The sequence below is a fragment of the Mirounga angustirostris genome, unplaced genomic scaffold (genome assembly GCF_029215605.1).
Source record: "Mirounga angustirostris isolate CCGP_5_RB_7025 unplaced genomic scaffold, mMirAng1.0.hap1 SCAF_13, whole genome shotgun sequence".
NCBI classification, from domain to species: domain Eukaryota; kingdom Metazoa; phylum Chordata; class Mammalia; order Carnivora; family Phocidae; genus Mirounga; species Mirounga angustirostris.
Window position 1 is genome coordinate 84,609,681 of NW_026991721.1, and position 135,611 is coordinate 84,745,291.

Genomic DNA, 135,611 nt, shown 5'->3' on the forward strand with positions numbered 1-135,611 from the left:
GAGAAGCAGGGACGATGTGGGGCTCGATCCCAGGACTCGAGGATCATGACCTGAGCCAAAGACAGATGCTTAACTGACTGAGCCATCTCGGTGCCCCGATAATGCAAAGTCTTGTTCTCACCCCGTTTTCCCCCATCCAGTTCCCACATTCTGCACAGCAAACTCCCCCATAACCATTTTTATTAGTTTCTTATTTATCCTTCCAGAGTTTGTTTATGCAAATCATATACAACTATATTTTTATTTCATTATGCAAAAGAGAATGTACTATACACTCTGATACCAACCTTGCCTTTTTTCACTTAATAATGTAACCTGATGAATGAACAAAGAAAAAAAAATATATATATATAGAATGGAATACTATTCAGCCATAAAAAAGAAGGAAATCCTACCATTTGGACAACATAGATGGATCCTCGGGGCATTATGCTAAGTGAAATGAGTCAGACAGAGAAAAACAAATACTATATGATCTCATTTATATGTGGAATCTAAAAAAGCAAGTGAACAAACAAATTCATAGAAGCAGAGAACAGATTGCTGGTTGCCACAGGCAAGGGGTGGGGGGGGTGAGGAAAATGGGTGACGGTGGTCAAAAAGTACTAACTTCCAGTCATAAGGTAAACAAGTTCTAGAGATGTATAGCATGGTGACTATAGTTAACAATACTATAATGTATATTTGAAAGTTGCTAAGATCTTACAAGATCTTAAAAGTTCCCATCGCAAGAAAAAAATTGTAACTATATGAGGTGATGGATGTTAACTAAACCTGTTGTGGTGATTATTTGCAATATATACATATATCAAAGTATTATGTTGTACATCTTAAACAAATACATTGTTACACATCAATTACATCTCAATAAAACTGAAGGGTAAAATACAACTTGGGAGATTCTCCCATTCTCAACTTGGAGAATGATTTCAATTTTTTTACAGTTCCAGTCAATTCCACTGTATGAATGTTCCACAATTTATTAAACCAGCCCATGTGGATGGACATTTGTGTTGTTTCCAATCTTTTGCTATTAAAAAACAAAAACACTCTATACTATATGATAGGATAAATACTCAGAGACAGGATTGATAAGTCAAATAGTCTACGTATTAGTAATTTTATATATATATTGCCAAATTGCCTTCCAGTTATACCAATTTTATCCTCATCAGCAATGTAAAAGAATGCCTGTTTCCCCACAGCCTTTCCAAAAGAGTTTTATTAAACTTGGATTTTTGCTACTTTAATAGGTAAAAAATAATATCTCAGTATGGTTTTGATTTGCATTTCTTTTATGACACAGAGCACCTCTTTATTTATATGAATGGACACTTCATACCTTTCTTATGTTTCTATTAGGTGAAGTTTTTTTTGTTTTTTTTTTTGTTTTTTTTTTAAGATTTTATTTATTTATTTGAGAGAGAGAGAATGAGAGACAGAGAGCATGAGAAGGAGGAAGGTCAGAGGGAGAAGCAGACTCCCCGCTGAGCAGGGAGCCCGATGCGGGACTCGATCCCGGGACTCCAGGATCATGACCTGAGCCGAAGGCAGTCGCTCAACCAACTGAGCCACCCAGGCGCCCTATTAGGTGAATAGTTTTTTATACTTGGCTTACAGGAGCACATTATATAGGGAGATTAGCCCTTTCCCTGTAATTTAAATTGCAAAAAGTTTTTTCAGTGGTGTGTTGGTTAATTTCGAACAATGGTCTCTGGGGAAAATAAACCCTGGTTTATAGCATTTGCCAACTTCCATGTTGTAAATGTTCCCACCACAGACACTCTCAAGCTACCAATATTACATCTCTAAATGTGGAGTTGGAAAGAGATGTGCAGTAGCAGACCATTATATAATATCTCCACAGTACAGATATAATAAACGTAAATAACCCCAAGATCATGGATTACAGTAAAATGTAGTTAAACAATTAGAAAGTGATGAGTTTGGAGTATTTCTTACCTTTGTAACATTCTGTGTTTAATTATAATCTTGTCTGACTTAATTTTAAATAATGGCTGTGTTTGATAATCAGCTTTCAAAATTCCTGAAAATTTAATAATCAGCCCCTGGGAGCCAGGGCAGGCCATCTCCAATGCACTGCTGCTATTTATCACATTTGGTTTTTGCCTTTTGACTTCTTCTCAAATGATGTTTTTCACCATACGAATGTTTGATTTTGATGTAGTTTTATTTATCAGTCATACTCTTTGGGTTCAGAATTTTTAATAATGACTGGAAGACCGTCCCCATTCCAAGATTATAAAAGAGTTTTCTCATATTTTCTTCTAATACTTTTATGGCTTCATTTTTACATTTAAAGCTTTAATCCATTTGTTATATATGGGAGGTATGGCTTCTACTTTCATTTTTTCCAGAGGCCTATTCAGTTATCTTGCACCAGATATTGAATGGCTCATCTTTTCCCATCTTTAATAATAATGAATAATAATAAAGCCATCTTATACAATGCAGCTTTCTTGATTTTGATAATCATGGTATTATCATCATTTGAATTAAAAGTTTTAATTATGATTGTATTTTATAAACAGTTTCCCTGTGTCTGCTCATTTGATTCTATAGTGGTAGGTTTGATAAATTATAATAGCTATAATATTTTTATGCCCAGCATACTTTCCCATCCTCTGCCTTCTGAATCCTTTAGGAAATTCTCCCTCCATGTAATGTGATCCCTGAAAAGGCAGTCATCTATGGTATACTGGCCAAATCACTGGTTACACATATGACTTAGGCTGGCCAATCAAAAAATCCCACCACACAGCAATGGCTAGGGTTTAGACATCTGACCTGAGCAAGGCAATATAATCTTCCTGGGACTGATATCTGAATGAGATTTTCTGTTAGAATTGTTAGCTGGGATATACATTTTTTAGATCTTCTTAGCTGACACATAAATTAAAACTGTGTGAGGATAAATCCAAACAAAACCAAGCAGAACTAAGAAATAGAGTCAGAAAGTTCTGAAGGTATCCTTTAGGTCTCTGGATCCAACCTTACCCAAAAGCCAATGCCCCTTGGACATCCAGAATGAAGTCTATAAATTCCCCTTTTCCCCCCACTTACCCTAGTTCAATATGGCCTCTTGTAGTTTACAATCAAAAGAGTTCTAACTCTCTTCAAAAGCTATTATTGTTCCCACATTACAGAGGAAGAAACAGAAGCTAGGAGAAGTTAAATTCAATCACGATAATAATGTGTTTCCCACTCTTAGCTCTTACTTCCTGGTACCCAGTTTGCTAGCGCCTGGGTGGCTCAGTTGGTTGGGCGACTGCCTTCAGCTCAGGTCATGATCCTGGAGTCCTGGGATTGAGTCCCGCATTGGGCTACCTGCTCAGCAGGGAGTCTGCTTCTCCTTCTCCCGCTCCCCCCTCTTGTGCTCTCTTTCTCTCTCTCTCTCTCACTCTCTCTCTCAAATAAATAAATAAAATCTTATAAAAAAAGGTATGAAGGCTGCTTATTATCCTCTAAAATATTCAAGATTCTAAATTGGATCTGTTCTATTACTTCTTAACAGCTTTTCCTGTAGCAAGGTGAAAATCTCCTTGACTTGACTTGACTTCTCAATATCATCAAGGCCTTGGCTTTATCCCTGGTGTCTCTCCCTGAAAAAATGTAAAAGGTCATTATCCAATGACATTATACTCAAATCAGCCCCAGAGCTTCATTTCACATTGGGAGGACAAATTTGGTTTTTTAAAGCTCTTTTATAATTTGGTATTTCTTCATGCTATCTGGAGTAGTGAATAACTAGAAAACAGAAAAATACTGAGTTGGAACAAGCTCCTCTAAAAATTCTCTTTCCTGTGGAACAGTTAACACTTAGAGCTTCACAATTAGAAATTTTTTCCTTTTATCTTAAAATACAGATTTCTGTTAAAATGCAAATAGCCCCTGAAAGTGTTTACACTCAAGTCTTATTCACTATGTACACCTTAATGTGAATTCATTTAGCAGATGATCTCCTTGGAGTATTATTTTTGCTGAGGAAGTAGGAAGCAAAGGAGGATAAGTAGTCAGAGAAGAAGACTGAGAGGAGAGGCAGGGGTACTGTTGACAGGAGGGAGGGGGTGGAAATAACGAGATGGAGACAATTATTAAAGGCTTACCTTCCCAAGTTACTTCTGAGATATGGCTGTGAACCACAGTCAGGGTTGGGACAAACTGATATGACAGCTACCATTAGGAATGAATTGAATCAGACAGGTTCTTTGAGCCCTGAGGGGAGGCTCTAATTTAGCACCAGAACCAGCCATCTCATTACTTTCACATATTCTTCTACTAGATCATTTTTGGCATTGCTCAAAACCCTTCATGAGCTGGAATTAATCTGCATCCAGAAACAGACCCAATCATCTGTAGCATGTAACTGCAGCTGTCCCATACTGTCGGCAAGCACCAGCTCCCTGAGCAATTTACTACCTGGACAGAACATTCCATGAGCTTATCTGTTCTCAACTGTCATCCAATATCCTAGTGGATTCCTCATCTATAAAACTTTAACTCCCCAAACAAGTTCTTATTCCAAGTTTCTTTATGGTGGCTAAGAGTGTCTTTGTTCCCACCATTTTTTGTGATTGCACACACCTTCATTTAGGTCTCATGCCAAGGCCTCTAATGCCCTTTGGTGAAAGTCCAAGTGAAGGCTAAACTATGTTGAAAAAGAGGACATCAGCGAACTGGCAGCTAGGAAGCTCCAAGCTTTCATTCTGCACCCCCAGAAACATTTTTTAAAGGCAGAAATTATCTGAACCAATCTTACTGGAGCTCTGGAAAACACTCAAAGGTTTACAGCCACCAAGCAAACACCCAATCAAAAAAAGAAAGCAATCTTCAAACAGTAAGAAATTTTTGTGGCATTTTTACTCACCCTTGCTCTGCCCCTCCCCAGCATGGCAGTGGTTTTGGCCTTGAAGTGATGGCAGCCTAGTTCCCAGTACTATCCCCCAAATTGGAAGGAGCAGAGAAGACCTTATTTGCAAACTATTGTGTACATCTGTTCTAAATTGTCTGGGGGATACTTGAAGGACTGATGCAAGGAGATTGTTACTGTAATGTCTAACTCAGAAATCATATAGGAAAAGCAGTGGGTACTACTCAAACTTGAAATATGACTACAGTCCCACAGACTTCTGGGGCAAGAGATTACAGGTGGAAACACAAGAGTCTATCTAAGGCCCAAAAGAAAAGCTGGGATGCAACTGAGAAATTAAGTGGAAATTAATATATGGGAGAATTTAGGAAGCAACAAGCACACCCAAGAAAGATGCATGCTTAGAAAAGATCTGAGAAGACCTTAAGCTTTCACCTCAGGCTGATTGCTAGCCTCAGAACAAGCCTAGCTAAGTGTTGCAGGAATGCCCTGGCATAGAACCAATGTGCAAACACTGGAAGAATTCCTGGGATTCACGGAAATCTCTATCAAAATAAAGGCACAGAGACCTCAGTGATCATATATGACAAGGATTATATTAGCCTCTACAAAAATAGTTAGGAAAACACTCAAAAAATACAGACTACTACAGACTTCAACAACAACAACAACAACACACACACACACACACACACACAAAATCAAATCCTGGGGAAGGGGGAGAATGTGATCTCCAGAGATTACCATATTATAATAGCTAAATTCTAATTTTTAGCAAAAAATCACTAGGTATAGATAAAAACAGAAAACATAGCTTATTCAAAGGAACAAAGTAACTTCACAGAAACTATTCCTGAGAAAGCCCAGACATCAGACTTACTAGAGAAACTTAAAATATATTCACAGACATAAAGGGAAACGTGGATAAAGAACTAGTGGAAACCAGGGAAATGATGTACAAAAAAATGAAAATATCAATAGAGACATAAATTATAAAAAGGAACCAAACAAATTCTGGAGGTGAAAATTACAATAATTGAAATGAAAAATTCACTAGAGAGATCCAACAGCAGATTTGAGCAAATAGAATTTTAAAAATCAGGAGACCTGAGAATTAGACAATTGAAATTATGGAGTCTGAGGAGCAGAAACAAAAAGGATGAAGAAAAGTGAACAGAACCGAAGGGACCTGTGGGATACCATGAAACATACCAACATACACATTATGTGAGTCCTAGAAAAGAGAAAGGGGGAAAGATTAAAGAAATAATGGCAACACATCCCAAATTTGATGAAATACATGAATCTACAACTGCCAAGAATACATAATTTTATAACCCCAAGAAGCCCAGTGAATTCCAGGTAGGATAATCTCAAAAAGATCCAACTGAGACACATTATAAGGAAACTGTTCAAAGAAAAAGAGAGAAGCTTGAAAGCAGCAAGAGAAAAGTGAACCATCAGCAAGTACTAGGGATCCTCAATAAGAATATCAACCAATTTCCCACAAGAAAACTTGGAGGCCAAAGGAACATGGAATAAAATGTTTAAAGTGCTGAAAGATAAACACTGTCAACCAAGAATTCTTTTTTTTTTTTTAAAGATTTTATTTACTTATTTGACAGAGAGCGACACAGAGAGAGAGGGAACACAGGCAGGGGGAGTGGGAGAGGGAGAAGCAGGCTTCCCGCTGAGCAGGGAGCCTGATGCGGGGCTCGATCCCAGGACCCTGGGATCAAGACCTGAGCCGAAGGCAGATGCTTAACGACTGAGCCACCTAGGCGCCCCTCAACCAAGAATTCTATAACCATCCAAACTTTCCTGGAAAAATAGAGAAATGAAGATTCCCAGATAAACAAAAGCTGAGGGAATTCACTTTCACTAGATAATGCCTTACAAGAAATGTTAAAGGGAGTCCTTCAAGTTAAAATGAAAGGATGCTACACAGTAACTTGAAGCTACATGAAGAAATAAAGATCTCTGATAAAGGAATTAAGAGAAAAAAATGCATAAAATAATTACAAAGCTATATTACTGGGGCACTGTTTTGGGTCAAATTATGTGCCCCCCCAAATTAATATGTTGAAATTCTAAACCTCTGTACCTCAGAATATGACCTTATTTCTATATAAGGTCATTGCAGATATAATTAGTTAAGATGAGGTTACACTGGAGTAGTGTGGGCCCCTAATCCAATATGACTGATGTCTCTATAGAAAGGGGAAATTTGGAGACGAAGGCAGAGATTGGGGTGATGATTTCTATAAGCCAAAGAACACCAAAGATTATCAGGAGAGCACCAGGAAGTAGGTAAGAGACATGAACAGATTATCTCTCACAGACTCAGGAGGAAGCAATCCTGCTGACATGTTGATCTTGGACTTCTAGCCTCCAGAGATAACTTCTAGCCTCTGTGAGATAACAAATTTCTCCTATTTAAACCACCCAATTCCAGTAACTTGTTAGAGCAGCACTAGGGAACTAATATAGGCACATAATATATAAAAATGTAACTTGTTACATCAATAACATAAAGTTGGGTGGGGAGGAGGATACAGCTGTACAGAAGTGGAGTTTTGTATGCTATTGAAATTAAGTTGGTATCAATTCAAATTAGGTAGCTATAACTTCAGAATGTTATATGCAATTATAATTGTAACCACAAAAATATAACTATTGAATGCATACAAAAGGAAATAAGAAGAGAAACAAAATATGTCACTACCAAAAATCAAGAAAACTACAAAAGAAAGCAGTAATGGAGAAAATGAGGAACAAAAAGCTATAAGACATAAAAAAACCAAATAGCAAAATTACAGAAGTTCTTTTTTTTTTTTTTCAGGTTTTCAATAATGGGTTTTTTTGTATGACCATTAGACTAACCTCCTCCACAAAATTCAACCAACCATCATAAAAATTAAGTTGTGGACAGGTCCTGCTGGCTATATTCCATGTTTACCCTTAGATGCTTTTCCAGCCAATGAGGGTAAAATTCACGGTGCACACACAAAAATAAAAAGAGAATCACTTCCCTTCACACAGAAGGAACGCCCCATCCTGAGCATCTTTCTGCACTTTGCAGTGTGAGGTGTCTCAGTGCTTGTGGGTACTCTTCAGCCCCATAACTGTGAAGGTAGCAGCCATCAGTTTCTCATAAACCAGGACCATGAGAGCAGCAGTGAGGACTGTCTGTAGCAGTTTGGCTTCAAGGCCTTTGTAGAGTCCCATGATTCCAAAATGCTTTACTCGTTGGTGAAGAAGATAGAGAACATTCCGAAGACTCCCCAATGTTCTGTTTTCTGGGTTTAGTCTGTGACGTCCAAACCTCAGAATTGACTGTACCGTCTGCATAGGCTGGTGATGGTGGTAGCAATCGCTTTGGATATTGCACCAATGATGATGAACACACCCAAAGAAGAAAGCTTCACTCGTTACTTTAGAAGCTGCCTTTTTAAACCTTCATAGAACATGAACTGGATGGCAGGATTGAAGACCAACAGCAAGGAAGGAAATGTGCCATTCCATAAAGCCAAGTTTCCTTCATCTCGAATGATCTGGTGAAAAGCATCAATAATACCTTTGCATTTGGTTGGTACAATGTCTTCATTCCTAAATTTTGCCCCTTGCAGCTTTAGTCTGGTGTTTACCACCCAGAGTGGAGTTGTTAGCAACACATTCACCACTCCTGCAACAAATCCAACTACTAGATCTTTTCCAGTAGTAGAACGTTGACGTTTGACCCAGACTGCTTTGAGACTATTAAAAGTGTAGAAATAGACAAAACTGGAGCAGCAGAGACTAGAAATAACTGGAAACCACCCTCGATATGGTGCCAGGAGGCCTTCTCCCTTAATGTTCTCGAGGAGCACCATGTGTGTAGTTTTGGACTTTCTTTTCTCAACAACTTGAAGTCGGAGTTGAGCTGTATCCAAGGGAAAAAATACTGTCATTGCTGTCACACTTCCCATGGCTCCAGCCACAGCATGGACCAGGCTTTCGTAGGACAGCACAGAGGCCATTGCTGTGGCTCCCCACAGACCTAGCAACACTTCTCCCTCAGGTCGCAGCTAGCGGAGAGGAAAGAAGTGCCAGAGCCCGGGTCGTGAGCGTCACAGACCCCACCTTCTCAGGCCCCAGAAGTAAGTTCTTTATTATCAATAATTACTTTATTTTTTCTTCCAAGTTTTTATTTAAACGCCAGTTAGATAACGTACAGTGTAATAATAGTTTCAGGTGTAGGATTTAGTGATCCATCACTTATCAGTAATTACTTTAGATGTAAATGGATTAAACTGTCCAATCAAAAGGCAGAGATTGGCAGAACTGATTTAAAAACATGATCCAACTATATACTGTCTACCAGAGACTCACTAGATCCAAAGACACAAATGGCCTGAAAGTGAAAGGGTGGAAGAAGATATCCCAAGCAAACAATAATCAAAAGAGAACTAGGATGGCTATAATAATATCAGGCAAAGTAGAAATGAAGTTAAAGACTGTTACAAGAGACAAATAAGGACATTATATCTTTTTTAAATTAATTTATTTATTTGAGAGAGCAAGAGAGAGCGTACATGAGTGGTAGGGGCAGGAGGAGAGAGAATCTCAAGCAGACTTCCTGCTGAGTGCAGAGCCTGACAGGGGTTTGATCCCAGGACTCTGAGATCATGACCTGAGCCAAAACCAAGAGTCAGATGCTTAACTGACAGAGCCACCCAGGTGCCCCAGGACATTATATCTTGATAGAAGGGTCAATTCATCAAAAAGATATAACAAATATAAGCATATATACAATAACCAGCAGAACCAAATATACATATAAATATATATATATTCCAAACAATTCTTAATAAATTTTAAAAAATTGAAATTGTGCAATGCATCTTCTTATCAAAATAGAATGAAACTAGAAATCAAAAACAGGAGGAAAGTTTAAAAAATCAAAAATATGTGGAAATTAAAGAACATACTCTTTTCTTTTTATGATTTATTTATTTGGGGGAGAGAGAGAGAGCAAGTGAGCATGAGTGGGAGGGAGAGAGAATCTCAAGCGGACCCCCCACTAAGCATGGAGACCTACATGGGGCTTGATCTCACAACCTGGAGATCATGACCTGAGCTGAAACCAAGAGTGGTATGCTTAACCAATTGCACCACCCAGCCTCCCCTAGCACAGACCCCTACATGGGGCTCAATCTCATGACCCTGAGATCATGACCTGAACGAAACCAAGATTCGGATGCTTAACCAACTGCAACACCCAGGCTCCCCTAAAGAACATACTTTTTTTTAAAGATTTTATTTATTTATTTGTCAGAGAGAGAGAGAACAAGCAGAGGGAGCAGCAGGCAGAGGGAGAAGCAGGCTCCCCGCTAAGCAAGGAGCCCGATGCGGGAAGCAATCCCAGGACCCTGGGATCATGACCTGAGCTGAAGGCAGACGCTTAACCAACTGAGCCACCCAGATGTCCCAAAGAACATACTCTTAAACAACTAATGAGTTAGAGAAGAAATCACAAGTGAAATTAGAAAATACCTTGGTAAAAACGAAAATGAAAACACAACGTATCAAAATTTATGGGAGGTAGCAAAAGCAGTTCTAACAGGGAAATTTACAACTATAAAAACATATTTTAAAAAAGAAGAATATCAAAATCAATAACCTAACTTTACACCTTAGGAAACTAGAAAAAGACAGAGAAACCCAACATCTGCAGAAGGAAGGAAATAATAAAGATTGAGATGGAGATAAATAAAATGGGAATAGTAAAGCAAAGAAAATCAACTAAACCAAAATTGGTTCTTTGAAAAGCTCAAAAAAATTGACAACTCTTTAGCGAGATTGGCTAAGGAAAAAAGAGAGAAAACTCAAATTACTAAATAAGAAAAAAAAGTGGGGATATTACTACTGATTTTAAAGAAATAAAATTAATCATGAGAGAATACTATGAATAATTGTATGCCAACATGCTGGATAATCTAGATGAAGTGGACAAATCCCTAGAAACACACAACCTACCAAAACTGACTCATGAAGAAAGAGAAAAATCTGGATAGACCGAAAACTAGTAAGAGTATTGAGTCAGGAATCAAAAACTCTCAACAACAACAACAAAATCACAGGATCAGAAGGTTCACTAGTGAATTCTACTAAACACTTAGGAAGAATTAACACCAGTCCTTTTCAAATTGTTCAAAAAAGAATTGAAGAGGAGGGAATACTTCCTAACTCATTCTATGAGGCTATCATTACCCTAATACCAAAGCCAAACAAAGATACTACCAGAAAACTACAGGCCAACATCCCTTATGAATATTGATGCAGAAATCCTCAACAAACTACTAGCAAACCAAATTCCACAGGATTATATACCATGACCAAGTGGGTTTTATTCCCAGGATGTAAGGACAGTTCAACACACGAAAATCAACCAATGTAAAATACAATATCAATAGAAGTAATAGAATGAAGGGGGGGAACACAACTGATGCAAAGAAAGTATGACAAAATTCAATATCCTTTTGTGATAAAAGAATCAATGAACTAGGAATAGAAAAAAATTTATTCAACATGATAAAGCCCATATATGGAAAATCCACAGCTAATATACTCAGTGTTGAAAGCCTTTCCTCTAAGATCAGGAACAAGACAAGGATGCCTACTTCTTTTTTTTTTTTTAAGATTTTATTTATTTATTTGACAGAGAGAGACACCGCGAGAGAGGGAACACAAGCAGGCAGAGTGGGAGAGGGAGAAGCAGGCTTCCTGCCGAGTAGGGAGCCTGATGTGGGGCTTGATCCCAGGACCCCAAGATCATGACCTGAACCAAAGGCAGTCGCTTAACCAACTGTGCCACCCAGGCGCCCCTAGGATGCCTACTTCTTGCCACTTCTATTCAAAATAGTATTGGAAGTTCTAGCCAGAGTAACTAGGCAAAGAAGAAGAAGGTGGGGGGAGGAAGATGAAGAAGAAGAGGAGGAGGGGGATGGGGAGGAAGATGAAGATGAAGAAGGACGAGGAGGAAGAGGAAGATGGAGAAGAAGAGGAGGAGGAGGAAGGGAGAAAGAAAAGAAAGAAAGGAAGGAAGGAAGGAAGGAAGGAAGGAAGGAAGGAAGGAAGGAAGGAAGGAAAAAGAAAGAAAGAAAGAAAGAAAGAAAGAAAGAAAGAAAGAAAGAAAGAAAGAAAGAAAGAAAGAAAGAAAGAAAGAAAGAGAAAAGAAAAGAAAGGAGAGAGGAAAGATATCCAAATTGGGGGAAAAAAAGGTAAAATTATCTGTGTTCACTGTCAACAAGATCTTATATGAAGAAACGTTAAAGATTCTACATATACACACACACTTAAAACTAATAAACAAATTCAGAAAACTTACAGGATACAAAACCAACACTCACAAAGGGTGCATTTCTATACAATAGCAACAAACGATCTAAAAAGAAAATTCCATTTACAATAGCACCAAAAAGAATAAAATGTTTAGAAATAAACTTAACCAAGGAGGCAAAAGAAGTGTGCACTTACAACTATGTTCCTGAAAGAAATCAAAGACAGAAATAAATGGAAAGACATCCCACATTTATGGACTGGAAGACTTAATATTATTTTTTTTTTGAATCTATCTTATTTTTATATTTATTTTTGTTTTATTCTTATGTTAATCCCCATACATTACATCATTAGTTCTAGATGAAGTGTTCCATGATTCATTGTTTGTGCATAACACCCAGTGCTCCATGCAGAATGTGCCCTCCTCAATACCCACCACCAGGCTAACCCATCCTCCTACCCCCCTCCCCTCTAGAACCCTCAGTTTGTTTTTCAGAGTCCATCGGAAAGACTTAATATTATTAAGATATCAATACTACCAAAAAGCAATCTACAGATTCAATGATATTCCTATCAAAATCCCAATGACATCTTTGCAGAAATAGAAAAATCCATTCTAAAATTCACATAGACTCTCAAGGGAGCCCAAACAGCTAAAACAATGTTAAAAAGAAAAAATGAAGTTGGAAGACTCACACTTCTTGATTTTAAAACTCACTATAAAGCCATAGTAATCAAAACAGTGTGGTACTGGCATAAATACAAACATATAGAATAGAGACCCCAGAAATAAAACCTCACATACATAGTCAAATGATTTTCAACAGGGGTGCCAAGACTATTTCATGGAGAAAGGGCAGTCTTTCAACAAATGGTGCTGAGGGGTGCCTGGGTGGCTCAGTCATTAAGCGTCTGCCTTCGGCTCAGGTCATGATCCCAGGGTCCTGGGACTGAGCCCCACATCGGGCTCCCTGCTCGGCGGGAAGCCTGCTTCTCCCTCTCCCACTCCCCCTGCTTGTGTTCCCTCTCTCACTGTGTCTCTCTCTATCAAATAAATAAATAAAATCTTTAAAAAAAAATCGTGCTGAGAAAGCTGGATATCCATATGCAAAAGAATGAGGTTGGACCCTTATCTTACATCATACGTGAAAACTAACTCAGATTGGATCAAAGACCTAAACATAAAAGCTGAAACAAAAAAACTTAGAAAGCGATATAGAAAAAAGCTCATGACATTGGATTTGGCAATGATTTCTTGACTAAGACACTAAAAACAGGTAACAACAATAAAAATTACATAAATTGGACTTCATAACAATTAAAAACTTTTGTGAATCAAAGGACACTATTAAGAGAATGAAAGGGTAACTCCCCAAAAGAGAGAAAATATTTGCCGATCATATATCTTATATCCAGAATATATAAAGAACTCCTACAACTCAACAAAAACAAACAAACCAATCTAAAAAGAGGCAAAAGACTTGAAAAGATATTTATCCAAAGAAGATATATGTGCCAACAAGCACATGTAAAGTGCTTAATGTCACTAATCATTTGGGAAATGCAAATTGAAACCACAAGGAGATACTACTTCATACTCAAAAGGATGACTATTAGGAAGGAAGGAACGAAGGAAGGAAGGAAGGGAGGGAGGGAGGGAGGGACGGAGGGAGGGACGGAGGGAGGGAGGGAGGGAAAGAAAAGAAAAGAGAAGAGAAGAGAAAAAAGAAAAGAAAGGGAAAGAAAAGAAAAAAGAAAGGATCGAGCCCTGCATCAGGCTCCCTGCTCCGCGGGAAAGCCTGCTTCTCCCTCTCCCACTCCCCCTGCTTGTGTTCCTGCTCTCGCTATCTCTCTGTGAAATAAATAAATAAAATCTTTTAAAAAAGAAAGAAAAGAAAAAAGAGGGGCGCCTGGGTGGCTCAGTTAAGCATCTGCCTTTGGCTCAGGTCATGATCTCAGAGTCCTGGGATCAAGCGCATCCGGCTCACCCTGCTCAGCAGGGAGCCTGCTTCTCCCTCTGCCTCTGCCCCTCCTCCTGCTTGTGCTCTCTCACTTTCTCTCTGTCAAATAAATAAATAACATCTTTAAAAAAAGAAAAAAAAAGAAGAAAAGAAAAGAAAAAATATGTGTTGGTGAGGATGTGAGAAATTGGAACCCTCATTCATTGCTGGTGGCAATGCAAACTGCAGCCATTTTGTAAAACAGTTATGGTGGTCCCTCACAAAGGTAAACGTTAACTACACTACCATATGATTCAGAAATTGCAAAAGAATTTTTGCAAATTTGCAAAAGAATATATGCAAAAGAACTTAAACCAGGGAGTCAAACAGATATTTGTACACCAATATTCATAGCAGCATTATTCACAATAGCTAAAACATGGAGACACTCCAAGTGTCCATCAACAGATGAAGGATAAACAAAATGTAGCATATACACACAATGAAATGTTTTTTAGCCTTAAAAATGAAGGAAGTTCTGGCACATGCTACAACATGAATGAACCTTGAAAACATTATGCTAAGTGAAATAAGCCAGACACAAAAGGACAGATATTACATGATTACACTTTTATGAGTTACCCAAGAATAGGCAAATCATAGAAACAGAAAGTAGAATAAAGATTTCCAAGGGCTGTGGGCAGAGTGGAATGGGGAGTTATTATTTGATATATACAGAGTTTCTCTCTGGGCTAATGAAAGAGTTCTGGAAAGGGTTAGTGGTAAGGGTTGCAAAATAATTTGAATGTATTTAATGTCACTGAATTGTATACTTAAAAATGGTTAAAATGGTAATTTCTCTGTCATATGCATTTTACCACAATAAAATTTTTTTAACTATATTGAAGATGAAACGTGTTTTCATAGCCCTCCCAAACCACCCATTAAGTGTCATTTAATTTTCTTCCCTTTATTCAACCAAAATTTATTGAATACTAACCAATTGTCAGCTCTCTGGTATGGTAGGTCCTCAGCTTTCAAAGATACACATAAAATAGTCTCTGTCAATAAAGGATTTACAATCTGCCTGGAAAAGCCTGGAAGTAAAATTAACAGACAAAGCCATATGATAAGTACCATGATATTGGTAAGTATATGGAATTTATGAAGCACATAGGTAGGAGCATGTAGCTCAAGCAGGAAATATCATGAAACATCCTTTCCAAAGGATATTAATGCCTAAGCTGAGTCTCAACATATATGAGTTAGCCAGGGGAAAGGGGAAAAGAGTTTCTCAGGCAAGAGAAGCAGTATGTAAAAAGACACAAGTCAGTAAAGAGAATATGAACAGATTGGGAAAATATGATAACATATGAAATTGGTGATGGTTGGGTAAAGAGAGGAAGAAGAATAGGAGAGCTGGACAAGTTTCAGAAAATGGGTATCTTACATCATATGAGAGTTTATACTTTATCCTAAGGACAACGAGTAACCATTGTATATCATTTTAGAAAGAAATCATGTGATCAGCTAGGTCTTTAAATGGCCCTCCCTGGCTACACTGTGGAGAATGGACAGAAGAGGGGATCAACTCCCCAGTCATATAAGTGAGAACTGGTGAAGGGCCTGAACTAAGGTGCCGGTAATGGCCATGGAGACTAGCAGACAGAGTTAACAAATGTTCACTAGTTACTGGTTAGGTATGGGTGATGGGAAATTTGGTGAACGGCAGTACAATTCATTGAAATGAGAAACTCAGAGGAAGAAACAGGTCTAGGGTAAAACAGATCATTTTTTTATTTGGAAATGTTGCATTTGAAGTGATTGAGGGGCAGGAACAGATAGCTATTTAGTTACGGAGTTCAGGAAAAACGCTTGATGTACAGATATAGATTGGTGATCCCACTAAACAGAAGGGAGAATTTGCCTAAAATTAAAGGAATTGATGTCTAAATGTAGAATCCTATTGTAGAAGGAAGTATACTCCTTCCAACACAGGGTAATTTAAGGAATGGAGCAGCCCCTCTACACATCAAAAGCAAACCATTTGAGCAGTTGCCCTCTCAACCTTGATATAATAAGGCTTGTGAGAATAAACCAATTATTGATAAACCTGGAAGCTTTCCAAACTGGTTTTCATTTTGAAGTAAGAGGGACTTCTAATATATATCTTGCCTAAGGCAAATCAAATCCTAAATCTCTTTTGATATTTGAAATCAATCCTTTGGGAATTTTGTCAACAACCAGAAAAGAGGGCGCCTGGGTGGCTCAGTTGGTTAAGCGACTGCCTTTGGCTCAGGTCATGATCCCAGAGTCCTGGGATCGAGTCCCGCATTGGGCTCCCAGCTCAGCGGGGAGCTCCAACAAATAAACAACCAGAAAAGAGTAACTAACAAAGAAAAATAAAATAAAATAAAAAGTTAGTGTGCTCTATTTTTTTATGGGTATTCATCAATTTTTCTCATTCCTGTTCTTCCCTTCCACTGCTGAGAGAAATTCTTCTTCCTAGCAAGTGGATTTTATCTCTAGAAGAGTCCTCAAAAGTGGAAGAGGGAAATGGAATAAATACTGACACATGCTACAACATGAATGAGCTGTGAAAACATGCTAAGTGCCAGGCACAGAAGAGTATATATTGTATTATTCCTTTTTTTTTTTTTTTAAAGATTTTATTTATTTGACAGAGAGAGACAGCGAGAGAGGGAACACAAGCGGGGGAGTGGGAGAGGGAGAAGCAGGCTTCCCGCCGAGCAGGGAGCCCGATGCGGGGCTCGATCCCAGGACCCTGGGATCATGACCTGAGCCGAAGGCAGACGCTTAACAACTGAGCCACCCAGGCGCCCCTTGTATTATTCCATTTATACCAAATGTCCAGAATAGGCAAATCCATAGAGACAGAACAATTATTGGTGGCCAGGCTTTGGGGGTGGGGAAAACAAAAGGTGACCCCTAAAAGGTACAGGGTTTCTTTTGGGGGTGATGAAAAGTATTTAATAATTGGTTGTGGTGAAAAATGCACAATTACACGAATATACTAAAACTATTGAATTGTACGCTTTAAATGGGTGAATTAGATCTTCAGAAAAACTGTTACTGAAAAAAGTGGAAGAGGGAAACAGAAGATTGGGTCTGGGAACCTGTGACGATGGGAAAACGGTCAGAGAGTTCCTGAGTTTGCTGATAGAAGAAGGAGACCAAGAGCCAGGGAATGCAGGTGGCCTCTGGAAGGTGGAAAAGGCAAGGAGTTGATTCTCCCCTTGAGCTTCCAGAAAGGGACAGCCCCTACACCTTGATTTTAGCCCAGCAAGACCTGTGTCAAGGCCTATAGAACTAAAAGACAATATTTTGTTGTTTTAAGCCACTAAATTTGTGTAATTACTGTTATGGTGGTCATCAATTGTGAGCGGGAGTAGGAAGGAAGGTATTGGGGGTTTGACAGAAGAGATGTTAGGAAATAGTCATCTAGGAGAATAAAACAACAAATTGACGAACAAAATATAGTATGATTACAAGCCTACCTTAGGAAAACACTTAAGGGAATTGGGAACACCTTTTTCCACCATCCAGATGGCTACTGTGGGAATTCTATTTTTGTATTACCCACCACTGGGCAATATTTCATTGATGCAAAGATGACCATCTGTTACAGGTTTGGTAAATCATTATCCTATGCTCCTCACCATAAATGACTTCTAGATTGTGTTATTAACAAACCCACTGTCCCCCAAAATGAAAGCAACAGGCAGTTAACTAAGGTCTTAAAGAAGAACTGACCAGGGCCTCCTGGGTGGCTCAGTTGGTTAAGCATCTCCCTTCAGCTCAGGTCATGATCTTGGGGTCCTGCAATGGAGCCCTGCATCAGACTCCCTGCTCAGCTGGGAGCCTGCTTCTCCCTCTCCCCCTACCCCTCACCCCTGCTCGTGCTGGCTTACTCGAGCTCTCTTTCAAATAAATAAATAAAATCTTAAAAAAAAAAAAAAAAAAGAAGTATTAACCAAAAAACCCTCAATCCTTGCACGGTAAGCTGTTGATTATTGTTTAACCCTTAAGACAAACGACAGCCCAAATATATTCACCAACAGAGAGTACACCACTAAAACGGTCAAGTCCTCTTCAGAGGAATCACCCCAAGTTCTTTTTCAGGGACGGCCCTGTGGGATATAAGCATGGAAAATTCTCCCAGCAGACGGAACCTGGGGCACACATACTGAACTTATTCCATTATTAAGGGGGTGAGTTAACAATGAATGCCTGTGAAATTTGCTGGTCCTATGATCTACCTTATCTCATCCAGCAAGATATAAGATCTGTACCAATGACCACTATACATTGATTTCTCTTTTCTTCTTTCAAAAGGTTTTTAAGTTATGGAAATCCTGTTTGTCTTTCATCACTTTATATTTGTTATACTCTAGAACAACATACACATGCATAATTCATGTGAATTCAAGTGAGCTTGAGAGAAAGCAGCATCAGATCATTTCACTCCGCAAATGACTGCTCAGAGTAAGCAGGAGATGGAAGACATGAACGTGTCAATTCCTCCACAGGTCTCAGTTTCGGGCCTCTCACGGTGTGGCCACCTAGCAGTCTGAGTGCAAGGCTAGAGTCCCTAAATAGAAACCAACAACTTCCTCTGGTGCTCAGGAGAAGAATGAGCAATCTGTTCCAACACGGGAGGAAAAAATCCACTGTGTTGGACTTTATTGAGAGATAGCATGTCAGCCTCCAATATGGCTCAAAAATACAACACATTTTGCTTTATGGAGATTTAAGAGATCTTCAAAGGTCATTTTAACTATACATGATTTTTAAATTTGTAATATGCATTTGTTGTATTATTAAGAATTTTTGGGGCACCTGACTGGCTCAGTCAGAAGAGTATGTGACTCTTGATCTCAGAGTCATGAGTTCAAGCCCCATGTTGGGGTGTAGAGGTTACTTATAATAAGTAAGTAAAAACTTAAAATTTTTTTTTCAATTTTGCTATAGAAAATAAGAAAAACAAAAAATAAGGAGGCTAGATGAAACTGAATACAGAAGCAAATGGCACGTGGGGTATGTTAGAGAGATATAAAAGTAAGTAGAGCACACATGTTCTGAACTAGAAAGTGAAGGAAGAACCAAGATGTACCAAGTATTCACAATTCACTAAATATACACAAGGTACATTAAGTATTCAACATTTATGAGGTCTTAAATCAGCCATCCATAGATGATACCATTCTTGCCCCACTTGTACTCTGCTCTAGAAATGTAAATCAAATCCATAGCTAATCATCAGGCTAGCTGCTGAAACACAGCTATTGATTAGGTAGGTATACTTGACCCTGCAATCTTTCTAATAGACAATTGTGTATGTTGGCTCCACATAGCTTCAGTCTGTTGGACCCCTTGCTCAAACTCAATTCTGATCCTCATTACCTCACCAAAGGTGAGGAAAGCTGACACAGGAGGGGAAAAAAGGAATATGAACATTGTATGACCCATATTCAGGAAGTATGGTTCTTCCATTCTGCTTGAACTGTATCAAAGCATATTAATCTACCTTACCTCTTTCCCCTTACTTCTCGCTACTGGTGCCCCAAGATAATTTCTCACATGGCAGGAGCAGACTTTAGAACCTTTGCAAAGGTTGTGACTCTACTCTCTTGAGGGTCATTAAGTTTGTCAATTAGCCCATAGATTGCAAAATTGTGTACAACCATATCCAGACTTGATTCTGTTGATTCTGGGAATCAGAGATAAATGTATAGCTGATCATGTCTTTGAATGTTTCTCATTGAGGAGGCAAGCTATCGGTTGTTCTGTGTGATGCAACTGCATTATGTTGGACAAGGGAATTTATGAAATTGGATATATAGGAAGAAATATGTGTGTACTCTACTATGAGATTATCAGCCTGGCATGCCCCATTCTCCTGGAAACTGCTCCTCAGCATCCACGTATCTGGCATGAAAGCTACATGCTCTTATAGTGCCCATCACCTTGATCTAGGTTGATTGCTTTAGGGATAAGTACCTGATCAGAGCTAAACCAGTAAGCCCCTTCACTGGTTTTTTTAAATTAGGATTCAAAAAAAATTGAGATCGGGCGCCTGGGTGGCTCAGTTGGTTAAGCAACTGCCTTCGGCTCAGGTCATGATCCCAGGGTCCTGGGATCGAGTCCCACATCGGGCTCCCGGCTCAGCAGGAAGCCTGCTTCTCCCTCTCCCACTCCCCCTGCTTGTGTTCCTGCTCTCACTGTCTCTGTCTCTGTCAAATAAATAAATAAAATCTTAAAAAAAAAAATTTTAAAAAATTGAGATCAATTCCTCTCTAATGTAGACATTCATGTGGTGCTTTCCTACAGATTGTAATATATTAGGATTTTAACTTGAATCTAGGGTTCTAGAGCAAGATTGTTTAGATTTGAATCCTGACTCTGACATTTACAATCTATGTGAGCTTGGGCAAATGGCTTAACCTCTCTTCTGCTTCCTTATCTGTCAAGTAGAGATAATTATAAAGTCCACTTCATATGGTTGTGGTGAATATTAGGAGAACTTAGAACAGTACTTTGCACTCAGTAAATGTTAGGTATATTTAGTCTTTACAAATAGAGACAAAGTATTTTATTTTTCCCAAGTCTGACTTCAATCCAATGTTATTAAATTCAACCTTTATTGTTTGTGCACATACTGTATTCCAAGCATTAAGTTAAGCTTAGGGAAAAAATACGGTACCCAGAGAGACATGGTCCTTGCCTTCATGGAACTTACAGTTCAGTGGGGGACGCAAATATTAAAGAAATAGTCACATAAATACAAACTATGAGATGTGCTATGACAGAAAAGTAGAAAGTGATATGAGAGGTTATAATGGGTATATCAGTCTAAACTTCCTTAAGAAAGCAATGTAGAGGGCGCCTGGGTGGCTCAGTTGGTTAAGCGACTGCCTTCGGCTCAGGTCATGATCCTGGAGTCCCGGGATCGAGTCCCGCATCGGGCTCCCTGCTCAGCAGGGAGTCTGCTTCTCCCTCTGACCCTCCTCCCTCCCATGCTCTCTGTCTCTCATTCTCTCTGTCTCAAATAAATAAATAAAATCTTAAAAAAAAAAAAAAAGCAATGTAGGAGTTAGTACAGAAAGAGGAAGTTGGAGAAAGTTTTCCAGGTAGAGGGGTCATGTGCAAAGGTCCTGAAATGGGAAAGACCTTGAAGATTTAAAAAATTAAAACAGGTCAGTATGGCTTGGAACAGTAAGAAAAGGAGAAGGAAAGAGGCATAAAATAAGACTGGAGAAATAGTCAAGGACCAGATTATTCAGGATCTTGTAAGAAGAGTAGAATAACAAAGATTCAAGATCTTAGAGGTGAGGTTAAAAGGATTTTTGATCAGGATGTTATAGTTGAAGATGAGAGAAGTAGACAGGGTTAAGAGATATTTAGTAAAAGGGAAAAAAGCAAGTATTTATCCTGCTTTCTTATATAAACTAAATCACTAAGTAATCAAATAATTGAAGAGGGGTGGCTTCCCTCTGCAGAAATATTGCAACTAATACATGAAGAATGATGGAATTATATCACCATTTAAAATTCCTAATGAATGAATTGCTCCAGGCATAACTCAATAGCAGTTACCAAAAAAAGAGATTACATTAGAAAAAGAGAAGTAAGCACACATTGTATGTCTCCTAATGGAAAAACATACCGCCCCCTATGAAGGAAGATATCTTGCCAAAAAAATTAAACTTGAATCTGAGAAAACATCTAGAGCTTACTACCAATTTATAAAAAAAACAGAGGACAAAGGAACATGTTAAAATACACCATGGGGATGCAACTGACAAAATTCAGATTGTGGCCAAAACTACAGGGCAAACAACCTAGTTCCTTAAATAAAAATAAAATATTACTGGGGAACAGAGACAAAAATACAGAGGATTTTAAAGATATACCAGGGGCACCTGGGTGGCTCAGTCGGTTAAGCGTCTGCCTTCAGCTCAGGTCATGATCCCAGGGTCCTGGGATCAAGCCCCGCATCAGGCTCCCTGCTCAGTGGGAAGCCTGCTTCTCCCTTTCCCACTCCCCTTGTTTGTATTCCCTCTCTCACTGTCTCTCTCTCTCTGTCAAATAAATAAATAAAATCTTTAAAAAAAAAAAAGATATACCAACCAAAATCAGTATAGTTCTACTCTGAAGCAAATTGTAAATCTATATATACAGTAGCATTTATGAGTCTATTGGAAATATAAATATTTTATATTACAAAATCACTGCTATTTTTTAATTATGATAATAGCATTGTGGCATTTTTTAAGACTATCTCTTTTAGAGATATAGACTAAAATATTTACATAGAAAATCATATGATAACAGCAATTTGCTTCAAAATAATATGGGGAGGGAAAAATGACTGGGGATATGGATGAGGCAGTATTGGTCATGGCTGGATGTGGTGGCTTGGGTGATAGGTACATACATACATATTTTTTATATTTTTTAACTTTTCTTTCTATGTTTTATATGTGTGAAATTCTCCACGGTAAAAAAAAAATGTTTTTTTTTTTTAATTTGGAAAGCAAAATTGATATAAATTAATAATAAATTGGATATTTGGTAAGGATGAGTATGATGGAGGTGTCAGGGATGATGCTGGGTTTCTGATTTTTGAGTCTAGATCTGAAGTGGTACCCTTCAGTGCCTTAGAAAACAATGAGCAAGAACTATGTTTACAAAAGGCCATTAATCTATTTTGAACATATTGACTCTGAGATGTCTCTGATTAAACCAAGCAAAGTAGAACTAGTAAGCAGTTAGATAGGCAGATTGGGAACTGGGTAGAAAGATCTGGGCTAGCGGTATACATTTAAGAATCAGTAGTTCAGAGTTTATGTGAGTGGATGGGATTGCCTGGCCATTGGTTCCCAGACTTGAACATAGATCCAAAATACAAAACACAGATCGCTGGGCCCTAACCCCAGAGCTTCTGATTCATAGGTCTAGGTATGATTTAAGAATTTGCATTTCTAACAGTTTGACAGGTGATGCTGATGCTGTATGTAGGCCTGAGTACCATATTTTGAGAACCACTGGCCTAGGAAGATAGTTCTCAACCTTGGACACACACTGAGAATATCAGTGAAAACAAGGAAGAGAGTCCTTCAAGTTGGAAAGAGTGTTCAACAAGGCCAAATGCTGGGGCGCCTGGGTGGCTCAGTCGGTTAAGCGGCTGCCTTCGGCTCAGGTCCTGATCCCAGGGTCCTGGGACCGAGCCCCGCATCGGGCTCCATGCTCAGCGGGAAGCCTGCTTCTCCCTCTCCCACTCCCCCTACTTGTGTTCCCTCTCTCCTGTCTCTCTCTGTCAAATAAATACATAAAATCTTTAAAAAAAAAATAGACCATACGCTGCTCCAACCAGTAAAATGATGGTGAAAAATACCCTTTGGATTAGCAACATCAAAATAACTGGTGACTTTAAGGAGATATTAGTGGACGAAAGGGAAAATCAAATTAGAGGGGTTGAGAAGTAATGAAGAAGGTTCAAAAATGAAGAACAGATGAGTGTAGATAATAATTTTGAGAAGTTTGGCTGTGAATCACGTGAAAGGGAAAAAATTGTATCTGGTGGGGAGGTGGGACTGAGTGCAGACATAAGAATTAAGATTAAATCACTGAGATTAAATCACTACCTACTTCCTTGAATTAAAAAAAAAAATTAAAACACCAATTACCCTTCTGAAGATGAGTTGTATTTCAATAGTTGCATCTTAAAGACCTGAAGAATCTTGAAAAATCAAAAAGATGAACTCTGATCTTGGGTATTCTGGTATTTTATGGAGGAATGGGGATGTTTATTGAAGGGCAAGCTTTTCCCCTGACATCACAGGTCTTGGGAAGCTGCTGTTCTACTGGCTGATAAAATTGGCCTTCACATTCATTTATTTCATTATTGATTCATTTGTCCATTAAATGTGTATCAAATACCTATTATGTGCTAGACATTGTACTAGGCTCTGGGATTAGTGTTGAATTATACACTTTAAATGGGTGAATTGTATGGCATGTGAATTACATCTCAGTAAAGTCCATATATAAATGAGATCTGAATATTGATGGGAATTAGCTAAGGAATAAAGTATTTCTACACAGAGGGAAGAATGTGTGCATTGGCAGAAAGAGTGTGGCATTTTAGGAGATGTGAAAAAAAATTCTGTGACTGGCATGTTCCTTGACAGAATATAATGACAGATGAAGCTGAAGATCTTGAAAGAACCCGGATTGCATAGTGTTGTAAAAGCCATGCTACAGGTTTGGGACTTTATCCTAAGAACAATAGGAATCCAATTGCTGTACAATATGATCACTATGCATTATCACTCTGGCTACTATGTAGAGAATGCAGGAAAGAAAAGAGTGTATTTGGGAAACCAGAACAGTGATATTATAATTCTCCAGGTTTAACTATTGATATCTTAGATTAAGATGGTGGCAACAGGATTGGACAAATTCAAGACTTGTTGACAGATTAGAACTGAGATGTAATACAGTGCGTAGCTGAGATGAGTTGCTCAACTGAGTGGGCAGTGAAATGGAAACAGGAGAAGAGGTGCAAATTTTGGAATGGGGGGCAAGATTAGTTATTTTTAATATAGTTGGGATGATCTAATAAGAGAGCAAGGATGATTTGTGCAGTAATGAGCTCTCCTCCCCTGAGATTATTCAAGTCAGACTAGAGATCTTTCTGTCGAGTAGAAAGCACTTTTGCTCTAAAAGGAGTCGTGGACTGAACAACTAAATTTCCATTCGGTTCTAAGGGCCTACTACAAGAAACTGCCATTTGTGCCAGAATCTGGTCCCCAAAACACCTCATGGCTGAAATGAGCTATTTGCTGGAACCTGAATTCCTCAGAACCATCTACACCAGGTTAATAATTAAAGTTCCTTGGGAGGTCTCCATTTGTTTGTTTCACCTGTGTGGAGGATTCTGGTTTCATAAAATCCCACAGCAGTATTATTTAACCTAGTGCCAAAGAAAGGCCTACTTACTCCACCAACCCAAAGGCAAGTCTCTTCTCGTCCCAGAAGAAAAAGGTGGGAGGCTGCAGTAGCCATAGAAACTGACCCTGCCCAAAGCCAAAACACAGAGAGGGCTCCTACAAAATTAATCTCTGTATTTTTTTCTCACACCCTCTCCAAGTCTCCAGCACTGTGCCCTTAGGGCCCAATAGCCAGCCATTTGTTGGTTAACTGATCCTCCAGGCCTGGGGTGAAGATGGGGTGAGAGGACGATAGAGTTTTTAAATGTAAAATTGAAAAGCACAAAAGGGAGGGAAAAGGAGAGGCGAGAATAACGAAGAACAAGGAAAGACTTTTGTGTGTGTCTAACCTCCGAAAGAGCTGCTACCTGGGTCCCTTAAGAAACAGTAAAGATTTACCTAATGTCTTCTATTAACTGTCTTACCACATGTCCTAAGAGAGGTAGATGGGATTTGTTTGACTACTTGATTCCCACCCTGATTCTCCTCCAGTTTTTATGTCGTGCTCACAGTCTAACACACACCAAACCAGGGGTTCAAGACCCTGCTCCTTCCGCAGCCTCTCGCCCTGCCGCCACCATCCCTCTCCTCAGGTTAGGGTGCGTTCCGCCTTCTTCTTCTTCCCCTTCTGCAAATCTCGACACACACTTTCTGGGCCTAATTCACATCTTTCTGACTCTCCCCATCTCTGAAATGGGAATAATAAAAATCATGATGGGAGTAACAGTACAACCTCTCCAGTATAGTTGCCATGAGGATTAAACATTTTACATACTTGAGAATTTGTTGGAACTGCAAAGGACTATAAAATTAGACGTTGTTTTTATTGCCTTTATTTCTTTTTTTTTTTTTAATTTTTATTTATTTATTTGAGAGAGAGAGAATGAGAGAGAGCACATGAGAGGGGGGAGGGTCAGAGGGAGAAGCAGACTCCCCGCCGAGCAGGGAGCCCGATGCGGGACTCGATTCTGGGACTCCAGGATCATGACCTGAGCCGAAGGCAGTCGCTTAACCAACTGAGCCACCCAGGCGCCCTGCCTTTATTTCTAAAGCCGAGTTCAGTTATTAGAATTAGGGTGCCAGGATGCTGGCTGCTCATCAAAGGGATTAGGGAAGGGGTTAATGTTAGATATTGCCAAGTGCTTCAGGGAAAAAATCCACTCCACTTGAAGCAGGACGTCAACTCACCTTGCACAAAAAGCCCTTTGGAGAGAAGTCTTTCAGTTTAAAAGCTGGAGGCGTGGGAAAACAAAGTACTCAAAGCAGACAGCCGCAGATGCTCTGGGCCTCCAGGCCCGCACCCCAGTCCGCCTCCACGCACCTGGGGCGCCCTTCCGCCTGCGGCGAGCGCCCCTCCCACTGCCGGGTCTCAGTCCCGCCAGGCCTGGGGAAAAGAAGGATTAGGGTTCTGGATGTTTTAACATATTACGAGATTCTGCAGTTGACCAAGAACTCTAAAATCCCCCAGGCAGTACCGGTCACTTCGCGGTGCCCCGCACAATCCCCCCCCCCCCCCCCCGCGGTAAGGCCCAGGAAAGTGATGGTGTAATAAAATGAGATTCGAGGTTGTGGAAAGAATAGGCATATTTTTTTCGAACAGATCTAGGTGCCCCCGTGTTGGGGAAATGAGATAGATTTGGGTGTTGATTTCTCCAGTCATTTCAGAACCGCACTTCCTGCCAGATCGCTCAGGGCTAGAACAATCTTAGGGCATTGAAAGAATGCCAGTTCTAAAGGCGGTTCAAAATCGGGGATACCGGCCGAGGGCCGGTTGTCTACAAAGAAAGCGACCGCATCCCTCACGTGTTTGGCCACATGTCTTCGCAGGCCTCAGTTTCCCAGTGTGAAAAATGGACGGACTACTGGCTCACCTCCCTTACCGACAGAAAGGGGCTGGGTGTTCCAGTTTCGGCCCGGCTAACACAAACCACTCGAGAAACGAGGAGTTTCTTTCGTTTTCACTTCAAAGAGAAAAAAATGCAATAAGCGTGAACCATGCCCAGAAATGCTTCTGTCAGTTTAAGTGGGGAGCTGGCTGAGAAGACGGCGAGAGGAAGGCCAAATTGGGCAGTACTTCTGCCGCATATGAATGTAAATCCGCACGTGCGCACATACACAAACACGCACAGACGGTGTCAAAACCGACGGAGACCCAACCACCCACAGTTCAAGTCCCAAGGACCGGGAGCGGCCCCTTCTGCGCTTGCGCACTAACTGCGTTTTCCCCACCCCCCACCCCGCTGGCGCCCCGCCCCCGAGCTCGTTGTGCCCCGCCCACCTTCCCTCCCCTTCCCAGCCCGGCCGCCCGCGCAGAGCATTGTGGGACACAAACAAAGTGCCCCCAAACAGGCTGGAGTGAGCGGAGCGGCAACGGCCGCGGCGCCGGCCCGCACGCGCGCGGCGGCGGCTCCCTCCCAACCTCCCCCTCCCCTCCCCTAAGTCCCCTTCCCCTTCCCCACCCCGCCCCATCGAGAAAACGCGAGCCGTCGCCGCGCTCCCCAAACCGCCGCCTGCCCTCGGCCAACCGCCCCCAACGGCCGCCCGCGCGCGGCTCCCCGGGCCCCCTCGCTCCTCCCCTCAGGCCCCTGCGAGCGCCGCGGGTGCTTCCCTCCGGCCGCTTCGCACTCTCCCACCTCGCAGGCACGCTGCTGGTTGTGCCGCCATGCCCCAGCCACAGGCTGTCCACGGGCCTAGGCGCGGCGGCCCGAGATAGGGTCCCCTCAGCCTCCCGGGGGAGGAGAGAGGCAGCGAGCCGCGCGCTCCGCCCCCTCCCCCCGGGCTGTCGCCGCCGCCGCCGCCGCCACCGCCACCGCCACCTCGCCGCCTCAGCCTGGCGGGGAGGAGGAGGAGGAGCACCAGGCCTCCGGGCCCCGGCACCGCCGCCCTCAGGTAATGGGGAGGGGAGGGCGAGCGGGCCGCCTGGCCCCAGGGGGGGCAATGACCAGCGACTCCTCGCCGCCAGTGCCCTCGGGTTGCGCCCGCCGAGGGGCTGACACCACACGTCCCCCATCTGGGCGCTGGACGGAAAGGAAAGCCTGGTCTTGTCACCCCATCCGCTCAGGGAGACACCCCATAGGGTCCCCTCAATGGTATTTAATCCTTAAGGGAGGAGACTAGCCTTGGGCCCCCCAGTTAGGAGAAATCACCCCGATCGTCCAGGTTGCTCCCCATCATTTGCATGCCCATTTGCCAAACACCCTAACCCAAAGAATGCAGAGGTGTTACCTCCTCTCACCTGGTCGAGCCCGAGACCTGTTTTCCCCCCTCTCCCCTGCTGCTTTTTCTCTGGTACTGGAAAGAAAAGGATGGCACTCTTAAATAACAAACACCTCTTTTTCTTCCCTACCTGAGGATCGCTCTGCATCTAGTCATTTTCTGCTGGCCTAGCCAGAAAAAGGGGTTACCTGCCAGTGAAATGACAAGTACGTTAGAACTGATTAAAGGAAATCGCATCCTTGTGAGTTCTATGAATCTTAACCAGAATTTAGAATAAAGACTAGTAATTGTGTACTTTATTGGAACTTATAGAAATGAAGACAGAAACTTAAGTTTTTTCAACATATAATTAGATTAAATCTGTTGAGGTCAGGAAAAAATTCTCTTCCACTTACTTCTTACAGGTTTTTTCGGATACAGACTAATAGCATAAGCACACTAAACAATTTGATAGGTGGCAAATAGTTTGGCTAGGTAAAATTTTTGTGATTTCCTTTTGCCTAGGCTTTCAGTTAGAATTATTCTATTAAAAAAGGTATTATATAAATCTTCATTTCCCTCATTACTTCACATTGACTGCCAGTGGATTAATAATATTTAATTGTGCCTAATGTAGTTTCCTTATCATGCAATGTGAAAATAATGAAAGAAATGTTTTCCTGTAGTCTTGTATTTTAGGATGATAACATTCATTAATTATGGAAACCAGATTTACTTATTTTGTGCAACACAGGCATTGTACATAAGTGATCTTATTTAGTCCTCAGAACAACCTAATGACTTAGATACTGTTACTTGAATTTTATATAGATGAGACAAATCATACAGCTAGAAGTGAAAATTGTACCCAGGTATAATTCCAGTGTAGGTATATTTCTACTTTGCCTCTCAGTACAGAAACATTTTAACTTTATTATGAGAAATTTGTCTTACGAAATTGAGAAAGAAATAGTGAATACTCCACTGTGTAGATTCAGTAACATTTATTGTTCCCTCCTCACTTCTCCCTTTCAGTGTCTGTGTGTGTAACCATTTGAAAGTTACAAACATCAGGACCCTCAACTATTTCTGCATGCATTTCCTAAAAATAAAGGACATTCTACTTATCCCCAACATCCTTATCAACACCTTTCTAAATTAACAATCCATATGGAAATTTCCTGTTTGTTCTAAAATCTCCTTGAGAAATTTTTCCCCTTCTGTATTCAGCCAAGATTAATGTATTGCATTTGATGATTATGCCTTTAGTCCTTTTAAAAAGAATAATACCCATCTCCTTTTTTTCTGACACTTAATTGACCAAACCAGTTGTCTTATAGAATGCTCCCACATTCTAGACTTGTCTGTTTCCTCATAGTGGCATTTAATTTATTCCCCTACCCCCTTGAATTTTCTGTTACTGGAAGTTAGGTCTAAAGAAAAACTTGATTAGCTTGAGGTGAAACTTCCTTTGGCAAGAATATTTGACAGGTGATACTGTGTACTTCATACTGCTTCATAAACTGGTATGTAATGTCAGATTGCTACACTGTTAGTGATGCCAAATGACCACTAAAGTGGTGACTACCAAATCTATTATAAGGATGTGGCTTGCTGTTAGTGATAATACTTTGACACCAAGCAAATATCCTGTTTCTGGCTACCTTTTGCTTAGTGATTTTAACACTCCTTGGTGAGTCTTGATTAAATCAGTTTTACTGGAGATTAAAATGTAAAAAAGATTTCCTTCATTAACTAGGGGTAAACTAAAGTTCCTCCTGAAAACGCAGAGTAAATGCTTCATTCTTCCCTTTGATTATCAATATTCGGAGAAAGGGTTGGAGAAATAGTTACCCCCAGGGGTGGCATTTTTTTCTTCTTTTTTTGCGGGATACACTATGGACTCATGAGTTTTATTTATTCATTTTTTTATAACTGTTACAGTCATTTTTCTTTTTGATCAAATTGTCCCAGTAGGAACCCTTTCAACCTGGCTCCTGTGTCTTTTTTTTTTTTTTTTTAAACATTCCTGCTTGCCATTGGAGCATTCTTCGAGTGCTTTCTGGCACAAGATACCCTAGGCTTACCTTGTTACTTTCTTTGCTCTAGATCTGGAATGGGCTGTTTATCTAAGGAGTCTTAGTTCTTTTTGATGAGAAATGGTATATAGAAACCAAGATCAGGATGTTGACATATTCACTGCTGCTGGAGTGTCATTGCTTCGAGGCCCTTTCAGAGGAGAGAACTAAAAAATGGTTTTTTGCTTGTTTGTTGAATCATAAGTTCATAGTGATATATCCAATTCAAATTTAACATAGCAGACTTTTTCTTAACTTCTTTGATTTTACATTTGTCTCTTAAATGAAAATCTTGGTGCCTAATAAAATTAACATACATTAATCCTATTCTATATACATACAGTCATTTCAAAATCAATTTAACAGTATTCTATCAATAAACTTCCCAGTAAAGTTTAGGAGTTCTTTGCATTTTTTTTTTTTTTGTCCTTAGAATATATCATATAAAGGTGTATAATCAGAGTACTTAATGATGTTCAGAAGTCACTTGAAATACTTTTCTGTTTAGTTAAGCTACCAATTTGATACAGTTCATTGATTTTATTTATTTTTGGATTATCTTTATTTTTGAATATGTCAAATACATGGTTTAATACATGGTTCAAAGGACAAAATTATTTTTAAAAGTATGGTTAAAGAAGCCTCACCCAAATTAATTTTTAAGATGAAGTATATCCTTTAGTATCTAATATATTCTCATATGTCTTGACTGCAGAAGGCTTAGCAGTATGTTACTTCCTTGAAGTGATATAGGAGTAATTTTAAATTTTGCAATTAGATTCTGATTCTTCTGGCCAAGAGAAAGCATTAAGACTAATCCTTCAAGGTGAGCAGAAAAGTAGATTTCAAGCTTGCTTCTGCAAGCCTTACTTGAAAATCAAGTCTTTAAAGAGGTATGTGGATGGTGGAAGTTCTATGAATCCATCTACTTGTATGCCACAAACAAAACTGGCATACATGGAGCGCCTGGGTGGCTCAGTCGTTAAGCGTCTGCCTTCAGCTCAGGTCATGATCCCAGGGTCATGGGATCGAGCCCCACATCGGGCTCCCTGCTCCCTGGGAAGCCTGCTTCTCCCTCTCCCACTCCCCCTGCTTGTGTTCCCTCTCTCACTGTGTCTCTCTCTGTCAAATAATAAATACAATCTTTAAAAAAAAAAAACTGACATACATATGCTGTCTGCAGATATAAAAGGCATTTGGACATGTGATCAGTGACAACAGCACGTTTTGTTTGGATTGGGCAAAATTTGACAGAAATTGTAATTATGTGTTCAAATGAGGGTTTAGGAGGGAGCAGCAGTTGTCTAAAGTGGGTAGAGCACAATTAGTCAGTTTATCTCAGTCACCTATCACCCAGGTGCTATAAAAAGCAAAAGATGTGCCCAGTGTGTTTTCCTCTGTGTATACTGTCACTGTTTTTGGTAACAGAATGAACATATATTTCCTTCAGGGAGTGGAGTGGGAAAATGGAGAATGCCTGTGCTTTGTACCCATTCACTTATTCTTTCTTTAATCTCAGTAAAATAGATTTCCTAGTAGTATTTGAACACATAAAGTAAGGGGGAAAATGCCACAAACAATTGCATAGGTATGTATAACCACATAACAGGTAGAACCAATTGTGGTAGAACGAATGGGAAAATACACTAACAATAATTGCTAACATTTGTTGAGCCCTTTCAAAAAGCTAGCATACTAAGCATTGCCTACAGCATCTCATTTAAATTTCACATTAACTCTTTGATATTGCTGCTAATATCTTATTTTGCAAGTAAGGAAACTGATAATACAGCTGTCAAACTCAAGTCTGTCTTCAGAATTAGCATTTTACTACTTTGGTACACCTCATAGTAAATATAATGGGTAATAAAAAATATATTTCACTGACCATGAATTAAAGGAAGTACATGACTGATGTTTGTCCTGTAGCAACACTGAAGATTGTATGCCAACAGCCCCAAGTGCTTGTCATATCTCTTACACATCCTTAGTATATTAGACTTTGCTTCAGAAACTGCATTTAGATACCATTTTAATAGACATTTAAATAGTAGAACATCAAGGCGCCTGGGTGGCTCATTTGGTTGAGTGTCAGGCTCTTGATTTCACCTCAGTCATGATCTCGGGGTCATGGAATTGAGCCCCACTTCGGGCTCCGTGCTTGGCAGAGAGTCTACTTGGGATTCTCTCTCTCCCCCCCCCCCCGCCCCCTACATGGTCTCTCAATAAATGGATAAATCTTGACATAAGTAAATAAGTAAGCATCAAAAATCAAGATGGATTGGTGGATGGATAGATATGTGATAAAACAAGTATAATAACGTTAACAATAGAGTCTAGGTATGGTTATGCACGTATTCACCTGTAAAATTCTTTAAATTTTGCTCCATCTGAGATTTTTCATAATAAAATGTCAGAGGGAGTGATTAACAATATATTGTTATTATAAAACATTATTGATAGCTGTATAAAAACCAGTAACATGCTATATCCTCCATGCCCACAATGATTGTCTTAAATTTTTAGTAAGTCTTCCTAGCCCTGTAAAGGATAAAAATTGTCACTGAAAATGGTCAAGAGTCAAAGACTGTTGTAAAGGGGTTTACTTCATTAGTTAGAGGGTCCCTAATTAATTAGGCTCCTTCCAGCTATAATTTTTAATATCTTTATAAGTATTATATATATCAAATGTATATATATACTTCCCCCCCCCCCGTGGTTCTGATATTTTGTAGACTACTAATGAGCATACTTTTCATATAAGCTTTATAAAGGGGTGTTTTTACTTTAAATGCCTCACATTGACAACCGAAACAGTTCTCCGTGTACCTAAGAATGATTGGGGGAAGTTTATCCCCTGGTTAAACTGAAAGCCACATTAGTTTTCTTTGTTCTTTATATTGGAAATGTGTCGCCCTATTTTAGGCAATGAGTTGGAAATCTCTAGATTCTTAGTCACAGGATCTAAAATAATGATTGTGTACATTAGCTTTATATTATACTCCTGCTTGAAGGGCATATTGACTTATTACATTAATTCACTAACATTATTAGTGCCAAGGGTGACCTTAGCTAGCACATTTTTACATAACTGATTCTGGAGTAAGTCACTTGACTTGTATCATCATGGTATTTCATATTGATAACTGTCTTAGAATAGTGAAAATTGATGGATGAAACTTATTAATGTCTCACTCTTGGAGAACAGTATCATCCTTGTTTCCACATTGAGTGTTCTTCTATTGTAGTAATTTTTTGGTATAGCTCTAAAAACTTAAAAATGTTTTATAACTAATCAGTTTGTAATTTCGGTATTCTGTATTGCTATCCTATAGCTGTTAAAATGTATGTATTTCTGTATGTTGAGGGAATTTGCTATTCATTTGGTTTTGATTGTTTTTGATGCATTCGGCATAACTACGGATATCTTGGGATAGCATATATCCAAGACTATGAATCTCTGGAATCAGGATTTTGTGGAACTTCTACCCCTCTGACTTCTGGAACAGCTTTAGATAATTCCTTTTCAAATGATTTCCTCTTAATTCAGATCTTAACCTAAGTGTCTGATCCTCACCTACTCTTAGCAAGCATATTTAGTACTAGTCTCTATTAAATATTGTATTTGGCTCTTTGATAAAATTGAGAAATCTTTGGTCTAAACAAAAATAAAATGTTAGAGTTTGCAGGACTCGCTTCCATTTCGTTTTTCTCTTTTACTTGTGTTGTTTACTGGGGGGGGGGTGTTGTATATTTTCTTTCTTCCACTTTTATCTTTTTCTCCTTTTTACATTTTGACTACCTCTATTTCCCCCCTTTTTTTTGTCTCTTTGCTTCTCTCCTTTCTGCTTTGGATCTTCCAACACTGCTCATTTCCTTTTTTGTGGCTTTCTTTTACTCTATGAGCACAGTTGCTTTTATTTTTGATGCCTTTTACATGCCTTATAAAACTATACAAACCATACCTGTATGAGAATTATTTGTTTACAGGAATCACTGCCTCTTTGTTTTTTATGGTTTCTCCCTCATTTCTTTCTACTTCCTTCAACTAGGTTTACTTAGCTTTACTTTGAGAGCCACTACAGCATAGTGTTAAGAGCACAGACTGGGTTCAGATCTCGACTCAATACTTACTGGTTGTGGGGGCGCCTGGGTGGCTCAGTCGTTAAGCGTCTGCCTTCGGCTCAGGTCATGATCCCAGGGTCCTGGGATCGAGTCCCACATCGGGCTCCCTGCTCTGCGGGAAGCCTGCTTCTCCCTCTCCCACTCCCCCTGCTTGTGTTCCCTCTCTCGCTGTGTCTCTCTCTGTCAAAAAAATAAATAAAATCTTTAAAAAAAAAAAAAATACTTACTGGTTGTGTGGTCGTGGGCCAGTTCCCTTAACTTCTTTGTGCTTTGTTTTCCTTACTGGTAAAATGAAGATACCAAGTGATACCTATATCCCAAGATTGTATGAAAATTAAATTATTTAATATGTAAAAAGTACCTAGAACAATGGTATATATTGAGTACTATATAGAAGTATTAAGTAATGATTATTGTTCTTCTAAAAAAACTAGTTCAAAGCCATTGATTATTTTTTGGCACTTTATTGAGATAAAACTCAAAAGCCATAATTATTGCCACTACAAATTTGTTGTCTCCCAATTTTATTTGGGTCTTCAGTACCTCCTAGCCATCCTTCTGGGGTTTTTTTCTCCACACTTTTCTCATGTTTCATTTTCCTCAAAATTGTACTTTATCTCCTCTCTTCTCAGCAGTCTACCTCTACCTGTAGTTTCAAAGAGAAATAACATAAAAGCCAAAGCTATGAGGCAAGAACTCTCACTACTTGTCACCACCCACCTATAAACTTAACAGTAACTGCACCCTTCCTTTTCTCTTTTTGCCTATCACTGGGTCTCCTTCTGTTTAAGGCTAATTTTTTTACTCATGCACTGAATGAAGTTTCGCCCTATCCAGGGACCTTGTGCTGTCTATTATCGTTGTTTCCTCTGTCTTTAACTTTTCCTTCTTTTAGTCTTTTCCAACCACTGTCAAAACATTCTCACTGTATTTTGCTATAATAAAAACAATATATCTGGGGGAAAAACATTCTCTAGTTTCTCCCATTCTATAAAAATACCAGTATCCTCCCTTGAGCCCTTATTTTCCTCCAGCTAACTCCCTTGCTCTATCTTTAGAAACAGACTTCTTCAGATTGAATTGTCTCTACTTACAGTTTTCACTTCCTCATTTCTCTACACTCTTTATCTTTGTCTATTGCAGTCTGACTCTACTATGTGCTATTATAAGGTCATAATTTGTGGCTAAATCGAATAGACTGGTTTATATCTTATTTGACCTATCAGCAGCATTTGACACTGACAACCATTCCTTGAAATACTCTTCACTCTTGGTTTCTGGAACATTCTACCATCCTGGTCCTTCTGAATATCTTTTTTCCAGATTTTATTTTTGCTGCCTCCCACCCTCTTTTTCCTCCTCTTGTTTTCCTTGAAAGTTTATCAATTTTGCATTCTAGCTAAAGATTCTCTTTAAAGGACCGTTTTGGCTTTAATTTGTTCTGTGGTCTGTTTCCTATTCACTTTATGTCTGTGCTTTATTTCCTTCTATCTATTTTGAGTATGCCTTGCACTCTTTCTAGCTTCTTCAAGTAGAAGCCTAGGCCATTGATTTTTTTTTTTAATTATAGTGAAATACACCTTTAAAAACTTACTACCTTAACTATTTTTAAGTGTACAGTTCAGTGGCATAAAATACATTCACACTCTTATGCAGTCATCACTGCCATTCATCTCTAGAACTCTTTTCATCTTGCAAAACTGTAACTCTGTACCCATTAAACAATAACTCCCCATTCTGCTCTCTTCCCAAGCCCCTGGTAGCCAGTAGGCACCCTTCTACTTTGTTTTCTATGAATTTGACTCCAGAAACCTCATATTGGTATTAGACAATGTCCTTTTGTGACTGGTTTATTTCACTTAGCATAGTTGTCCTCAGGATTTATCCATATTGTAGTGCATATCAGAATTTCTTTCATTTTTTTTTTTTTTAAGATTTTATTTTTTGATAGAGAGAGAGCGAGAGAGGGAACACAAGCAGGAGGAGTGGGAGAGGGAGAAGCTGGCTTCCCGCTGAGCAGGGAGCCTGATGCGGGACTCTATCCCAGGACCCTGGGATCATGACCTGAGCTGAAGGCAGATGCTTAACGACTGAGCCACCTGGGCGCCCCAAGAATTTCCTTCATTTTTAAAGCTAAATAATATTCCGTTGTATGTGTATACCACATTTTGTTTATCTTCTGTTGATGGACACTTGGAGTATCTCTACCTTTTGGCTATTGTGAATAATGGTCCTATGGATATTTGTGTACAAATATATGTTCATGTGCCTGCTTTCAATTCTTTGGGGGGGTATATACCCAGAAGTAGAATTGCTGGATCATATGATATTCTATTTTTTACGTTTTTGAGAAACCCCCATACTGTGTTCCACAATGCCTACACTTAATATTACCACCAACAGTGCACAAGGATTTTTTTCTTCCACATCCTCACCAACACTTGCTATTTTTTGTGTGTTTTATTGTTTTTTGTTTTATTTAATAAGAGCCATCCTGATGGGTGGGAGGTGGTAAGTGTGTTATAGGCCATTGATTTTTAGACATTCTTTTCTAATAGGTGTATTAAAAACTATAAATTTTACCCTGAGCACTGCTTTAGCAACATCCCACAAATGTTAATAATATATTTTAATTATTACTCAGTTAAAAATACTTTCCGGTTTCCTTTTTGATTCCTTCAGTCAACATGTGGATTATTTCAATATTTCCGAATATTTGGGGTTTTCTTGATAACTCATTGATTTCTAATTGTGTGTGTGTGTGAGAGAGAGAGAACATTTTCTGTGTGCATTCATTCCTTTAAAATTTGTTAAGGTTTGTCTTAATGGCCCAGCATAGCTGTCTTGATGAGCATACTGTGTTGTACTTAAAAAGAATGTGTATTCTACACTATAAATATCAGGTCAAGGTGGTTGATAGTATTGTTCAGATCTTTTATGTCGTTAGTGACTTTGGGCTGGGGACTAGTTCTATCAGCTGTTGAGAGGGATATTAAAAGTTCCAAGTATTATTGTGTGTTATCTTTCTCCTTAATTCTATCAGTGTTTACTGCTTGTATTTTAAAGCATTGTTATTAGGTGCATACACGTTTCTTACTGTTATACACCCCTGTATCTCCAGTAATATTTTTGTTTTGAAGTCTATCTGATATTAAAAATAGGGAACTCCAGCCTACCTATCTTTATTGTTTGCATGGTATACCTTCTAACATACCTGTGTCCCCTTATTTATTTCTTTAAAAGAACGTACAGTTGGGCTAATTTTTTATTCCTATTCTGCCTTTTAGTTGAAATGTTGAGTCCATTAAAATTTAGTGTAGTTAAATCAAGTCCAAAATCAAATTTTTGGCAGGGTTGGTTCCCTCTGAGGGAAGGAACCTATGAGGGAAGGATCTATTCTATGCCGTTCTCTTTGCTTCTGTTAGTGCCATGGCTTGTGGCTGTAGGTCTCCAGTCTTCACTTGGTGTTCTCCCTGTGTGTCTGTCCTGTCTTCAAATATCCCCTTTATGTAAGGATGTCGTAATTACTCATTTTTTTTTTAATGATTTTATTTATTTGAGAGAGAGAGAAAGAATAAGCTAGGGACAGGGGCAGAGGGAGGAGAAGCTGAGTCCACTGCGGGGCTCGATCCCCAGACTCAGGATCAAGACCTGAGCTGAAGGCAGATGCTTAACTGACTGAGCCACTCAGGCGTCCCCCTAATTACCTCATTTTAACTTTTGTAAAGAGCCTGTTTCCAAATAAGGTAACAGTTTCAGGTACTGGGTGTTAATACTTCAACATATTGGGGGGTGAGGGGGGAGACATGGTTCAGTCCATAATAAGACGCATTTAAAGTAGACAGCAGTGCAAAGACCTGCTGGGTAAAGCCACTGTAGTTGTGTACATATTCCAAAGGAAACACATTGGAACTCTTGAGTACTTGATGTGAGTGCTTAAAAACTCTTTAGGGAAGGAAAAAAAAAACTCTTTAAATGCTAATTGGCTAAAACTGACTTGAATTTAACTTGCTCATGTAAGGATCTAAAAGAGTGAATCAGATCTGTCCTTTCTTCAAGCTAGCTTTCTAGTAATAATGAATTGATATTAACAGCTGATATTCCTTATGTACTGTGATTGAATCCTTATGAATGATAACATGATGGGATAGGGAGAAGAGACTAGGAACTTGAATTTTATAGTCAAATAGACCTCTCAAATCCTGATTTTATTATTTATAGGACTAAAGGTAAGTTAATTTAATCTTTGATTTCCTCATTTATAACTGGATTTTAAAAACCCCTTAGAATTATGAGCCCAGAGTAAGGTAAAGACACCTGGTGAATTACTCAATATATATTAACTAATCTTCCCTTAATGTAGAAAATAACAATCAGCATGACTCTGTGGCTACCAGCAATGAGAGGAATTTCTAATAGTTCAGTTTATTCTCTCTGCTTCAGTTTCCTCATCAACATAATGGGAGAAGGATAATCCACCTTATCTCAAGGATTTTGAAATCAATATCAAATGTATATAAAAGTGCTGAAAAGAACAAAGTGTACTGTTTAGGAGTTGTTTCCTGTGATAAGGCATGAGGTAGTAAGTGTTGGACTCAGATGATTATATTTTAGAGAATATTTGAATAATGGTGAAGGATTTATTCAGGGTTGGTGAGACTAAAGGCAAGGAGACCAGTCAGGATATTTAAGTAGTCCAAAGCAGTGGTTAATGGAGAAAGGAGAAGATGGATATGAGATAGGTCTTAGAGACCAAGGCTGTGTTAGGAAGAAAAGAGAAAGATAGAAGTTGTATGTGTTTCCTGTGACTTTTGTGTAATAAATACCATGAGCTGGATGGCTTAAAACAACAAACGTATTCTCTCAGGATTTTGGAGGCCGGAAGTTCAAAGTCGGTATCATTGCCTTGAAATCAAGGTATTGGCAGGTACCCCCTCCTTCTCAGTGGCTTCCATATGGCTCTAGGGGAGAATCCACTCCTTGTCTCTTCCAGCTTCTGGTGGCTGCGGGCATTGTATGGTTTGTGACCACATCACTCTGATTGCTGCTCCATCTTCACATCACCTTCTCTGATATGGGTGTCAGATTTCCTTTTACTTCTCTCTTGTAGGGTGCTAATGTTTGTATTTAGGGCCCACCTGGATATTCCAGGCAATCTCCCTATTTCAAGATACTTAATCGTACCTGCAAAGTCTTTGTCATAAAAGTAACATTTGCAAACTCCAGGGACACATTTGGGGGGAGTGAGCTTTTTAAGTCTATTGCAGAAGTCATAGATGACTCCCAGGTTTTTTGCTTTTTGGATTGGTGGTATCATTGGCCACAGAACTTCAAGAGGAAGAGTACAAAGGTGAGGAATGATGGTGAATTCATTTGGACCTGTTGAAGTACCTATGGGACATCTGTATGTGGCTATTCATTTTGTGTTTCAGAAAACCTTGAATCACGTGACTTAAACATTAAAGACATTTATTATTTCACACAAAAACAAAACAAATCCTGGAGTAAGGTAGCTTCAGAGTTGGTTATTCAGCAATTCAGTGACATCAAGAACCCAAGTTCTCAACTTTTTGCTTTGCCATCTGTAGCTGTCTCCTTATGGTTCCAAGATGGCCCCCATAATTCTAGGCTTGTGTGCTCGTTTTTTGTGGTTTCTCTGCTGGTTTTAATCAGCTAGGAAACCTAACTCTAATCCCTTGGGCTCCCAGCAGGTTCCATTCCTCTTAGCCAGGTAAACCTTTTTCTTGACTGTCTTTTACCTAAATAGAACTATTATGTCTACACTGCAGATTTGTTGAAGCAGGTCCTCCCAATCCTCCCCTCCACACACACATGACATATGACACTCCTTTATGATTATCTTAAGTGACCGTGGATTTTACTATGATGTGCAGATTTGAAGATAAGGAAGCATCTTTTTCTGGTCTGGGTCAGAAGTTTAATCAGCGGATTCACCTTGCTTAGCCTTTAAGTTCTGGTCTACACATTTCTAACCATCTCTTCATTTAACATTAAACATTAAAGTAGTGGTTAATGTGGTGTGGGAACTCTCCTGGCAGTCCCCAGAACCTTTCAGAAGGTTTACAAGGTCAGAACAATTTTATAACAGTATTAAAATATTATTTGTATTTTCATCCTTATTCTCACAGTATGCAGTGGAGTTTCCAGAAGTTGCTTGATATGTGAGATCACAACAGACTGAATGCAGATGCAGAAATAAAAATTCAGTTTATCTTATAAACCAGACTTTAAGATATTTACAAAATCAGTGCCGCTCTTGCTTTTTCATTTTTTGGTCTGAGAAATGTAGTTTTTAGAAAAATATGTTGTGTCAACATTTAATGGGCTTATTATTTTTAAATGAATCAATTATTCTTTACATATCTAACTTCTGATTTATAATATGATAACCATGAACAAAAGCTATTTGGGATTCAGGGGTATCCTGAGACTGAAGAGTTTGAAACCTTGCCCTCTAGTGTTGATGTTACTTTAGCCATATACTCAAAAGTTTTTCCGTTTGTCCAATCATATTTTCTTGTCACTTGCTGAGTATTATCAATTAATCACATGGATATAGCATCTTCATATGTTACAGGATTTTTTGTGGATATTTCAGAATCATTCATACTATTCAGTGATTTATCCCATTCATGGGGGCAGCATGCTTTCTCATTCTATATTAATATGTTTAGCTTGGCATTTTATTTCCACCATAATCAGTACCTCTGTTTATAATTTTTTTAAAGATTTTATTATTTTTTTAAGTAACCTCTACACCCAGTGTGGGGCTCAGACTTACAACCCCAAGATCAAGAGTCACATGCTCTACTGAGACAGCCAGGTGCCCCACATACCTCTATTTATTTGATTTATCAATAAATGTTCATAAGTAGAAAGTACCTGTAATTTTTCTAAATTTGCCTGTGAAGGGACAGTAGCTGAGAGATTTCCAGGTTTTGACAGGAGGTGAGGAGATGAGTCAAAAATGAGTACTAGATTTTAAGCGCTGGGTGACTAGGCAATTGAAAGTATCCATCATTAACAAAATCAGAAATTTTGCAGTGGGGTATCAGTTGAGATATTAAGTTCAGTTTTAGATGGTAAATTTGAAACAGGATAGACACATTCAGAGGGAATTGTCTAGCACTCTAGCTGGTCATTAGAGGCCCAGAATTGAAGTTCAGGAAGGATGATGGAGTTAGAGATGAAGATTAGTTCAACCAGAGTTGATAGAGTCCGCGATCTATCAATAAGGATAGCTCATCTATTACTCAGTTCTGTACGTACTGTAATAATACTATGTGCTAGGTATTGGATGCATTCCATATTTTTATTTAATCTCATTTAACCATGATTAAGATCTAGATCTGTCTGAACTACAAAGCTTCCTAGTATACATGCTGTCTCCAGGCAACATTAACATATTAATTGGTAACAATTAAATATAGTGAAATAAATAAAGCTTAATTATATATGAGGTGGAGAAATTTGTTTAATTATATATGAGGTGGAGAAATTTGTTACTGGGTTTGGGCAATGTGAAAACCTATAATTCTTTTAATTAATTAATGCATAGTACTATGTCAAAAGACTCAACATATATCTTTTTTTTTTAAGATTTTATTTATTTATTTTGACAGAGAGAGAGGGAACACAAGTAGGGGGAGTGGGGGAGGGAGAAGCAGGCTTCCCACTGAGCAGAGAGCCCAATGTGGGGCTCCATCCCAGGATCCTGGGATCATGACCTGAGCCGAAGGCAGACGCCTAACGACTGAACCACCCAGGCGCCCCTCAACATATATCCTTATAGCAGTCTTCTGTAGTTCAAAGAGACAGGGGTATTAAGAATATTTATGACATATCTAGAATTAAAAACCTCAATAGAAATTGAGTTAGCAGGATGCCTAGGTGGCTCAATCGGTTAAGCATCTACCTTCAGCCCAGGTCATGATCCTCGGGTCCTGGGATCAAGTCCCCACATCAGGTTCTCTGCTCAGCAGGGAGTCTTTTTCTCCCTCTCCGTCTCCCTTTGTTCTCCCTCCCCTCAAATAAATAAATAAAATCTTAAAAAAATATGTTTAAAAAAATTTACTTAGGATATGACATACATATATGTTTACATAAACATATGTATATGTATATATATGTGTGTATATAGGTGTGTGTGTGTATATATATATGGTTCATTAGGAAGATTTGAGCTAGTAAGTTTATTAAAAAATTCAAATTAGTGTTTCTAAAAGGCTTTATTGTAGATTTGTATGGATTTATTGTATAGTTGTAACTATAGACATATTTTCCTGAGACGTTCAGATCATCAGAATAGGCTAATGTTTGGTATTTTCACAGTTACTTTTTTCTCTTTAGGTTGTTTTACAGCAAATACTACAACTAAGATTCAGCTTTCAAAATTCTGGCTCAGCAGCAATTTCTTTTTTTCAGACATCATTTTGCTATAGAATTTGTCTGACTTTGTATCAGTTGACAATTTAGAAACAACTTTGTATCAGTTGACTGCAACAAGTCTTAACTTTTTCCCACCCCAGTCTGGTTTATTTAGTTGTATAAAAGCAGCTTGTCACTTTCAGGGTAGTTGATTACTAATTTGGACAGATCGAATATGAGTTCTAGAAGTAGTAAGATAAAAATTTTATTCTAAGAACAATTGTTCTTACACTTTTATTCTTAAACTATTAATCAAATCAATGGAAAGAGTACTCGTCATAATTTAGTAGTACTGGCTCCCGGTCCTGTTTTTAAATGTGATTTTTGTACAAAGCAGTGGACTCCCAAGAATCAATGTGGGTTCTACTCCCATCTTCCATTAAGTTATTGACTTGATTAATCTTTCTGGACTTTTTTTAAAAGGACCGTATCTGGCACCTGATAAATGTTTTGAACTAAAAACTTCTTAAACTACAAATAATCTAATATCCCTTTCATATGCAAAATTCGAATTCTTTCATTATATTTCTGAGGGTTTTTTCTCAGCTGAGGGGAAAAAATTGCCTCATTTCAATCTACTCCTCCATCTTTTATCTCTTTAACTTCTAAGATAATATTCAGGCCACAAATAATAATAGCTGGTATTATAGATATTATATATTATATGTTATTATGTTATAGTATAAGAGAATGTATCTGTAGTGTAGTATCAGTCCCAGAGTCAAACCTCTGTCTGGCATATGGTTCCTCTGTAGACAATACAGTAGTCACTATATCAAAACACAGTATTTCTCCATAGTCTATCTACAAAGACTGGTAATGTCCAGAGTTGCTATATGAAGTCCTGTTCTTGATCAACTGTAGTCAGGGTCCTCAAAGGAGCAGATCTTACCAGAGGTTTTGTGATTGTTATCTCTTTCTATCAGTTGTGAGTTAAAGCTAGAGCTTAAGGAATGGGGGGGGGGGGCTTCCATGGCTTAATTGCCCCATCCTATGTAAAGAACTTTTACTAAGGTATAGTAGTATTAATAGTTGTGACAATTAAGAATTACCAGTTTGTGATTATTACAGTTACTTTATTTTATCCAAAATTTTAATGAGAAGGATGAATGAGCAAAGTATGAGCTGTACATCCCTATTGCCTATAGGCAAGAATGATACAATGAAAAAAATTGCAGTAACATAACACAGTGTAATTCTATAAATTCTATCTACCTATGTGCTTGCCTTTTAAATGTCTGTGGAGAGAGTCAAAAAAAAATCAAGATTTCTTAGTGTCAGAGCTTAGTTTTTATAAGTGAGATTGAACATACTCATTTTCTTTATATAAAAATGAAATTTTTAAAAATATATTTAAATAGATGAACTTATTTCTTACACACTTTATAAAATCTATTTGGGAATATCCTCCCAAAATTAAGTCTGTGATGCTATTTGCCTTTGTTCCCTGCAGTTCTTTTGAGTGTCATCAAAATCTGGCCTTGCCACAGAAAAAGTTTTGGAAATACTTAATATGGTTGCACTTCAGCACATATGTGAGGATTCCATTTATGTGTGGATTTACTTAATGCCACTGAACTTTTCACTTAAAAATGGTTAGAAGGGCAGGGGCGCCTGGGTGACTCAGATGGTTAAGCATCTGCCCTTCAGCTTGGATTGTGATCCCAGGGTCCTGGGATCGAGTCCCACATAGGGCTCTGCTCTGTGCTCAGCGGGGAGCCTGCTTCTCCCTCTCCCTCTGCCTCTCCCCCTGCTTGTGCTCTCTCTTTCTCTGTATCTCTGTGTCTCAAATGAATAAATAAAATCTTTAAAAAAAAAAAATAGAAGGGCAAATTTTGTTACATATATATACTTTGTACACAATGTTTTTTAAAAATCTGGCCTTGCCCCTGGAGGTATATCACACATATGAACATTTGTCATGTGTGTCACAGTTACATAAATATTGATGATAATTGCCAACTTGGAAAAAGAAACATGAACAGTTTAAAAGTAGCCACCCTTACTCAAGATGATACAGTGAAATACCAGAACTTCATGGTTGTGCAACATCCATCAGATGATTTAAGTATTAGAAGGCTCTGGAACTAAATGACCTCCAGGATTCCTCTCTACCTGGAAATTGTTTGAATTTGGAGATAAACATTGGTTTCTTTAGTTAAATAGAGATTTAAAACCCATGGAAATAAACCAAATGTCCATCAACAGGTGAATAAGCAAAATGTATATACATACAATGGAATATTATACAACCTTTAAAAAGGAAGTAAAGTGATACATGCTACAACATGGATGAACCTTAAAGACATTATGCTAAGCGAAATAAGCCAGTCTCATAAGGACAGATATTGGATGATTCCATTTATATGAGGTACCTAGAGTAGTCAGATTCATGGAGACAGAAAGTAGAAGGGTGGTTACCAGGAGCTGGATAGAGAATGAGGAGTTATTGTTTAATGAATACAGACTTAACAGTATGGGATGATGAAAAAGTTGTAGAGATGGGTAGTGATGATAGTTGCACAACAGCATAAGTGTACTTAATGCCACTGAGCTGTACACTTAAAAATGGTTAAAATAGTAAATTTTATATGTATTTTGCCACAACAAAAAGAAACCTTAATTTACTGCTGTTAATTAAATAACTTAGATGATGTAGGCATTTTCGTTTACAGTAGAGTTCTAGAAAACTTTCTAAAGAGAGTAATATGGGTACATTACCAATATAGTAAAACTGCTTTTTGATATACAGATACTACGTGAAATGTGGCAGGCAGATGAGCTTGTATTTAATTTTATTTGATTAATTTTATTTAATTTGAATTAAGATAACCACATGTGGCTAATGACTACTTCATAAAAGTATAGTTTTATATTTTCTCATCATTTACTTTCAGCCTGCCTATATCGTTATATTGGAAGTGAGTTTCTTATGGATAGCATGTAGTTGACTTATTTTTTTAATATCGACTCTGTCAAATCTGTGTCTTTTAATTGGTTTTATTTGGACTTTTTACATTCAGTGAAATTACTGGTAAGTTCAGACTTAATGCTGCCATCTTATTTTTTGTTTTTGTTCCATCTGTTTTTTGTTTCCCTGTTTTCTTTTTTCTCCCTTCCTGTATATTACTTTTACCTTTTTTGAGAATTTCCCTTTGATTTATCCAGTGTTTTGAGTATATCTCTTTGTATAGATTATTTTGAATTTGCCCTAGGAATTACATTATACATGAATAAACGTCTTACAGTGTACTGATGTCAACATTTTACCAGTTGGAATGAAGTATAGAGAGCTTACCTCCTTTCAAAGTCCCGTTACCCTCCCCTGTTCATAGTTGTCTTAAATACTTTCTCTACATACTTGGAGAACCATTCAAACAATGTTATAATTTTTGATTCCGTTATGTCAAACATATGTAGAAAAGTCAGAAGAGAGGAAAGATTCTTGCCTATATTTTTTTCTATCATCCTTCCATTTCAAGAACTATCTATACCCATTCTTTTGTAGTAGATCTGTTGGCAACAGATTCTCTAGTTTTCATTCATCTACGAGTATCTTGATTTCCCCTTTATTCTTGAAGGATCTTTTCACTGGACATAGAATTCTTGAGTGACAGTTTCTTTGAATACTTACAAAGTGTTGTGCCACTTTCATCTGGGCTTAGGAGTTTTTATGAGAAATCATATGTTATTTGAATTGTTTTCCCCTTATAAGTAAAGAGTTATTTCTCTCTTGCTGCTTTTAAGATTTTCCTTTTGTCTTTAGTTTCCAACAGTTTGATTGTGATGTATCTAGGCATGGATCTTTGGATTTATCTTCTTTGGGTTTGTTGAGCTTCTCAAATCTCTAGGTTTAGGTTTTTTGCCAAATTTGGAAGGTTTTCAACCTCTTGTTGAGGGAAAGGAATAGTTTTTCAGCTCTACCCTCTCTCTCCTCTCCTCTCGGGACTCTGAGGATATGAATGTTAGTCTTTTCTATAGTTCCTAGGCCCCTGAGTTTCTCTTCATACTTTTAGTCTATTTTCTTTGTTATCCAAATTGAGTAATTTTAATTTACCTCAAGTTTACTGATTCTTTCCCCTGTCCTCTCCATTCTTCTGTTCAATTCCTCAACTTATCTCTTGAGTTTTTCATTTTAATTATATTTTGTAATGGCTTTAAAATCAGCATACCATACATGCTATTCACCCATTTAAAATGTACAATTCAGTGACTTTTTAGTATATTCACTGATTTGTGCATCCACCACCACAATTTTAGAATATTTTCATTACTCCCAAAAAACTTGAACCCTTTAGCTGTCACCCCAAATTTCCCCCACCCCCCCCAGCCCTCAACAACCACTAATCTACTTCTGTTTCTAGATTTGCCTATTAGATTTCCTGTTACTTATTGATACTATGTCAAAATACAATTTACTTTCTTACGTTGACCTTGTATCCAGTCACTTATTCTAGGAGGCTTTTTTTATTTTTTCTAATTCCTTGGTTGTAGGTAATCATGTCCGAATAGGAACAGTTTTATTTTTTGCTTTCATACATACACAGACACATACCTTTTGGTTCTTTTTCTTGCCTTTTTTCTGATCTTAGGGGGAAAGTATCCAATCTTTATCTGGTAAATATGTTATTACCTATAGGGTTTTTAACCTCTCTACCAGGTTAAAGAAGTTCTCTTTTATTCCTAGTTTGTTAAGAGTTTATCATGAAGGGATGCTGAGTTTTTTTTTTTTCAAAACTTTTTCTGCATCAGTCGAAATTATCATGTGGCATTTCTTCTTTAGACTGTGAATATGGTGGATTAAATTGACTGATTTTTTTAATGCTGACCAGCATTGTAATCCTAAAATAAACCCCACTTGATTATGGTATTATTTTCTTTTTATTTTTGTATTGCTAGAATTGATTTGCTAATATTTTGTTAAGGGTTTACATCTGTGTTCACAAAGGATATTGTTCTGGGGTTTGTTTTTACAGACTTTGGCTTTGGTATCAGAGTAATGCTGTCCTTAAAAAATGAGAAGTGTTCTCTCTTTGATTCCCTGGAAGACATTATATGATTGACATTACTTTTTCAAATGTTTTGTAGAATTCTGTAGTGAAACCATCTGGGCCTGAAGATTTCTTTAGAATGATTTTAATTATCAGTTCAATGTCTGTAACAGTTAAAGATTGTTTGGGTTATCTGTTTCATCTTGGTTGAATTTTGTGTGTAGTTATATATCAGGAATTGGTCCATTTTGTTTTTGTTATTGAATTTATGTGTACAGTTATTCATACTATTCTCTTTTTTTATATATCTGTAGTGTGTTAAAGGAAAAAAATGCAGTAATTGTAAATTTTGAAAAGATCTGGTTGGCTTTATTCAGCAATTCATGAAATGGGCAGCATCTCTTACAGAGATAGAGTGGAACTCCAAAGAATTGTACTAAAATGTGTAAGAATAAGGAATTTATACTAGGCATTTGTTAATTGGTTAAAGCAGGATTACTTTCCTTATATGGAGCAAAAGAAAGTCTTGGAGGCAGGTTGTGCTGAGCAGGCAAATGCTGATTGGTTAGCCTAGGCTTTACTTTTCTGGAAGAGCCAAGCACAGAAACTTGGTTAAGTTCTAGTTTGCTAACATGGGGCTTAGCATAAGCGATTCCATTTTGGGCCTGGTCTGGACAATTGATAACCCTTTTTTTCTTCCTGATATCAGTAATTCATTTTATCTTTTTTTTTTTTTTTTGTCAGTCTTACTAGAGCTTTATGAATTTTATTGATCTTTATAAAGAAGAAGTATTTGGTTTTATTGATTTTTCTCTGTATTTTCATTTTCTTTTTTTTAAGATTTTATTTATTTGAGAGAGAGAGAGCACATGCACTGAGCAGGGTGGGTAGGGGCAGGCAGACTCCACGCTGAGCAGGATCCCACAACCCGAGCGGAAACCAACTAAGCTACGCAGGTGCCTCCAACTGTATTGATTTCTGCTCTATTAATTTCTTCCTTCTACCTGCACTTTGTTTTTTTGTTCTTTTCTAGATTTTCATGGTAGAAACTCTAGATTACTGATTTTTGAGACCTTACTCATTTTCTGTTATAAGCTTTTAACGGTATGAATTTCCCTCTAAGGGGTTCTGCACCCATTTCCAATGTGATGGATGGTAGAGGGGTCTCACACCAACAAGCGCTTCTCTGACACCAACTGGGTATCCTACAATTTAACTCCATTCTGACAGTGTCTACCCAGAAATAATGTCCTATCTCATCAGTTAAGGGGTCAGTACTATAAGATTTCCCCTCTTCCCCACTCTGCAGTTTAGATGGCAGTCACAAGCCTTCTATATCACCTGTGCTTCTAACCAGTTACAGATTGGAAGTTCCAAAAAACCTCTTTTGGGGTTTAATCTAATTTGCTAGAGCAGCTCACAGATCTCAGAGAAACATTTTACTTACTAGATTACCAATTTATTATAAAAGGATATATAATTCAGGAACAACCAGATGGAAAAGATGCATAGGGCAAAATACAGGGAAAGGATGCAGAGCTTCCATGCCCTCTCCAAATATAACACTTTCCCTAAATCTTCCACATGTTCAACAACCCAGAACCCCCATACCCTTTCCTTTTGGAGTTATGTGTAGGCTTGATTCCATAAGCCTGATAGAGTCAGCCTCCAGGCCTTTTCTTAGAGGTCAGAGGAGTAAGACTGAAAGTTCCATCCGTCTAATCACATGGTTGGTTCTCCTGGCAACTAGTCCCCATCCTTAGGTATGGTCTAAAAGTTAGGTCATTAACATAACAAGACACACCTTTGCTGCTCTCATCACTTAGGAAATTCCAAGGTTATAGGGGCTCTGTACCAGAAACTGGGAAAAAGAACAAATAAATATTTCTTAATATAAACCAGAGTATCACACTCTCTAAACGCTATTTTAGCTGCATCCCATTAATTCTTACATGTTCAATTTTTGTTCAGTTCAGCATATTGTCTTCCTTGAGTCTTGCTCTTTGACCCATGGATTAGTTAGTAGAAGTAGGTTTAATTTCCAAGTGTTTGGGGATTTTTTTTTCTTGTTAATTCCATTAGGATCAGAGAACATGCTTTGGAAACAATATGTACTCTGTTGTTATCAGGTAGAATGTTCCTCCTTTTTTTTTTAAGATTTTATTTATTTATTTGACAGAGAGACAGACACAGCGAGAGAGGGAACACAAGCAGAGGGAGTGGGAGAGAGAAGCAGGCTTCCTGCGGAGCAGGGAGCCCGATGTAGGGCTCGATCCCAGGACCCTGGGATCATGACCTGAGCCGAAGGCAGACACTTAACGACTGAGCCACGCAGGCACCCTAGAATGTTCTATAAATGTCAGTTTTATCCACTTGGTTGATGGTGTTGTTCATTTCCATATCTTTGCCTATTTTCTGTCTACTAGTTCCATTGATGGCTGAGGCAGGAGTGTTAAAGTCTCCAAATAAAATTGAGGGACCTGTCTATTTCTCTTTTCATTTCCCTGTTTTTGCTTAGTGTATTTTGAACCTCTTTTTTAAGGTGTATACACATTTAGAATTGCTTTACTCCTGATGAATTGACTGACTACAGCTTTCTTTTGATTAGTGTTTGATTGGTGTGTGTTTTATCCAGCCTTCTCCTTTTAACCCACCTAAAATAGCTTGAAATGAATTTCTTGTATACATTATATATTTGGATAATTTTCTCTCTTTCTGTCTCTTTAATCCAATCTGACAGTTTCTTTTAATTGGTGTGTTTAGGCCGTTTACAATGACTGTAACAATGAGTGAGGTTGATAAGTTGGGCCTCCCTTCTTTCACCCATCCCCCACTTATGGAACCTCTGGTAGAGCTCACTGAATACTGGGAACCCAGTCATCCTTGTCCCAGCTCATGAAGTGATGGTTCCGTGCCAGAGAAGTAAAACCTAGAGGACCTCCAGTTACTGTTCCCCCTCCACCAAGCACTCAGGTTTTAGAGCCGCGGTGTTGCTGGGAGGAGAAGCAGACCATAAAACAAATAGCTCCTCATCTCTTCTCAAAACAACTGACTTCATTTGGAACACAGTGTATAGAAAACTTCAAAGCTTACAGGTGCTCTCAAGAACAGTGGTAGTTGTGTTGAAAGGCAATTGGGAGAAGACTGTATATCTAATGAATATATAGCCTAGACAGCAGGCTAGTCTGCAGGAGTGAACCAGAGAGTAAGACCTCCTGTGGTCACAACAAGTATCAAACCAAGTATCTCAGAAACTGTTCCCTCAAAGAGGCCAAAATTTGTTTGGATTAATTTATAGAGCAATTTATATCCCAGGGCACTGTTGAAAAACAATAGAGCAGTTAATGAAATTTAACATCTGAATGTGGTAAGGAGAGCCCTACTGGCATCACTGTAAATCCAGGGTAACTGTGGACATACCCAAAGATTCACCTCCCTGAGGAGTAACATCAGAGGCTTAACATTGGGGTGGCAGAACAGAGGTCACTTAAAATAATTTAGCTAGTCACTAAGAAATAAACAAGCAGATATCAATCACAAATACCAGGAGGTACGGTGAGGGAACACCAGTAACTGGAGTTGCTACAATATATTGTTGGATTTATCCAGTTTCCAACAAAAAAAAATTATAAAGCATACAGAGAAACAAATGATGACCTAAACACTGGGGGAAAAGGAGGCAACACAAAAACTGCTTGTGACAGGGGCCCCTGGGTGGCTCCATCGGTTAAGTGTCTGACTTTGGCTCCGGTCATATCTCAGGGTCCTGGGATAGAGCCCTGAGTCCCAGTCCAGCTCCCTGCTCAGCGGGGAGTCTGCTTGTCCCTCTCCCTCTGCCCCCCCCACTCCACCTCCCACCCCGCTCATGCTCACTCACATGTGTGCGCATGCTCTCTCTCAAATAAATAAAATCTTAAAAGTAAAAACTGCTTGTGACAGAGACCAGATGTCAGATTTAACAGAAGACTTCAAAGTAGCCATTTATAAGTATGTTCACAGAACACATGGATTAAAGAAACCATGATTAGAGAAGTAATATATAGTGATAATTTTGCATAAAATAGAGGATGTCAATAGAAATTGTGAAAAAAACAAATAGAAATTCTAGGGGCCTCTGGGTGGCTCAGTCAGTTAATTGGCTGCCTTTGGCTCAGGTTATGATCCCAGGCTCCTGGGATCAAGCCCTGCCTTGGGCTCCCTGCTCATCAGGGAGCCTGCTTCTCCCTTTCCTTCTGCCCCCCCCACCCCCTCCTTGTGTTTTCTGTCTCTCTCTCTCTCTCAAAATCTTTAAAAAAAAAAAAAAATACTATAAAAGAGGGAAATGAATAGAGTTACATATGAGGAATGTTTTTATATATCTATGGTATTAAGCTAGGAAAAATCCAAAGCTGATTTTCATGAGTTTAAGATTTCTATGGTAAACTTTTTAGTAACTACTGAAAATATTAAAAAAAAAAAGATGGTTAAGGGTCTGCCTTCAGCTCAGGTCATGATCTCCAGGTCCTGGGATCGAGCCCCGCGACCGGCTCCTGGCTCAGCAGGGAGTCTGCTTCTCCCCCTGCCTGTGCTCTCTCTTTCTCTCAAATGAATAAATAAAATCTTTAAAAAAAAAAAAAAATAGTGGAAAAATTATTGAAGAAATTAAAGTACTGCATTAGAAGATAGTCATTTAATGCAAAAGATAGCACAGGAAGAATAATGGAACAAAAAAGACATAAGACATACAAAAACAAATGGCATGCATAAACCCAATATATCAATAATGTTAAATGTGAATGGATTAAACAATCAAAGACACAAACTGGGGTGAAAAACATGATCTAGCTATATGCTATCTACAGGACACATACTATAGATTCGAAGGTAGATACAGATTGAAAGTAAAAAGGGATAGCAAAAGATACACATGCAGACAGCAGCTACAAGAAAGCTGAACTGGTTGTACCAATAGCAGACAAAACAGACTTCTACAAAAAGTTACCAGAGACATTTTATAATGATAAAAGGGTCATTTCATCAGGAAGATAAAACAGTTATAAATGTTTATGTACTTAATAACAGTACCAAATTATGTGCAGCAAAAATAGAAATGAAGGGAGGAATAGACAATTCAACATTAATAGTTGGAGACTTCAATATACTGCTTTTAATAACGTATAGACTAGCTTGTCAGAATCACCAGGAAATAAGCACTGAAAACCAGCTAGACCTAGAAGACTTCTAAAGAACAGCTATAGCACCCTCTACCCAGCAACAACAGAATATACATTCTCAAATAGCATCAGGAACTTTCTCCAGTGTAGACCATATAGTAGGTCATAAACCAATGAAAAAATTCTTTTTAAGATTTGAGAGAAAGAGAAAGCACAAGTGGGAGGGGCAGAGGGTGAGACAGAGAGAGAGAATCTCAAGCAGACTCTGTGCTGAGGTAGGAGACCGACACAGGGCCCCATCTCACAACCCTGAGATCATGACCTGAGCTGAAATCAACTTGACTGACTGCACCACCCAGGCGCCCCTACCAATAAATTTTTTTAAGATTTTATTTATTTATTTGACAGAGAGACAGCGAGAGAGGGAACACAAGCAGGGGGAGTGGGAGAGGGAGAAGCAGGCTTCCCGCGGAGCAGGGAGCCCGATGTAGGGCCCGATCCCAGGACCCTGGGATCATGACCTGAGCCGAAGGCAGACGCTTAACGACTGAGCCACCCAGGCGCCCCACGAATAAATTTTAAAAAGTTGAAATAATACAAAGTATGCTCTGAGAACATAAAAGCATGATATTAGACATCAGTAATAGCAGGGGAAAGTTTAGGAAACTCAAAAATATGTGAAAATAAAACAGTACACTCCTAAATAACCAATGAGCCACAGAAGAAATCAAACAGGAAATCAGAAAACATTCTGAGATAAATGAAAATGAAGATACAACATACCAAAACTTATATGCAACAATAGCAGTGCTTAGATGGAAATGTATAACTATAGATACCTATATTAGAAAGAAGGAGGGGTGCCTGAATGGCGCAGTTGGTTAAGCATCAGACGCTTGGTTTCAACTCAGGTCGTGACCTCAGGGGCATGGGATCAAGCCCCACATTAGGCTCTGCACTCAGTGTGGAGTCTGCTTAAGACTCTCTTCTCCCTTTGCCCCTCCCCCATCTCTCCTAAATTAAATAAATCTTAAAAAAAAGAAAGAAGGAAGATCTCTAGTTAATAACCAACCTTCTACCTGAAGACATTGGAGAAAGAAGAGCAAACTAAACCTAAAACAAAGAGAAGAAAGGAAATAATAAAAATTGTAAATACTATAGGGGTGCCTAGGTAGCTCAGTCGGTTAAGCAAGCGTTGCCTTTGGCTCAGGTCATGATCCTGGAGTCCTGGGATCGAGCCCCACTTCAGGCTCCTTGCTCAGCGGGGAGTCTGTTTCTCCCTCTGCCCCTCACCCCACTCATGCTCTCTCTCTTGCTCTCTCTGAAATAAATAAAATCTTTTTTTAAAAAAAATAAAAATTATAAATACTATGAACAATGAACCATCAAAAATGAAATTAAGAATACAGTTCCATTCACAGTAGCATCAAAAAGAATAAATACTTAGAAATTTAACAAAGGAAGTGTAGGGGCGCCTGGGTGGCTCAGTTGGTTAAGCGACTGCCTTCGGCTCAGGTCATGATCCTGGAGTCCCGGGATCGAGTCTCGCATCGGGCTCCCTGCTCAGCAGGGAGTCTGCTTCTCCCTTTGACCCTACCCCCTCTCATGCTGTCTCTCTCTATCTCATTCTCTCTCTCAAATAATAAAATCCTAAAAAAAAAAAAGGAAGTGTAAAACTTAACACTACAAAAGAAATTAAAGATGGTCTAAATAAATAGAAAAATACCCCAAATTCATGGATTGGAAACTCAATGTTGTAAAGATGACAGTACCCCCAAACTGATCTGCAAATCGAGCACAATCCCTATCAAATCCCCTCTGACTTTTTGTAGGGATTGACAACCTGATTCTAAAATTCATATTTTATAGTTGTAAGGAACCCAGAATAAGCAAAGCAATACTGAAAAAGAACAAATTCAGAGGACTCACCCTTCCTGATTTCAAACTAACTACAAAGCAGCAATGACCAAGGAATTGTACTATCATAAGGGTAGACATGTAGAACAATGGAATAGAATTGAGAATCCAGATGTAAACCCATACATCTGTGCTTAACTGATTTTCAACAAGGGTGCCAAGATCAATCAATGGGGAAGAATAATATTTTCAAGAAACTGTGCTGCGACAACTAGAGAGCCACATACAAAAGAATGAGGTTAACTTCACACCATATATAAAATAATAACTAAAAATCAAAGACCTAATTGTAAGCACTAAAACTGTAAAACCTGTACAAGAGGGGTGCTTGGGTAGCTCAGTCAGGTAAGGATCCGATTCGATTTCAGTTGGGGTCATAATCTGAGGGTCATGGGATCAAGCCCATTCCAGGCTCCACACTCAGTGTGGAGTCTCCTCCAGATTCTCTCTCTCTCGTCCTCATCCTCTGCCCCTCCCCCTACTCACATGCACACACACACTGTCTCTAAGAATAAATAAAATATTAAAAAAAAAAAAACCCATAGAAGAAAACATAGGAGTAAATACTCATGATGTTGAATTTGGCAAAGGATTCTCAAATACGGCAACAATAGGAAAAAATAGGTAGGTTATACTTCATCAAAATTAAAAACTTTTGTGCTTCAAAGGACACTATGAAAGTGAAATGACAACCCACAGAATGGAAGAAAATGTTGTAAACCATTATGTCTGATAAGCAACTTGTATGTAGAATATATAAGAGCGTTTACAGTTCAATAAGAAGATGACATATAAGCCAGATAAAAAATGGACAGAGCATCCGTATAGACATGTCTCCAAGGGTTATACAAGTAACCAGTAAGCACATGAAAAGATGTCTGACATCATTAGTTATCCGGGAAATGCTAATGAAATACCACTTCACACCCACTAGGATGGCTAGAATCAAAATGTCAGAATACTAAAAAAATCTTCAAATTATACACTTTTAAAGTGGTGATTTCTATGGGAAGGGGAGATTTATATGGGATGTGAATTATATCTGAAGCTGTTTTATAAAATATATAGTCATATTACATATTAAATAATTTCTTGATATCAGTAAAAACAAATTTCCAATTATAAATTTATTTTTGTGTTAATTTGTTTCAAATAAGATAACTCCTCTGCACAGTGTGATTGATTCATAAAATCTTTTAATCTACAAGTTCCTTATTTTAGTTCCTCCTTTATCTTTTTTCCCCCTTGCTGTTTATGAGTTTAAAAAAACAAGTGTTTTGTCCTATAGAGTTTCTCATAGTCTAGATTTTGCTGTTTGCATTGCAGTGGTGTAACTTAACATGTTCCTGTCAGCTCTGTATCTCCTGTGAATTGATAGGATCTAGAATTTCATTTAGTCTTTTTTGCAATGTCTTATTGCCCTTCTTTTTGTCACATTATAAACCGTTGGTGATCAATACCTCTTCATTTAGGGATGAGGGCTGCAAAATGATGGTTATCTTGTACTTCTGATACTCCTTCATTTATTAGCCAGAACATTTCTATAAAGAGAAAACTTCCTTCATATTCTGTTTGATTACCCAAAAATACCATTTGTATTGAAAAGCCAGGATAAATGCCTTATTCTTTCCTGTTTTTTAAAACCAGTTTTCAAGATAATTATTTGTTTCAATAGCATCTTTTAAACGTGACAAATTAGCTTTGTTTTTGTTTACAGTGTCAGATGAGCCCATGAATTTAAACATATTTCACGTGTTTTCAATTTATCGTTCCATTTTTGGCCACTGGGAACCTCCTCAAATTGACTTGAGTTTTGACACACTCCTAATAATCTTTGATAGCTTCTTTGCTATCTGGTAAGGTGTTCCAGGTGGACATTTACTGTCCCAGAAATGCAGTCAGCCATTTTTCTAAGGAGCCATGGTTCCTTTTAATGGGAAATGGAATTTGGAAGCCAGTCTGGGTGTTAGGGATATTCATTGCTGTAGATTAATTACATTATGAGTTCATACTAATACTTTTAATTCAAATTTAAGACTGTAAATTCAAATTGTAACTTTTTCTTTACCTTTAATCCCTGATAATGAATATATATAAGCACTTTATATATATGTATAGGCACCAAACCAGATAGAAATTTTATGATGTATATTTATCCATTCACATATTTCACAACCTTTTTTGTGTCTATCATGCTAGATACTGGACAGGATCAAAAGATAAATTAGGGGCACCTGGGTGGTTCAGTCGGTTGGGCATCTGCCTTTGGCTCAGGTCATGATCCCAGGCTCCTGGGATCGAGCCCCACGTTGGGCTCTCTGCTCAGTGGGGAGCCTGCTTCCCCCTCTCTTCCCCTCTCACTATCTCTGTCTCTCTCCCAAATAAATAAATAGGGGCGCCTGGGTGGCTCAGTCGTTAAGTGTCTGCCTTTGGCTCAGGTCATGACCCCATATCCTGGAATCCAGCCCCGCATCGGGCTCCCTGCTCCGTGGGAAGCCTGCTTCTCCCTCTCCCACTCCCCCCTGCTTGTGTTCCCTCTCTCGCTGTCTCTCTCTCTCTGTCAAATTAAAAAAAAAAAAATCTTCAAATAAATAAAATCTTAAAAGAGAAAGAAAGCAAGGGAAAACAAAAGATTTTAAAAATAATAATAAATTAGATGCCAGAAAGTGTTTTCACTGAATCCTTTTTGCTCTGCCTGCTCTGAGCTTCTCACAACTTGCCTTCACATTCTTCCCTATACATTCTTTAGTTGTCTTTAGTTCTAACAAAATCAACAGAATGAGATTTATCAGTGACTTATGTAAGATCCAGTATTTAGATCTACCCCTAACCTCTTCCCTGAACTCCACATCCAAATGGGCAACTTCAGGGGCGCCTGGGTGGCTCAGTCGTTAGGTGTCTGCCTTCGGCTCAGGTCCTGATCCCAGGATCCTGGGATCGAGCCCCGTATCGGGCTCCCCTCTCGGTGGGGAGCCTGCTTCTCCCTCTGCCTGCTGCCCCTCCTGTTTGTGCTCACTCTCTCTCTGTCAAAGAAAGAAATAAATTCTTTTTTTAAAAAAATGGGCAACTTCATATATAAATTTACACAAACACTTCTCTTTAGTTTTTCTAATTTAGTATGCCTAAAACCAAAATATTTTTTCTCTTCATCATTAACCCCTACCAAAATCCGTCTTCCTCTTTCATTCTCTTATTTGGTGAAAACACCATCCACTCAGTCACCCACGTTAGAAACCTCGGGTCAGATTCTTCTCTCCTAGCTACTCCCTGACCCCATCCCTGATAGAAGGTGATTTTACCTCCTAAATATTTCTTAAATGTATTTTCTCTATCCTCAGTGCCACTTAGTTTGATTTTATTTTATCATATACTCATACTGTTGTAATAGCCACCCTCAAATCTACCCTCTATATTGCCATCGGAATAACCTTTTTAAAATGTAGATAAGACTGTACTACTCCCCAGTGGCTACTCATACTTAATGAATAAGATTTCATTAGGTCCTTATGAGTTCATACTAATACTTTTAAATAATGGTTATCTTGTACTTCTGATACTCCTTCTTCATTTATTTGCCAGAACATTTCCTCCTTTTCATCTCATTCCTATGAGAGAATCAGCAAACACATTAAACAGTGGTTTTGCTTAGACCAATTTTAGCTGCCTAGTGTATTGTGATTACTTGTCTTTGGGAAGGGTATATGAAGTAGATTTATATTTGAACTCATCTCTGATAACAATCAAGATAATGATTTCAGTGGCCTTACCTGGCTGTCTTGGCACAGGACTTTATGCTTTTTATCCTTTCTGTTGTGTTATCCCAGGTTGATCATTTTGTCTTCCCATATTAGAATATTCAGTGACCTTATTCAGCTAGAAATCTTCAGGGTTTTTTTTTCTTTTTTCCCCTTTACATACACATTTATCTGCATAGTACATTCAAAGGGATGTTTATCTAATGGATTGTTTAATGTTTAAACTGACACCACCCTCTGCATGCTCACATTTTCTTTTACCCTTTTTTTTTTTTTAAGATTTTATTTATTTTGAAAGAAAGCACCTAGAGAGAGCGAGCACAAGCGGGCGGAGGGGGAGATGGGGGAGGGCAGAGGGAAGGGGAGAAGCAGATTCCCCACTGAGTGGGGAGCCCAACACAGGTCTCTATCCCAGGCCTCCAGGATCATGACCTGAGCCAAAGGTAGACGCTTAACCAACTGAGCCACCTAGGCGCCCTTTAATTTTTTTTTTAATTTTTTAGTTTAATTCCAGTATACTTAGCATACAACGTTATATTAGTTTCAGGTGCATGCTCACATTTAGAATGTTGTACTGTGCCCATTAACAATTTGTCAGTACATACATTGCACAGGGAAGCACATCAGGATGGTGAACACTCACTGAGATCATGTGTGATCCCATGATAGCGTGGGACTCCTTTCTGCTTTATCACCCGGCAGAATTCTACTTTCATTAGGCCCTATCCTCTGTGATGCCTATTCTCCCTTGTATATTCAGAATTAATTACTTCATTCATTGCTTTCACATAGCACGGCTGCATACCTTCGTAGTCTTAGTTAGGAACATGTCTTTCATAAGGACTGTAAGCTCAGTGAGGTCGAGGATAATGTTTTATTTGTACTTAAGCTCCTCCCTTCACATAATAAAGTGTCTCACATTTGGTGAATCCACTATTGAGCAAAATCCGTTATAATTTGACTGTTAGAATACCTGATTCAGTCTTACTAATATTTGTGCCCAAAACAAGGGAGGTAAAAATAGTAAAGTTATGCTCAGTTATAATCCTACCATACCCACCATATTTGCATGCAGTTCTGGGGACCATTATTAAAGGAACATTGAAAAGTGGAGATGGTTGAGAACAAGGATGTTAATCAAATTTTAAGGAGCACTTAAAGGGATTAGGGATGTTTAGTTTTAAGAAGAGAAACCATAGGAAAGAGTGGCATATGATTGCCATCTTCAGTTTTTGAAGGCTTTTTTAAGGGAAAAGAAAAGGTAGACCTACTGTGTATGACTTTAGAGTTTGAACCAAGAGGACCTGAAACCCCAGTTTTGTAGCAGTATGCTGGGGGTTTTTTTAAAGAAAAAATTTGCTTAATGTGCAAAAAAAAAAAAAAAGAATAAATACCCATACTCCTACCAATGATTCCCTTGAATATGATGAAAGCTGTTGTACATACATGCAGACATTATTCTGTATACAGTTTCAGAAGGATCGTGGCTCCCTTAGGGAATCCACCAATCTCAGGTTAAAACCTCATGTTCTCGTGGAATATTATGCAGCCATCAAAAGGAATGAGATCTTGCCATTTGCTACGATGTGGATGGAACTGGAGGGTATTATGCTGAGCGAAATAAGTCAAACAGAGAAAGACATGCATCATATGGCCTCACTGATATGAGGAGTTCTTAATCTCAGGAAACAAACTGAGGGTTGCTGGAGCGGGGGGGTGGGGTGGGAGGGATGGGGTGAATGGGTGATAGACACTGGGGAGGGTATGTGCTCTGGTAAGCGCTGTGAATTGTGCAAGACTATTGAATCTCAGATCTGTACCTCTGAAACAAATAATGCAATGTATGTTAAGAAAAAAAAAAAAAGCAGGAGGGGAAGAATGAAGGGGGGGAAATTGGAGGGGTAGATGAACCATGAGAGACGATGGACTCTGAAAAACAAACTGAGGGTTCTAGAGGGGAGGGGGGTGGGAGGATGGGTTAGCCTGGTGATGGGTATTAAAGAGGGCACGTTCTGCATGGAGCACTGGGTGTTATGCACAAACAATGAATCATGGAGCACTACATCTAAAACTAATGATGTAATGTATGGTGATTAACATAACAATAAAAAATTTTTTAAAAAGACCTCGTGTTCTCTTGCTCTGTGTCTGTGATGTGGATACAAATACTCTTTCATCATATTTTTCACCAAATATATAGTAATATGTACTACTGAGTGTCCATTATATATCAGTAATTGTGCATTCATTTTAATACTCAGAACCAAACATTTTTCCAGGTCCATTAAAGATTCATCATCTTTAGCATCTTTTAAAATTGATGGCTGTATTTTTGAAGTATTTGAAATCTTTTTTATCTAGAGATAATTTCCAAAGTGGCTTTGTTTTACACTTATTTCAGTACTAACAATAAAAAAGTTATTTATAACAGATAAAATAATTAATGTACATAGTTGTATTTTTTTTTACACTGGAAAAGTACTGTGATCTAAGAGTCAAAAGACCCAGGCTGTAGCTTTGTTTGTCATTTGTTAGTCACGTAACTTTTCTGAGCATTAGCTTTCTTGTCTTTATCAAGAGGCCTCCCTGACTTCACATAGAGGGTGTAAAAAAGAGGTTAGGGGAAAAGTACTATAAAAACTGAAGCATTATTAGATATGCTAAATTAAAACTATTTGAGAATGTCAGTTTTTTGTATTTTTAGTAAATGTGAAATCTGATAAAGGCAAACTAACTTCTTTTTTAAGGGAAAATCCAATCAGTTAATTGATTACTAGCCATTTTTTTATAAATTTATTTCCAGAAAGTTTGTTTCATTGTATGAGGAACATAAACAATAAAAATAACTGCTTTCATTTGTTGAGCATTCACAGAACGCCAAGTACTGTGCTAAGCATTACTATATATATTGTTTCATTTACAGGTAACAGGTTGTTACAGGTAACAACCATGGAGGAATTGTTGAGGAAGGAATCCAGGGCTATCACATTCTAAAACTTAAAGTCTTAACCCCCTATATTTAATCACTTTATATCCTAAAAGAGGCAGTATATAGCGTTAAGGTTAAGAGGGAAGCTGTAGAGCCAGCCTGTCTGGATATGAACCTTTGGTCTGCCACTTAAGAACTTTCTGATTTGGGCGCCTGGGTGGCTCAGTTGGTTAAGCGACTGCCTTCGGCTCAGGTCATGATCCCAGGGTCCTGGGATCGAGTCCTGCATCGGGCTCCCTGCTCTGCGGGGAGCCTGCTTCTCCCTCTCCCACTCCCCCCTGCTTGTGTTCCCTCTCTCGCTGTGTCTCTCTCTGTCAAATAAATAAATAAAATCTTTAAAAAAAAAAAAGAACTTTCTGATTTAGCAAAATAGCCCTTTTCTGTTAAACAGGAGTAATAATGTCCTTATTGATAGATAGGACAGTCAACTAAAATATCAATTGTGAAGCATTTAGAACAGTGTTTGGCACATAGAGAGCACTCTATAATTGTAAATCTATATAATTGTCTTATATACAAACTTATTATTTAAAACTATCCAGCTCATTAAAACGTTAGCTTACAGACTCCACTGATTGGAGAGTTTGGGGGGGTGGTAAGGAGAATGTATTTTAATATATTCCCTACCTTGAACTTTCTCTCTACCATCCTTCAGCTTTTGTTATTTAGCACAGTGGCCACATGAAAATAATGTAAATCACCTTCTATTTCAACCACTACACCGTCAATTAATGCTTATTTTATGTGTTTTTTAGGACATTTCTGATTCATTTGCATCCTTGAAGAGCATCTGTAGAAGAGGAAGGAAAAGATGGGTGTGAAAACATTTACTCATAGCTCCTCTTCCCACAGCCAGGAAATGCTTGGAAAGCTTAATATGCTGCGGAATGATGGACATTTTTGTGATATCACAATTCGTGTCCAGGACAAAATCTTCCGGGCACATAAGGTGGTACTAGCAGCTTGCAGTGATTTCTTTCGCACCAAACTTGTAGGCCAAGCAGAGGATGAGAACAAGAATGTGTTGGATTTGCATCATGTTACAGTGACTGGCTTTATACCCCTTTTAGAATATGCTTACACAGCCACTCTGTCAATTAACACAGAAAATATCATTGATGTTCTAGCTGCAGCCAGCTATATGCAAATGTTTAGTGTTGCTAGCACCTGCTCAGAGTTCATGAAATCAAGCATTTTATGGAATACACCCAACAGCCAACCAGAAAAGGGTCTAGATGCTGGACAAGAAAATAACTCTAACTGCAATTTTACTTCTCGAGATGGAAGTATTTCGCCTGTGTCTTCAGAGTGCAGTGTGGTAGAAAGAACCATTCCTGTCTGCCGAGAGTCCCGGAGAAAGCGCAAAAGCTACATTGTTATGTCTCCTGAAAGTCCTGTAAAGTGTAGCACGCAAACAAGTTCTCCCCAAGTATTGAATTCTTCAGCTTCCTACTCAGAAAATAGAAATCAACCAGTTGACTCTTCTTTAGCTTTTCCCTGGACTTTTCCTTTTGGAATTGATCGAAGGATTCAGCCTGATAAGGGTAAGCAGGCAGAAAATAACCGGACTTTAGAATTACCTGGCCCATCTGAGACAGGGAGAAGAATGACTGATTATGTGACTTGTGAGAGCACAAAAACTACCTTGCCTCTGGGTACTGAAGAAGATGTCCGGGTCAAAGTAGAAAGGTTGAGTGATGAGGAGGTCCATGAGGAAGTGTCTCAGCCTGTCAGTGCATCTCAGAGTTCACTGAGTGATCAGCAGACAGTGCCAGGAAGTGAACAAGTCCAAGAAGACCTTCTGATTAGTCCACAGTCTTCCTCCATAGGTATAATGTCTTCTGTGTTTTTCATGATATTGTAAAGTCAACTTGAGCATTTTTTTTTTTCAATTTGAGCATTTTTAAGTACCTTTTAGATAAAAGTTGTGTGCTGGATCCTATAGGAATCATGAAAAAGAATAAAACACAGTAACTGGATTTTTTTTAGATACTATTAGTACTATTTTTTTTTTTTTTACAAGTTATGCATTGAGAAAGAAAATAGCTAAACAATTTCTGATGGGTCAGAGACAGATTATGTTATATATGAATTGTGAATTATTTTCAGTGCAGAATATACCAGTTTTTAAAAATCCGGTTAGTGTTTTATTCTTTGTCAAAATATTTACTGAAAACTTACGCTGTGCCAAACATTGGGGATATATGATGAAAAAGACATAGTCCCTGCATCTGAGGGTTTAATAGTCTAATTGAGGAAGCAGAGGTGTAAATCAGTGATTAGTACTAGGCTAGAGATATGAACAAAGTGTTAAGGGTGGTCACAAAGGAAAGAGCAAGTTAGCACTATATATTTGAACTGGATTTTAGTAAGTATGAGTTTGCCCAGGAGAGGGAATGACTTTTCTTTGAAAATGAATAAAAGCCCAGAGAAGTGGAAAACCATTGCATGTTTGGGAAGCGGCAAATTCAGTTTAAAATGATGTGAATAAACCATGGAAGCCTGCAAGTATTGGAAATAATGAGAGAGAAGACAAAATGAGCAGTTGAGAGCATATCATGAAGAATCTTAAACACTAGTTTCACTTAGGATTGCATTTAACTACATATAACAGATCCCATCAAAGTGGCTTAGACCAAACAGGGTTTTATTTTTATCACATAAAATGTTCAGAAGTATGAAGTCCAAGACTGGTATGGTGGCTTTAGTGTAATCAGTCTGGCCTATGTCCCTTGTATATTTATAATCCACCATCCTTAGTTTGTCAGTTTCATTGATATGCTTCTTAGTTACAAGATGCTTGCTTCACCTTTAGCCTCATATTCTAGCAAGGGGCAGTGCTTATATCAAGAAAGCACAAATGTTCCCAGAAATCCTTAAAAAAGCTGCCAGATTATGTCATGTAGTCTTTCCTAGCTGTAAGGGAATCTGAGAAGATATGTATATTAGTTGGATATATAGCTGCCTCAAACAGAATTGGAGGAGCATGGATACTATGTGCAACTAGCAGTGTCTGCCACAGCGAGGCCACATAAGCTTGAATGTTATCCTCGTGGTAATAAGGAGTCTACCTTAAAGGGAATAAAAATAAGACACTTATAGATACTTAGGAAAATTAATTTGGTATTAGTATTCAGGGGAGTTTGGCTGGGCAGAGACACAGAAACTAGTTACAGGAGAGTTGTTTTTGTGTGAATGAAGATGCTTAGAGTAAAACTATAAAGAAATATAAAAGACTTCATAAAGGAAGAATCATTACTACCTAATGATATTGAATATGTGAATGGAGGGAATGGGAGGGGTTAGAGAACTTTAGATGACTAGAAAAATAGTGATAACATCTTATTCACTGATTCTAAGTCATAATTTTTCATATTATCTAAATAGAGATAGTCTTACAATTAACCTTTTACAGTTACTTTTTCTTAATGGTACAAAAAATAATGGTAATTATATAACGGATAGGAGTCTGTTAAATTCAGTTACTATAAATATGAAAATCAATGGAAGAAGATGGGAACCTAGTTTTAAGAGTAAGTCAATAAGGTCAAGTCTGTGTGAATTATGCTTGGGTGATGACCAAGTAATGTCATGCTACAAAGCAGTTGAAAAAGCAAGGTTGGTGAAATCAAGACTAAAGATTACCGGTTTAGGGCTTTTCTTTTAGCAGTGACAGATTGAATCTCAACAGGAAAATATATGCTAAAAACCAAAGGACTGATCCTTGAGAAATGTCTATATTCAGGGAGAGAAGAAGTGCCAATAAAGAATACTAAGGAGGAGTTCTCCAAAAGATTGGAGAACCAGGAATGCCATATTAACTTTTAACTTTGTTGATTTCTTGAATTTTGACCCACTGTATGAGTTTCTCAGTGTTGTCACTACAAAGTGTACTGCGAACTGGATGATACAAAACAATAGTTTATTCTCTCATCTTTCAGAAGGTTAGAAGTCTGAAATCAAGGTGTTGGCAGGGCCATGCTCCCCTAGAAGGTTGTAGAAAAGGGTTCTTTCTTGCCTCTTCCTGGCTTCTGGCAGTTACTAGTACTCCTTGCTGTTCCTCAACTTGTAGTTGCATCCCTCTGGTTTCTACCTCCATCTTCATGTGGCTGTCCTGTGTTTCTGGCTCCAAATTTCCCTTATCTTATAAGGACACTAGTCCTTGGATCAGGGCCCGCCCTACTCAGGATGACCTCATCTAACTTGATTACATCTGCAAAGACAGTATTTCCAAATAGAGTCACATTTCTACGTATCAGGGGTTAGGACTTGAATATAGCTTTTTGGGAGACACAGTTCTACCCACAGCACCAACTAAAGATCATATTTAAGTCTTTGGGTCAAGATTTTTTTTCTTTTTTTTTTTTTTTTTGGTTTAAATTTTAATTCCAGTATAATTAACATTCAGTGTTATATTAGTTACAGGTGTACAATATAATGATGCAACAATTCTGTACATTACTTCAGTGCTCATCATGATAAGTGTGCTCTTAATCCCCCTCACCTATTTCAGTCACCTCCTCTGTGTAACCATCAGTTCTCTATATTTGAGTCTGTTTTTTGATTTTTGTCTTTTTATTTGTTTCTTAAATTCCACATATGAGTGAAATCATATGGTATTTGTCTTTCTCTGACTGACTTATTTCACATAGCATTATACCTTCTAGATCCATCCATGTTATTGCAGATGGCAGGATTTCACTCTTTTTTATGGCTGAGCAGTATTCCTCTGTGTGTGTGTGTGTGTGTGTGTACATACCACATCTTTAACAACATTCATCTATCGATGGACATGGGTCAGGATACTTTTGAAGAATTCCAGTGACCACACATTCAATAATATATTTAATGTTAGCTATTTGTTCATATGACCAAGTTTTTGTTAAATTACTAATCTTTAATCCTCAAAACACCTTCTGAATAATGAACTCTTTAATGAATATTGCTATTTTAATCATTTTATCTGAGAACTTAGAAACCAAATATTAATCTAACTCATTATCTTGCTAATTAGGCATGTGAAATAGTCTGATTTTACCACTCTCAGGTATATCTAATCAGTTGAGATTTTGCCTTTCTATCTTACTAACATGATTAAATAGAGAAGTTAGGAACTTAAATAGAATAAACCTATCAGTTATATGAGTATGATTTATTTCCAATATATACCATCAAATATGTAGATTCTATTATAAAGCTGACCTGTGAATAACTATGATCTGAATATCATATAATCAAATAATCCAAAGAAGTTGTTTTCCTTGCCTTCATAGTAAATATACTAATCACTGTCAATTAACCTATCTTAGCTCCAAATCTATACAATAAAACAAAGCTTTACAATAAAGTTCAATTCCTGGAGTATAGTAAGCAGTCAAAAAATGTGGGCAGGAGAAAGGAAAAATATGTATGGTACCTTTTTTCTGTATTCTATAAGAATACTTCAGAAGAGTACTTAATTTTACTACTAATTTATTAAAGAAGATCTCTAAAAGGTAGTTTGTCTTTCCTAGGGACTGAGAATATAATATTTAACACATTCATTATTACAAAAAAAATTTTTTTTAAGATTTTATTTATTTGAGTGAGAGAGAGAGAGAGCACGACTGGGGAGGAGAGGGAGAGGCAGACTCCCCACTGAGCAGGGAGCCCAAAGTGGGGCTCCATCCCAGGACTCTGAGATTGTGACCTGAGATGAAGGCAGACGCTTACCAACTGAGCTACCCAGGCACCCATTATTACAAAATTCTAAAATAATAATTTGATTATCATGAAGTTAATTCAGATAGGAGTTTACCTGTTCTTTTAAGTTCCTTTTGTTGCCAGTTGGCCCAGCAGGGGGTTGTAAAATCTGACATCCCCAGTTTAGGGCAAATAGAAGCAATAAATACAGCAAATTTAAAAGAGAAGATCTGCTAAGTTTCAGTTGGGTCTTGGTACTCAAAAAGATGGTCATCAATATCTGGTATAGTTTTAAGAAAAAATACTGTAAGTGAGAAAGACTTCATGATATGGCTTTATTATTTGTCTTGAAGTATTCAATTATCTTTAGGCACTAAAGACAAAATAAAAAGTTCTAGATAATCCACAGTTTACTATGTTAAAGGAATTCAGTTTTTTCTAAACTTTAAAATCTGCCATCAAAAGTAAAGCAATTGTTACAGGGGTCAGTTATATTAAGAGATAATTTGACAGTTTTCTCAGTAACAGTAGTGAATAGATAATTTGTTGAGGTGGGCAGCTAGAATAATGGTGGAATTACAACATTGATCATATGGAGAAGGTATAACTAATGATTAAAAGTTCAGGGGTTGGAGTCAGATCTAGAATCTGCTACCGGTTTCTGCCACGTAATAGATGTGAGACTTTGAGAAAGTCATTTAACCTCAATGAGTTCCCATAACTATAAAGTAAGGATAGTAATACCTATCCATTAAGTATGTCAGTGCCCTCCAGCAAAAGACCACCAGGAACATAGTAGTTGTACAATTTGGGGTAGTAGTTTTAATGTCTGAAAATCCCTGACAGTTACCACAAATACACAGGGTAAATTAGTGTGCAGCAGGCACCTGTAAACTCTGTGATCACAAGAAGCAGTATCCTAGTGGTGGGGTTTGGGGAATATAAGTATTATTCATTACGACAGGAGTGAGTCGGTTTTATGTCCCTTAAAATGGACAGATTCCTTGAGGAAACTGTTAATCAGTTAAAACAGGTTCTGCAAACCAGACTGAAGTGTCTCTGAAGAGAACAAGCTCTGGGACTGTCATAATCAGGATAGCCCCAGTATTAATGTCTTTCTGATTGAATAGGCCTTGATGATAGGGTTATAATGACTTCAGCAGAAGCATTTCCATGATGTCAGATCAAGGAACATTTTTTCTCAAGGCTCAGAGCTGAAATATAATATGATACAAGGGGCCATTAAAAGGGAAGCTACCTTCTGATATGTTTAAAGGAATAGTTATTAAATTTTTGTCAGCTAGATCAGATAGAGGATAATAGATTCAGTGATCTGTTAAATTCAAAGTAGTCGTTATGGTCTGGAGAAAACCTACAAGAGTTTTGTTTTTCCTTAAGTGACAAAAGGAGATCTTAGGGAGTTGAAAACAATGGGATGTAGATGAGAGATCACATTAGTTGTATTAGACAAAATTAGTAGTGATAGTAGATTTAGTAGTAAAGGGATAGAAAAGACTACTGAAGAATCAGAAAACTAATATGATTTTGTCATCTTGGGAAGGAGCTGTCTACTTTTAAAGTCAGTATCTTCTGAAGGATCCCTCAAAAAGTATGTTGTTATGTCCTCTAAGTTGGGAAACATGAATCTAGTGAACAGTACCTTGGAATTTTACTGCTAAATCAGTTGTTAGTACCTGATCAATTCCCTTCTAAGTGATAGTCAATGACAAGTTTTCTCTGGTGACATCTTTTCCAGAGGACCAAAACTCAAGATTTTAAATCATTCAGAAGCTTCTTTGGTGAATGTTTTCAAAATGCAGCTCATACCTGTTTGTGATAAAGCTGCAACTCTCTTGTATTCAGTCATATCAGCTGGTAAAAAGTTAGAACCTAAGATTTAAACTAAAATTCCCACTTGTAAAAGGCAGCCTATTATTAACTCATAAGGAGTTAACTTGTGAGTCCTAAAGAGCATTTATCTTATTCCCATCAAGGCTCTTGGCAGTACTTGGGGCTGTGGAAGTTTGAGGGTTTTTAAGTGCTTTGATGACTATAGTTTTAGAATTCCATTTGTTGGGGTGCCTGGGTAGCTCAGTTAAGTTTCTGCCTTCCACTAAAGTCATTATCCCAGGGTCCTGGGATTGAGCCCCTCATTGGGCTCCTTGCTTAGCAGGGAGCCTGCTTCTCCCTCTCCATCTGCCTGCTGCTCCCCCTGCTTGTGCTCTCTCTAACAAATAAACAAAATCTTTAAAAAAAAAAAAAAAAAAAGGAATTCCATTTGTTATCCTGTTTTGTTTTTTTGAATATAAAAAATCATAATAAATGTATTCTATTTTCTATTTTTTTAACATTCCATTTGTAGTCTTTTGTCCCCTTTTTTTGGTCTCTTAGGTCTCTCTTAATTTAAACCAGTGATGTTTTATTATTATTATCATCATTATTATTCAGGTGTAATTAACATACATTATATAATGATTCGATATTTACATGTATTACAAAGTGATGACAGCAGTAAGTTTAGTTAACATATGCTACCACACATAATTACAAGAAATTTTTTCTTGTGATGAGAACTTTTAAGATATGGTATACTCGTTTAGCAACATTCAGATATGCAGCACGATACTAACTATAGTCACCATACTGTATATTATGTCCCCATGATTTAATTATTTTATACTGGAAGTTTGTACCTTTTGACCACCTTTACCTGTTTCTCCCATCCTCCCAACCCCCTGCCTCTGGCAGCCACCCCTCTGTTCTCTTTTCTCTGTTATCTTTGAGCTTGATTTGTTGGGATTCCAGCTATAAGTGAGATCATACAGTATTTGTCTTTCTCTGATTTCACATAGCATAATGCCCTTAAAGTCCATCCATGTTGCTGCAAATGGCAAGATGTCTTTTTTCTTTTTTTTTATGGCTACATAATATTTGTTCTCTTTATTTTTCTTGAAGTTTGTGGATGATAAGGACAGTGGAAAGTCTCAGTAAAATAGAACGTTTATGGAGTTCTTAACAATAATATCAGTGAATGTGTGGTCCTGTTACTGGAGAAGTAAGTTGGGATTTCCCTAGTCAGGAATAACAAAATCTAGTAATTTTTTCCTCACCATTATAGCATAGCTCTTTAGCATGAGAAAGCCTCAAGCCACCCTAAAAATAAACAATAACCAGAACAAACTGATTGCTCATTTGGAGGTATTTAAGTGCACTTCAGTGTTTGATCCATACCCATGTCTTACCAGGGTTGTGTGGGAGACAGCAAGGCCACACATTGGAAATATCCACAGCAGTGCCTCTTAAAATCCCCACTCTAGTGTGGCACAGTGTTGATGCATCTCAAGTGAACAGTCTTGTTTATGTCAGAAGCTCTCCCCAAAATGGCCACTTGCAGTTCCAAATTGTCATTGGTGAAATCAGTTTAGAGGTAAGTGTAGTAGTTAGTGTTACAGAGAGGAAACATGAAGGAAGCAGATGTTTGGCCTGGAAGAGGCGGCAATTTTAAATTGAGACAACTCATGAGAACTGCAGTGGTCCAAAAGAATAATGCTTGTGTAACTTTTTATTTCAGGGCTTGGCTAAAGGCCAGTTGTCACTGATCAGGGACCAGACAATACCTGATTCTGAGCATATGAAAGTAAGCAAAGCAGTTCTTGGGGACACAGACAAAATTGAAAAAGTCCTTAAAAGTTTTTCTTTTTTTAAATATCTCCATTGAAAAAAAAAAATCTTCATTGAAATACAACTTACATATAAAATTCACCCATTTAAAGTATATACTTTAGTGGTTGTTAGTATATTCACAAAGTTGTGTAGCCATCCCCACAGTCTAAGTTTATAACATTTTCCTCACCCTAAAGAGACCCTGTACCTTTAGCAGCGAATCCCTCCTAGTCCCACCCAAGCCCTAGGCAAACACAAATATACTCTCTATAGATTTGCCTGTTCTAAATATTTCATATAAGTAGGATCATGCAATATGTGGTCTTTTCTGACTGGCTTCTGTCACTTTCTGTAAATCTTCAAGTTTCATCTGTCATACCTCGTAGAGTTTTGAAGTTTTTACCCGGCGCCTGGGTGGCTCAGTTGGTTAAGCGACTGCCTTCGGCTCAGGTCATGATCCTGGAGTCTCGGGATCGAGTCCCGCATCGGGCTCCCTGCTCAGCAGGGAGTCTGCTTCTCCCTCTGACCCTCCTCCCTCTCCTGCTCTCTGTCTCTCATTCTCTCTCTCAAATAAATAAATAAAATCTTTAAAAAAAAAAAAGTTTTTGCCAATCAGAGATCTTCTGAACTCAGCCTCCAGGCCCAGTTCAGTGGACTAATTGGTCCTGTCTCCATCCTCATTATAATCTATTCCTCTTACAGACAGGAGTCAACACACTAGACATTCCTATTATAGGAGCAGGTGTAGTTCTAGACTAGAAAACAGTCCCACCAAGAAACAGTGACAAATCTGAGTAGATAACCAAAATATTCCCAAAAGATTTTCTAGGAAAACAAGATAAACCCACCACTGAAGGACTTTAATGTGAAATATTTGAGCTCAATTCATAATGAACTTACCTCCCATCCAAGGACAGATTGTACCTCAAAAGGGATTTTAGATGTGCACTCTGTTAACAGGGTGCCCAGTGCAAGAGAACAAGAATTTCAATTGAATCTCGATGGGTCTTCCATTCCTGCCAGTGCCTGGTTGCCAGAGACTACCAGGAGCACAACTATAATTGAGCAAGTTGATTTTATTGCTCATTTGCAGTGTAGGAGATCACACACCCTGGGGTCTTTAGGGCTTCTCAGTAAGAGGGTGTTAGAAAGAACTTAGAGAATTTGGTTTGTGTTAGATGATTTTAGGGAGGATTCATGGAAGTGGTGGGGTCTGCTCAGGACTGGTGATACCAGTTAGCAGGAAAAACTATGATTGTGTATCTTTTTTTTTTTTTTTAAGTAATATTTACACCCAATGTGGGGCTCAAACTCATGACCCCCAAGATCAAGGGTCACATGCTCTTCCATCTGAGCCAACCAGGCACCCCTTTGATTGTGTATCTTAACAAATATCTAGTATTGCAGACTAATGTGAACCTATAGCAGAAATAACTTTTATTAGCTAGAGAGGGGGATGTTTGGTATTTTTGTAATTGCACAATGACCTTGTTTTTGGCTGTGCTTAAACAAAATTATGTGTTTTGTCTCAGACCATTGTGACCTGGTCTCATGTTGTTGTTCTGTGAGATTGTTTGTGTCCAACATAAAGCACGAGGGTCTAGCTGTGAACACCAGGCCCACTCCTGAGTGTCAGTGTTAAGCCAGTTCCTGGATGTTAGAGGCTGCTTTTCTCTTTCTCAAGTATGAAATGAGATAATGTTTAAAAAACATGTAGAAGAGTGGCTGGCACGTGGTAAATGTTCAGTAGTGGATGGCCACTGGAGTTGTTTTTCACCACCCAGAAGAGTTTTTGTGTCTTGGGTACTTAAACAATGGTTAGCAGCAGAAAACAGCAATCAGTTTGATGCTACAGAAGCTATCATATAGTACTAATTGGTTCAAGAGTATAGAATCTCTCTTAATAAGAGAGAGACCTCTTAATAAGAAGAGAACAGGGTTCTGTTCAGAATTCTGAGCTTTCATTACCGCTGCAAGCAGAATCCCTATAGTGTAGAAAGGAAACTCCATTTTCATAATTTAAGAAGCATCACTATACCTCAAGAAAAGTAATACTGTTTGTGTATCCTGTTATTAAATTGGTTTAAATTCCAATTCATATTATTACTTGTGTTATTGGCAAAAACCATCACCTTGGTAAAAATTTACAAGATTTTTATCAATAGTTGCATAAGTGATGTAACACTATTTATGTGTTATAATGTCCACAGTACAGAGAGAATTCTTTTTTTTTTTTTTTTTTTTTTTAAGATCTTATTCATTTAAGACAGAGAGATACAGAGAGAGAGACCATGAGCAGGGGAGAGGCAGGCAGAGGGCGAGGGAGAAGCAGGCTCCCCGCCGAGCCAGGAGGCAGGAGGCAGGAGCCAGGAGGCAGGAGCCAGGAGCCAGATGTGGGGCTCGATCCCAGGACCCTGGGATCATGACCTGAGCTGAAGGCAGATGCTTAACAATCTGAGCCACCAGGCGCCCCCAGAGAGAATTCTTAAAGTGTGCTTTTTTAACTCTTATTTTAACTTGGAGTAGTTTTTATTTTTAGCTTTTGGTGCATTAATAACCATGGGCAAGAGGAGAATGTTTTAAGAGGGGCAATCTGCTAGATGTATCTTATCCTCCGTTTTTGTTATTTTTTGACAAGTTTTTTAAGCAAACTCTTGACAATGCTAGGATCAGTCCAAAGCAGAGTGGTTTTTATTTCCACCTCACCAAGACCGCACCCCGCCCCCGCTAGAAGTAGTGTGGTCTGATTGTGAGGAGCAAATGTCAGTTAGATCAGTCTTCCTGACTTGCTCTAGTCAGACCTCCAGTCCTTTTTTTGCAAGTCTTTGCCTATAAGCTTTAATATTGCCTGCACTCTGAATAGCTGCAGAATACTGCTATAAAGTAGATTTTTGTGTGTGTCCATGGTGACCAGGTCCAAATACTGGGATTTTTCCAGTTTTTATCCTAGGACAGATTGAAATGTTAATGTTTAGTTCCCTTCTCTTTAAGGAAAAAAATGAGAATGGGGAAGGAAATGTTGACAAGTGAACAGTTCTTTCTTAAAATCAGCAGTATCTGGTCCCCCAATCTGTATTAAAAACAAATCAGAAGGATTGGAAAAAAGTTGGATAAGTAGGTATGAGGAAAAGCATAAATGTCTTTTGACAGTAAGGGAAAGAGAAAATGAAAGGTACACACAAAGATGCTAAACACACGCCAGTAAGAGTGAGGTTGGGGGGTGTGAGGTATGCAGGAAGAATACAAATGCAATTGGGGATGAATGTAAATGCACATAGTCCTGTGTCCTTTCAAAAGTCTCTGTCACTGTATTAGAACATAGTATAATAATCGGTGTCCTTGATGATTACCATGAGTCATCAAGAAACAAAATTATATTTAGTATTCTTTATTTAAGAAGTCAAGGCAAAATGTCACAAAGTTTCTAGCACAAATGACTTAATAAAGTAAGTCTGGATGCCTTAAAAAGGATTAGGTGGGTTTTGGGGGGGGGGTTTTGTTTTGTTTTTTTTTTGGAAAATTTTACTTAAGTGGAAAATGTATTCATTTCTTAATAATGTCAGCTAATTCAAGTGTTCCAAAGGGGAAAACTGAAGTACTGGATTCTAAGTTTTCATCAGAAGGAAATTTCATTCTACAGGTCCAATAACAGATGATATTTATTAAATATCCACATGTATATGGTATTTTGCAAACTGTTACAATTAGTTTATTTTAGCTTTCGTTAAAATATTGCAACCAAAAGCATGCTTGCTGTTAAAGTGGACTAACACAGCTTCAATTCAGATATGTTCATTTGGTAAAGCACAGCTTATTTGCATACGATAAGTACATTGGCAGAGTTCAGTCTCTGGTGAGAACGGGCTAGGTTGTTCAGATCTCCCTCCCACTAAAAACAACAATGTGGGAGTATTTTAAGTTACCTTTAAAGTATTTGAAAGATAGTCGGGGAGGGACACCTGGGTGGCTCAGTCGGTTAAGCATCTGCCTTCAGCTCAGGTCATGATCCCAGGGTCCTGGGATCGAGCCCCGCATCAGGCTTCCTGCTCAGCGGAGAACCTGCTTCTCCCTCTCTCTCTCAGCTGCTCCCCCTGCTTTTGTGTTCTCTCTCTCTCTCTCTCTCTCTCTGTCAAATAAATAAATAAAATCTTTAAAAAAAAAAAGAAAGAAAGATAGTCGGGGAACTGCCAGGTTAAACTTGAGGTAAGGGGAGCCTGTAAATGGATATCCGAGCACTAAAACCAGTTGTTTCCTAAGACATTTGCCAGAACACAAATGGGCTTTGGTTCATCAACTCAAAGAACAGGGCAAACAAGAAGTTAAGGCCCAGAGTATGTGAAAGTTGTGAAGTCTTAGAGACATTGCTCTACACTAAGTAAGGACCCCCAAAGGACTTCCCCACTACAACTAAATCAGCTCCCCTTCTTCCAGACTCCAGAGAACTGTAGAAATAGCTGCCTTGGCAGTGGGCAGAGTAGAAGATGGAAAGGAAAAGGGGTAAAAAACAAATCTCTGAGAAGTTGTGGCCACTGACCAGCCCTCTTGCAGATTTGGATCCTGATTATTCCTTGCACAAGTAGGCCAGGGAATTTCAGTGAATTTGGTTTAGGTCGTGCCCTCCAGGAACCTAGCAGAAGCAAACATAAAGCTTCTCTGAAAGATGGCATATCCATCCTAAGCAAATCATTCTCTCTACAAATCATTTTCAAGGGCAATAACTACTGTGAAAAACAACCGGGGCACACAAGAAAACACAGCAGAGAGAGAACCAACAGGAAAACAAAAACAGCCACAGAAATAAATTGGCATAGTTTTCACACACAGATATAAAATAAATATGCTTACCAAGCTTAATGAAATAAACAAGCTTGAACAATAATTACAGACAACAGTATACTGTAAAAAGTTGTAGCAGATTTGAGGGGGGAAAAAATAGGACTTCTAGAAAAGAAAAAACCAAAATAAAGAACTTTGTCAACATTTTAGCAGCAGATTGGATTTTGCAGGAAAGAGAATTGGTGAATCAGAAGATAAAAGAAATCGCCTGTGGGACACCTGGGTGGCTCAGTGGGTTAAGCGTCTGCCTTCAGCTCAGGTCATGATCCCAGGGTCCTGGGATCAAGTCCCACGTCAGTCTCCTTGCTCAGCAGGGAGCCTGCTTCTCCGTCTGCCTGCCGGCTCCCCCTGCTTGTGCATGCTCCCGTTCTCGCTCGCTCTCTGACAAATAAAATCTTTAAAAGAAAGAAACACCTGAATGCTGCCCAGAGAAAGACTGTATTGTATTAGGGTTCTCCAGAGAAACAGAACCAATGGGATATATATAGGTATATAGAAGGAGATTTCTTAGGATGGATTCACTCATGTAATTATGGAGGATAAGTCCTACAGTATCTACCAGCTGGAGGCCCTGGAAAGCCAGTGGCGTCATTCCAATACAAATCCGAAGGTCTGAAAACTGGAGGGTTGACGGTATAAGTCTTAAGTCCAAAGGCTCAAGAACTGGAAGTGCTGGTGTCCAAGAACAGAAGATGGATATCCCAGCTCAAGCAGAAAGAAAGCAAATTTGCCCTTCTACCTTTTTGTTCTATTCTGGCTTGCCTCAACAGATTGGATGAAACATCCCCCCCATCCCCCGCCCGCATTGGTGAGGACAGTCTTCTTTACTCAGTCTACCAATTCAAATGCTAATATTTTCCAGAAATGTTCTTACGGACACACCCAGCAATAATGTTTTACCAGGTATCTTGGCATCCTTAGCCCAGTCAAGTTGATACACAAAATTAACCATCACAGGAACAATGGTAGAAACTACTGTGAAGAAGGGGATAAGGATTATGGACAATACAAACGTAGGTTTGATGAAGCCCTAAGAATAGAAGAGAATGGCTGAGAACTTTCTAGAATTGATGAAAAACACCAATCCATAGGTTAGAGGCCAGCAAATCCCAAATAGGAATAATAAAAATGCAAACCTAGACACATTATAGAGAAAATTCAGAAAATAATAAGACAAAACATTACCTTCAGAAGAATGACTTCTGAAACCAGTGGAATAATATCCTCAGTTGCTAAAAGAAAATAACTGCTGATCTAGGTGTCTACACACAGTGAAAATATCTCTCCAAGAATGAAGGTGAAATAAAGATATTATCAAAGAAACAAAAATAAGTTTATCATCACCAAATCCTCACTAAAGAAAATTCTTAAGGATGGGCTTCAGGCAGAAGCAAAGTGAGCACAGATGGAAAGCCTAATATACAAGAAGGAGTGAAGAGCAAAGGACAAAATATATGGACAAATGTAGGTAAACATTGCGTGAAAGAGTAATGATGTTTTGTGGGACTTTATCAAAACAAAGAAGTACAATATCACAGTAATTCATAAGTTGCGAAATAAGAGTGTGTGGAAAATGGAGTTAAACCGTTCTAAGATCCTTAATGTTCAAAGGTTTTTATGTGTTTAATTTCCAAAGTAACCAGTAAAAAATAAAGATTATATAATTTCCAAACTAAAAGAAGAGGGGAAATAGAATGGTTATTATCGTTTATGTTTAACAAGCTCATTTTAAAATATATAAAGAAATGCAAAGGGCCAAGAATAGCCAAGGAGTTCAGGAAGCAAGTGAACAAGGTGAGACGACTTACTGCTCTATCTGATCATAAAGCTCTGGTAACTGAAGATTGGCATTAATATAAGTTCAGACAAGCAGATGGGACTGATAGAGAACCTGGAAACAGACCCATACACTTAGAGGCCTGCAGAGAAAGAAGAAAAGACAGACTTTTTAGTAGAAGTGTTTAATTATGAAATCAGCTCCAGGTGGATTAAAGAAAAGACCTAAATGTCAAGGGCAAAACAAAAATCTCATAAGATTACTTGAGGTAGGGAAGGATTTTTATTTTTTTTTTTTTTAAGATTTTATTTATTTATTTACTTATTTACTTAACTTATTTATTTATTTATTTATTTATTTATTTATTTATTTATTTATTTATTTGACAGGGAGAGACACAGTGAGAGAGGGAACACAAGCAGGGGGAGTGGGAGAGGGAGAAGCAGGCTTCCCCCGGAGCAGGGAGCCCAATGTGGGGCTCAATCCCAGGGCCCTGGGATCATGACCTGAGCCAAAGGCAGACACTTAACGACTCAGCCACCCAGGCACCCCTATTTTTATTTTTTTAAGATTTTATTTTTAAGTAATCTCTACACTGAACACAGAGTTTGAACTCACAACCCTGAGATCAAGAATCATACCTCTACTGACTGAGCCAGCCAGGCACCCCAGGATTTTTAAAAACAAGACCAAAAAGACACAGCCATGAAGGAAAATACTTATAAATTCAGTTAAATTAAAATTTAAATTGTTGGTTATCTAAAGAGTAAAAAGACAAGCCATGGAAGAGAGAAAAATATTTGTAACATATATCACTGAAATATGAAAAAACTCAAAAAGCAGACAATAACAACATTTCACAAAACAAGTGGTTCGATAAATATATGAAAAGGTGCTCAACCTCTTTGGTAATAAGGGAAATAAAACTAAAACCACAATGAAATATTGCTACACACCCACCAGATGGGCAAAATTTTAAAAATTCGACAATACCAAGTGTTACTAAGGAGGTAGAATGACAGAACTCTCATACATTGCAAGTAGTGATGTAAATTTAGTACCATCACTTTGAAAAAGAGTTTAGCATTTTCTAATAAAGATACACATATCCTGTGATCCAGCAATTTCTTTTTTTAAGATCATTTATTTATTTATTTGAGAGTGACGGAGATAGCACAAGCAGGAGGAGAGGGAGAAGCAGGCTCCCCTCTGAGCAGGGAGCCCAACATGGGGCTTGATCCCAGGAACCGGAGATCATGACCTGAGCTGAAGGCAGATGCTTAACCAACTGAGCCACCCAGGCGCCCCAACCCAACAATTTCATTCCTAAGTATAGATACCCTAAAAAAAAAAATGCATATGTGCATTAAGTTACGTGTACAAGAATATTCACAGCAGCATTGTTCATAATAGCCTGAAACTGTACATTAAGAGTGAAATGCATAGATTATGAATATTACAAACATGTAAACTTTCACCTGTAATAGCATGGATCAGTCCACAATATGGAAAGAAAGAAGACATAGAATATATACAGTGTAATTCAATTTATATAAAGTTTGCAAGCAGTAATACTAAACTGTACTGTTGATGGTGAGGGTGGCCGATTTCCCTTAAAGGGCATGATAGTAAGTATTTTAGACTTAGCTGTCATGTGGTCTCTGTCGCAACCACAGTGGCTCTGCTCTGCCACTGGTGTAAAAGCAGCCCTAGATGGTTCATGGCTGTGTTCCAGCAAGAACCAACCAGTAGTTTATAGGTACATGTGTTAGGAATAAAATTATTTTTAAAAGGAAGAGGGACAAGATAAGGAAGGAAATGACCATAAAAGAAAAGTTTACCTCTTGGAAGGAGGGATTTGTGATCAAGGTAGGGTAAACGGGGACTTACAGGATGCTGGCAGTATTTTAGTGGGACTCATATGGAGGTCGCACAGATACGTATTCACTTTATAGCTGTCTCTTGAATTCTACGTAAAAGTTGTGGGTACTGTCATTTGTCACAATAAAGTTTTCGAAAGTAAAAATAGTGCTTCCTTAAATTATTGTTATTATTTGATGCGGATTTTTGTTTAGTTTACATTTGAATTTGTCTGCTTGTTTCTGAAATTTATATCAAAGAAATACTCCTAAAAGAATTTAAGTAGTAATATAAGGCTGTTGTTTTACATATGATTTCTCTTTAAAGATTTCTTTATGTTCTGTGTTTTGGGGGCTTGGAGATACAGATTGCAATTAATATCTTGGCTTATTTATACCACAGTATTGACAGCTGTCCTCTTTTTGTCCTTCTGTTCACAGGCTCAGTAGATGAAGGCGTCACTGAAGGGTTACCTACACTTCAAAGCACTTCTAGCACTAATGCTCATGCAGATGATGATGATCGGTTAGTACTGACGTAGTATGTCATGTTCTTATAAAGGGGTGTGTTTGCAACTGTAAATCCAAACATTTTAACTGGGAATTATGTAAGAAGTTTATTGGTACCTCATTTTATTTTTCAGAGTAAAGAGGTCATTACATCATGAATGAGACCACCTATACAGGGTTTTTTGGCATTTTAAAACTGCCCAGGCCCATTACTTTTAAAATCGATATGAGGGATGGGTGCATTGTGAACCACAGGCCAATTCCAGTTCACTACCTTTATTTGTAAATCAAGTGTTCCAATAAAGCCATGCTCATTTGTTTATGTATTGTCTGTGAATGGCCAAGTTGAGTGGTTGAAACAGAGATCATGTGATGTGCAAAGCCAAAAATATTTACTGTTTGACTTACTACAGAGAACGATTGCCGAATCCTCATCTATGTACCCATAATTCCCAAGTCATTATCTTCAGACTGTCCTTCCTTGCTTCATATTTCCACATAGTTGTATAAGGGGCATTTCAGACTTAACATGGCCAAGACTTCTAACTCCCCACCTAAATCCCACTCATCTAGTCTTACCCATCTCTAAACAGCATCATCATCAGTTAAATGTACAAAATCACAGCATTGAGAGAGAAATATTAGGAACTGTTTGGTATTTGGTATGTTTGGGGAATATGAGAAGAAATGAGGCTGGAAAAATACACAGAACCCAGATCATAAAGAGTCTCCTATGCCTTGCAAAGGGGTTTAGACTTTGAAGGTAACAACGAGCCATTACAGGATTTTAAAGAGGGAGCTGATTTAATCAGATCACTGTGAAACAGAGGATGGGTTTGGAGGGATGGGGGGCTAAAGAGAGGGAGTTATTCAACTTGTATTGATGAAGACCTAAATTAAAGCAGTATTAGGAAGGAAAGGATTAGAGAGATTAAGGATGCCTGAGGTAAAATCATTTATGATATGTTACTTTAAAATGCTGGACATTCTGGACAATAACATTGTTTTTCATATTGCCATAAACGAAACTTTTAATATAACAGTTAAACTCTCAAAAAGTCTTTTTTTCTTTTGTTCACTTCAAGTTGTGCAGAAATGTTTATTCAGCTTAAAAATCAGAATCTGGTTGCCTTCTTTGGTCTGTTTTTTTAGATTGGAAAATGTTCAGTATCCCTACCAACTCTACATTGCTCCTTCTACCAGCAGTACAGAACGACCAAGTCCAAATGGTCCAGATAGACCTTTTCAGTGTCCAACTTGTGGGGTACGATTCACCCGTATTCAGAACCTAAAACAGCACATGCTCATCCACTCAGGTAATGTCACCTTCCCTATTGTTGTATAAATGAGTACTTGAAACATTATATTTAGAAATCCCAGTTAAGGGGCGCCTGGGTGGCTCAGTCGGTTAAATGTCTGCCTTTGGCTCGGGTCATGATCCCAGGGTGCTGGGATCGAGCCCCACATCAGGCTCTCTGCTCAGAGGGAAGCCTGCTCCTCCCTCTGCCTGCCATTCCCCCTGCTTGTGCGCTCTCTCTCTCGCTCTCTCTCTCTGTGTCAAATAAATAAATATCTTAAAAAAAAAAAATCCCAGTTAAAAATATAAAACAGGTGTTTTTGAGTTTAAAAAATAGGTTTCGAGAAATCAGATAAGCCTTTGTTGCTTAAATGGTACAGTGTCAGAAAGCTGTTTGCTTAGCACATTTGCCACAAGCATAAGTATTCAGATTAAAATTTGAAGGGGTATGTGTGTATGATACATACATAAAAAGTATTTGATATATTAGGTTTGTGTGTATATGTGCAGTAGAGAAGCACAAATACAGATGGAGGAGCAAATGACATTAAAAGGGTATTTATTAGTGTTCTTTGTACTATTCTTGTAACTTCTCTTTACGGTTGGAATTATTTCCAAATAAGTGTTTTTAAAAATTTAATAACAATAATTTAATTTCAATTCTGCAGTCCTAAATTTCTCAGTGCCCTGATTAGTCAACTTTGTAGTATTTTTTAGTATAAAAGAGATTTTTAATAAATGACGCATAAAACAGATTTGAAATTTAAGTTCAGTGATCATATAAAGGCAACAGAATTCTTGTGGGTAAAACACTGACCTCTGATAGAGTAAGAAATCTTTGCTACTGTTTTCAGCTGAGTTATTATCTTACTTTGCTGTGCCCTAGATAAGTCTAATAGTCCTTGAGCTAACATCAATTCCCTATGACTTTATTAAATCAACAGATTGTTATTTTGAAGGTTTTTAAAATATTTTTTGCCAAATCTGTGATAATTGGAAGAGACAATTAATATACTTTAAAATTCACATATTAGTTTCTACATATTTTTTCTATCACTTTACATTAAATGCCCAAAAACCCAATTCACCAAATAATAGTTCTACCATGATTATTATGTTCAGAGATGTTAGAATTTTCCTTTTTTCTTCTCATTTCTCAGGGAATGAAGAGTAGGTCCTTTTTCCATCTTTTCAGTATAAACTGTACTACTTTAATGAAATTGAAATAATAATGTTCTATGGAGATTTCAATTCCGTTTAAATACTGTGATTAAATTGTTTTGAAGTCTAGAGGCGCCTGGGTGGCTCAGTCGTTAAGCATCTACCTGCCTTTGGCTCAGGTCATGATCCCAGGGTCCTGGGATCGAGCACCACGTTGGGATCCCTGCTCGGCAGGAAGCCTGCTTTTCCCTCTCCCACTCCCCCACCTGTGTTCCCTCTCTCTATGTGTCTCTCTCTGTCAAATAAATAAATAAAATCTTTAAAAAAAAAAAATTGTTTTGAAGTGTAGAAAATAGATGATTTAGAAGAATATTCAAAAATCAACTTCAGTATATATTAACGAGTTTACCTCTCCCTCTAATGCCTTTCTTTCTTTATTTTTTTTTTTTAAGCACTAGTGACTTTTCAAATGTTCTGTACCTTTTCTGAGATGTTGAATTGGAATCCATTTTTGCTGGTGATTTTTGTCTTTTTAAATTACCTATTGCTACAAAATTATAATTCAGAAATTTGTGGGGTTTGTGACCTTTCATTTTATTTTGTTTTTAGGTAATACTTTGTTTTGCTTGATTTTGTAGGAATTAAACCATTTCAGTGCGACCGCTGTGGGAAAAAGTTCACCAGGGCTTACTCGCTAAAGATGCATCGCCTAAAGCATGAAGGTAAACGCTGTTTCCGGTGCCAGATATGTAGTGCCACTTTCACTTCCTTCGGGGAATATAAACACCACATGAGGGTTTCCCGGCACATTATCCGCAAGCCTCGGATTTACGAGTGCAAAACATGTGGCGCCATGTTCACCAACTCTGGAAATTTAATCGTGCACCTGAGGAGTCTGAACCATGAAGCGTCAGAGCTAGCAAACTACTTCCAGAGCAGGTGAGGTGCACAACAAAAACGACCCAGGAAAACTGCTGACTAAACTCTCTTTTCCTGCTTTTAGGGCAGCCTGCTGTGTTTTTTATCAGGTTGCCAGCTAATCAGTCACATTGCTTTTAAATCCCCACTGTCCATACTCTGATCTCCTGATCTGATAAAATTTTGCTGAATCTTCCAAGTATATACAATTATAAATATTTTTCTAGTTGGTATTGGAAATTTTTCCCTACAGAAGTAGACTACTTCTCTCTTGCTTTGTCTTTTTTGTTTTGTTTTGTTTTTTGTGTTTTTGTTTTTTCAATAACATAAGGTTAAATTAATATAGACCTTATTGGAAAATTTACCATGTCAGATGATCTTAGTGATACTGAATTACTTCACACTCTTTGGATGTCAATAGAATTTTTGACCACTTCTCATTTTTTAAAATTCTATATAAAGGAACATATATTTATCAATAAAGAAAGAAACTTCAACAGCAACTATGATGGATATGATTATTTAGATCAAATTTCCTTTTTCTCTCAATTTAGAGCTCCATGTTTTTAATATTAATAATTTATTATAATAGAGTTCCTTTCTGATTTATAGAGTATCCAAGGAAATCAGGTTCTAGTTCTGGCCCTACCACACTAACTGCTGTTATGATTGAACGTGTCACTTTACAAATGAAGAAGTTTGAAACATAGAGAAAGATAAAATGTAAGCTTTAAAGATGACTTCTAAGGTCTCCAGATATAAAATTCTGTCATCTTTTTTAATATTTTATCAGAACTACACATCTGTAGGAATCCTTTGTTTTTTATAAAATCAAATCTTCCTAAACTTAAATTTTAAACCATCTTTATTTTTTAGATCTTATTTTTCAATAAATTCTAAATTATTGCTGCATAGATTTTGTTTTTCTCTCCAAACCTGACATTCATTTTGTTTAATTATGTCTGTCTGGTTGTCCTATCACTAAACCTAAATTCTACATGTCATATCGAACCTTGTTTGTTCAGAACTAAAATAGCGTCTCTATTACCTGTATCTTCCCTGTACAGAGCCCTCTATCGTCCATTCCTCCTATCTAACACCTGAAGACTTTTTAGAAAATGTAGGACATTTTAAATTGCTCGCAGATGAACAGATTTTAATTTTTTTATTAATACTGGACAATCAAATTATAAAATAACCTTCTTAAATGTATTAGTTATTGACATTCCTAGTAGAAGGAACTTTTTTTAGTTCAGCAATATTTAATTAAAGCATCTAAGATTTATAATGTTTATCCTTCTATAAAAAATGCATATAGTAGAAAATTAGTAAATGTAGGAAAGTATAAAATATAAGAAATTAAAATATTTTCTGATCTCACCACTCAGGAATAATATCCACTGTTGTTAAAATCTTGGTATATTTTACTGTCCATATTCAAAAATTAAATATTTAATTATTCTAATAGAATATTAAATATTTTCAATACTAATAAATACCTCTCAAATATAATGCCATTTATGCATAAGGAGTTAGTTTCTTAACTAACTTATATCCAGGAAGTAATAAAAAGCTAAGTTTATATACCCTTAATTAGTATATAATCCAAGAAAAGTTAAGCATAAGTTATTCAAATGATCTTTGCTTAAGTGGAGAGCATGCTAATTGCATTTGTTTGTATACAGAAACTCTTCTGTATAGAACAAGAAAGGCTATTTAGGTGTCTAAAATGACAAGGTGATAATCTTATCTATTGGTGGTAGATTTGATGTGCTTTGGTTCTTAATGAATGGTTTTGGTTCATATTTAGGAAAGTTTAGAAATTGAAAATCCTGAATTATAATCAGTCACGAATTAGAGAAATGAAAAATCCCAATCTTGCTTTACAAATCAGGTCTTTTTATTGTGGCTAATTTATTACTGGTTTGAAAATTAACTCCCTCTTTCATCCTTTGCCTCTTATCTAGTGATTTCCTAGTACCGGACTACTTAAACCAGGAGCAAGAAGAGACTCTTGTTCAGTATGATCTTGGAGAACACAGTTTTGAAAGCAACTCCTCTGTTCAAATGCCTGTAATTTCGCAGGTCTCCTCGACCCAGAATTGTGAAAGCACTTTCCCCTTGGGGTCTCTTGGTGGGCTGGCAGAAAAAGAGGAAGAAATGCCAGAGCAGCCAAAGACCAGTGCTTGTACTGAGGCAACCAGAGATGACCCCCCAAAATCAGAGCTGTCTTCTATAACCATTGAGTAATTTCATGGTTTGGGCTTCATTTTTTGTTTTTGGAAAGTGCCTGTGCTTGGTCTTGTACATTTAAATTTAATTTAGTTTTTTAAACAAAAAAGGGATTGGGAAAGAATTTCCCTTTTTACTTTGTAAGCCCCACAACTGATGTTTTACTTTTCATGACTGAGAGATTGCTTCTGTAAGTGCACAGTAACACAATGTTGAAACATAATTGAAACTATGAGACTTAAGGAGAACCAGTTGACTTAAGGCATATATCAGTTTCTTCTTCTATTATTAAAAGTAGGCTAACGAGATCATTAGGTGAAGAAGAATTCAGATGATTGTTGACCTTCCTGAGAAGAAAGGGTACACCAGAAACAAATTACTGAACAGAATTTGACAGGTAGCCTGAATAGATGTTTACTCCTATATACAGGACATTGTACAATATTTTGTAAAGCCTATTGGTTTTGGAAATAGTTACGGTAAGCTTTCTTAAAAATTATTAGGGTAAATACTTCTGAAATCCAATGTACTCTTTTTTTTTTCTTTTCTTTTTTTTTTAAGCTTTGCCATTTATATTATTTTTCACGGTTAAAATTTGGTGTTGGGATAGGCATTCCCTGAACTTTTTTAGTACCACTCCAAATAATCTTTCTTTCTTCTGTGAAATCAGAGAACCATGATTGAGAATAGTCAGGCTGTGCATGGAATGACCAGGAGTGGAAAATGAAGTACATAAATCTCAGCTTTATAGGAACTCTTTTAATACTGCTTTCCTGACTAAAATTATTATTTACCTGGTCTTTGAATGTTAGTGCCTGGCTAATTAGGTCATTGCCTAAATCATTTTTCTTCTTGCCCCATGAACAATACTTCCTCTTACATATACTGGCATGATATCATATAAAGGAAAAATATTGGAGATACTCTATATTTTATATATAGGTTTATGTAATCTTGGGGATGTTTCTATTGTGCTGATTTGGGCAAAATAAAAGAATTCTCTCTTAAGGCTACGTTCTTAACCCAACTAAGATTGTTTACAAAGTTCCATATGTCGGTGATACTTTGTTTTTTGTTCCAAAATATTTTTAGACATTGCCAAGTTTATTAAAAGGGTTAATGTAGTTTTTACACAATGTAAGCAATAATGTAAAAGATAAGAAGAGGCTTTAATGATCTATGACTCATCAATCTAGGAGAAAAAAGAATCGTTAAGACTAAAAAAACTAAAAACCTTAAATTAATATCCCCTCTTTTGCTGCTAAAAAGTGAAACTTCCTGTTTATAGTTGAAATTTATGTGATATTCTAGACTGGAGTATACTTTTCATCTGGTGCCATTAAAGCATCACTGACCTTGATCCTAAATATTCATGAGTCCATGAACAATGAACTTCTGAATAACTTTTTTTTCTTTGTATATACCCTAAGTTTAATAATTATGAAAACACCTGATTAAATTAGAAAAAGAAACAGTAGTTTCTTATTCAAAACACGAGATCTGAATTTTGTCCAGGTGCTAGACCTTAATAATAAAGTTAATTTTTAAGTTATAGTAATTTTACTTGTTTCTTTTTTTTTATTATTGGCTAATTCTGTGATTGATTTTCCTCCCACAATTGTAAAAGGAAGGGAAAGTAAATGCATTGAAGATTTTTTTTTTCAGGTAACATTCTTTTTCTAGATTCTGCTGTCTTTAACTTGTTTCTAACTCCTTATCTCCGTCTTGAACCTGTTTTCCCCCTTTGCTCCCAAACATAGGTATATTACCTTCAGGAAGAACAACATACACAAGTTATGATGGGCTTCCACCGTTTATGCTTCTTTACTAATAGGGTTGAATTACTTTTTTGCAACAGACTGTGATACTTAATTAGTAACAGTACTGCTGTGTCTCAACTAGAAAGGTCAGGAATTTTTATTTTTAATGTCATACATATTCTTGAAAATTGTTATGCCTACCAATGGATAAACCTTGGAGCTAATTTTAAAATCTTATATTGGTAAAACAAAGAATAGGTAAAATTATGACCAGGAATCATTGTTGCCTTCATTTCTAAGAATTTGTGTGTGTGTGTGTGTTTTTAAGGAAGAAAAAAGAAATAGGGTTAAAGAAAAGAAAACTGGGGATTTGTATGGTTGAACGTGTTTAAGCACATCCCCTATTCTGAGAACTCTATGTTAAAAGAGCCCACAATTTTGGCAGCTCTGAAGTGATCTGTGTTCTCAGAAATGTAGGATTACCACTACTGGCTATTCTTTCCCAAATGGAAACTTTAGAGATTTTCATTGGTAATTACAAATTGCACAGATTTCCAAGTTTAATGAAAAATTTGAATATATTATGAAAATGTATACTTGCTTTGTTTATTGCCCAAATCTTATCAGTACAGGTAGCTAACAGTATTTAACATAAAATGATATAAACAAAGGCCTTTTTTCTCTTTCACTGAGGCTCTACATTTTTCTTGATAGACAATTTAAGGATTTTTAGCTTCTGGATCTGTTTTAGGAAACTAAGCTGCAAGGGATAATTGTATATAGTGTTATTTAGGTTTATTTAAAATTCATCGAAGGAGGGGGGAATACCTGAATGTATAAGTTTTACCAGAATATATGGAAAACATTGCAAAGAGATGAAAGCCAGTTATATTATCCCATCCATTAGAAATTGCCAGTGAAACTAAATAAAAAATTCCAGTTTAGAATACCTAAGCATAGCTGTCTTTGTTAAGGCCCAAGAGGGTAACTTTGTGATATTTAAAGGGCTTAAATTTTAGGATGCAGGATAAATTACCTTTTTAAAACCAAGTATTTTATACAAGAAAAGCATTTATTTTCCATTTTTATGCTACCAAAAAGGTGTGATACACTTTAGAAATGAGTAAAGATGCTCGCTGTGATACTGGACGTTACAGCTCCTACAGTCATTCTTTCCATTTTTAGGGGTGTATTCTAATAGGGGAAGCATCTAGCATGACAGTGATTGTAATAATTCAGAAACAAAAAGATTAATATTGTTTTTTTATTTCAACTTTTTTATAAATGGATATAGATGGAGATTATCATCCACAAATACACTTAAATGAATTTCTCTTATTTGGAATTTCAAGTAATCTTCTTAATTTGTGTTTCACATAATTAGTTGCACATTTAGTTATATTGCCAGTTTTTAAAGTTCTCAATTTCAGTGAGTCAAAGTGTACTAAATGTTTAATAGCCTCATTCAGTCTTACATTTTAACCTTTCATCAACCATTCTGGGTTAAGTAATTTGGTTCCATGTTATGACACATGCCCTTGGTTTTAAAACCAAACAGAAAAATTTGCGTTTTGTTAAAGTATTTTATCAAATGGAATGGAATAGTCGGCATATCTAATGCAGCATCTTAGTAGCTCTGTCACCTTCTGACTCCGGAGCCAGACTCTCCCCATTGTATAAATGATTCCCTGGGGACCTTCGGAAGCTGTATTAACACTTTCAGTCTTTTATTTGATCTCACTATTTTGGTACTCAATCTAAATAGAGGCCAATTATTTTGTTAAGCGGCTTTTATTTTGAAGATTCCTTGATGAATTTTAGTCTCTTAGCTTTGTAGTCCCTGAAAAATACATTACTTTATAAGGTAATGGCAACTCTGTACTATACCACATGGAGAGAATCATTGTTATTGCATGACGAATGAACAGTCCTGAAACTGTAATATCTTAACTGAAAGGAGTTTGAGATTTGATGAGTCGATGAAGAGAATTAAATTCACTCATCTGCAAAATGTGAAGTTATAACTGAAATATACATCCAAGTGAGGGAGAATAGTTTTCGGGATATTAATATTAACTGGGGGGGTTGACTAGTAAAGTTTGCATTTGGAAGCGACCCAAAGTTGCTAAAAGTTAATAAATGTGATTTTCACTATAAGTTATTGACATAAGATACTTTATAATATATTCAGATTTTTAAAGTGAGAGAAGAATATATAGAAAGTAGATTTTTCTTTTCTGAAGCAGTGGAACAAAATTGGGAAGAGTTCTATTATAGTAAACACATATGAGGAATATCTGTAGCTAAGTACACTCCTTTAGCTTTAAGCTAAAATGGTCAAAATTTAAATTTATTTTTATTTTGCTTATACCCACTTTTTTAGTGTCATTTTGCTTTACTGAATGTGGCGATATAGGCTATTTTTATTTGGGAAGTCCTCAGCAGGCTGAATTTGCCAAAAGCAATAATGGTTCAGATTAAACAATGAAGTGGAATTGAACCAATTTCCAGGTTCAACTAAGGAACAGACATTCTGTGGATATTTTGTTCTTAGATTATAAATGTATTGAGATTTATTAATGGGGGAGTTAAGCTTATATCAGATTATGGGATGTAGACTCTTAGTGACATCCTAGTTGTACTTTTTTTTTTTTTTACCTCATACTAATACAGTTAGATATTTCCACTACATTGTAGTGATTATATTTTTATGATAGAAAAAAACAGTTCCAGGTCTTTACAAATAGTCTCTGTAGAGATTTCAGGCAATGTTATTGGAATCTCAGTTTGGCAGTATCCAAAATACGAAACTTAAAGTGCTCATGCTACTTTAAGTAAGCTTCCTCTGTGCAGGCCCCATGCCAGTTACAACTAATACCAAGGTTCCTGTGTACATAATAGTTTACAAAGAATTTAAAAGTTGAGACCATTGACTGAAAACAAAAACTTAAAAAAAAATTTTTTTTAACTTTAAAGATTTTAATTTCAGTTTGAAGTGCCTGGTTTATAAAATCTAATTCTTTGATTATTACCTTTCTCTTTTAAATTGACTAATTTTGCTAAGTAAGCTTAAAGCCCTGGGTTCAGTTGTGAGGATTTATTGACAAAATCGCTGCTTAATGGTTTGAGGGGCTAGTGTCATGACTTATTAAATTATCCTTGTTTTTCCAAATGCTGGTCTAACTATATCCAGATTTCATAATCCAGTTAAACAAGCTAAAAAATCATCCTGTAATTGAATGTTCAGGTTACCAAAGTACATCACCTTCTAAGGAAGGGTGAATCTTCCCTACTTTAAGAGGAGCCGGTCATCTCGCCTTAACACATGTTTCCATTGGCATTAGTGGAAGCTGTGTTCATTTAAAGGTGGGAAGCGTTTCGTGCAGTTCCTAGAAACATCTGTTTTCTAGAGAGAACCTTTTTTATGATTAGGTTATAAATATGTTTTCTCTAAAACTTTGTTTTATTTCAGTTGTCAATTTAGTTTTCAAGTTGATAGATGCTATGTAAAGTCTCTCATACTGAGAGTAGTCCATTAAATTACTGAAAGTTGCACTGCTTTTCATCTTTCAGGTGCCTGAAATGAATGCCACCAGGTATTTGGAAGGAGTAAGGTCATAAACTGTATTCATTTTCTTCCTTATACAGACGGATGGCTTCTAGTGCATATATTTCAAGATAATGAAAAAGAAAAAAAACAGTCCCTAATAGAGTAAAATTTGGGTTTAATCCAAGTCCCAATAATATATTTGATTTTTTTGTTGTTCCTGGTGCCTCCTCTTGCATCAGACAGAGATTGCCTGCCTCTTTGTAGGGCACCTTGTGGCACCTTATGTCCAGTTGGAAGGTAGTATATGGCTTCTTTGCGCCGCTACTATCTTTTCAAAAGCCATTTTATAAAAATCCTAGGTAGCCTATTTTAATATTTAAATATATATATTTGTGAGATACTTTTGGAACAGACTTTTTTTTTACTTTGAAATTCCTGAATTCTCATTTTTAAGAGTAAATTAAAATTTTCCAGGACTAGGACTTGTCTTTTTCCATAGCAGCATAATGAGAAAGTCAGATTGAAATTGAAATTGACCATACTTCAGTGATAGAAGAAATTGATATCTGGTTACAGGAGACAGATACGAAGGAAAAAATGGTTTTGATGTCACAGAAATGAATTTTTAAATAAAATTGTGGTTTTGTTTCTGTAATTTCATATTTGCTGCTACAGTAGCTCAGTATTTTACAGAGCTAACATATAAATCTGGCTCCATTTAAAAACTGGAGTACTTTCTAGTACGACCAGCCTGGGAGGAAACTGTGCACCACAGTTTTCCAGATGGGTGACTGACTGCTTTGTTTAGCCAATGCATGCTTAATATTTTCCTATAGGCCAACATCAAGGAAGTCTGGGGGAAACTTTTTTACCTTGCAGCATTATGATTCTTTTTGGGCACTGGCATTTTGTGAAACCCTTGGGGGAGGGTAATGCTGGGGGCAGAAATGTGAATTAAAGTGTGTGGATGGGTGTTTTTGTCTTCTACCCTCTCCTAGAACCAGTACAACTCTTAACTGTGCCAGTCCCCAGTTCACCAGCTTTGTATCCAGTTGTCATCTCATTTAAATATGGCTTTACTTGGTGACAGTGGCCATAGCTAAAGTTACTTGGCATGTTTGACTTTCAACAATAACGAAAATGGTTTTGGATTTTGTTTTATTTCCTAAAAATGTATACAATGTCAGAACTTCACATTTTATATACTAGTATCTGGCTATTAGTATTTTACAGGAACCATAGTTCTTGGTGACTTCATATATATATATATATATATTTTTGTGACTTTTTTGTAAACTAAGTGCCGTTTCAACGTTACAATCATTTTTAGAGTTATTGTAATCAATGTGAATATCATGTTTTTTCAAATCTGTTCTGAGCCTATAGTGTTTGCTTTGTGAACATATGTGTATTGTATATATTCTGTATAGTTACACTGTACTGAAATATTAGCTTGTTTGATATAAGGAAAGTATGTATTGAGTACCTTTTTTGCTAGCCTGGTTGTTTAATCTTTTTAAAAAAGGTTTAAACTTTTTAAAAAAAAAAATCTTTAAACTGGCCTTTATTACATGGTCACAAATAAAGTTGCAGTTAGAAGGGATGGGCAGGGAAAAACTAGTTTTGAGTGTCTTTGAATAGAAACATAAGACTAAGATTTTTTTCTCATTAAAATATCTTATTAATGCTTTATGGAGTAAAACTTCCTGCTGTTGTTATTTATTGTTGGCTGGAAGGAAGAAATTGGTGGTGCTGGTTGAGAAGTGGATGAGAAAGTCATCAGAATAACGCATCACTTAAATAAGCATCCACTGAGTGTACACAGACCAGAGAGTCTTACATTAGGTGGCAAACGCCAGCTTCCTAGGCAAGGAAGAAAAGAGCTGAAAATGCACAGATTCCATAAGCACTGTCCCTAAGATTTTTTTTTTATTTATTTATTTTTAAGATTGTATTTATTTGACAGAGCACAAGCTGGGGGAGCCTGATGCGGGGCTCAATCCCAGGACCCTGGGATCATTACCTAAGCCGAAGGCAGACGCTTAACCACTGAGCCACCCAGGCGCCCCTGTCCCTAAGATTGAAAGGGATAAAAAGGAAGCTAGTTAGAGAAACTCATCAGATCCTAGAGCTATTGAAGCAGGTTCTTGTGCAGGGCTACTTCCTAAGGGGTGGGTTGCGTCTTTAGAAGTTGCTTTGAATCTTTCTGAAGTTGTAGTTTATTGATGAGAGACTTGTTGGTAGCATGTCAGTAATATCTTACAACCAGAAAGTAGAAAACCAGTACTTGGCTGGGGGCGGGGGGTGGGCGGCTCATTGCTTAGGTAATGAGCCTACGAGAGCCTAAAGGAAGGGCTTTCTAACTTTAGATTCATCTCGATGTAGATTTTAATGATAATTGGTCTATATAGAATGAGTAACAGGCAAAGAAAATTATTTCGTTGATCCCAAGCTACTAAATCACTTTAGAATTAAGTTCAGAGAGGAAGAGGGTAAATTTTAAGCATTGTCTTTTCCTTTGGTGAGTGGCACATTTTAAGAAGTATTGTCTTTTCATTCCCCCCCTATGTTTTTTTTTTAAGAGGAGAAAGGCCCAGGGAAGATGCAGAGGGAAAGCGAGAATTTTAAGCAGACTCCACACCCAGCCTGGAGCCCTGTGCAGGGCTCCATCTCACAACCCTGAGATCATGACCTGAGCTGAAATCCAGACTTGGGCGTTTCAACCAACTGAGCCACCCAGGCACCCCTGTGTTGGGTTCTCAGTAGTCTCTGCCACTGGTGATACATATTAATGTAGAATGTAGAAATTAAAATAATTACAGTTGACCCTTGAACAATGTGGAAGGTTAGAGGTGCCGACCCCCACACAGTTGAAAATCCTTGTGTAACTTTTGAATCCCCAAAAACTTAACTACTAATAATCTACTGTTGACTGGAAGTCTTACTGATAACATAGTCAATTAACACATTTTTTAATGTTATATGAATTATGTACCTTATTCTAATAGTAAAGTAAGCTAGAGAAAAAATGTTCCTGAGATTCATAAGAAAGTACATTTACAGTACTGTACTGTAGCCAAAAAAAAAAAGTATAAGTGGACTAATGCAGTTCAACCCCATATTGTTTAAGGTTTACCTATATCCTACAGTTTGATTTGCATATGAATTACATATCAGAACAATTCCTTTCAGAGAATGATATTAAATGTAATAACCATAGATGTATATCTCCTTACCTGGTAGAGTTGAAATTAATAGTTCGGGCATTCTCTTTTGAACAGGAATGTTTGGTCTAAGTACTAAAACTAAGTTAACGAACGAGTTTAAGTGTGAGAAACTTCTCGTAAACATCAAATCCCAAAGTTTAGTGTCATGTATTTTTTTATATGGGTAAACTTTTATACAAATGGAAAAACTGACTAGGATAGGCTTATTCCATCTAGAAAGAAATTCCTCACCAACAGACTGATTTGAACTCAGGTTTGAACACCCTTGGGGACAAAGGGAAAGCTGGTTGTTTTCTTAACCTCTGATTGGTAAATGACACTGCAGAGGCTCTGGGCAGAGTTGACATTAGAATTCTTTTGCAGGGCTTGCACACATAATCTCACACCCTTCTTTCTTTTTTTTTTTTTTCTTTTTTTATTCTTATTTTTATTCTATGTTAATCCCCATACATTACATCATTAGTTTTAGATGTAGTATTCCATGATTCATTGTTTGTGCATAACACCCAGTGCTCCATGCAGAATGTGCCCTCCTCAATACCCACCACCAGGCTAACCCATCCTCCCACCCCCCTCCCCTCTAGAACCCTCAGTTTGTTTTTCAGAGTCCATCGTCTCTCATGGTTCGTCTACCCCTCCAATTTCCCCCCCTTCATTCTTCCCCTCCTGCTACCTTCTTCTTCTTCTTCTTTTTTTCTTAACATATATTGCATTATTTGTTTCAGAGGTACAGATCTGAGATTCAACAGTCTTGCACAATTCACAGCGCTTACCAGAGCACGTACCCTCCCCAGTGTCTATCACCCAGTCACCCCATCCCTCCCACCCCACCCCCCACTCCAGCAACCCTCAGTTTGTTTCCTGCGATTAAGAATTCCTCATATCAGTGAGATCATATGATACATGTCTTTCTCTGACTTATTTCGCTCAACATAATACCCTCCAGTTCCATCCACGTCGTTGCAAATGGCAAGATCTCATTCCTTTTGATGGCTGCAGAATATTCCATTGTATATATATACCACCTCTTCTTTATCCATTCATCTGCCGATGGACATCTTGGCTCTTTCCACAGTTTGGCTATTGTGGACATTGCTGCTATAAACATCAGGGTGCACATAACCCTTCGGATCCCTACATTTGTATCTTTGGGGTAAATACCCAGTAGTGCAATTGCTGGATTGTATGGTAGCTCTATTTTCAACTTTTTGAGGAACCTCCATACTGTTTTCCAGAGTGGTTGCACCAGCTTGCATTCCCACCAACAGTGTAGGAGGGTTCCCCTTTCTCCGCATTCCCGCCAACATCTGTCGTTTCCTGACTTGTTCATTTTAGCCATTCTGACTGATCTCACACCCTTCTTTCTATCCCTGCCTAATTTTTCCCACAGCTGACTGCCTTCAGCTGAAGATCATTTAGTGAATGAGTGCGTCTCTGACCAGAGATCCTGAATAGTTAGGCTTAGCAGTACATTCGAACACACTCTCCAGTAAAAGGCTAGCCTCAGATGAATTGTCTCTGATGATTCTTGCTTTCTAGAGACGCTCTGTTGGAAAAGTTGCTTTAGAACATTAAAAAAAAAAATCAAATTAAATTCCTGTAGACCATTTTTTTCCTTTTTCAAGTTTTTATTTAAATTAGCTAATATACAGTGTAATATTAGTTTCAGTTATAGGATTTAGTGGTTCATCATTTACATACAACGCGCAGTGCTCATCACAGGTGCCGTCCTTAACACCCCTCACCCCCCCACCCCGCCACCTCCCTGCCAGCAGCCCTCAGTGTGTTCTCTATAGGTTTGCCTCTCCTTCCCCACCATGTTCATCTGTTTCATTTCTTAAATTCCGTGTATGAATGAAATCATGGTATTTGTCTTTCTCTGACTTATTTCGCTTAGCATAATACTCTAGCTGCATCCACATCCTTGGCATATAGACCATTTTAAAATAGGGACTAAAACAGGTATACTCTCTTTGGCCATCCAAGCATCAATAGTTCATGGTAGCACTTGTGTGCATGATAACTTTTGTCCAGGAACAGAATTTTTTATTGAATGCAAATGAGTCTACCTCACAAGATAAGTAAAAATTCCTTTTCGGTATGTTTTACAGCTTATAAAATGCTAGCACTTTGGGAGCCTGACTGGTTCAGTCTATAGAGCATGTGACTCTTCAGGGTTGTGAGTTTGAGTCCCACGTTAGGTATAGAATTTACTAAAAAATAAAATGCTAGCACCTTTAGTGGTGTTCAAAAACCCATTGAGACAAGCAGGGAAAGTAATAATCTATGGTCCACATAGGTCCCTGCCTACCCATTATAGAAAAGCATTAGATGCCCTCAGAAATCTCCAGGGCTGGAGCCTCAGAGGCCTTGAATTGTTAGAGCCTGTATGTGTGTGGGCTTCCCAGATACAATGATTGGAAGAGAAACCAGAACTGTTCTCCTGCCAGGTCTAGCATTGTGATTTTTTTTTTTTTTTTAAGATTTTAATTATTATTTGACAGCACAAGTAGGCAGAGCGGCAGGGAGAGGGAGAAGCAGGCTGCCAGGACCCTGGGATCATGACCTGAGCTGAAGGCAGACACTTAACGACTGAGCCACCCAGGCGCCCCTGAATATTCACTTCAATCCTGAGAAGAACTGCCATCAGTCGTCAAAATTTCCCCAAATTGTTCTCTAAAACACTGGCCCTGTCATTTTTCTCCCTTTGGTTTACTCATCAAGTCCATCCCTACATATCAATTCTTAAAGAAGCTTTCCCAGAGCTTCCCACACTAGATCGGGACTTCCTGAAGTCTGACTTTAGGAGATTATGGCTTATGAAGTAAAGAAAACTAAAATAAAAATAATTGATTGCCATGAGAGAAACACCCAATAGTGTGCTTTGCAAATTTGAAGGAGGAAAAGACCTGGCTGGAGGGATCAGGGAAGGCAACATGGAGGAGGCAACAGTTGAGCTGGCTCTTCCTTGAAAAGAGGTCTAGGACTGGTACAGGCAGAAATGAGAAGAAAAGGGGGCCACTCCAGGAAACAACATTTGCGCCTAGGAGGTAAAATGTCCAGGGAATGAAAGTAGCTTAATTTGCCGAGCATTAAAGATCCCTGAGTGGGAAGAGTGGAAGAAAATGTTACAGACTGGGCCCAGATCAGAGAAGGCCTTAAGAAGTTGAACCAAATTTGGTAGGAAATAGAGAACCATCTCACATTTTCAGGCAGAGAAACAATTAAGGCTTGCTCTAAAAAGATTAAGGACAATCAAAGATTAGAGGGAAAGCATACAGACTTAACTGAGATCACTTAGGAATTACTTCAGGATTTTAGAGAAGAGCCCAAAGGAAGGTAACTGGAGTGTGGCTAGAGGGAGGGGGGTGCGTAGGGGTTGGGGAACGGATTTGGTGAGAAGTGGGCCTGTGATTTTAAGACCAGGCCTCATTTGAACAGTGGACGGTGTCTGCTCTATTCCAAGGCCTATTGTACTTGACCTCATCAAATTCTTAGGTGGCCTCCCTTTGTTTTTGAGAGGGGAAGCCTGTGTCCTAGGGCAAATAGGACGAGAGTTAGGAAAAGTTCTCAGCAAGGTTCCAGAGTTGAGCTCAGATCAAGGCTGAGGAGAGACGTTTCTCCTCTAGGAACAGTGGTGCAAATAAAGGTATTCAGCTGGGTGGCCCATTGGAGTAGCACTCTGCTTTTGCTGAGCCAGGTTGGTGGGGTTGAAAGTTCAGAGCCCTTTCTCATATCCTAATTCCCTCTGCTGCTTATCATTCCTCCTCCTACTTCCCTTCAATAAATATAAAATGCTACACCAGACATTGTTCTCGGCACTGCAGGTTGCAGCCTCGAACAGAACAACAGCAGTCTTGCTCCTGTAGAGTTTCTATTCTTGGTGGGGAAAGGATTGGGGAGGGGGGTCTGCCCAACAATAAACCAGGTAAATAGAGTGTGTCGGGGGGCACGTGAGCGATTGCAGGTAGGATGGCCAGAGAGAACGGCACGGAAGTAAAGGTCTAAGGAGGGGAGGGAAGAGCAAGGGCTGAGCCAGGTGTGTCCCTGCTTGGCATGTTGACAGCAGGCAGGCCGGGGTCCCCACCCACATGGAGTTTGGTTTGAGGCCTCTGTGGGAAGAAGCCAAGGCAGAAGAGGCAATGCTACAGAGACTGAAAAGTGGAACAGAAACCGCATGAAGGAGGTTTGTTTCCAGGCATAAAATCCGTCTTCCTGAGCAAACTCAGAGCAAGCCAAGAAGCAGGTTGCTCTGAGTTAGGAACTGAGCTTAAAGCTACACACCGGCAGCAGTTGTAGGTTCTCATTTTTTTTTGTATAGCTGAGCTCCTTGTCTATATCCAAATTTGAGGATGCTTTGGGAGTTTAAGGTGCCATTTAAAAGCCCCCTGTGTCACATAGGTGGACGCGTCCTTTCCTGTAGGAGGACCGACTACACACCCCCTGTGCGTGCAGATGTACTCCACAAGTACGTGCTCTGCCTCCATCCTGTAAACATCAAGTGGCTTTTCTTAGACTCTCTTCCTCAAGAACTATCTGACAGGTGAAAAGCTAGACATCACTGCCCTGGAAGATCTTATTAGGTGCCTTTTAAAGTGCCACAGCAGGGAAGTGTTAGGAAAAGGATGAGGTTGAAACAGGGAAATGTGCATATGCATAGAAGATCTAAGCTCTGATTGCCCACTAGTGCCCGGTATGAGCCAGGTACATTTGTGCATCCTTTCTAGCAGACTGTGGTCCCACAGCATCCCAGGCTTCCCATGGACATAGCAGGGATTCCCCTGTGGTCCCAGAAGAAAGAGACCAGCCCAGGCTAGCTCCAACTTTGCCTTGCACGTTGTAAGTGCCCCCAAACATACACACACACTGGAAAGGAAGGGTAACAGGAAAGGGGGGGGGCCTCTGTTCAGGCTGAGGGTACCTCTGTAGCTCCGCTCCTCCCTATGTCATTGGAGCGCTTCTGTAACCATCAGTCCTGCCCACTCCAATGCCCCCTCCCCAGGACAGCTACCAGACCCTCCCTCAAGGGGCCACAGGGCCCTGAGCCTCCCCACTGGAGCACTTGGGACAGAAAGCCCTTTCATGTTCAGTAAAAATGAGCGTGACATTACCCTTTTCACACAGCCCCCTTACTGTCAGCAACAACATCATCCCAGAGCCAAACAAAATCCAACCCCTTCTTGCCTCTGTTTGCAGGCACCATGTGTAGGTGTTTCCCCAGCTGGCTGATTCCCTTCCCACCTGGACTCTCTCACTCATAGTCACTGGTTTATCCCAGCTCTTAATATGCGTCAGTGGATTTTCCAGCTCCTCTCCCACCATAAAGTGTAGGTTGGGAGGGGGCGTGGAGAGGATGAGCGGAGCCAGGAGCAAAGGAAAACCCAGCAGCTCAGTTCTGCCCAGCAACCCCAGCCTCCAGTGGGAACCAGATGCCCCAGCCAACAACTCAACACTCAGCACTGGAGTTCCTAAACCTTGGAACGCTGGCTGGCCGTCTCCCTGGTTCTCTCCACACACCATTGCAACAGGCCATCTTTAAGTATGTTAAATAAGTTGTATAACCTGTCCTCGATGTAGACATGACAGTTTGATCCTTGCTTCCCAGAAGTTATCTATAATGCAGTTCCATGAATAAGAACAACATAGAAGAGGATCACTGATCCCAAGAAGAATGAAAAATATCTGGGGAGGCCAAGGCTGAATCCAATTCAGACTCAGTCCCAAATAATGTTAATCTAGGGTGACAGGAACATGGAACAAATATGCTTACCTTTCCAGAGCCAGAAACTCATCTGTGAGTAGCTGGGCATTGATAGTTTTTACGGAACATTCAGTTCTGCTCCTACCTTTCTAAGGTTCTTTTCTTCCCTCCCGTGATAAGACACAGACAGGACAGTGCTGTATGCAGAGTCGGAAAATTCTGAGTACAGCATGTGAGCAAGTCACTTAACTTCCCTAAGCCCTGCCTTCCTCCCGAGGTATTCAGAATCATCACACTTATGCCCAGTGCCTAGAACAGGCCTGGCCCAGAGTAAGAAGTCAGTAAGTATCCTTTGAATAAATAAATGAGGTATGAATGTACATACCATGGAAATGGGTCCATAAAAATGGCATTCTGAGGACGCCTGGGTGGCTCAGTCGGTTAAACGTCTGCCTTCGGCTCAGGTCATGATCCCAAGGTCCTGGGATCAAGCCCCACCTCAGCGGGGAATCTGCTTCTCCCTCTGCCCCTTCCCCTGCTTGTGCTCTCTCTCTCTGTCAAATGAGTAAATAAAATCTTTTTTTAAAATGGCATTCTGTCAGGTTACAGTTAATTAAAAAAAAGTATAATATCAACCTCAACATACTTCCTACCTCTGTCATTTTCACTTTCATTAATGAAGAAACACCTAATCATGAACCATTCATCAGCTTCCGTGGTACTTGATGTGAACATGACTGAAAAGCTAGAAAGTAGTGAGGGAAACCTGAAGGGGTTAAAATTATTTAACCTTGGAAGAAAAACTTGAGATGTGAAATGTTTCCAGGTACATTAGATGGGATGAAATCCGTGCTCTGCAATGGTGATCTGGGGAGCTTCTTGGGGCCCCAAGAAGAGAGAAAAGAGGGGCGCCTGGGTGGCTCAGTTGGTTAAGCGACTGCCTTCGGCTCAGGTCATGATCCTGGAGTCCCAGGATCGAGTCCCGCATCGAGTCCCGCATCGGGCTCCCTGCTCAGCGGGGAGTCTGCTTCTCCCTCTGACCCTCTTCCCTCTCATGCTCTCTCTATCTCATTCTCTCTCTCAAATAAATAAATAAAATCTTAAAAAAAAAAAGAGAGAGAGAGAAAAGAAAATGCTCAGCTCCCCCCAGCACTGACCGTGATCCCAAATTCCTTTGGCCTCCCATAAACCTGCTCCAGGCCAGGAGTCTGCCAAGGACTCCTGCGTGATTCCAACCCTTCACAGAGTCCAAGGTCATACAGATGAGACTCGCTCCACCTACAGAGATAGGCCATCCAGCTCAGGAGCTCCGGAAATATTTGTGGGACTTAAAAGTGCCTGCCAGTGTCCGTAAAGTACAGTGAGTTCTCCCGCGGTGTGCTGGGGGGGGGGGGGGGGGGGGGAGACAGCTGACAATCTGCCCTTGCCCCGGGTATTCACACCTGAGGGTGAGGGGTCAGCAGCAAGGCCACTGGAAAGCACCTTCACGGTGGTGTCCAAACCCGGTGTTTCCATGCATGGGGACGCAGGAGTTCTACATCTATGCTTCGCCGAGACTCGTCATAAATTGGATGGGAGGGACACGGTGGAGAGAGGTGAACTGCCCAAAACTTCCTTCCGGACCTCTCTACTCCTGCTTCTTCAGCGACTGGTCTTAGGAAATGTGATGTGTGAGCGCCCCCTACTGCTCTTGCCAAAGTAAGCCCCAGCGCCTAGGTTCAAAATAATCTCTTTGCCCTTAACCTTAAACTGAACAAAATATTTTTAAACCAGATTAAAAAGCTTTTGTTTAAAATAAATACTCAGGGCAACGGTCCAAACTATTAACTCCTTTTTTATTTCTCAAAAGCCTTTGAACTAGAACAAAACGGAATTGTCTTTACAGCTCTGGTTGCTATATTCCCTCAGGTCCCAGTGAAAATCTCTGTCATTGGTGATCCAGGAATATTTTCACCCGCCCCGGGACCACAGGCTCCATTTGTGGGTCTTTGAGATGGAAAAATATGAGCAAGGGAGATTTCCCTGGCTCACCAAGTACACGTTCCACAGTCCAACAGAATTTCTATCCATCCTCCTTTCCACTCACTGCTCCAAGCTGAGGTGCCCCCATCACTTTGGGCTTCTGCTGCCCTTCACTTAAGCCTCCCCAAAAGGCAACCAGCATTCAGCAGAAATGCATGGCCTAGGGGGGCAAGATGAGGGGCAGAGGAGGATTTTTCTGAACCACAGGTCAGAACAAGGAGTTCTGCTTCCCAGGCCTCAAGGAAATGTTTTCTCCCTCCAGTCCACACTGGCCCCAGGCAGGGGAATAAGAAAAAGCAGATGGTCTGGCCCCTGAGAAAGGGAAATGCCCAGGGGCTGAAGGGAAATGGGAATGGGAAAGATTTTTAAATGCTGAAGGAGCCATTTCAGAGTCCAGCTAGTGAAAGTTCCTTTTAGCCTTTTCCACATGGTACCTAAGCCAGTGAGTTTATTACCTGGCAAGGGAGGGCCTGCCTGGACCCAGCATCTCAAAGCTTCAAGTGGAGAGTACCTTGGTTCTAGAAGGCAGTGCAGGATTAATTGCACAGGCTTAGGAGGCCAGCAACTGGGTTTGCAACCTTCCTCTCCGATCACTGAGGAACCTTGAGCAAAATACAGTGCGCCTCCAGGCCTCAGTTTCCGCTCATGTAAACGGTAATGAGAAAATACACTTCACAGGACCTTGAGGAGGGTGCAGTGGGGTGATCTATATGGGCACTCAGCACATACTGCTGGTTGTTACTGACACTTCTTACATATTGTTGGAGCAGATGATCTGCCAGAGCCTATCCAGCGCCGACATCCAGCGACGGGAGAGACAGACATCAAGATAACTTGTAACACCATTTGGCAGGACAGGTGTACGAAGACAGGTGGAGGGACAGCAAGTTCCTAGGCACCGGAAGCCTGTCTCTGCCCTGCTGCGGATTGGCCTAGATGAACTGGTTTTTGTTTTTGTTTTTTTTTAATTTATTTATTGACTTTGAGAGAGAGAGTGCAAGCACGAGAGCAAGTGGGGGAAGGGGCAGAGGGAGCAAGAGAATCTTAAGCAGGTTCCATGCCCAGCATGGAGCCCATCATGACCTGGGCCGAAATCAAGAGTCAGACGCCTAACCTTGGTGCCCCTGGCTTAGATGTCCTTTAAGGTTCTTTCCAACTGTGAGCCTGAATGGTGGTATTCTCCCGGTTCTGAAAGGGGGCCCCTCAGGCCCTTGTTTTCCCAGGAAACGGTTCCCACTGAGCAATTGAAGGTCCTGGCACAAACTGGAAAGGCCGCCCCCGGCATAGACACGTTTCCCCTGCCCCGGCAGGTAACCAGCCCCTGTGACCTCACACCTGCAAGGAATGGGAACTCCCTGCAGGCCCTGGACGGCTTCAGGACGTGCTACCCAAGTGTCTGCCTAGGCCAGGCCGGAGGAGCCTGAGGTAGACCCCCCTCCTCCATCAACTGCCCTTTCCCCAGTTGGCAGAGTGGTCCCCTGCGAAAGCTTGTTGAATTAATGAATGACTTCCTTCTTCACCCTTTCCTCTGGCTGGCTTACGTAAATAAGCTTGTTACCCCTTTTTGCAAGTCAGAGATTTCGAAGATGCCAAGTTTTTCTCGTCTGCTTCTGTACATTTCTGCAGTCCTCATAGGCATTTGGACGGTATTTATATTATGAAATTCAAAGAGGTATCCCATACCATTTATTCTGGGAACTATTCTGAACATACTTCTGTGTGGAGGGAGAGCTTCTCTCCCCTTCTCCTGGCCCTCGTCCTCCCCTGCCCCCAGCCTCCCTCTCCCAGTAACCCCACCACCACCACCACACGCACAGCCACTGTGTTCCCGCAGCTCTCTGGAAAAGGAGCAGAGGCTAAGAATTTCCTTTTTGAGTTAAGCAAGTCCATATGAAGTTCCAGAGGAGGGGTCTGGCACAGAGATGGAGTTATTCTTGATCACAAGGGTGTGGGCAGGGAAACAGTGATGACCTCCAAGGTGAAGGACGTGTGCAGTGGAAGGGAGGCCCGGAGAGCCAAGGGGCAGGGAAAGTTAGGTTTACATCCCAGGAAAATACACACATGCCTCCTCCCGGTGGAAGAGCCTGCAACAATGGAACAGACAGACCATGGAATGGATCCTGCCGACGCCTGGAAACAGCTCTGGATGGGGACTTTTTAGGAAACCATCAGAGGTGAGGGGATAGAATAAATACACGGTCTCTAAGCTGCAGACACAAGATGATGGAACTTGGGAGTATACACCCCTCTCGAGAAGAAAAGGAGGGAAACAGAAAAAGGAGAGCGAAACCAGTTGAAATCCTAAGAGTGAGAGGATTTCTTCATCAAAATATGTCATCACGGGGGCCCTATCTGAGCACCAAAGCAGTTCGTGTGATGGACAGGTGTTCATCTGAGAGTCAAAGCTGCTCTTTCTTCAGGGGTTTTCTTTGAGGGGCAGGGAACAGATAATAAATCTAGACCGAGGCCTCCCCTGTACGTTCAGCCAGTGCCTGCGGCCAGCTCACTCCCGCTTTCCTGATATCCCGCAGCAGCTCCCTCTCATCTCCTGTCTCTGCCACCAGCTGAGAAGGGCTCATCCCCGAGGGGAGCCTGTCCCCCACCCCCCACAGGCCCAGAGCAATGGCCACTTGCTCAAAACCTCTCCAACATCCTGTTGTCAATGCCAGTGCTGGTCATCTTGTGGAAGGACAGTTTGAACCATCTTCTAGGTCATGCCAAGAGGTAAAAGCAGGTGACAAATACTCCCATTCCTGCTTTGGGGTTTGGTCTCGTCATTCTCGGTGGTACTTGGTGGTTTTGCCAGCTTTCTTCCTGATGGTCACCCTGAGGAATGACCCAGTGACCAGAGGCACCTGTTCTGAGACAGTGGTTACCCCCCACCTCCTTCCTTCCCTCAACCAACCACTTTTTTTTTTGTCGTTTCTTTTATTATTTTTTTAAGATTTTATTCATTTATTTGACAGCGAGAGAAAGAGAGAGCACAAGTAGGCACAGAGGCAGGCAGAGGAAGAGGGAGAAGCAGGCTCCCCACTGAGCAGGGAGCCCGATGTGGGGCTCGATCCCAGGACCCTGAGATCATGACCTGAGCTGAAGGCAGACGCTTAACCAACTGAGCCACCCAGGCGCCCTTCTCAACCAACCACTCTTACTGGGCAAACTGAGATGGCCTGGCAGCTAGGTGGAGCCCAGGGACCCCATCAGTGGCAACATTCTACCCAGGCTGGCAAAGCCCCAGCCCAGAAAATAGGCCGTGTGGCACAAAGGACTCGTGACCAGGTTCATCAGAATTCCCAAAAGCAATGGGGACTCATGCAGCCTACCTTCATTCTCTGTGAATTGTGTTACAATTTCCTTTCTTTAGGAAATGATGATGTCTGAACAATACATAGTTCATGGTGGGCCAGTGCCTAAGAGTATGAGCCAGATCACCAGCACCCAGGTCTTAGATCCAATAGGTCCTAAATGTGGGATCTTGGGCAATGATTTAAACTCTTAGCGCCGTGGGTTTCTGTCTGTACAATGGGAATGACCATAGTGAGGTTTAAATTAAATAAGAACAAGTAAAGCATGTAGAACACTTCGAAGGCGCTCATCATTAAGTGGGAGATCTGTTGGGCCCATGTACTCTTATGACTTCACAGTTCCAAGAAATTCAAATGTCTGAGAACCACTGACTTAAAGATCCAATTTCCCTGACGTGTGGGTGCAGGTGTGCAAAACACCCACATACACGACACATGCACCCACACATACACCCATGACTCCAAACCTAGAAAAGTGAAAAGCATCATTTCATCTCCAAAAGGTAGAGCCCCCCTAAATTCGAGACTGTAGGCACCCCAGAGCCCCTGGGGAGGGAGAGGGAGTCCTGGTGTAACAGCCAGGTCATATTCCTGTGACATATTCTATTTGGGACCTTGGTCCCTAAAACGCACATCCTGCTCCTCCCCGCAAATGTGTGTGTGCGTGTGTGTGTGTGTAAGAACATACCTGCCTGTATGTCACAGCTATCTGCCAACTGTGTGTCATAGGACGGTGTTTCACACTTGCTTGCTACTCTCAGTGAGAGCATGTACCTCCTACCCACAGAGGTGACCTCTCTTCTCAGCTCAAAACTGTCTTCGACTCTGTCCTGGGAATGTCTGTCCTCCAGGTCCCAGTGTCTGAGGGCCAGCGGTCCTGACTGCAGATTAGGGGCGAGGGTACTAAAGGGGCCCCAGGCCCTAAAAAGCGACTAGAAGGCAGCAGAAGGCAGCCTTCTGAGAACAGGTGGACCCGGAGGCCTTCCCCATCCCACCTCACCTAACCGCAGCCCACCCCCAGGAAGCAGAGGGCAGGCCCCTCCCCTGTGACTGCAACAAGCCCAGCAGGGTCCGCGGCCCAGAAGGGAAATCCCGCGCGGCCCCCTAGTGGCTGGACAACTTCCCTCCCCACTGTATGGGTTCTGGGCTCTGGGTCTCAGAAGACTTCCGAACTGGGCTCATTGTCTATAAAGTCCATCCTAACTCAAACCCAAAAACTCACTGTTATTTCTGCAGAATCTATGTCTGGATCAGACCCCCTGTCCATGCAATTGGATTAAACACTCACTAAACTTTAGTTTAAATGTTTTTGGTTGGTGGCTAAAACAATTGAGGTTCAGGGTAGTTGGGGAGAACCAGAGAGATGGATCTTTGGAGACTAAGGAGCCTCAAAGTGATGGGCTTGACTTCCCATTACTTAAGGATTCTTAGGCTATTCTCATCTCCAGTCAGGAGTAAATGGATTTGGCTCCACGGTCTTTTTAAAAGAACTGACACTTCCTTGAGCTTCCGGGCATCAAATGTTTGAGGCTTCTAGGACAGGGCCAAAGTGCACGCCACTGCCCTGGGCGCCCGTGAGGCTGATGCTGTTAGCCTGTGGACACACTGCTAAAATGGTGGTAGGTCAGAATCACCTGGAACAACTTGCTAATGTGCAGACTACAGGGCCCCGCCCCAAGGTTTCTTTTCTTTTTTTTTTTAAGATTTTATTTATTTATTTGAGAGAGAGAATGAGATAGAGAGAGCATGAGAGGGGGGAGGGTCAGAGGGAGAAGCAGACTCCCTGCCGAGCAGGGAGCCCGACGCGGGACTCGATCCCGGGACTCCAGGATCATGACCTGAGCCGAAGGCAGTCGCTTAACCGACTGAGCCACCCAGGCGCCCCCGCCCCAAGGTTTCTGATGCAGGTGTGGGTGAAGCATGAGCCTTCCCAGCTGGTGCTGCTGCTCTGGGGAGGGAGTTCTCAAGACCATGTTGGGCCGTGGTGGGAGAAGAGGATGCTACAGGCAGGCACGGACTGGCCTCCCAAACCCCACTGTGTGGGCAACCCCTTCTACCCCTGAGCCAGGCTGGCGGCCTGGGGGGTGTGCGTACTCGGGAAACAGAGCACAGGCAAAGCCTCTCCCTGAATGCCGGCCATTCACAACATGGCACCACCTGCAGAGGAGTCTTTGACAACCTCTTCTTTCTTCTACTTGTCACGCCTTGGTAAAGAATGGTTGCTCTTTCCCTTCCCCGGCAGGAAAATCTAACACGCACGCCTGCACAGCTGTGAAGACAAAACTTCTCCTCCCTCCAGAAAGTAAAACATTCCGGCTAAAATCAAAGAAGCAGCTGACCTCCTCCTAGAGCTCTGTCCAGATCGCTCCAATCAAACTGCGTTTTCCTCCCTTCCGTTCCCAAAACTCCTGGAGGGCAAAGGCTGTTGATTTAACAAGTATGTATTAGCATCTTCTAGGAGCCAGGCCTGAGCCAGGGATACGGTGATAAGCAAAGACCACGCCATCTTTGTTCATGACACTGACCATCTGATTTCTCTTCCTAAGCCCCTTCTTTCCCCTAGCCCCAGCCCATACAGTGCCTTGGCATACAGAAGGTTCTCAAATGTCCCTTCAAGAACTCCCTAAGCCCTCCCTAGATCGTTGATGCCGTCATTCTGTGTCACTCCAAGCAAGGAGAGAGAATATTTTAAATTAATAAGTAAAAACCAAAGGTACACTGGAGACATGAGAACACTTAAGCAAAGCACCATCCCTCCTGCAAGGCTCAGGGACCATCTGCTCAGCCCACACTGGACAGCCTCGACATCGTGCCCGCCCTCATGTCTGTGTGCACAAGCACACACACGCGTACACAGAACTCACTTGATCACCTCGCTGCCCAAGGGAAAGCCCCACCTCCTCCTGGCCCCACCTCCTCCTTTCTTCCTGGGACACACAGCTCCTCCCTCTCCTAGGGTGCCCAGGCTAGGCAGCCACGGCACACCCTTCCCACCCCATGCCTCACCGCCAGCCCCCCTCTGCCCTGCACACCCCTCCTTTCAGGGCACCAGGCCTTGGTCTCAGAAGCAAAACATAGCATCCCTTGCTGGCCTGGAGGCCACAGGGTACTGTGGCCTCTGCTCTTAGCCTGACTCCAGGGTCTGTGCTGATGGGAATTTAAACCCAGTTTACTGCTTGCAACTGGGGCTCGGAGGAAGGAGAGCCCATCAAGTCCAGTGAGAAAAAAAAATGTACCTAAAAACAGTTTACTCATACACACAAATACATACACTGAAGCCCACCCTAGGAGCTGGTAAAAATTCAGATTTTAGACCCATGTGTTTTCCAAGGTCCTCTGGCCTGGGTCTCCTGAACAGTGTGACCCTAGGAGCCTACAGTGCCCCCACCAGCCCCATCCTGGGGGTCCAAAAGCAACATCACAGCCGCTCCTGTATCAGAGAGGCAGAGCCCAAAGATTGTCCAGACGAGCCTCAGCCCAGTTTGGGACTGGAGGGGAGAGGCTGTGTCTTCAAGCCTGTGCCCCTTGGCCCTGCCAGTGTCCTCCCTCCCCACCTCCCATCCTCTGCTTCGGAGGTGAGGGAAGAGGGAAGTTTTCCAGGTCGAGGCACCCTCTCCAGAGTCCTGGGGATTCGGTTCACAGTCTGGGGTTCTGGGGAGCTCAAGTCAGGGGTGCGGTTAGCGATCCTGTCCTTGGCCCGCAGGTGTGCACGTTGGGGTGGCCCAACGATGGCCCCTGCATCTACACCCCAGTCTGCTCTTTAATCCAGTCCCGAAATTCAGAGATTCTCGTGTACACGCCGGGCTTGTCCCTCTGAGCACAGCCGTCACCCCAGCTCACCACGCCGGCCTGGAAAATCCGCCCGTCGGCCTCCACGCTGGACAGGGGGCCCCCGGAGTCGCCCTGCGGGGAGACCAGCGCCTCGTTGTTTGAGTGCCCGCCCGCGCCCGCGCCCGCGCCCGCGCCCGCGCCCGCGCCCTGGGCCCGCCCCCTACCTCGGGCCCCGCCCCTACCTCGGGCCCCGCCCCCTACCTCGGGCCCCGCCCCGCGCGCACCTGGCAGGCGTCCACGCCGCCGCTGAGGTAGCCCACGCACATCATGCGCGGGGTGATCTGCTGCGGGAGCAGGCTCTCACAGGTCGTCTGGTTGATGACGCGGATCTCGCCCTTTTGCAGGACCAGCGCGCCCGAGCCTGGGGGGCGGGGGGCAGGAGTGCGGGACGAGGCTGAGCCGGGCCGTGGCGCCCCGACCGGCCTGTGCATCGGCCAGGGCCCCCTTCCAGGCTCTCCCACGGCAGTGACCTCACTAGCAAATCTCCGGACACAACCCCACTGCCCGTGGCTGACAAATGCTCAAGGAACTGGGCGACCGGTGACAGATCGGACGTTCGCGTGGGAACGGGGTGTGGGAAACGAGAAACAGGAGAGCGACGGAAAGCACCACGCAGCGGCTCCGGGGTTGTGTTAAGTCGGGTTCTTTCCCTATTTCCTCTGTCTATTCTACAGATTTGCCACAATGTGCTGTCGCACTGTGATAACTGATTTTTCCCCTTTGCCATTGACCAACGAACGTGCCTTCAGATGGAGGCAGAAGGGCCGAGGAGGCCGGGCTCCCGCCCCAGGACCTGACACGGGCCCAGCTTGCCAGGCCCCCTGCGTCACACAGCGCTCCCACCAGTGTCCTTACGTTCACGGAGCACCATCTGGGAAGGTGCCTTACCCTCACTTCACAGGTGAAGAAACAGGCTCAGAGTTTAAGCAACCGCCAAGGTCACTCAGATAAATTCAGCGGCATGGCCAGGCCTTCCACCCGGAGCCCAGCCTGCACTTCACTCCTGAACAACCCGGCCCCGCCAGGCAGAGAGAAGTGGGGGCGGCCCAGCGGCCGCCAGCCCCGCCCCCCACTCCCCCCACCAGCCAACCCCCGCGCCCGCTCACCTCCTTCCTGGGTGTGGCCCCAGCCCGTGACCCAGATGGCCTTGCCGGCGGGGAAGCTGTGCGACGATTCGGGCAGGCAGATGGGCCTCACGGAGCTGCTGTAGTCGGCCGGCTTGTCCAGCTCCAACAGGGCAATGTCATAGTCGAAGGTGAAGTCGTTGAAGAACGGGTGGGCGATGATGCGCTTGAGGCCGAGCTCCTGCACCCCGGTGGCACTGCGCTTGCTCTGGTCGTGCAGGCCCAGGAAGGCGGTCCACAGCGTGTGGTCAGAGTAGCTGCGAGAGGGGCCGGACAGCTGCCTGAGCACGGACCTGCCACTGCCCGGACCGTGGACGGGGCTGTGGCTTCTGCGTGGCTCCTCAGCCGCCCACAGCACTCAGCCCCCTGTACCTCCTTGTTTCCCTCTTGTAAGAGATTTTTAATCTGATTACCAAAAACACATTTCTTAGCGATGTGATCTTTCACAGAAAGAAAAACACAGAACTCAGCACAAATACTTTTTTAACACAGTGGTACGTGTTCTAAGAACAAAATGAATTGGAAAGTAGACTGAACTTCATCTACTAGGTTTGCCGTTGGTGGTGGGACAAGTGTAGCAATTCTGAACTGTATCATGTATACTGGGGGACTGCACGAGTAAAGATAACACACTGCCATTGCTGGGAGCCAATTTCTGGTGCGGGAAAAGGGAGTAGGGGAGGAGGGAGTGCAATCAGAGGTAGCAATCAAAGCTCAGGATTTCTCCCAAAAAATGGCCCCAAAGCAATGACATCCCCAATAACACCCAGAACTTGGTTTCTATATATTCTTCTCCATTAAAAGGAACCAAGGCTCCCTGGAGAAATGGTTGATTTCAGGTCTGAAGCACGGAAGGCATAAAGCGACCTTGGAACATTTTGTTTTACCAGAAGTAAGCACGTGAGTGCTCAAACAATCATTGAGCCAGTTATCAGGACCATCCAAACATCAAAATGAACAACAGGATTAAAGTACTGTGCATGCTGAGTAATATAAAAGGGGGAGGGGAATCCATGAGTCCATCCTGAATCTGTAAGGGCAGAAGGAAAGCCACTCTTTACAGAAGAACACTAGCTAATAAATACAGAAGAAACAATATAACAAGAAATCGCATTTCGCATCTACCTTGGCAATAACCAACACCAGCAAGAATCATCGATGGATGCTAAAAACACTGGGTAAAAGATTGCCAGGGGGGCTCCTAGGGGGCTTAGTCAGTTGAACGTGTGACTCTTGATTCTGGCTCAGGTCATGATCTCAGGGTCGTGAGATCGAGTCCCACAACAGGCTCCACACTGGGCATGGAGCCTGCTTAAGATTCTCCTTCTCCCTCTGCCCCTCCCCGCCCCTCTCTCTCTCCCTCTCCAAAGAGAAACAACATGATATTCACACTGACTCAAAGTGTCATCCAAGATTATTCATAACAAGGGGGGGGCACGCTTATAATGGATGAAAGCCGTGGACCACACCTTAACCAAGTGATCAGACTATCCTCCCAGCCATTCCCACCAATGGGCTAGGACACAGCATCACCTATATAGTGTTCTCCGGGGGAAAAAAAAGTTTAACCTAACTCTAACCATGAAAAAACAATCAAAAAATCCAAACTGAGAGACATTCTGCAAAATAACCAGCCTGGACTTTTCAAACATGCAATGCCTAAAAAATAATAATAAATTTTTAAAAAAATAAAGGTTTAGGGGAACTGTTCTAAATTTAAGAGACTAGGGGCGCTTGGGTGGCTCAGATGGTTAAGCATCTGCCTTCGGCTCAGGTCATGATCCCAGGGTCCTGGGATCGAGCTCCACATCTGGCTCCTGGCTCGGCTGGGAGCCTGCTTCTCCCTCTCCCTCTGCCTCTCCCCTACTCATGCTCTCTCACTCTCTCTCTCTCTGTATCTGTCTCAAATGAATAAATAAAATGTTTAAAAAATAATAATAAAAATAAATAAATAAATAAATTTAAGAGACTAAAGAAAACTAAGGACTAGTACAGAGCACAACCCTTGACTGGATCCTAGATTTAAAAAAAAAAAAAAAAGGCTACAAAAGACAATATCTGAGTCACTGGGGGACACCTGAAGCATGAAAGACGTGCTTGCCACTAGTTCTGTGTCCACAGTTGTTTCTGGAGGTGATTCCCATATTGTGGGTATGGGGGGGAGCTCTCGTTGTTGGGAGACACGAGCTGAGGTACTTGGGGACAGGTGTCATCATGGCTGCACCCAACTCGGAGACAGTTCAGAAAAACGTGCGTGTGTAAAGAGAGAGAAATAAAACAAATGTGGTCAAATTCAACAGGTAGTGAATGTAGATAAAGGGTACGAGGGTATTCACTGTCATTTTTTCCTTCATTATATTTGCAATTTTTTTGTAGGTTTGAAAATTTTTTCAAAATAAAAAATTGGGAAAAGTCTATCTTTAAAATAGAAAGTCTGCATGAGGAAGAAAAGCACGAAGATCAGCTTCACTTTATCCAGCCTATCAAGAGAGTCAAGAGGCTAGTGAAGTGGCCAGTGCTAAAAGGTCCTGGCACGGCGCCTTCTCTCCTCGGGGCTCTGAACCCTACCTCCTCCTCCACTGTCTCTCTCCCCCTGCCCCTGAAGCCCAGCTCACCGGCCCTCCGCTAGCCCCGCCCTCCGCTAGCCCGCCCCTCCGCTAGCCCGCCCCTCCGCTAGCCCCGCCCTCCGCTAGCCCCGCCCTCCGCTAGCCCCGCCCTCCGCTAGCCCGCGCCTCTATCCCCTCCTCTCCGTTCCTGCTGCCACCTCCCTGCAGAACCTTACACCCGGACGGCAGCACTAGCCTCCAAACCGGTCTTTTTGCCTCCGGTCTTTTTAATCTGTTGCTACCAGATGAGAACTTCCTGAAAACTTCTTTTGTGAGAGCCGTTTTTAACAGCCCGAAATGATTCCAAGACCCACCAGATCAGCCAGGCATTCTGTATCTGCATTAATTCTGCCTTACCCTTTCTGACTTCTCCCAACCATCTATGGTGTTCCAGGAACTGCATGAGACCTAACCTCCAAGTGTACCGCGTCCTCGGGGAGGGAGCCATGAAAACCACCCATGACAGCCCAGCATGGGTGACCTCCAGAATGATGGGCAGCAGGCTATGGCAGAGTATGGGGTGGGAGGCGGGTGGCGGGGAGAGGAAGCATGTCATGAACAAGACCTTGGAGATCAAATAGGACTTGGCTAGTCAAAGCCTGCAGGTGGGGGAGAAAGCAGCAAGACCACAGAGAGCCAAGGGAATGTTTAGATACCCCCCGAAATTGAAAATACGGAAGCTGTGAGGGCAGGACAGGAGACTGAGCCTGGAGAGATGGCACGGGCCAGAGAATGTGGCCCTGTTGGTCATGTTACACCTTTTCTGCTTTATCCTACAAGTTACCCCAAGCAAGGGGTTGATGGGATCAGATTAGCTCTTTGGAAAGACCACTCCCACCTTGTGGAGACAGGCAGGCATGCTGAGAAGCAAGAGGGTGATCAGGTAGAGGGCGCTGCAGCTGCTAGAGGGCAGCAGCAATGTGAGGGGGGAAAGAGTACAGAGATGGTCTGGGATATTTAGCAGGCAAGGGCCGGCGATTGAAAGGATGGGATGGGTGGGGTTGGGGGGACAGGGTGGGAGAGTCATCCTCCTCCCCTCTGGCATCATCTGTCTGTGATCTCATCACCTGCTACAGACATGCCTTTGTCACCTGCGCCCATGATAAGCCCCGTGCCCCCACCCCCTTGCCGGCCCCATTCACCCAGCAACCCCAGCCCCTCTTTCTCGAAGGTTCCTCACATTAAGCCTGCCAGGATGGTCTTTTCTCTCCAGTCCACATTCCTCGGTCGAGGACAGCCTTCGACTCTTTGAGCAGACTTAGTCTCTAGTTGTTGAAGGTACACACGCTCACCAGCAACTGAGAGACCAAGTGTGAAGGTCCAGCCACTGAGGCGCCCCAGGGGCTGCCGTGGGGTTGGGAGGGCACTGGTGGTAGCCATGCCAAGCTCTCTTCTCAGTGCTGACACGTCAAGTCATTTCCTCCCCCAGGCAGCCCATCAACGTAGGGCTGCCCATTCTTAGATGAGGACTCAGACTACAGAGAGACTAAGTAACTTGCCCAAGATCACACAGCTAGTAAGTCGTGGACAGGACTGAACCCAAGCAGGCTATGCTCTTAACCACAGCAACACCCTGCGAGCACCTGCCAACTCAGAAATGTGTCCAAAGTAACTGCCCTCCAGATTCTTGCACACTTCACACCCACCTGCCTCTGCTCACACCCTTCTTTGTCTGGAAGGTCTGCGTCACCTTGTCCAGTTGCAAACACTCTCAGGTTTCAACACTCACACCAGACACCCCTGCTCACAGAGGCACTCTTAAGTCTCCATCCCCCGCCCAGGGGGGAGTTCTCGACTCCCACACGCCGGGCCCAGGTAACCTGTGCACAGTTCCCACACAGCACTTGCCGCATTCGCATGTACGTGTGTGTGCGTGAGCACGTGTCATGTATCTCGTCCCCCCAGCCTGGGAAGCCTGGGAAGTGCGGGGAAGAAGGCTTATTCATCTCTGTCCCCCGGTGCTAATAACAGCAGGGGGTGTCGAATGGATTAACTGCACTATCACTTGGCGGAAGTAAGACTGATGATCAAGAGAAAATGAAGAAAAAGGAAATGAGACATTCAGTGATGAAGCAAGAGAAAGAGGGAGAAGGAACAGAGGGCACGGGGACCATACATGGAGATCCTGGCTCGCCCTGCTGAGGGTCTAGACGCAGTGGGATTGCAGTAACACTGAGGATATGGGGCCCGGTCTCGCTGTCCTCCGATAACAGGATTCCCACCCCGGGAATGGCTCATTCCAGGCCTGGGCCAGGGAAAATACAAGACAGGCCTAGAGCACCTGGTAGGGTCAGAAAGCATGGAAGTGGCTCAAAAGAACAAAAGAATGGGGGCAGATCAAAGGGACACAAGAGCCAACCTGGGAGAGAGTGCCATGGTCGAATCTGGAACAATCTGAGCAACAAAGTGTATCAGGGCATTGGATTACAATCCAAAGAAATGTAAATAAACATGAGTCCATACGAATAGAAATAGCTAACTAAATAAATAAATGGAAGCGAAGGGACAAAGCTTCCTCACAGAAGAATTCCAAACTGGCTCACTTCCAAAGAATAAAGAAAGGGGGCCTTCACCGCGAGGCAGCCTGGCAAACACTATCTCAACCAGCGGAGGATTCGCGTTACCGGTGATAAGTCAGGCTGGTAGCCCGTGCCCACTGATGGCATGTGATATTCTTTCCAGACACTCAGAGGCGCAGTCTAATCATGACAAGAACATCAGACAAACCCAGACTGGGGTGGGGGGGCATTCTACAGGACCCCTGGCCTTCGAACTGTCAAGATCACAAAAACAAAGCAGACTGACTGAGCAACTGTCGCGGATCGGAGACTGGGGACAGGGGACAACAGTGCGAAGTGGTAACGTGGACTGGCTCCTGCAGCAGAGAGGATCTGAGAATAAACCCCACGGGACGCCACCAGAGCCTGTGGTGGTGTTCATGGCAGGGCCCAGGGGGTCCTCAGTGCTGACAGACGCACCCCGCCCACGAGAGAAACTGGGTGAGGGTACGCGGGAACGCCGTACTATCTCTGCAACTCGTCTGGATCCCGAGATAGTTTCTTTTACAAAATTCTTAAGTAAGCTCCCATCACCCCAAAAAGGAATCAAATGATCTCTGCCCAGGGTAGAGCAGAGTATGAGAAAATAAGAGGGAGGGCAGTTGGGCGGGACGAGGCTGCCCTTCAGCCCAGCAGGGCCCCGGGGACCACGGCCCTGACCTGCTCCCTCCGGACCTCTGCGGTCACCGCCATCACGCGTGCCTATGGGCACCTGCCCGGCCATGCTCAACACCTGTGTTTCGGTGTCCTAGGCCCTGGCTCTCCTGAGACTTCACAGTGCTTCTTCTCTCCTCCCCGCAAGAGGGTGACTGTGGCAGCCCAGTCACCTCTCACAGCTGCCTCTGGCAGAAGGGTACGTGCCCGGCAGAAGGCACTGAGGATGGGGAGCCCCTGGAAGGTCCGCTCCCCTCAGAGGAGGCTGTCCCACCAGACTTCCTCCCTGGCCAGTAGCCACAGGGCCTGGGCCGGCTGACTCGAAGACACAAGGAGCTGGTCAGGCTCCCCCCTCCCGCTGCCCTGCCCTCCCTTCCTGAGATGCCAGCAGGACCCTTCCTCAGTGACCTCCCCTGGGCCAGGCTGGACCCTGCCCGTAGGCCCGAGGCCCAGCGGGCAGAGCGCACTGTGTGCCAGGTGCAGAGCTCAGGGTTTCAGGTGCACGAGCACAGTACTCTCGGGCCTCCAGGGATAAGAACTCACGGTGTCGCTGTTCCTACGGAAGAACCCGAGGCCCAGGAAGTGTGAAACACCAGCCCACGGCCACTGGGCAAGCAGAGCTGGAGCGTGAATGTGAGTCTGAACCGGTCCCAGGGCGGCCCGGTGCACAGACCACCCACACATGCCTTGGAACCCGCACACCCAGGCTCGAGCCTGCCTGTGCCGCTCCCCAGCTACACGCCCGCAAGCACACGCCCTGACCTCTCTGAACCCCCGTTTCTGTAGAATGGGGACATAACCAGACCCACCTAACCAGGTTGTTAGGAGAGGCACTGAGATACTGCTTTACGGAGAGGGCGCACCTAACAGGGGTCTGTTTTTGTGATGACTGTTATTAAGCCCCATCCTGGGGGGTCTGCCACCCCTCCTGGTCCTGTCGCAGCGCCATCCGCCCTGGCATGACTTACACACCGGGGGCTTTCCAAGCCCAGAAAACACAAGGAGAACCCCTCCCAGCCAGCGGCCCACCTGAATTCTCTGTCGTCGATGAAGCAGTGAGCTGCTGACACCATCCAGTTGGGAGAGATGATCGAAGCCCCGCACACGTGGCCCTGGCCCAGGACATGGAGGCTGACCTGCCAGGGCCACTCACCTTCGTCAGCATTCGTGCCCCCGACGACCCGGGACTGCCTGGAGAATGACCGCAGCCCACAGTCTGGGAGGCGCAGAAAACGCACAGGTCAGAGAGTCAGGTGGGGGCACCAGCCCCCCGCCCCCTTCCCCGCGCCAGGCTCAGCAAGGGGCCGTGTGAGGCAGTCACCTTTTCGTGGGACCCCCTACAAATATCTCAGAGACTCAGAGACCCCTACTGACATTCCCCCGGCCCCTCTCCCTCCTTCCAAACCCAAAACCCTCACACTCCCAGCCCCCCATCCCTGTCCAAATGCATTTAGAGGCCTTCAGACATCTGCCGGTTTGCTTGGATTTAATTTGAGTGTCATTTGCCTAGATTTCCTTGCTGACTGCTGACGGGCACAGCTCTCAGAGGAAACAGCGGATGGGTGGCGTGACATCACAGAACGGCTATAGCTGCGCTCAGATTCAACCTATGGCCAGCGCTTCTGAAATACACCCGAAGCCGCAAACTAAAGCATGGGTGTGCTGGGGGCAAAACCCTGCCGGCTGCTCCGGCAGGCTGTGCCCTCTCTCTTCCAGGCAGGATGGCCAGCAGGGGCCAGCCCAGCACCTTGGCCAGGACGTCAGCTCTGCCACAGAGGCACTGACAGGCTGGCGGCCCCGGGCCCTGCCTCCAGGATCACAGTGCCTCTGTGCCAATCAGCAAAGTCATCCTTTCCCCCAGGCAAACACACCCTCTCACTAGGGCAGAGCTAGGTGAGTGAGGCACTGGCATGAGTTCCACCTCTGTATGTGCCTTGCACAGTGAACAACCTGCACAACTGTATGCAGCGGCCCTGCTCACCACAATTCTTCTCATCTGAGCCATCGCTACAGTCCTTCTTCCCATCACACTCGGGGTTGCTCTTGCTCAAACAGAGCCCGTTCTGGCAGCGATAGGTGTGTTTGGAGCAGGCAACAGTTCTCACTGTTCAAGAAGGAGTACAAGGGGCAGGCAATCAATTCCTCTGCAGCACCCAACCAAAACCTAATGACCCATCCTCCTTATGCTCCTCATCAAGCCTGTCCCACCCATCCGCACCCATGCCCGTGTCCTCCCAGCCTCGTCAAAGGTTCTCCACCTTCCGGAAGATTCTCCCCCTACTGACGCACTTTCTCATCACACTTAACACCTAGGGTGGTTTGTGTTTGTTAAACTTGGGACCCCCTGCAGCGTGAATGTGCTCACGGCGGCTTCCTTCCTTCCTGTTCCCACCAGGCCTCACCGAGGGCACACGTGGCCTCGTCGGAGCCGTCGCCACAGTTGTCCGTCCCGTCACACTGCTGGTTCTGTGGGATGCACTTCCCACTGCCACACCTGAAGGTCTGAGCCGGACAGCCTGGGGGTGGGATGCACCAACACTCAGCAGCGGCTCGACGGCCCCTGCTGAGGGTGGGCTGCAGGGAGGCCGGTCCAGCCCCACCCCACACTCACTGCACTCCAGCTCGTCGCTGTTGTCCCCACAGTCGTTGATGCTGTCACACCTCCAGAAGAGGGGCTTGCAGAACTTGTTCTTGCATGTGAACTGGTAGGTGGCATTGCATTCTAAAGGGAGTAAGGGGTAGCATGCAGCTGGGCTCCGGGCCCTCGCTCTGACAGTAATCATTGCTCACTGCTTCCCAGGGAAATAGGCGCGACCAGACAGCTGCCTGGGGACCCCTTTCCCTGCTGGGGGGGTGGGGGTTGGTTCTGGGGCATCCCGGCGTCCCAAGCTATGGAAGCTGAGCCTGGTACTGCAGAAATTCTCTACTCTACTCTGCAGAAATACCCAAACCGCGGAAGGAGGGGTGGGGCGTGAGGTCTACACGGGGCGTGGGGGGTGGGGACGGCGTCCAGGAGCGGGGCACGGCATGGGCAGAGGGGACTCACGGCAGTTGAGCTCGTCACTGTAGTCCGTGCAGTCCGCCCAACCGTCACAGCGCAGCTCCTTCTGGATACACCTCCCCGTGCTACACATGAACTTACCCGGGCACGCTGCAAGGGAGAGGGCAGGCCTCAAGTCCACGGCCACCAGCCCCGCCTCCCACGCCGGCTGCCCTCCCTCGGGGCCACCCTCACCGCCACACTGAGGACCAAACAGAAAACTCTTCCCCGTCCAGCCCTCAGTGTAGAGAGGAGCGGGCTGCGGTTGGCACCGAGGGCAGGGGTGTCCCAGCCCCACCCAGCTGTGGCAAGTGGGGTTCCTAGAACCTACAGCCAGCACGGAAGGGCCAGCCGCAGACCCACAGCGAGGGGCCCCTCCTGACTGCCAGTGACCAAGCCCCAGGGAGCTCCAGACAAAGTGGAGAGAGGCTGGCTGGGTGTGCACTTGGCTCTCCTGCCCTGTGTCGTTGCCGGCTACATGGCCCCAAGTGCCAGGCTCCCCCTGCCCAGCACGGAGCAACCGAAGCTCAGCGGATGGATGACGTACGCATCCTATCCAAGTGCCAAATGGCATCCCGAGATTTCCTTACTTCTAAGGCTTTTCCCACATTTCCGTGTTTCTGCAATTAGAATGTGTCCACCAACCGACATCGTGAGGCCGGGGACGGAGCTGAGGGTGGATGGGGGTGAGCCTGGCCCGGAAGGTGGGGCCTTCACCTGTGTGCCTCATTGGTGCTTCGCTACTTATCAAAGGGCTTCGGTCGGCCAGTTACACTCTGGGTGGTGAGCCGTGCAGTTGCGTTTTAACTTAAATTTGGATTCTCGTGTGTCGTTAAAATGTCTCCCGGAAGGTTACTCTCTGACGTGGGGCTGACACAAAAAGTCACCATGGATGCGGACGAACTTCTCTGCACATAGCAGACAGGGAAACTAAAGGCCACAGAAACTGCCCCATCTCTTAGATAGAGACTGCAGAATTTTCAGAGCTCGGGGTAGTTCATGTGACAAGTCCTGCCCCAGGATCTTCTCCCGTGTCTCAGAATTACGCTGCCATTCCCCAAGGGGCTAAAAGGCCACAAAGACAGGCACGGATCGGCAGAGGCGTGGCCATGCTGAAACACAGGCACAGATGGCCCAAAGGAACCCGGGGGCCCTCGGGCTCCGGGGCCTCCCACAGGGACTCGAGGGCACGGTCTGTACCAGCATTCCCTGCCCACCTTTGCCAAGAAATGCATTTATGGCAGCCTTTTATTTTATCCCTCCAAAGGCCACAGGAGTGATATGCACCTTGCACTCTCTGGTATCTCAGACTCAGGGAAGCACAGTGCTAGGAAGACACAGAGCAGAGGTTCGCTGCGAGCCAGTCCCCCTAGCCAGGTTCCTCCTTCTAGAGACGTGTACTCACGGTCACTGGAATCATAGGAGAGGTACTCGGCCAGGAAACCCGTGTCGGTGTGAGACTGATCGGAGTGGAAGCGCACTGTGATCCTGCTGCTCCTGCTGGTAACTACAAACTGGGGCCTCTCTCCACAGTACCTGCAGGGTGCGGTCAAGGGTAAGGAGGGGATCCGGAGGGGCTGGGGGCACCCCTGCCCCTCCAGCACGGCACTGTTCCAGGGCACTCACTTCTCCCCGTTGACCTCCACGTAGTCCTTGGGGCAGGAGCCCGGGGGAATGTTGGGCTCCACCAAGTAGAAGAGCTTGAAGAGCACTTTCACATTTTGGTTGTTGGGCACCTAAGGAGGGAGATGCTGCTGGGGGGTCTGCTGCGTCCTTCCCTCCTCCTAAACCCAGGGACGCGGCGTGCTGCTGGCCACGGGCGCTGGGGGACCATGGCACACGGCACGGCTGCTGCGTTTTTTCTCTCCGACCCGTGTGGGCAATACGGAACACACAGCAGGAGGGCCTCAGGTTGGACGTTTGGAAGAACTTCTAGCCTCAGAGGCAAGAGACGCTCTTCTATTCCTAAAGAAAGCTGGAGGTCCTCCCGGCATCGTGGAAGAAAGGAAGGCGAGCCGGGTCACTGACTCGGAGGGCGTGAGGGGCGGCCCGGGTGGCAAGACTCTCGTCTCGCTGCCGTCCAGCAAGCGCTTTCTCCACGCCTCACGCGCATTCTGCGACTTCACCTCTGAGAGGCGGACACCGTTACTCTCCTCTTACCCAGGAGCAAGCTGAGGCACTGACAGGTGGGGTGACTGGCCCGAGGTCCGTCAGGCGGCCGCTGATCAAGAGCTAGGATTTGAGTCTTGGGGACGCCGTAAGATCAGCCCTCCTCCACCCTGTCCCACCCTGCAAGGCTTTAGCTACTTGCTGTTTGGGAGCTGCTAAAGGAGCCCATGTCCCTCTCCTTGCCCTTCCTCACTTGCCATCCTAGAGCAGCCCTCTCTCTTGTCTTCCCTCCCCCTTGAGCTCTCCTGCCCTCTCTCCCGCTTCCGCCTCCTCCCCCCCTCCCCCCCCACTTTCTGCCGCCCTCTCTCCCGCTTCCACCTCCTCCCCCCTCCCCCTTTCTCCTCGCAAGGGCGCCCCACAGCTCCTACCTCAATGTCCCACGTGCAGTTCACGTTGGGCGGGTAGTGGCCAGGATAGTAGGGGCTGCTAAACGTCCCACGGGTGCCACGTAAGTAGCCTCCACAGCCTGAAAGGAAAGGCAGGAGAAAGAGCCTGAGGATCGAGGACCCCGGCAGAGCCGGCCCTCCCTTCTCTCAAGCTGCGTGCCTGGGCACTTGCACAGCCCGCAACCAGTGGCTGGAAAGTGTGAGTGCTGGGAGTCCGACCCCTTCAGGGAGGGCTTCCGACCCACATGAGAGGCAAAAGGCCCCGTGGCTGAAGGTTCCCACCTCTGTCACCGGCCAAGGCCAGTTCACCAGCCGAAGGGTTTGTCCTGCGCCTCGTGGGCTCAGGCCCGCCCCCCGGATCGGTCCCTCCTCTGCCCCGCTGTGCCCTTCCTTACGGCTCAGCTTAGGCAGCTGGAAGAACGTGGCCTCAAAGCCAGGGTGTCGCCGCTCGGTGTTGGTGATCAGCGTGACGAGCAGGACATTCTGGGAGGAGAGGAAGGTCAGGTTGTAGGAGGGAGGGTAGGTGCCACACAGCCTGTGGGGGGGCAGAAGGGGTGCGTGTTACCGAGAGCACAAAGAAGCCCAGCGTCCCTAACCCCGGTCCCATCCACAAAAGGCCAAGGGTGGGGTCACTCCAAAGCCCCTCCCTGCAAAAACGACCTGACTAAGGATTTAGTTGTAAGACTGTCTTTTAAACAAACAGCAAAAACTCGGAAACCTCGACTACCTGACCACAGAAGATTCATTCAACGATGAGGTAAATAATAACAATAATAGTAACAGGAAGGGCACCAACACCACTTAGGAACATGCCAGGCACTGCTTAGTGCTATGTATCTATTCACTCAGGCGTTCTTCCTAACAACTCTAAGTAAATACTATAATCCCCCCTTTACAGACCAGGAAACCGAGGCACAGAGAGGTGATATAACTTGCCCAAGGATCCACAGTTAATAAGTGACTGGGCTGAAAACAAAACTCAGGCATCCTGGCTCTGGAACCGACGCAGCCAAGGAATATGTCCCGATGCTTCCACACAAGAACGCCACATTATGCGACCATTACAAATGACAGAAACGAGCTTACTGATTCGGAAAGAGCATCATGATATACTTCAGTTTTAAGAAGCAAATAGCAAAACCAAATGTGCCCTATAATCCTATTTTTATTTTTTTTTAAAGATTTCATTTATTTATTTGACAGAGACACAGTGAGAGAGGGAACACAAGCAGGGGGAGTGGGAGAGGGAGAAGCAGGCTTCCCCCCAGGACGCTGGGATCATGACCTGAGCTGAAGGCAGACGCTTAATGACTGAGCCACCCAGGCGCCCCACAATCCTATTTTTAAATCTGTACACAAATGTACCCATACACAGCAAAAAGAGTGAAGAACGTATATCACAAATCTCACAGTGATTACTTCTAGATAGTAAGATTATGATTGAGGTTTGTGCTCTTTGTGCATGTCTGTTTCCCAGTTTTTCCTTTCAGAGCCATGTGCTGATTTTGTTGTACAGTTGTACTAGAGAGAAGGAAAGAAACCTTGCAGAAAAAGGGTGTTCAGCCTGGAGACCTGGCTGCTGAGCTGTGGCGGCAGATGGTTCTATCCTGTTTGGAGCCTGAATTCTAGCCCATTATTTATCACAAAACGTCTGCCCAGCTCATTTCTGCAGACAGCAAGGGAAGGCTCTGGCCCACTGAGTCAGGGAGAGCTGAGGAGGGGGCAGTCCACCCCCACCCGCAGCGCTGTGAGAGGCGCGCTCCATCCTGTTGGGGGTGGGGGTGGCCATCTGGGCACCCCCACCTCCTCAGCAGGTGTATGATGCCTTTATTTCCTGTAATCCTGATGCTTTGGCCACTGGGGCCTTGCTGACTCTGGAGACACTGCCCCTCCCAGGACTAGCCAATTCCCACTCACCCTTGGGCAAGCCTTTCACATGCAAACACCCCTCAATCCAGAGCCCACACCCCAACCACCTCCTCCATGGGGCTCTTCCCTCCAGGCGACCACCCACCCTAATGGAGGTGGCCCTAATCACCCCACAACCAGGTCCCAGACAACCAGAGATGGCCCTGTGCCCCAGAACCCACTGGAATTATTTGAACCAGCCAATTCTTAACCTGCATACAAGGCCTGGCCTTGCCTTTCCCGGAAACCATGACAAAGGCTCTGGCCCCTGTTTCCCCCCAGCCCCCTCTGCCTCCTGACTGACCCTGGGGCTTCCCCATGTGGCCCCACACCTGGGGACTGCCCCTCCTCTTGGGAACTGTCAGGAACAAGTGATCATTGAAAAGATCCTGATTTTTTCAATCCTGATCCATCGGCCTCAACATAAGTGAGTGTAATAAAGTGGGGTCTGCACCTCCACGCTGGCGAGGAAAGGAAGCGCACCCAGCTCGCGGGCACCGAGGGGGCGCTGAGTCTTCCTCACCCTGGCCACGGCTGATGAGATCGCCTCTGAGCTGCTCTGCGGGAGCTCACGCCGAGGCCCACACACACCTGATCCCTGCTGCCTGGAACGTGTGCGGGGGCCTCGAGTCCCATAGTCTATCTCCAGCCCACACTGTGCTTCCCTCCGTGGGCAGCCACCAAGCCCACCACCACCCCACCCCCGCCCGCCTCTGTGTCCCCGGGACACTCACTGCACCACGGCACGCGGCTCCACGGGGCTCAGAGTGTCATACACCATGACCAGGTCACTGCCACGGTCGTCACAGGACGCGACATCAAAGCTGCGGAAGGTGAGGCTCAGCACGGACTCGGCATCCCCCCGCAGGGTCCACTGGCAGCGGGCCCGAGCCGGGTACGGGCTGTCGGGGAAGCCGGGCGTGGTGAAGCGGGTCAGCTCCCCGCTCCGGGCGTGCAGGGCAAAGCTGCAGCTGTCTGTGTGGGAGACAGAGCGGCCGTGGGGGAGCCACCCAGAGCCTCCCTGGTGGTGCACCCAGGCCCTCCGAGATGTCCCAGGCTGCCCTGGACCCGGGAAAGACCGAAGAGGGGGCTTCTCGTGGCCTGGGAGAGACGGGGGGGGTTGTGTGTGCATGATTTGGGGACCCCCTTGACTGAAGGGGCATCTGGCCACATCAGTCCTCTTCTCTGGGAGATGGGCGTGATACTTACTGTCCTGGGCGGTCTGTACTGTTCTGGAGTCAGTGGCTGAAGAACAAGAAGGAGAATGAAGTATTTACTGGCGTGGTCGATTTCCTCATTCCTGCTTCCTTGCTCCCTTGGAGGGGGGTGCGGGGCCAGCAGGCAGTCTTCCCTTCCGTGCCCTGGCTCGGGAGTGCCATTCCCCCAACGATCCAGGGCCTGGCCCTGCTCCACCGAAGATGGGCCCAACACACGCCCACCCCTAGCGTCCCTGTACTCACGGAAGGCCACCACGGAGGTCAGCACGAAGGAGCTGAGGGCGCGGGCACGGGGCGGCAGTATGATCACACGCTCCTCGGCCATGGCACGCTCGGCCTCCTCCACCAGGTACTTGGGGATGCTGAACTTGGACCAGTAGTAGGCGATGACGCTGCCCTCACTGGGGGAGAGGGGTGAGCCTGAGGCACGGGGTGGGGCGGGGGGGCGTGCTGGGCACCCCACCTGTCCCCATACTCTCTCCCAGATGCCCGGCGCAGACCGGACGGCTCAGGCCCCCAAAGAGACCTTCCTCCAGGCAGGGGCGCACCCCAGATTCTTTTATGCTTCCCCACCTTTTGATCCCTTAAGCCAGACATCTTGCCCCTTGACCCTCTACTCTCAGTCTCACGCCCAACCAGACGTGTTCTGGGGCCAGGTCGGGTTTAGGAATGGGACAGCAGCCTTGGGCTGTGGACCCAGCTCTCCCGCTAGCTTGGGCGCACTGAGCAACAAATTCTTAAGTCTGCCTCCTCATCTCGGAGAGAGGATGCGAATGCCACCTGCCACACAGCATTCATAAGGATTAAATTAAACTAACAAAATCAAAAGCACTTTTGAGATAAAGTCTATTTTTAAAGAAGCATGTTGAAGGCTGGTTGAGCAAGAAAAATATGAAGACTCACTGAAGCCTTCCAAAGCCAAGTTTGGAAAAGTAACACACGGTCACCACCATTACTGAACGGCGTCTGTGGCCACTGCATTCACCTGCATTCACCCGTATCACCTGCATTCACCCACGTCACCCTGGCAACGCCCCTGCAGTGACCCCTGCCCGGGAGACAGCACGATGCCGTGAGCTACGGGAAGAACAGGGCCTGGTGCCCTGCTCCCCAAGCCAGACCTTGCGGCTCCATCACCCCGCAATCTGCGAGCTCTCTGTCCCCCAAACACACACACACTGTACTGATCCCACCCAGCCTTCTCCCCAGCACCCACCTGAAGGCAGTCACGGCCGACTCCTTGTGGTAGGGGCCCAGGGATGGCACCCCACTGTATAACAGCTTCAGCTGAGGGAAGGAGAGAAGGCTCACGGCTGGCCAAAGAGCAGCAACAACACCCCCTGCCCAGGCCTGTGCCGCCTCCGCCCCCTGGGGACCTGGGCCCCCTTCCCAGGTGCCTGGAAGCCCACGCCACCTGCAGCCCAGGATCTGGGAGGAAAGGGAGCCGTGTCCTCTCGGCCCGGGTGAGGTGGGAGTGCCAGGGCAGACAGCAGGGACGGGGCTCCCTGCCCAGGGGCTGGACTCACCGCTTCCTTCACCTTATTGGCCAGGTTTGTAAACTCAGTGGAATTGGAGTTCTCATAGGCATCCAGAAAGTTCTCATTTGTGATCCTCAGGTAGCCATTGAAGACTTTCTGAACCCGCACGTTCCGGTCTATGGGAGACCAGACAGGGAGGGTGGTCAGAGGAAGCGACGCCGTCCCCGCCGCCATCCTCAAGCTGCCCTCAGCAACCCCCAGGGAGCGAATGCCAGGAGGGGCCAGTGGACACATGAGCCTCTGGGCCAACACTTCTCCCTTATGGCTTCAAAGAGCCAGGGGAGACAGAGCCCTGGACCCTTCCTCATCTGCCCCCCATCTGCACCCCCCGTTCTCTCCCTCACGTCCCCCGCAACCGGTAGCCCCCGCTTCGGTCCACTGAGAGGGGAGGTACAGCCACCCCCAAACCACCCGTCCCAGAGCCACCCCCTGGCTTTACTCACACTGGAAGTGCCACACCAGGAAACAAGCCACGAGAGAAAGCAAGAATAAGCCGACCAGCACGGCCACCAGCACCACCCAACGCTTCGGGCCCCGCTTCTCAACCTTCTTGGTGTTGTTGACTGGCAGGAACTCCACACCTTCCTCAATGCCGTTCATGCTCTGAACAGAGAAATGCAACACAGCTCAGACACTCTCCCTCCCCTCAACAGCCTCCCCAGCCCTGCTCCGGGAAGAATGGTTACCCTTTGTAAGGTCCCGCTTGGAGAAAAAAGCAAGGAGAACTGAGAAGTGGTCTTCTCATCCATGCATCCCCGTGTCTGGGCAGCACCGCACATGTATCGCTTAAGAATTGATAGTTTAAATGAAAATGAAACCCAGTCATGGAGGCTTTCCACTTAAATGAATCATCTTTGACGCAGGTGGACGCCCGTGTGTGGGGAGAAAGGGCCATGCCCGGGGCCACGATTGGCTGTGTCAACTTCTACAGGCAGCCCCTCCTTCAGCTGACACAGCCCTGGGGCGTGGTGCAGAGAGCCCCTGCCAGCTTCAGTCCCCACTGATCACGGAGGGGGAAGAGCCTATGGGCCGCACAGAAACCATACACCCTACCCAGTGGCCTTGCTCTGCCAATGTTTTTTTGTTTTTGTTTTTGTTTTTGTTCTTTTAAAGATTTTTTTTATTTATTTATTTGAGAGAGAGAGAATGAGAGAGAGCACATGAGAGAGGGGAGGGTCAGAGGGAGAAGCAGGCTCCCTGCCGAGCAGGAAGCCCGATGCGGGACTCGATCCAGGGATTCCAGGATCATGACCTGAGCCGAAGGCAGTGGCTTAACCAACTGAGCCACCCAGGCGCCCGCTCTGCCAATGTTTAACCAGCCCGAAGTAAAAAGGCAGTAAACCCGGGCAGCCCTGCCATGCCACCGTGGACCCAGCCACTGATTCCCGCCTCAAGTGTCCCAGTCTGGAACCTCAAGGTGACATGAGGCCAGGTCTCTACTGGAATCCACACCCACGCTCACCCGAGAGCAGGAAAAGCAAAACTGCAAAACAACAAAGAGGACGGCAGCTTACCTCCTAGGCTCCTCCCAGTCAGGGGCTCTCCAGGAAGAGAGGAGTATGAGTATGGCGGCTGGGGGGTCTACAGGCCCGCAATGACAGGGAGGCAAACTCTTCGGCACTATAACACACTCTGTCTGCCCTAAACCCCAGAGAGGAGCTCTGCCCTTTCAGCTTTAACTACTTCAGACCCAATCCAAAAGGGTATGTAATCAAAGCAATAGCCCCCACCCCCAAATTCCACAGATGCGGCCATTTTAACAGTTTCCAGATGTGGTTCTTCTGGTGTCCTCCTAATGCTCTCAATGATGTGCTTGAACTGACATTTCTTGATTTGTTACATTTAAACATCATCTATTAACTTCACCATTATAAGAGTCTCCCCATTCCTGCCACCCTGGATACTCATATTTCTGTTGCATAATTGGTTATTTTTGTGACCCTAATATTGCATACAGAAAAACACCCCATTGCTAACTCTACTTTGGTAATCATATTGCAATATATAAATGTATCAAATCAACATGTTCTATACCTTAAACATTACACAATGTTCTATGTCAATTATAGCTCAATAAAATAAATTTTTAAAAAGGAAAGAAACAGCCCAGAGGTGACCACCTAAAATGCTTTCATGATCTGCTTATTGTGGAATTTATCTCCATATTTCTAAATAACACTATCTCTTGATTCATCTATTTAAAATATAAGCATCTGACTTACTATTATGATAATTTGAATTTTAATATCCTTTCTTTGTCTCGCCCATCCTCCCAATAGTTATAGGGCTAAAGGTTTTTTTGGTTTTTTGGGTTTTTTTAAAATTATATCCACACTCTATATTTTCATTACAGTTGGCCCTTGGAGGGTTAGGGGTATCCACCCCCTACACAATCAAAAATCCACATGTAACTTTTGACTCGCCCAAAACTACTCACAGCCCACTGTTGACGAGAAGACTTACTGATTAACACATATTTTGTAATGTTATATGTATTACATATTGTACAATAAGGTAAGCTAGGGAAAAGAAAATGTTAAGAAAATCATAAGAGAAAATACATTTATAGTACTATACTATATTTATATATTAAAACAAAAAACCCGCATATAAGTGGGACCACGCAATTCAAACCCGTGTTGTTCTGAGGTCAACTGTATTAGTCTTTGGAAATAGTGTTCACTATTGTTTCCTTCCCAGTACAACTAATTTATTTCTCCTGCTGCAAAATTCATTTACTTGGGTTTCTTTTTAACATATACCCAGGTCTTTCTATACAGTCTAAGAGCTCTGTAATACTCTTCTACTCTTCCACACATAAAGTCTGTCAAATACCCTCCCACTTCATTTTTTCCTGGAAGCTTCCCTTCCTAGAACTCTCTGCCCTTTCCTATAGCTATTGTCTGGAACTTCCTGCAATATCACCCTGGGAATTTCCTTCCTCTCCCTCTTGAATTAAAACCCCTATTTCCTGGATTCCATGTGTTCATCTTTCTTGGCTTGCTTTATTTTGGTGGAATACATACTTCAGTAGCTTCCCAAGAGAGAAAATTTTTGAGACTTTGCACGTTTCTGAGTACCTGACATGCATTTGTGGATAGTTTAGCTGGGTATAGACCTATAGGTTTCAAATAATTTTCACTTAAAATTTCGAAGGCTCCATTGTTTTTTAGCTTCTAATTTTGCTTTTGAGAAATAAGATAACAGTACAAATCCATTTTTTTCTTATTCATAATTTGTTATCCCTATCTGAAAGCTTTGAGGATGTGCTTTGAATTGGGTCTTTAAATTTCATTGTGCTGAGCTCTCTCCACCGGCCCTTTGAATTTGGAAATTCATATCTTTCAGTCTGGGAAACTTTCTTGTACAGGTATACCTTGTTTTATTGTGCTTTGCTTTACTGCAGTTCACAGATAACACACTTTTTTCAAATTAGAGGTTTGTGGCACTGTATGTCAAGCAAGTCTATCGGTGCCAATTTTTTTTAATTTTTTATAAAATTTTTTTAAGATTTTATGTATTTATTTGTCAGAGAGAGAGAAAATACAAGCAGGAGAAACAGCAGGCAGAGGGAGAAGCAGACTCCCCGCTGAGCAAAGAGCCTGATGTGGGACTCAATCCCAGCACCCTGGGATCACCACCCGAGCTGAAGGCAGACGCCCAACCAACTGAGCCACCCAGGAGTCCCTATCAGTGCCATTTTTTCAACAGCATTTGCTCACTTTCAGTTTCTGTGTCACATTTTGCTAATTCTTGCAATATTTCAAATTTTTCATTATTATTATATCTGTTATGGTGATCTGTGATCAGTGATTGTGACTCACTGAGAGCTCAGATGATGTTTGACATTTATTAGTAATAAAGTATTTTTAAGTTAAGGTATATACATTGTCTTTCAAACATAATGTACACTTAATAGACTATAGTATAGTGTAAACATAACTTCTATAAGCATTGGGAAACCAAAAAATTCATTTGACTTCCTTTATTGTGACATTTGTTTTATTGCAGTGACCTGGAACTGAACCCACAATATCTCCAAAGTATGCCTGTATTATTTCTTAAATTATGTCTTCCCCTTCATTTTCTCTAGTCTTTCTGCAATTCCTATTATATTGATTCTCTACTTATCCTCCCTCTATTATCCATCTCACTTTTTTCTTTTTTAAGTAATCTCTACACCCAACACGGAGCTCAAACTCATGACCCCAAGATCAAGAGTCACATGTTCTACCAACGGAGCCAACCAGGCACCCCCGTCTCATTGTTTTTTTTAACTTTTCCACTGAACTTTTCATTTCTGCTGTTAACTCATTTCCAAGAGTTCTTTCTTGTTGAATTTTCCTCTTTCTTGTTCCCTGAATTTTGGATGCAAAATCTTCTCATCTTTATATTGCTATTAAGTACTTTTTCTCTGTTTTTGACTTTCTTTTTCATGTTAAAGACTTTCCTCAAATGCCTCAGGGTGTTTGGTTGTTCATTCATATTTAGGAATGAGGTCCTAAAAGCAGTTTGGGAGCTCTGTGTGTATGGTTTGTCACCAGTGGCTTTGCTGTAGGCTACAATTAAGTGGTTAGCCAGATTTTTTTTTACTAGGCACTCCCAACTGTTAAGCCATGTCTATCTTTTCTATGGGATGGTTTAATTGCTCCAGAGAATAATTTTCTAATCTCCTGGATAGAGTGATTTAAACCCAGCCACTAGCATTCTGAAACACATGAGAGAATAGGCCTTTGACTGTTTTTCACCCCTCACTACAGCCTTCCTCTATACCTAGGGTCCTCAAGTCTAGAGAAATCAATTTCCCATTCCTATGGGGGACTGGTGCGGTAGGGGTATGTTTGTTTGGGATCGAAGTGGGGATCTGGGGATTTCTAACAATGCCCTTCCCCAGCTCTCCTCTATCTCATAGCCTGAGCCCAATTCCTGAACCTGGGAGAGGACATTATCAAAGAATACTGTAAGAATATTTCCAAGAGCTAAAGAGAGGCACATATCTTTAAATTCAAAGGGCTCACTGAATAGTAAGAAAGATAAATGAAAGAGCATGCTTAACTAAATATATCACGATGAAATTTCAGGACACCAAGGATAGAGGAGATCCTTTGCATCTCTCCCTGGTGTTTTTCTGCCCTCTCATATTTTACATTTCTTTGTCATTTGGTTCTATTCTGGGATTTTTTAAATTTACTCTTGTGAACCTTCTATGGAATTTTAAAAATGGCTTCACTGACATATAGTTGACACAAAATAAACTGTACATATTTAAAGTGTGCAATTTTTGGCATATATATACACCCATGAAACCATCACCACAATCAAGATAATAAACATATCTGTCATCTTCAAAAGTTTCCTCTTGGCCCTTCCCTCCCATTCCTCCCTGATTCCCTTTCCAGTCCCAAAGCAACCACTTATCTACTTCCTAATTTGTTTTCTAGAACTTTATAAAAATGGAATTATACAGCATATACTCCTTATTGTCTGGCTTCTTTTACTCAGCACAATATTTTGAGAATCATCCACGACACTAGGCTTATTACGTTAACAGTGCATTCCTTTCTATTCTTGAGTAGTATCCCATTGTATGTATATACAACAATTTGTTTACTTATTCATCTGTTGATGAACAGTTGGGGTGTTTCTAATTTAAGGCTCTTCCAAATAAAGCTGCTATAAACATTCCTGTACAAAACCTTGTACTGGCATATGCTTTCATTTCTCTTGGATAGATACCTATGAGTGGAATAGCAAGTTTGCATGACAGGTTTTTTCTTAACTTTGCAAGAAGCCACCAAACTGTTTCCCAAAGTGACTGTATCATTTTACATTCCCATCAGCGGTGGACGAGGACTCCCATTGTCCACATCTTATCCAACATTTGGTATGGTCAATCTTTTTCATTTTAGCCATTCTAATAGATGTATAGTGGTATCTCACTGTGGTCTTAAGTTGCTTTTCCCTGATGACTAATGATGTTGAGCAACTTTTCATGTGTTTAAATTGCCATCTGTTTGTCTTCTTTGGAGAAGTGTCTTTTCAAATCTTTTCCCTAGTTTTTTAAAATTGGTTTGCTTATCTTCACATTACTGAGTTTTGAGAGTTCTTTCAATATATTCTGGATACAAATCTTTTAACAGATACATAATTTGCAAAGATTTTCTCCTAGTCTGCGGCTTGTATTTTCATTCCCTTAACAGGGTCTTTTGAAGAAGAGATTTTCATTTTGATGAAATTCAATTTGTCAAGTTTTTCTTTTATGGATTATGATTTTGGTGTTGTATCTAAGAAATCTTTGCCTAATCCAAAACAACAAAGATTTTCTCCTATGTTTTCTTCCAACAGTTTTAGATTTACATTTGGACCTATAACCCATTTTGAATTAAAAAATGTTTTATTTGGTGCAAGGTATAGATGAAAGTTCTTTTTCTTTCTTTGTTTCTTTCTTTTTTCATATGGATATCCAATTGTTCCACTATAATTTGTTGCACAAACCATCCTTTGTCTACCGAGTTGTCTTTGCCTGTTTATCAAAAATAGGTTGTCCAAGGGGTGCCTGACTGGCTGTTGGTAGAGCAGGCAACTCTTGATCTCAGGGTCATGAGTTCAAGCCCCCTGTTGGGGACAGAGCTTACTTAAAAATATATATTTCTTAATTATTTTTTAATTTTTTAAATCAGTTGTCCATATATTTGTGGGTCTATTCCAGACTCCATTCTATTCCATTGCTCTCTTTAATAATGTTTAATGTGGGTCTATTCCCAGATCCATTCTGTTCAATTGACCTCTTTATGTATGTTTATGCTAATACCGTACTGTCTTCGTTACTGTAGCTTTGTACGTCAAAACACTTTTTGTTTAAGATTTTATTTATTTATTTGACAGAGAGAGACACAGTGAGAGAGGGAACACAAGCAAGGGGAGTGGGAGAGGGAGAAGCAGGCTTCCTGCTGAGTAGGGAGCCCGACGCGGGGCTCGATCCCAGGACCCTGGGACCACGACCTGAGCCGAAAGCAGACGCTTAATGACTGAGCCACCCAGGCACCCCCAAAAAAGCTTTTGAAATACTAAGTGAGTTTAGCCAGGTTGCAGGATACAAAATTAGTACACAAAAATCAACTATATTTCTACATATCAGCAATGGCCAACTGGAAATTTAGAGAACTTTTAAATACTATTTATAATAAATATGAAATACTTGGGCAAATCTGACAAGGGATATACAAGATCTGTACACTAAAAAATACGAAACTGCTGAGAGAAATTTTAAAAGACCTAAATAAATCAAGTAATATCCCATGTTCATGGATTGGAAGACTCAATATATTTGGCTATTCTCCTCAAATTTGTCTAGAGATTCAATATAATCTTGATCAAAATCTCAGCAGGCTTTTTGGAGAAATTGCTTAAGTGCTTCTGAAATTCATATGGAAATGCAAAAGACTCTGAATAAAAAGAACAAAACTGGAGGACCAATGTCACCTAATCTCAAGCCTTATTATAAAGGCAATGAATCTTTTTTTTTTAATTTTAAAAATCATGTATTTCACTTCCAAGACTGATGTTTTATTCTTTGACGGTTACTTTTTAGAGCAGACTTTTCTTATTTTATGAATGCACTACCTTCTTGCTCTTTCTTAGGATACTAATTAGATTTTTTTTTTTTTTTTACATTAGAACTTTGTCTTCACCTTTCTCTTTCAGGGGGTAGATTTTCATTAAATGCCCAATGGTCCTTGGTAGTCTAATCAGGTTTACAAATGAAAAAATAGTAAGGCTCTGGCTAGACTCTCTGAATAGAGTGTGTGTATGTTTACATGTGTTAGGTAAAATGTAACAAAATAATAGCTTATGACGTTTATTTTCAATTCTCAGAGTAATTGCACAATATTTTCTTACCTGATGCTCACAACAATCCTGGAATCATTCATGACTGGTGCCATCACTCCCACTCTATAGATAAGGCAGGGAGAAATGATGACTGCAAGCCAACAGACTTGGTGGCAGACCCAGATTTGAGCCTGGTTTTCGACCTCTCAATGTGATCTGCTTCAGGAACTCAGGAAGCAGGTATTAAGGGAAATGGAAAGCAAGCTCCTTGGGAAGGGGAAAGTGGCTGACAGCATGGACAGTGGATACCAGGGGCCACCCCCAGCCCTGCTATACAGCAAAACTGTCAGCTTTGGGACTGGCTCAATGGCAGGGCCTTGGTTGTCCCTACAATGTGAATTCTGGGGCTCCACTCTGCCCAGACATGCTGTTTAATCAGTAACTAGACTGCTGCCTTTTATAACCCTACTCTCAGCTCCACTCTTAGGTATATTAGAGATCATCTTGCCTAACCTAGTCACTTTATTGATAAGGAAACTGAGGCTGACAGAGAGGGAGTGACCCGTCCAAAGTCACAAAGGCAGTGAGGTCAGAAAGCTGCAAAGCCGAGACAAGAGCCATGTCCTTCCGACCCCACGTGGGGTTTCAGGCCCGCACATGATCCATCCACCTCCAGAGGAGGGGGTGACGGGGAACTCCCATCTACTAGGTCTCAGTTGCATACATAACCATCTCTCCACACGTACCAATCTCTCTGCAGGGCCATAAAGCCAACGGGAGACAAAGCATGCCAGTCCCTGCTTCTGCCTCTTCTTTCTTTCATAAAAGTAAACACATTAGCAGGTGCACATAAAATCTCAGTGCTGTGAAGCCAGGTGCTTGCTTATCATGAATAGAGATAGAGGCCACAAAGCTCTTGTGGCCAGTTCCCACCAGCCAGCTCAAGTTAGATCATGGCCAGAGTCCCCAGAAACACAGGATGGCTCAAGACCAGCTCAGACAAGAGAGAAAGGAATGACTTCCCAAAGGACAGATGCACATAAAGGGCTTGGAGTACACACACACTGAAAACCAGGAGGATTGAAGGGGTAGAACCCAAGGGACAGGCTGCAGGGACAAGCTCAAATTACCACCATTTCCATCCAACTTCCTGGCGAGAAACAGGAGGTACAGTCAGAAATCCAGGGACTGTCCAAAAGAAAATGACTTAGAGAAGGTATGTGATGATATAAGAAAGACTCTTGCAGTCACCGGACTCCCATCAAGTAAAAAACTCACCAGACCTGAAAGCTAAATGCTAAGGAAACAAAACCTGGTGTCCAAGTCAACCAAAAAAAAATCCTTCCACTTTGAAAGGAATCTTCTCCTGGGTCCCCTGTCACCAGCTCCAACTCTCCAGGACCCACCCTGTCACGGGCTCCAGGGACGAG

At 41.7% G+C, this 135,611-nt stretch overlaps 2 protein-coding genes and 1 pseudogene across 6 annotated transcripts; 1 reads left to right on the forward strand and 2 right to left on the reverse strand.

Moving 5' to 3' along the window:
- Window positions 1-3,388: 3,388 nt before the first annotated feature.
- Window positions 3,389-9,103, reverse strand: LOC123857653 (peroxisomal membrane protein PMP34-like; annotated as a pseudogene).
- Window positions 9,104-27,530: 18,427 nt separating this feature from the next.
- ZBTB44 (zinc finger and BTB domain containing 44) lies at window positions 27,531-92,757 on the forward strand. 5 transcript variants are annotated; one of them, XM_045894688.3, is made up of 6 exons: window positions 27,921-28,058; window positions 62,576-63,649; window positions 80,079-80,163; window positions 81,300-81,463; window positions 83,244-83,544; window positions 85,491-92,757. In XM_045894688.3, the coding sequence occupies exons 2-6, from the start codon at window positions 62,632-62,634 to the stop codon at window positions 85,771-85,773; spliced, it is 1,851 nt and encodes a 616-aa protein (XP_045750644.1). In that variant the 5' UTR covers window positions 27,921-28,058; window positions 62,576-62,631; the 3' UTR covers window positions 85,774-92,757. The 5 variants fall into 5 exon arrangements, with proteins under 5 accessions (XP_064433293.1, XP_045750644.1, XP_045750645.1 ...); XM_045894689.3 differs by having other exon boundaries at window positions 83,244-83,327; XM_064577221.1 differs by having other exon boundaries at window positions 81,351-81,463.
- A 15,805-nt stretch (window positions 92,758-108,562) lies between these two features.
- ST14 (ST14 transmembrane serine protease matriptase) lies at window positions 108,563-126,951 on the reverse strand. Its single transcript, XM_054511737.2, has 18 exons — window positions 126,795-126,951; window positions 126,340-126,467; window positions 126,030-126,100; window positions 125,057-125,214; window positions 124,806-124,841; window positions 124,331-124,571; window positions 122,084-122,223; window positions 121,671-121,768; window positions 120,760-120,869; window positions 120,539-120,669; window positions 119,140-119,244; window positions 118,705-118,815; window positions 118,496-118,609; window positions 118,075-118,197; window positions 117,123-117,309; window positions 110,258-110,532; window positions 109,376-109,512; window positions 108,563-109,223 (listed from the first exon to the last, which is right to left on the reverse strand). The coding sequence occupies exons 1-18, from the start codon at window positions 126,949-126,951 to the stop codon at window positions 109,062-109,064; spliced, it is 2,484 nt and encodes an 827-aa protein (XP_054367712.2). The 3' UTR covers window positions 108,563-109,061.
- Window positions 126,952-135,611: the final 8,660 nt, after the last annotated feature.

Bases quoted from the DNA above. Each gene is read 5' to 3' on its own strand.
- ZBTB44 (XM_045894688.3), top strand. From the start codon at position 62,632: ATGGGTGTGAAAACATTTACTCATAGCTCCTCTTCCCACAGCCAGGAA. The intron at 63,650-80,078 runs GTATAATGTCTT...TTCTGTTCACAG, and splicing joins TCCACAGTCTTCCTCCATAG to GCTCAGTAGATGAAGGCGTC. The intron at 80,164-81,299 runs GTTAGTACTGAC...CTGTTTTTTTAG, and splicing joins CATGCAGATGATGATGATCG to ATTGGAAAATGTTCAGTATC.
- ST14 (XM_054511737.2), bottom strand. From the start codon at position 126,951: ATGAACGGCATTGAGGAAGGTGTGGAGTTCCTGCCAGTCAACAACACC. The intron at 118,816-119,139 runs GTGAGTCCCCTC...TACTCCCTTTAG, and splicing joins CAGTGACGAGCTCAACTGCC to AATGCAATGCCACCTACCAG. The intron at 118,610-118,704 runs GTGAGTGTGGGG...TCCCACCCCCAG, and splicing joins CAGCGACGAGCTGGAGTGCA to GCTGTCCGGCTCAGACCTTC.